General features: G+C 39.7%; 10 protein-coding genes and 2 pseudogenes across 10 annotated transcripts in view; all 12 read right to left on the bottom strand.

Moving 5' to 3' along the window:
- Positions 1-150: 150 nt before the first annotated feature.
- On the bottom strand, positions 151-2,997 carry LOC115694213 (auxin efflux carrier component 5-like). The gene is made up of 5 exons (XM_030621332.2): positions 2,139-2,997; positions 1,015-1,100; positions 723-880; positions 516-592; positions 151-383 (listed from the first exon to the last, which is right to left on the bottom strand). The coding sequence occupies exons 1-5, from the start codon at positions 2,843-2,845 to the stop codon at positions 311-313; spliced, it is 1,101 nt and encodes a 366-aa protein (XP_030477192.2). The 5' UTR covers positions 2,846-2,997; the 3' UTR covers positions 151-310.
- A 15,922-nt stretch (positions 2,998-18,919) lies between these two features.
- Positions 18,920-22,743, bottom strand: LOC115694432 (CBS domain-containing protein CBSX6). The gene is made up of 3 exons (XM_030621561.2): positions 22,152-22,743; positions 21,600-21,960; positions 18,920-20,120 (listed from the first exon to the last, which is right to left on the bottom strand). Exons 2-3 carry the CDS (start codon positions 21,944-21,946, stop codon positions 19,184-19,186), a joined length of 1,284 nt encoding a protein of 427 aa, XP_030477421.1. The 5' UTR covers positions 21,947-21,960; positions 22,152-22,743; the 3' UTR covers positions 18,920-19,183.
- Positions 22,744-25,861: 3,118 nt separating this feature from the next.
- On the bottom strand, positions 25,862-28,671 carry LOC115694429 (dynamin-related protein 4C-like). The gene is made up of 2 exons (XM_056304072.1): positions 27,459-28,671; positions 25,862-27,352 (listed from the first exon to the last, which is right to left on the bottom strand). The coding sequence occupies exons 1-2, from the start codon at positions 28,122-28,124 to the stop codon at positions 26,018-26,020; spliced, it is 2,001 nt and encodes a 666-aa protein (XP_056160047.1). The 5' UTR covers positions 28,125-28,671; the 3' UTR covers positions 25,862-26,017.
- Positions 28,672-41,630: 12,959 nt separating this feature from the next.
- LOC115694424 (dynamin-related protein 4C-like) lies at positions 41,631-44,260 on the bottom strand. Its single transcript, XM_030621554.2, has 2 exons — positions 43,453-44,260; positions 41,631-43,346 (listed from the first exon to the last, which is right to left on the bottom strand). Exons 1-2 carry the CDS (start codon positions 44,101-44,103, stop codon positions 41,907-41,909), a joined length of 2,091 nt encoding a protein of 696 aa, XP_030477414.2. The 5' UTR covers positions 44,104-44,260; the 3' UTR covers positions 41,631-41,906.
- Positions 44,261-51,136: 6,876 nt separating this feature from the next.
- LOC115694430 (dynamin-related protein 4C-like) lies at positions 51,137-53,706 on the bottom strand. The gene is made up of 2 exons (XM_030621559.2): positions 52,798-53,706; positions 51,137-52,691 (listed from the first exon to the last, which is right to left on the bottom strand). The coding sequence occupies exons 1-2, from the start codon at positions 53,446-53,448 to the stop codon at positions 51,357-51,359; spliced, it is 1,986 nt and encodes a 661-aa protein (XP_030477419.2). The 5' UTR covers positions 53,449-53,706; the 3' UTR covers positions 51,137-51,356.
- A 6,483-nt stretch (positions 53,707-60,189) lies between these two features.
- Positions 60,190-62,638, bottom strand: LOC115694428 (dynamin-related protein 4C-like). Its single transcript, XM_030621556.2, has 2 exons — positions 61,825-62,638; positions 60,190-61,720 (listed from the first exon to the last, which is right to left on the bottom strand). Exons 1-2 carry the CDS (start codon positions 62,473-62,475, stop codon positions 60,368-60,370), a joined length of 2,004 nt encoding a protein of 667 aa, XP_030477416.2. The 5' UTR covers positions 62,476-62,638; the 3' UTR covers positions 60,190-60,367.
- Positions 62,639-71,599: 8,961 nt separating this feature from the next.
- On the bottom strand, positions 71,600-73,980 carry LOC115694427 (dynamin-related protein 4C-like). The gene is made up of 2 exons (XM_030621555.2): positions 73,194-73,980; positions 71,600-73,087 (listed from the first exon to the last, which is right to left on the bottom strand). The coding sequence occupies exons 1-2, from the start codon at positions 73,845-73,847 to the stop codon at positions 71,735-71,737; spliced, it is 2,007 nt and encodes a 668-aa protein (XP_030477415.2). The 5' UTR covers positions 73,848-73,980; the 3' UTR covers positions 71,600-71,734.
- A 10,534-nt stretch (positions 73,981-84,514) lies between these two features.
- Positions 84,515-86,781, bottom strand: LOC115668388 (dynamin-related protein 4C-like; annotated as a pseudogene).
- A 14,781-nt stretch (positions 86,782-101,562) lies between these two features.
- Positions 101,563-104,367, bottom strand: LOC115666290 (dynamin-related protein 4C-like; annotated as a pseudogene).
- Positions 104,368-109,614: 5,247 nt separating this feature from the next.
- LOC115669458 (dynamin-related protein 4C-like) lies at positions 109,615-111,903 on the bottom strand. The gene is made up of 2 exons (XM_030590665.2): positions 111,170-111,903; positions 109,615-111,063 (listed from the first exon to the last, which is right to left on the bottom strand). Exons 1-2 carry the CDS (start codon positions 111,821-111,823, stop codon positions 109,711-109,713), a joined length of 2,007 nt encoding a protein of 668 aa, XP_030446525.2. The 5' UTR covers positions 111,824-111,903; the 3' UTR covers positions 109,615-109,710.
- Positions 111,904-131,879: 19,976 nt separating this feature from the next.
- Positions 131,880-134,069, bottom strand: LOC115666321 (dynamin-related protein 4C-like). Its single transcript, XM_030588065.2, has 2 exons — positions 133,379-134,069; positions 131,880-133,273 (listed from the first exon to the last, which is right to left on the bottom strand). Exons 1-2 carry the CDS (start codon positions 134,030-134,032, stop codon positions 131,915-131,917), a joined length of 2,013 nt encoding a protein of 670 aa, XP_030443925.2. The 5' UTR covers positions 134,033-134,069; the 3' UTR covers positions 131,880-131,914.
- An 8,945-nt stretch (positions 134,070-143,014) lies between these two features.
- The window catches only part of LOC115667786 (dynamin-related protein 4C-like), a 2,116-nt gene continuing 951 nt past the window's right edge, over positions 143,015-144,179 (bottom strand). Inside the window, exon 2 of the mRNA XM_056303978.1 lies at positions 143,015-144,179. This exon is cut by the window's right edge and continues 185 nt beyond it. Coding sequence (XP_056159953.1) covers positions 143,015-144,179 — 1,165 coding nt within the window.

Genomic DNA, 144,179 nt, shown 5'->3' with positions numbered 1-144,179 from the left:
CGATGTGATCGATTGTATAATGAAAGGGACAAATGTCGCGATCAGCTACAGGAAATAGGTGATTGGAACACTTTTGGAAGCATCATATCTACGTTCAAAATTAGATGGACATGTGTCACAATCTTACTAAGTACATAAGAGACGGTAATAGATGGTAATTTCTCGTTTAGATTTTTCAATTCATCTTCAGTTTCTCCATTACTCTAGAGCACTCACAAATTTAAACCATTAATGGAATAACGAGGTGAATATAATCAATTTCACCGGCGGATAATGTCTTTATATAGTGATTAATTAACAATCTCCCCTCTTAAGATGTATATTCCAAGCCAATGTAATAGCCGATCAACAGCGGAAGGGAAATTAGTGTGCCGAACACCACCCTACAACAAATTAAACAAGAGTAAATTAAATAGCCCTCGTTGATCATATATTATAAGCTCCAAACAAGTAAACCCAAAACAATAGAGCAAGGCAATCTTCTAAAACAAGAAAAATGTAACTGATGAACTTACGCAGTGCTAAGAACATTCGCATGCAATCCATACTCCTTGGCGAACACGAAAGAAGCAATAGCCTGTGGAAGTGCTGCCTGTACCCGAATTAGATAATAGTAATAATTAAGAAATTGGATATGAAATATATTATGAAAATAACAATGTTGGGTTAAATTAAGATAGCTGTTTATGATTAATGAATAAGCAAATTGAAATTAAGCAAACCTGAATTATGCCAATACGCAAAGCAGGCCCATCCAAGCCCACGGCAAGAGAGCAAAGGGCCATGACGGAAGGCCCCACCACGAACCTCGACACCATTCCTAGAACCGTGGGCCACGTTCCACAAGCTATCACCTTCGTTTGCATTGCTATGAATATCCCTGCAATTGGCATGCACCATTTCACTTTCATGAATCATCTAAGAAAGCAGTGAGTTGAGACATTGATGCTGAACATCTTTTGATCGGTTTGAGAATTTCGGAACCAACGATCGCATTGCTCAGCGCGTACATACCGATGTTGAACATGGCCATGCCCGTCCCTGCTTTCGACATGATCTCAACCGAACCTTCCATGATGCTCGGCATGGCAAATTTGAACCTGCAGCAACACCATGTTATCGTATGTTGAGAAACTATGTATGTACATAAATGAAGGGGTTGATCTTAGAAAATTTAACCCAAAAGTTTAAGTTCATAATTCTTAGTATCGATGCATGTAAACTCCGGAGACAAACGATGTGCCATACTTTACCCGTGTCAATGGGCCAGTTCGATTTGGGTCCCTACCGATACCTTACCCGCAGTTTCAACGGATGACGAGGTATGAGAATATTTTAAAACAGAAAGAAAGGAAAGAAAGAAGATGAAGGATTTCTCTCTGTCTCTCGCTCTCTCCTCAGAAGCTATGCAAGCCGTTCACAGCCTCTTATCATGTCTGGTCCAACCTCAGATCTGTTGACCCATTTGAGGTTTCTCTTTCGCAAATGAACGCCAGAGAGCAGAGAGAGAGAGAGAGAGAGAGAGAATAGTGAAAAGAGAGGAAAGAGAGATGACAGATGTGAGGTATGCAGATTTGCATGATGAACACGTGTTGCTGGACATTACTCTCTCTCGCAATCTCTTTCTCGATCCTTGATTATCAGTCATCACCCCTCTATTAACTATCATCACAAGTGGTCTGTTTATATTTCTGTTTAGCCTTTAATGTGCTCTGTATTGGTTCGGGTATAAGACCCGAAATCGAACTGAACCGCCATAAATCGTTATTTATTTATTGCCCGAATCGAAAGGAATTCCAATCCGAAAAAAATCGGGTTGTTTTTTCATTCGGATCATTTCTGTTCGAATTTCATTTCCGGCGGTTCTTGTTCAAACCGCTGCACGTATGGGTGAGAGGACAAGAAGAAAAGTGGTTTACTAATGAAATTCTTTACATTTGCATGGGACACGTGTGACTTTTTCAAAGCTTCGTGATTAGAGATGGAACAATACTAGCCGTATTAAACTGATTTATTAAACTGCTTTACTAGATAAAGTGGTATATGCTCAAATTGCAAACGCACGCGCATTCAATAAATTAACTTCGTAAGCTAGTCTTGGTGTATCTGAGAAATAAGCTTACTGGATTTAATAATACCTGCTAGCCATGAGAGCCCAAGCAAGACCGAGAGCATTGGCATACACGTTAGGGTTCATGGCCATCTTCATCCACACCACTCTTGTGAATGACCAATAGCTCCTCTTCTCATGATCATCATCACCACCATCACTTGTATTCACGACACTCATCTCTATAGCCCTCTCTTCATCAATCACACCATTATTTTCAGCAGCAGGAGGAGGAGGAGGAGAAGTGGCCAAATCCATCATCCTCGTCTTTCTGAACTCAAGAAATAGAAGAAGCAGAGGCATCCAAACTAGGGACTGTATCATGCACAGCTGGACCACCAAGTCGACGCCCCACTGGCCGTACATGGCCCGCATCACCGGCACGCCGACCACTAGCAGATTCGTCAGCGTGCACAGCGAGAACGTCGTGATGCACCAGTTGTAGCTCGCCCGGCTGCTGAACCTCCCCCAAAGGGCGAGGATCGTGAGGGTGGCGAGCTTGGACAGGGCATCGGCGGTGAGGAGGCGGAAGTTCATGGCGTACGGGTTCATGTGGGCGGTGAATTCGAAGCCGAAGAGCGGGAGGATGAAGAGGGCGATGAAGCGGTTGATGCCGTCGCACTGCTCGTGGGTGAAGAGGCGCCACCACTTGACGGAGCCGTAGCCGAGCATGAGCGCCACGTACAGCGGGAACATCGACACCACCACCTTGTACACGTCGTCCCACCCTATCATCTTCCTTACTGATGATGACGCTTGATAGCCTTAGCGTTGTCTTTTTTGTTCTTGTCGTGATGGTTGGTGATGAGTGATCTATGTGTAAGGTATGTTGTCCGGGTAATCAACATGCATGGAGTGCGTACGTAGTGATAGTGTGTTGCGAGAGAGAGATGGTGATATGTGTTTGATCGGAGGGATTGGGACTTGGAAGTGGTATTTAAAGGGTTTAAGTGACCACCCCTCTTGCATCACCTACCAAAGAAAGTGCACTTTGCAAGTGGTACGCGCGCCACGAAATAAGGGACATATTGGACCGTATATAGATTAGAGGTCTAATTCCCTAAAAAAGTCTCGACTTTAGATTCAGTCCAAATTCTATCACGAACTTTTTTGTCTAAAAAAAAAATCTAAACTTTAGGTCCAATCCCGAATCTGCCCCGTTAACCCTCAGTCCAAAAATCGGTGTTAGTCAGACCTAATTTTAATATCAAAGAACGGTTTCATTGTAAAGATAATTTTCTGGGTTAAGTTGTTGGCGTGGATTTGTTACTGACGTGGAAATACCACGTCAAATAACTAATAGCGATTTTTTGACGGAGAGTTAACAGAGGCAGATTTGAAACTAGATTGAAAGTTTGTGATATTTTTTAACCCAAAAAAAGTCCAGGGTAGATTTGAGATTGGGCATAAAATTTGGAGTTTTTTTTTTCTAGACAAAAAAAGGGAATGAACCTAAAGTTTTGGGTTTTTTTAGATAAAAAAAAAGTTCGAAACAGAATTGGGATTGGACTTAAAGTTTGGGGTTTTTTTAAGGAATTAGGCCATAGATTATGTAGAACAATACCTTCTCAATGAATTGTTTGGGACACAATCGTGGAGTCAAATGATTGATGCATTTGATCTGTATGATCTATAGATCATACAATCCTTTTTAAAAAATTTGAATAGGTTTTGGAGTTACCCAACATTACAATGGCCTCGAGCTGCCCAACATTATATATGTCTCCCTCCATTAAGATTTCACCATGTTTATTTTTGCCTAAAGCTCACAAACACAGAAAAAAACTTACCCGAAATCTTATTCAACAACACAAACACCCGTATCGATCCGTTCCCTTCCCTCTATTCTAGTGCAACACACTGCCGCAACCACCACCATTGCCAAGTCCGGCTAGTCTCTGCCGTCGCCTCCCCCTCGGTGGAGCCCATGACACCACCGGCCACCTCCTATACATTCTGTCTATCTCTGCTCTCCAGGCAATTCTCCCTTGTTGCCACCACCACGGCCACCATCTCCGATAAACAGTCACCAAGATGCCCTCGCTCAACCTAACTTTGCCGAAGGCGCCGTAAATCTGGTTTTTCTTTAAAATACAAACAAATGATTCAACAAAGTATATATCGGTCATCAACAAGTTACGATATTTTATTATAAAAGGATGGAGGGACAATCCACGGATACACCATCTAGGGTTGTTCATGAGGGTCCCCCGATCATTAATAAATATTCAATTTGAGTCATAACTACTCATTAGTCGTTCCATTCATAGTTGTATGAGTTCACCAAGCTGGCTCAATCGGTGTGCTAGAAGTTAGAAAGTCTTTTTCCATGAGGTAGCAAATGTCCATGACATAAGCTCACAACAATTCCTAAAGTTCTGTGATATTTTTGTTAGTTTATTCATGTACGCACAAGTTGAAAAGCAATGCACTTTTCTAACTCGCTGGCTGAAATGTTGGACAAAAGTAAAGTTATAGTAGGAGAGCAAACATGTGCAGCCATCATTGGGCTGGCTATTTGGGCAGGCTTGGTTGGAACTTACCAAAATCTTTAGGTACGATATCCTCATATTTAAGTTTTATCTCATCTCCAAACCTTGTGGGTAAAATAAGATATGAGTCAAAGTTTGAATGTGCAATCATGAGATTGTTTGTTCTTGATGTTACAGAGAACCGACCTGTATGTTGCGCATTTGATTCACAAGATCATGCCTCAATTTCTAAATTAACTCCTCAAGGTTCATGCGTGTTTTCATGTAAAATTTTGCAGGACCACCACTATTTGTTAGGTTTAGAGTTTTCTAATCCTCAATTTGCTTATGATTGTGTTCATATTGATTTTAAAAGAAGTCCATAGTTGTTCTCAAAGTTAAGTTGTTAGATGAAAACGTAATTTAAATACTTAATTATCCTGACACTCTTCAATTATGCATAAGTTGTATTTTGGCCTAAGACCTTAGCGTGAAAACATATACGGGAAAGTAAATAAAGATGCTGAAAAAGTTTGAATTTAGGACCTCCCGCTCTTATACAAGGTAAAATTGTACGAAACCGCTGCGCAATTGTTATAAAAACTTTGAAGGCTTTATCTAGCTAATTTTTAAATATTTAATCTCACGCATTAAGCCTAGCCAATCGACCCCCCTAATTGACCCAATTAAAAGCTAATTAAAAATATATATACTCGAGGCAAGTTTGTGGACACCTACAACCTTGATCGGATTCAGGGACGAGGCTCCAAGTGTCATCTGTCATCCGAAATGTGATTGACTTAATTTATTACAACGTGTCTGATTAACCACTTCTTTGCCCGGGAGATAACGTTTAGCTACACACATTAATACTTTAGACACTGTCAATTGCGAGCACAACATGAACAAGTTATTCCATGAAAGCATGTATGGCTTATCTCTCATCGTTTCAGATGGAAGCATGTTAGACTTGCTTGCCTATTTTCCCATGTCGAGGAATGTTCCCAGAAGTGGTCGTGGGGATTGAGGATTACACGCCCATAGGCAAGTATAGATCTGGGGTGAATTAGTTAATGCTGTCCAGCGATTCTCCACTTGATCTTGCAATAAGTGGGTCTGATTTTGCTTTATCTGAACTTTAAAACTACGTTCTTTTTTTTATTAAGTGACAAAAGTTGGTCATTCCTTTCGTTGAAGAGCCATCAAACTCGAGGTTTCTAATCGCAACAAGAACTTCGTGCATCGGGTATACCACGGGGCGTAATCACTTCCGGAATCAGACTCATTTTCAAGTGCGTTGTCAAAAGATCTCGTAAATGAGAATACTTGATCGGGCGGTGATACCGCGTCGACATGAAGTAGAAAGTTATTTTCACGTCACTCGACAAAGCACAAAGGAGGCGCACACTTTCCTATTAGCTTGGGGAGTAACTCGTGTGGGCGTCAGTGACTATGATGCATCAACAGAAATGGCCCACTGATAGAAATGTCGTCCTTTTAACATTTGATGGGTCGTGGACGTAGAGATCAGAGAGGTCCAATCCATCAAAGATAGGGGAAAACGGAAAAGTGCATGTTCAATCCTTGAACTTGCGTTATTCTTTCATTTTGATCCTAAAAAATTTGTGATTTTGCTAATCAAATCTCTGAATTCGTAAAAGGTTTCCAGTCGTGTCCATCTATCCTCAATTTTAACGAATTAAAGCAATGTCGCAATTAGCACTCGACTATGCTTTGATATGGCTGATATTCGGAATCTTTTGTATAAATTAGATGGAAGGAAAAACGCAACGTGAGAAGAACGACGACAATATCCATGGACGTGTCACACCATAATTCGAAGTTATCTTAGGACCTTATGCTTGGTTCTATACTGCATTGCTCATTGTGTCGGTTGAAAATATTTCTCAAGTTTAACGATATAAGGGAAACCCAATCCAAGTAGATTTCTTAATTTCAGTGGTATATATAGAGTGACCAGAAGAATATTTGGTCGCAGAAATCAATCGTGCGACGTACTCGTGGATTACATCCTAAAGAAATTGTAAGCGTTTAAATCATATGGCTAGATATGTGAAATTCTCTATGAGATTGAGTGATTGATTCACGAGAAATTGTAAGGGTTAAACATTGTGTGAGTTATTATATGTAAAAAACACCGAGTGTTTGAGTGACTTGACCTATACCTCTTCATGTGGAGTATGTCCCACCGACCGTATCAAGATGCCCGATTTATTCCCTTATTCTATTTGATATTGTGTTTGATCGCTTGTTTTTCACAACAATGCCAACTTCATTTACCAACATTTCATGTGGAGGGACTTGGATTGGAAAAGTCCCACGAGTTCAATGGCTTAATTACATAAATTATAAGTTCGAGGATCAAATTCAAAAAAGCATTTCAGCAATCTACCGAATATGCTGCTTTTAAAGTAAGATGATTCATTGCTGAGATAAAAGTGATACAAAACCGAGTAGAGGCGCAGCTTCATATGTTGCATGGTAATACTACTCGACTCAAAGCCAGGGAACGCATAGAATAGAATGAGCTCGTCTCCACCGTGCATAGTGGACAGAATATGTTGTCCTCTTTCCAACACAACTTGTACTTCTCTTTTACTATAAATTATAACTCCATCCTAAGAATCTGATCCCAACCCAACATATTACACAAGATCCACTTTGATGGGTTTTAATTTGTTGGACATTGTAATGCCACATTTGACTCTAAAGAGAAAGTACTTGAGCGTATATGAAATTAGTAAAGCATCAAGCTTTTTTTTTCCACTTTCCATGGCACTTGTACTTTCCTAGGGGAGAAAGAGAAACCCTAATTGAATACCACCAGCGGCAATTCAACTTGTGTTTTGTGTACTCCAGATATTGCAAGTAGTTGTATAGTTGGGTGAAATTTGCTGTTGCTGACTTTAGTTGACATATTAATAGAGAAGATCAACTCTATCAATATTTTGGAGTGCGGAATGATTCGATTTGCTAAGAAATATTCTCCCTAGCTTTTGCTAACTTTTAGTTTCCAAATTAATTGAGAACATCGTACACCCATTTAGGGATGTGGACTCTATCAATATTTAGGAGAGTGGTATGATTCAATTTGCTAAGCAATATGCTCTCACTCTCTCTCATGTAAATTTTTATAGCTAATGTGTTTGTCAAAAAAATTGCCAAAAGGTCATAAACCTTTTAATAGTTTGCAAATTTCAATTATGCCAATTTAGTTATAAACCTTTTAATAATTTGCCAATTTAGTCCTAAACCTTTTAACGAATTGTTAATGTAGTTTTTCCGGCTAATTTTGACCGAAAATCGCTGATGTGCTGGTCTAGTCTAGGTCATCTATCCTACGTGGCGCAGCCAGTGATGACGTAAATAATTTTTTAATTTTTAAAAAAAATAATTATAAATTTTATTGATTTTTTTTATATTTTCTTCTTCTTTCTTTTCTTTTCTTTTTTCTTTTTTTCTTCATTAGGCCGACGGCCCCTGGGCAAGGGCCGCGAAGCGCCAGCCACAGCCTTCCCGAATCTAGATAAAGACCAACCGGTGGAGGTTGCTGGCCCTCGGCCAACGGCCCATGGCCCTACCGATCCTATGAAGAAAAAAAATAAAATAAAAATTCAGAAATCTTTTTTTAAAGATTAAAAAAATTATCCACGTCACCACCGGCCGCGCCATGTAGGACGACAGCGCTGACTAGATTGCCACGTCAGCGATTTTCGTTCAAAATTAGCCAAAATGACTATATTACCAATTCGTTAAAAGGTTTAGGATTAAATTGGCAAATTCTCAAAAGATTTAGGACTAAATTGACACAATTAAAAAATCTAAGATCAAATTGGGCCACCATATAATAGATTTATGACTTTTTTGGATAATCTTCGCTATGTTTGTCTAACATAATATTAGTACACTAGTGAAAACTTTCTTCTCTTTCAAAAGTGCTACTTTCACTTGTTGGCCTAAGGAAGGATCAAACCCCTTCTGATACTCCCTCCCATCTTTCTGCATTTGTTAATCTACGTAAAAAATTTATTCATCGATCACTGAGATCCATGTGTTCGAAAACTCCTCCACTTCTTCCTAAGTTCAGAAGAACAAAAGAAAAACGAAGGAAAAACCCTAAAGTAAAGAAAGCGATGATCCTTAAAAAAGAAAAAGGCATGTACAAAAAGTCGTCCGTTTCAAAACCTCGTTAGCTTGGGTGGTGTCACCTCACCTACTCCGACTATGATGATACTAAGGCTCCGTTCGTTTGTCGAAAAATATTCTCCTTTTGGAAAATATTTTTCCGGAAGTCATTTTCCTGAAAAATGTTTTCCTGAAACACAATTTTCTGGTGTTCGGCTAAAATTTGAAAAAGTTTCGGAAAATATTTTCTGGTGTTCGGCGACCGCCGATCCGGGCGGCGTCCGGCGACCGGCGGCGGCGGCGACCGGCGGCGGCCGGCGACCGGTAGCGGGGGCCGGCGCCCGGCGGCCGGCGGCAACGGCGGCGGCGGCGGCGGCCGGCGTCGGTGACCGGCGATCCACTTCTTCTCCCACGGAAAACATTTTCCCTCCCATAGGCAATTTTGCCTTCACTTTGGGGGAAAATGATTTCCTCTTTGTGAAAAGAGGAAATCATTTTCCTCAAAACAATGAAGGATTTGGGGGTGGGGAAGGAAAATGTTTTCCCACCGCCCCCGAACACTGGAAAACGCGGAAAATGTTTTCCAGAAAAATATTTTTCCGGAAACGAACACAGCCTAAAATAAGTTTAAGATCATTTTACAAGCTGAAGTTCATGAGAAGTTCATCAGTCCTATAGGGTAGGATGGGTTACACAAGCTGAAGCTGAAGCTAGTATTGGCAAAGGCAGAATTTACTCGGAAATCCTAACTTAGGCACCATTTATTTCGCGAAAAAATAAATGATTTGAAAAATATTTTCCTAAAAAAAATTATGCGCATTGTTTGAAATAATTAGTCAATGATGAATTTTGTCAACTATGAAAATATTTTTCGTTCATTTATTTTTGTAAGAGATACGATCGTTCATTTTTAGGAAAATATCTTTCAGTTCGTTCATTTTTTTGTAAAATAAACGGACCCTTAACATCATTTATCAAAACCCGAACCGTATCACGTATTCGAGGAGACTCGTGAGCAGTGTCGGAGCTAGGAATTTTTCATCACGGGAGCGATGACGAAAATTATGAGAGAGGCGTTTGAAAATTCCCTAGTATTTATTCATACATTTTTTCTTCAATTAAAGCTTTAACAGGAAAAATCATGTTTATCTCGTTCCTTTGACCTTTAAAACTATCATTGCATCAAATCACATGAAGATTGGAATTACTCATTACATTTACACCCACTACAAGTGACCATTAAATATATATATGTGAGAATAAAACTAATTTTCCATGAAAAAAAAATGCGTAAAATCTTGAAGTTCAATGGGGGCACCTGCCCCTACTGAATATATTTCAAAATTATCCTCGATTAGTTAAATTCTCACACGGACCGTCAAAATACCATTGTGCCATCAAAGGTGTCACGTTAAGTGAGGCTGATAGTGGCAGCCAAGTAAGGCTGACATGACGCCATGTCATCCTTAAATTTAGAAAATTAATTGGAATCTCGATAATATTTCAAAATTGGAAAAAAAAAAAAGAATTTTAAAAAGTGTGGAAGGAAAAAGTACATTGTAGGGATGAGAGGGGGGGTGGCCGACAAAGTGTATTGATCGAGTTCGGGCATGGCCACGACCGGCCCTTGCCACGTCAATCACCACCACCACGTCATCATTTTAACTTTCTACTCGAAGGTGAAACCCGTGAATATTATCTTTACATAATTAACAAGTTCAGGAATCATTCTTCATACGTTTTATTATAAATAACAACCTTTTTATAAAAAAAATGTAAAGTTTAAGATTTTTAGAGTATATTTTGCCAAGGGACTAACCACTGTTGTGTTTGGTTCCGCTTAGTAATTAGATGAGGATTAATACCACTAAAAACTTCAAACTAGTATATTTGTAACAAATTTACGCCAAATTAATTTTTTGACTACTAAAAATCCTAAACGGATATACCTGCGACAAATTTACCCTCTGACAGTTTCCGTTAAATTTTACCATCAAATTATTATATTTGCTTACACATGGCAGTTGATAGGTATACCAATTTGAGATTTTATCTTCCGTTTGTCACAGGTGTACTAATTTGTGATTTTTCGTAATATCAATATAATTTAACGGAAACTAATGGAGTGTAAATTTATCACAAATGTACCAGTTTATGATTTTTTGTTGTCAAAAAATTAATTTGAGATAAATTTATCACGGGTATACCAGTTTTGGGTTTTTAGTAGTCAAGAAATTAGTTTTGGATAAATTTGTCATAAATGTACCAGTTTAGAGTTTTTCATGGTATTAACCCAAAGATTAAAAAGAAACACACTTTCACTCTTTCATTGAAAAGAAAGAACTTCAATGGTAAAAAAGTTTTGAAATTTCCAATTTAATCTCACATGACCTTACATATGAGGTCTACATAGCTTAATTTTTGTATAATTGTCTAGTATTAAACTAAATCCAAAATCCCAAGTTTTAAGAGGATAAACTAGGGGTACGTTTGTTTCAATGAAAACTTCATGATAAAAGAAAATATTATTCATAAAAATCATTTTCAAGAAAAAGAGTTAGTTTTTATTTGTTTAGCGGTTTAGGAAAAGTGATTTTCTTCTTATCAAAACACGATATTGTTTCCATAATTTAAGCTTGTTGTTTTCAGTTCTTGGAAAATATTTATTGTAAATAAATTAGTTTTCTGTCATTCAAATACCTAGAAGTCAGAAAACAATTTTCCAAAAATAGTTTTCCTTCAAATAAACAAATGACCATTGTATCAATAACTAGAAGCGAATTTAACAACTCCAACCTCAGAACACGCAGTCCATAGTTTGATCTCCACTAAGATTTGGTAGAGGAGCCTCTCTTTCGGAGCAATTCCGAGGGTGCATGAACACACACACATAAAGACATCATAAGGCATTTTAGCAAAAAAAATAAGACATCATAAGACATGGACGACCACTAATCAAAAAGGTGGTCGTGAACAGCATCGTGGGCTGCGCCGCCGTAGCTGAGGAACACTTCTTGATCAACCTTGATTTTTTTTCCAAATATTTTAGTCAAATTGATTCATGAGGTTATGTAATATTTCCTTCGTGTTAGGGGAGAAAAACATTGGGTGACGGCGTGTGATGTGATGCGGCACTTGCCCAGGTGGCCACAGTCTCTCTTAGTTTTTGGAAAACTCCAGGAACCCAAATTCATGAGGACTTTCCAAATTTTGTTCAATTTAGCCTCCTTCAGTTCATAGTTTGTCGAACATGTGCCTCTCAAGGGCATGATTGAAAACCTAAGATACTTCCAATATTCTCCAATTATTCACATCAGAATGAAACGCTAGAATTTCGGATCTTATATCGAAAAATTAAAGATGAAAGATCACTGTAGATGTGCGAGAAAAGCTGTAATGAGAACCTCTCAAATTGAAGCGAACCCAAGGCGATTTCTTAGCTACAAAGAAGTTTAGGGTAAGGTCAATTCAGCTAGCCACAAAACGTGCTTGTGACGAGCACGTGTTCTTTGGTAGGCAATTTATTGTGCCGGTGATGAGATCATGGGGTTATTAGGTTAAAATGATCAAGTTCGGAGAGTGATTTGGAGCAAAGCCAAATTAGGAAAAGCATTAAATTATGGGCTCTGCTTCATGGGGATTGTTTAATTTGGGAAAATGACACAAACAGTCCCTGAACTTTAGCCCAATGTGCAATTTGGTCCTTGAACTTTAATCCAATGTGCAATGTGGTCCCTAAACATTATCCCTGAACTTTTGGTACATGTTCAATTCAATCCCTGAACTATATAAAAATATTCAATGTAGTCCCTGAACTTGAATAAATGGAAAGGACTGTATTGAACATTTTCATATAGTTCAGAGACTGAATTGAATATGTACCAAAAGTTCAAGGATGATATTAAAAAAATTAAAAATTCAAGAATCACATTGAACATTCGTCTTAAGTTCAGAGACTATATCGAACAAATTAAAAGTTCAGGGATCAAATTATATATTTGATCAAAGTTTATGAATTGTTTGTGTTATTTTCTCTTTAAATTTCCCTATCTCTTCTTTCCCATCTTTAGTGACATTTTAAATAGAAAGTTATAAGAAAGTGGAGGGCAAGTTCCAAACATCCCTTGAAAGTGGTGTAAATTTCTCGAAATTCTCTCCTAGGTGGACCATTTAATAAAATACCTTCTGACGTGACAACTTCGTCCAAATGAGTCTCGGGAGTGGTGCACATGAGTGACATATGTTAGGAAGCCAAACTTAAAAAATGAAGAAATCATACAAGAAAATATGCAAATTTTTAAGTGAAACATTCTTTTAGAATTAGAAAAGGACAAATCACCATACAATTTTAATGTTAGGCAATCTTCTCATTATTAGTCTTGAGTTACAATTACAAGAGAGATTATCCCAATATATAGCAAAAATAGGGCACACAAAGTTACTTGGAAATTACAAATATACCCTTGACAGTAAATTCCTCTGTTAGACTCCACAACCCTATCATTCTCCTACTTAGTCTTTCATAGTCTTCAATCGTCATTGTAACCCTAGTTGTCCTAGTGGGTCAACACCTCCTTATCACTAATCATAGAGGTCAATTGAGGCAACGCACAACTCCAGTTTCTTAGTGGTGACAATCTTGGTTAACATATTTGCTAGATTCTTCGCACCAAGGATCTTCTTCAATAGTAATGTCTCATCATCTATTAGCTAACGAATATGATGATATTTCAACTTAATGTGCTTTGTCCTTGAGTGAAATATTGGGTTCTTCACAAGACAAATGCTATTGTGACTATCACTGAAAAAAAAAACATTATTATCATGCTCCTTACCTATCACCTTAAGAAAATTCTTTAACTAGATCATCTTATTGCTAGTTTCAGATATAGCAATATACTCTGTTTTAGTGGTTGAGGGACACACACTTCTGAAGTCTAGAGATCTAACTAACTATAGTGCCACCTAAGGTAAAACTAAAACCCGAGGTGCTCTTCCTAATGTCCATGTCACCACTAAGATCTACATCGACAAAGCCTTACGAAGTCATACTGTTATTTATAAAACAAAGACAACATGCCTAAAGTACCTCTCAAATATCTCAATAACCACTTTACAACTTCTCAATGCTTTGTTCCTAGATTATGTATATACCTACTCACAACTCCCAATGCACGAGCTATGTCTGAGTTAGTACACAACATATCATAGATCAAATTGCCGACAAATGACACATAAGACATAGCCTTACACTCTTGCTCCTCATCTATCTTTGACGATTGCTTCTTGGAGAACTTGAAGTGACTTCCTAAAGGAGTGCATGTAGGCTTTGCATAATAAACTCTGAATATGTCCATCACCTTCTCAATGTATTTTTCTTGAGGTAACTTTAAAAAAATTTCAAATTTATCTCGTGTGATCCTCATCCTAAGAATTTGATTTGTTGCTCCCAAGTTCTTCATTTCAAACTCCTTTGACAATTGCTGCATTAGTCTGTTGAACTCCCTCATGCTAGATCCTGCAATGTGCATACTATCCACATACCATAGTAAAATAATATAGCAGTCATCAAATTTCTTGAAGTAACGTTAATAATCCATTCCACATCTAGTGAACCTATTACTCCATATAAATGTGTCAAATTTCTTGTACCACTGTCTAGGAGTTTGTTTCAAACCATACAGACTTTCCTACATTTTGTAGACATAGTAATTAGCTAGGAATCTAAAAACCTTTTAATTGTACCATGTAGATCCTCCTCTAAGTCACCATGGAGAAATACAGTTTTTACAAATAACTACTCTAGATTTAAATTCTTAGCAGCAACAATACACAACACTAGCTTGATAATAGTTAACTTACAAGCATGATTTGTTCCCAATTCCTTCCTTTTGTTCAAAACCTTTCGATACTAACCTTGCTTTGTACCTCTTGCTGCCATCCAATTCTTCCTTGACCGTGTACACCAACTTGTTCTGCAATTCCTTATGCCTATCTGCTAACTGAGTCAACACCTAAGTTTCGTTATTTTCGAGTGAATCCAACTCATCCACTTACCAACTCCCACTTAACAAAATCTTTAACCTGCATTGCTTTTGAAAACTATTATGATTTGCCAGCATAAGTTAAAAGCAAATAATGTAATGATAGAGGATACCTTTGTACAAGTGGAGATGTTCCACTAGATCTTCTTAAAGTGAGTTCACGTACAGGTGTTCTCGTTTTGGTTCTTGATCAAACACTACAACAATACTTTCGAGATTCTCAACGAAAATACTCTTAGAAGCCATCTTCTATTCAACTCCCTAGTCTCCTCCATTTTTTCCTCATACTAGATTTTACCGCAGATTTGTCATTGTACAGAATATTTTCATTCAATGTAACATCATTAGTTCTTATTATTTTCCTATTTTGTTTATCCCCAAACCAATGGCTAAAATAATCAGAACCATATATGATGAAAAAACATTTTATGGCATTTGTATCAACCTTGTCCATATTTTCAAAATTTAAGTGCACATATGAAACACAACCAAAAACTTTAGGGAGAAGAACGCTAGAAATACCAAAAATTGTATACGGTGCTCACTTTAGTGCCAAAATTTTTAGGGATCACTTAAGTGCCAAATCAGAGAAAAATTATCATTTAAGTGTCAATTCCGCCAAATTGATTGCGTGGCATTTAAAATTAAAATTATGAATATGTATTGTATATTTTTTTAAAAATCTAATCCACGTGGACATTCAAAACAATGTCGCACAATCCGACTAGCATGGAAGTAATCGCTTTTTAATAACGATTGGCACCTTTGAAGTGATCACTTTAAACAAAATTTGGTACTCAAACGACCACTATTTACAACTTTTAAACAACGTCGTTTAAGGGTTATATGCTTATTGGGCACACCGGCGAGCCATGCAAGATTGAGAAATTAATAAAATATGGCGACATTGGATTTCCAGCGACTTAGATCGGAGTTGGCACTTAAGCGATTGTTTTTTTAAAAAATGGCATTAAAGTTATCTGAAAAAAACCTTTGGTACTAAAGTGAGTGCCGTACCAACTTTGGCACTTCTAGTATTTTCTTCCAAAAACTTTAAGATACGAGATATTCACCTTCTTCTAGTCCATTCTTCTTTTGGTAGCTTGAAATCAAGTAAAATTGAAAGTCCTTTGTTGATCAGGTGTGCCGCTATGTTAAATGCATTTGCCTAAAACGTCTTGGGTAATATTACATGCATCCTTGTACTTCTTGTACGGTCATTCAGAGTTTATTCATCATTTCAACAACTCCATTTTGTTGTGGTCTGTTAGGATTTGTTTTAGTCATTCTGATTTCATGTTTTGCACAAAGCTCCTTGAAATCCTTGCTATCATACTCGCCACCATTGTCAAACCTTATACCTTTAATCTTTAGACAAGTTTTATTCTCCACTTCAGCTTTCCATCTTTTAAAAGTAGCAAACACATCAGATTTATTTTTTTCAGAAAATAAACTCATACCTTCCTATTGGAGTCGTCAATGAACCTGATATAGTAGCGAGAGCCTCTAAGGGAATGCACAGGGGCTGGTCCCCAGACATCTTTATTTGGTTTCTTCCAGTCTGGAAAAAACTTACACATTATGCTTACCAAGAACCAATCTTCGCATAGACCAATCTCTATGGAGTTAAATTAGACAAATTTCCTTCAAACACCCTCATCCCCTTTTTGCTTATGTGTCTGAGCCTACGGACCACAATTTGGCATCGAGTTCTAAGTTAGCAACTGCTACTATTTCTTTATTGTTTTCAAAGTGTACAATAATCACAACTTCCACAAGGCGTCCCTTAACATAGTTATATATCCTCTGATGTTAATTGACCTATAGAGATTAGATTTCTCTTAAGGCCAGAAACATACCTGACATAATGCAACTTCCATTAAGACTCGTTGATATTTTTTATATGAACATCGCCCTTCCCCATAATATCTAAAGGTTCATTATTAGCAAGATAAACCTTTCCAAAATTCCCAGCAACAAAATTGTGTTTTAATTCTCCACATAAAGTTGAGTGAAACAACGCACCTTGGTCCAGAATTCAAGACACGATCGGATTGTCAACACTCAAAATTAAGACATCATAGACAAACATCTCTTCAAATGTCAAATTCGCAAATTTTTCGTCTTGGTTTCTATCCCGATACTAATTTTTCTTCTTTAAGGCCCTACAATCTCATTTGAGGTGGCCCTTCTTTTGCAATTCCAGCAAATTATGTCACCACGAGATCTCAATTTTCTGCTCCCTCTAGACTTCAATTTACCATGGTTCTGGTGTCGACCTTTTTTATTGCTTCTCACTCTACCTTAAGCACTCAGGGTAGTGCCCAAAGATTCACCCAATTCTCTTTGCAAATATCCTCTCTAGGGATCAAATCTCGGATCTCCTCAAATTTCAACTTCTTCTGAACAAACGAAATTGCACTCCAACTTTTAGGTAGAGAAAATAGCAAAATCAAAGCGTTTACTTCGTCATTGAATTTGATTTCCATCGAACTCAATTAAGTCGTGATCACGTTGAATTCTTTGATGTGTCATAGAAGCACCTTCGTCTATTTTTCATATTGAACAGACTAATGCATCAGATATGCATAGTTTGACATAGAGGGCTTCTCATACATGTTGAGTAAAGCCCTCATCAAATTCATCGGTGTCTTCTTGTTAGCAATGTTGAAGGAAAAATTTCGCGCTAATGTTAGACAAATCACATCTAAGGCCAGCCAATCTAATAATTACTAGTCTTTTTTCTCAATCAATTTGTACTTTTCTCCTGATAGAAACTGATGCAGTTTCTTCTAATAAAGCAAAACCTCAATCTATATCTTCCAGAAACCAAAGTCCTTAATGTTGAACCGATCAATCCTCACCTTCCCCTTGTCCATCTTTGTCGCTCCCACTATTTTGGCGAATGTGGCTCTTATATCAGTTATTAGGAATGTGATTGGAGAAGAAGACACGCGAATAGTCACGTACAATATCAAAGTGCCACACTAGGCAATCTATTCACTATCAGTATCAGTATCGAGTTACAATTACAAGAGTGATTGCTTCGAAATATAGCAGGAGTCTAGAGTATACAAAGATACGTTCGATTACATGTATACTCTTAACAGTAAATTCCTCCATTAGACTCCGCCACTCCATCAGCATGTGGGCTTAGGTTTAAAACGACTACAATGCCTTTTGGAAAGGCGCGAAAAGCGCACCTAACAAGCACATGACCGGCTGTAATTTTTACTGGTGGTGATGCTCATGGGGTTCATTGGAACAACGAAGTTGTCACGACACTTTGAAAAAAAATATACTCAGTGTAAATTTTTGAGAAATTGGCACCACTTCAGGTGGAATGTTGGAATTTTCCATAAAGTAAATGAAAGTGCATAGTAATATGCAGCACGCCAGCTTTGTAAGTGGATATACGTTGGAAAGTCCAGGCCCAAGTTTGCCGGTCGTCAACCGGTCCAAACTCCAAATTGAGGACATAGTTTCTCTTGGAATGGATAGGTTTGGTAACATAACTATACCCAACTTGGCTTGGCCCGGCCATTTGAGCAGTAGGGCCATCTATACCTTGAACTCAACACTTGGAAAGGTGATGAGAAACAAGGTGGATTACAGCATCTATGTCACTATGTGGCTCTTCAAAGCCAAGTCTTGCAAATGAAATACAAGAAGGGAACAAAGTCGCATCAAATAGACAAATTAGATATGACTTCGAGGATAAATGCCATTAAGGGGAACCATGTGAGACTCCCATGGAACCTATCATTTTGAATGATCTAAATTTGATTTAGTACATATGCCGACTCATATGATACTTTTTCTATTAAGAGGGCACACTTCGTTTTGATCCTCGAATCTATCTCTGATACCATAATAATTTGACAGTATGTTTTTCCTAAGAAATTGTTTTGATACGCATCTCGTATTAGTAATATTGGATCCTTCTTAAAGAGTGTATCTATGATACCACTTTTAAGTCCTTAGTGGCAGCATTTAGTCCCTAACTATATCATTTTCGGTGTGACTGTGGTGTCACTCTGGACCGTGTGCAATCTGATCAAGATACACACAATGTAACTGAAATCACAATGTAATCACACATACAACACAATTAGTCCGAAAGTAACCCAAGATTACAAACATTGCAATAATGAAACAAATTTCTCAATAAGATAAAAACAGTCCTTTGCAATGACATTCTTAATCACTTAGGTGACAAACCAGCCAATCTTTAAGTTCTTAACAGCTGCTATTTCAGGCATAACTTTATGAATCCCAAAGCCCCAGAGGTCCTTTGTCTCCCGTCTATTAACAACACTGAAAAGAAGAGTTCATAAAGAAGAATCACACTAACAAATATACTGTTACATACAGTCTATATCCATGAAAAAAGGTACAGCAAAAAGATGTCATCAGCTCTGAATCTCTGATGCTGTTGCAAGTCCTTCAATGGATCGATTCGATGGAATACTAGGCGGTGGTTGCTTTGTCACGGCGACCAGAATGTCTGCGCAACCCACCACCCCGACTAGTATGTCTTCGCTCTCAGACTCAGTCACCCATACATGAGTGGCCCTGTGAGACAACATCTGAGCCATTACTGCAGCTAATGAACTTGTGACCTTACATGTCAAGGGCGCACTTCTTCCCCTGTACATGCTCCTACTAGCGCCAAAACTCGGGCTTGTTGGGTTGCTGAAGAACCCGATGCTCCTACTGCTGAACTTCCTCAGCCGGTTTGACCCAACTCCATTGGCCATACCGTTACTGGGTCCAACTTTTGAGTTGTTGGCTTGAATTTCAGGCAGTGACCTCGGAGTCATGTTATCTTCGACCCCCATCACAAACTGACCAGCAGAGAGATTGGCTAAAGCCCAGGCTGCAGCAACATAGTCACATTTCCACAGTCTGGAGGCTGAAATCTCACCAATTATCTTGTGTTCACCATCTGGTGAATTCTCCACGACAGCAAGCGCTCTGGGGTCTTGAGGTCGCTTCCCTGTCACTTCGATGGCAGGTGAAGAGGCATCCACAGAACTGTAGTTAGGATTGACAGCTCCAAGGGATGAGATGGAGGAAAGAGGCAATGGCGCAAGTGCACCTAGGCAACCAATGAGGAATCTGAGGATGTCTTCTCTGGAAAGGCAACAAAACTTGTCACGGACAAAGGTGGTGGAAGACGAGGAAGGGCGGTTGGTATTGACAGCAAGATTGTTGCTGCTGTTGTTCTTAAGCCACTTGCCGTTGTACAAAATTGAGAATCTTTTGCTCATGCCTCTCCACACAGTGCTCTTCGGGACAAGAAGACGCTTCACTCCCTGCTTCATCATCTCCAGTGCGTCTATCAGTCTTCCACCCAAAAGAACAAAAGTCAAGAAATTCCTCAACGGAATAGGCTACCCCACCACCGACGACTATTACATATCAAGATTGCATATGAAGTAGTAAGCAACTGATCACTCAAAAAGGGTTACTTCATGCTCTCAAGATTGAACCAGATGACTCCTCAAGTATAGTAAAGATCTACCGTGATGAGGGTAATCACTGGGAATACATGCAAGTCCTCATCAATGAACAAAAGTTCTCTTTTCCTCCATCCTTTTCCACATGCATAACAATAATCGAAACTACATTATGTTGTTCTCCCAAACAGGTCAAAACTCAGAACCATTAAAAGGAAGAGATCTCTTATTGAAATTAGCTCCAATGACAACAGTTCTTCCCTCAGGGGTAAGAATTAATAAACTTAATGGCACACTAGGGGTGAATTTTTTTTCATTTTTGGTTGGGAGGGGGCTCTTTTATCATGAAGTTAGCCCAGCCTGGACATCTCAAGCCCAGTCACAAGCCTGATCCCCAACAGAACAGATTTAGCCCGCCCTACATATTTCTGGGCCTCTTCACTTAGTGCCAGGCTAGGCCTGAAATGGGGAAAATCACGAAGTAGTCAACTGGATGACCTATTCTCCTAATGGGCTATAAGAAATACTGTGACAAGCACCCACAATATCTACCTTGAGAGCCTGAAAACCAAGTTGCCTCCGGAGCTATTCACTCTTTATCTAGTACTATATCCTCCAAAATTGTTCTTTACAAGTTTTACCCATATCATCTTAGGCTTACCAAAACGCTAACTACTTTTGGACGATGTACAACTGCATCTCCATAAGCCAGCACCAATAAGCATTTGTCCCATCTTTTCCTCATGCTCACACCCACAAGCAACACAGTCATCTAGTCGCATGATACATTCCTTTTATCCACATATTAATGTAGAACAACCAAAGATCATGCTCCCAAAAACATAATGGTTCCTCAATTATCCTGTGGACCATTCTCATTAGTTTAAGGCATCTTAACATTAAAAAAACTTTAATCTCAATTCACACTTCTCAATATTACGCCAAACATCACCATCTCACGGTACGAAGAGGGCACATTTTTATCAGGTATAACTAGTCAAATTAACTAGGAGATGAGACTTTTCTTTTGAAGAAGTTCAAATCAAAGATCTCAGGAAGCTGAATGCTGGCCAAAGGGCTTCGACACATAATGCACTCATTCTAGAGTGTGTTGTTCATAAGCTAATGCAACAAAACCAGCTAGATTCTCACACTAATAAAGAGCAACAAGGAGAACATCAAAGCACACAAATTCCCTTGATGCTTGCCACCATCATTAAGGATATAGAAAATATAAAAACAAATTGAAAGATCAGCCCTACCTATCTGTAAAACAAACTAACAATGCATAACATAACATGATTAAACCAATCACTACGACTATCCAGGAAAAACACGAGGCTAGTGAGCCAAAAGGAGATCTAACCTTGTTCCAGGATCAACCAATCTCAGCAAAGAACTATTGGCAACAACAACCTCCGACACAGGGGTCTTCATGGCTCTCTCCTGATCTTGCAAACACTCATTCCTCGCCAAAAAAGTGACGATATCAAGAGAATCCAAGATACCCACAAACCTCTGCTGCCTCATCTCGGCGCTCTCAACCACACTTCCGGGCAACAATCTCCTCTTCCACACTGGTATCCCTCCTTCTGTCGACTCTCCAATTGCTGCTATCGCCGACTCGACCGTGTCCGTCTCGACGAACTCCACCAGCTCAGGCTTCCCCACGGTCAAATCACCAACCACATGGTATATAAACACCGAGGCCATCCCTATCGATCAATCTAAAACACAGGCAAATTCACCCAATTTCCTCAGTCCCATCCCGAACCACACAAATTTAACAAACACCCACAAACGGCACACGAACACCCAGATGCAATTTCCGATCTTTTTCCCCTAAAATGAAGAAACACAGAACATCCCTGAAAAAAAACTCAACAGAGTCGCACCGTGGAAAACCCACAGGACCTACCTCAGCGGAATCAAACCAGCGGGGAGTTAACGGATCGGCGAGACGTACGGACCGCGGAGCCGAAAGATTCGAACTTTACCGGATCAAAGCTTCCCGCGTTTTCTGGGTCGCCCAAGAAATCGGGGGAAACGAGCGCTTTTCCCCAAAGCGGGGCCCCCCGACACCCCCGGAGGAATGGGATCGAATCAAGAACAACCCACTCGAGGGAATGGCCAGCTGGTACCGGGAGAACCGGCGAGACAGCGCGAGTTATAAAAGGGAGTGGAGGAGGATGAGGAGGAGATTAATGCCGGTGATGGGCAGGATGGGATCGATCAGGAGGAGGAGACACGGTTTGGCCATTGGAGGAGGGAGGAGCGAAGGCCCATCACCCGGGTCGACACGGGGCTTTTCTTGCCGCGGCGGCGGCGGCGGAGGGGGATCGAATCAGCGTCGGCCCGCTAACGTTCTTGCGTACCTTGACATGGAAGGGAGAGTAGAGGAGAGGGAAGCACCGTCAAAGTTGATGGCTGCGAGAGCTAGAGCGACAGAGAGAGAGATTGTGGAGGAGACTGGAAGACTGGGAGACATCAATCAATGCATCAATGCTCAGACACGTGCGCCTTTGGAGGTTGGTTTTTTTTTCTTCGATTGATACCATGAAAAACCCTAAGATGATACGGACGTAATAATTCTACCGTCCGTTAATTTTCGTTTTATCCAATTTCATTTGCTGTAATTTTTTTTGAAATATCTCAAGTAATTTATTTGTGACAAAAGCCATTTTTCCGTTGCTACAGTATTGCTACAACACTGATATAGCGGTGAACAGTGATGAACAGTGCATTACTACAGTATTTTGCTATAGTACTTTTTGGATGACACGTGGCAGTTGACGGGGATGTACCAGTTTGGGGTTTCACTCTTCATTTGTCACAGGTGTACCAGTTTGTGATTTTTCATTATATTAATTCAATTTAACGAATGGTAAATTTGTCATAAATATACAAGTTTAGAGTTTTTTATGGTCAAAAAATTAGTTTACGGTAATTGTCATATATGTACCAGTTTGGAGGTTTTGGTGGTCAAAAAATTAATTCAAAATAAATTTATCATGCATATATCAGTTTTAAGTTTTTCGTGGTATTAACCAATTGCGTTGGTTTGTCTGAAGAAGGAATGGCAATCCATTTAAAAAAGAATTTTTAAAGCGCATACCTAACTTCTCATGAGCTTTCTTCCTTCGCATTTTGAAACATTAAAAAATAATTCTTGAATTCTTGAAAAATCATCAACAACAAGAAATTTTCTATTTAATAGCACATCTCGATATCTGGACATTTTCATTAATATATTTCAAGCTTTTCGTCAAAGAATCGTAGTGTGATTGCCTTCGCTCTATAAATATTTTTAAGCGAAATTACCATCCGGACCCTCGGCTTATTGTATGCTAAGTACTAAGTATTTTGTCCACCGTTGCCTATGAATCTGGCTTACCCAAAGATTTTCAAGAAGTACAAGGTGGCCCCACCATCCTATTGATGTGTTACCAACATATTCAAATGTAGTAACTACACACATCTATACCTCACTAAAATTAAACGTGGAAGATGTCTATATCTGTAACTCACTAATCAATGGATTGAGTTCCAGCTAAAGATAGAGCAAAACATAACCCGTTCCTAAATGTCTTTGTACTATAACATATGATTAACGGTTGTCCTCATAATTTTTTTATCTTTTGTCTCCAATATTTCGCTTTTCACCCAACTTACTCTATAAATTATAATGTATGCTAGTAATAAGCATTTAATAACATTATTCGCATAAATGAGAGTCAGTGTTAAGAGAAGAAAGAAATTACCGCCACCCCACTTCCATGGGGAAGGCCGGCAATTTTGTTGAGGTCTTGGTGAGGGTGGTCGGGCCTCACTAGTGATCGTGCGAGAGCCACAGGCCATCACAATTAGCAAGAGCCCTTATGCACTGCTTGTGTCATCGCTTGCCAATGAGGGTCGATCGACTCTCATGAGGGTCAACTCACCCTGGCTCAATGGTGGCACATGGTTGTGCCACCACCAAGCGCAAGGGCTCTTGCCCCTCACCCAGATCTAAATGAGGGCAAACAAGCCCTCATATGCTCACTCACGATGAGGGCCAGCCGCCCTCACAACGCTAGTGGGGTGGCGGCACTATCCCCATTCTCAATGTGACTATACAAATCAATGGCCTGCTAATAAAAATTTGGGTTGACCGGCTTGGATTGTCATGTGAGCTAATAGGATCAAATTGTTTCTAATCAAATAGGACATGGACTAATTTGACAAAAAAAATTAATGTCCAAATTGAACATTGGTTATGTTTATTTTTGTTTTCATTTACAAACAATACAATCATTTTATTTGTTTTAGTTTAGTTAAATGTTTCTTAATTAAAAGCGCGATTAATAAATGTTTATTTAATATAATTTTCATTAAAAATAATATTTATCATGTCCAAGTGCTAATTATACTATTTTTTATTTTATCATACCATGATACCTTTTGCTCATAAACTAGATATTTAAACTAAATATCAACTAATCAAAATAAACAACAGAAATACATTTCAAAACCAATACTTAAATATAAAAAGAAAGTGTGAGGAATGCATAATACATTATTCATCATGTACATGTTTTAGACATTATAAAAAGGAGCAAATTAAATGAAGTACTACAATCGTTGTGCATTTTAGACCTACACGTATTAGATACTAGATGAATTCATATCCTTTGGTAATAAACTTATCAATCACAAGACGAGCTTCAAATTAAAAAGGGATGATAACACACAGGAACCCTAACTTTGGCCCAGTGTACAATATAATCATTGAATTTTAAATTTGTTCAATGTGGTCCATGAACTTTAGTTCAATGTGCAATATCATCCCTAAATTTTTAATTTGCTCAATATAATTCCTGGATTTTTAGTAAATGTTCAATTTAGTCCCTAGACTGTATAAAAATTTTCAATGTTATCCTTCCATTAATTCAAGTTTAGGGAGGACCTTGAACATTTTCATACAGTTTATGACTAAATTAAACATGTGCCAAAAGTTCATGGACCACATTGAACAAATGAAAAGTCCAAAGATGACATTGCACATTGGACTAAAGTTTTGAGACCACATTGAACAAATTTAATGTTCAGAGGTCACATTACACATTTGGCTAAAGTTTAGGGACCATTCATGTTATTTACCTAATTAAAAATAAAAGGAACTTCTAGACAAGCTATGAGAAATCTCGATCAACACGTGAAGAAGAACGAAAATGCGTATATAGAAGAGATTTGCAGTTTTTTGGCGTCAAAATTTGCCCTAAGTTAATCTAGAATTATATTTTTGGCGTCTAAAATTAATATAGAGACAAAATCGCTTTTCCGAATTTAAAACACAAATATATTTTGTTCTTTCAAGATAGTAGATTATGCTGGCTTTTGTTTCTTTTGAAATAACCGACTCTATCCTTAACCGTCTAAATAGCATTTTGACGTGAAAAACTGTTTAGTTTTGCTTTCAAAAACACCCTCTATGGTTTCAAAAATCAATTTTGACATTGCCCCTAAAACTCAGGTTTCTTCCTGATTGATCCTGGCTCAAGTTGTAGCTGGTGTACACCACATTAATGTAACCACTAAGCCCACCAAAACCCATCTGCAGAAAGACAACCACCAGTAAAACTAGCATCCTAAAGCTGACTTCTAGATCAACAAACATGGCCATCTGAACTAGTGCATCATCAACAACTTATCATACGAAGCTAATTGAAGTCCAGTAGAACCACCTAACCAAACAAGAACACGCTGATAAATATTTTTTCCTTCACATAATCACTCAAACACTAATTAGTGATTGTAGTTGCCATGGGTAGCAATCCGGTCCATGAACTTGGCCAACACCTTCGCAGACCCCTTCAACTGCTTGATGCTCCTGTTCAGCTTCAAGCGCTTCTCCGCCATCTCCGGCGTTTCCTCCATCATCCTCTTGATACCGGCCCCACTCAGCTCGCCCCAAATCTCCTTCTCCATCTCCTTGTTCACCAAGTTCTGCATGCTGAACCTCAGATGCAGTGCCACTGAGTCGACAAACCTCCTCAGCACAATCTTCCAGTACGGGGTCATCCTCATCTTCAGATCAAACGCCTGCTGAATCAGCTTCTGGTTGCGAAGCCACAGATGAGTCACGTTGACTAACCCGATCCCCTGGAGGTCAATGACGATCTTGCTTTTATAATTGTTAACGAACATGTCCTGCTGGGTCATCAACTTGTTCCGCTCCAACAGGTACTCAGGGTTGCAAGTGTAGTCAGTGAGCTTCTCCATTTCAACAATCTCTGTCATCCTATCAATCGTCTTCTCCTTCATCTTGTTGATCAGATTGAACGCTGCTCTTTTCGTCGACGACTGCAGCTGAGGATACTTCTCTGAGTGTTGCATCAACGACCGAATCACAACTCCCTCAATGTAGTCCCAAACGCGAACCACAAAACTCGGCAGCTTGCTCGATATCCCCTTCACCTTCCGCTGCAAAAGGGTGGGAAAGGCGGTGTGAGGGAGGACGTCTGGGAGGCCGATCCCTTTGACCTCTTCCAAGATCTCCATTTCCTCCAACAAGAAGTTACTCTGCAGGTTGTTCTCGGTGCAGTTTTGGAGCTCATCGTAGTATTGGTTCAGCATCTCTACCAGCCTGGCAGTGCAGTGCATGTCCTTCTCGTCCAGGTACTCGTCTAACTCGCCTCTCAGCAAGACTTTCCTCAGCGACTCCTTCGCCGACCCCATCATCTCCATGAAGGCCATCATGGCATCCTCGACCGACGACAGATTCTTGGGCATCCTCTTAAGCTCCGCGACGTTTGCGTCCCGCTTGTCATCTATCTTCATGACGATCTCGGGCAAATACTTGGCCACGATGGTGGCTTGAATCTGCGTCAGCTTTTGTGCCAAGACAGGCACACCAACGATGGACTTGTCAATCTTGCACAGCAGAGGATGCGTGTCGAACAGCTTCGCCTCTTCCAGCCACGCTTCTTCATAGGTCTCGTCACCAATCCTGTTCCTCACACACACACAACCAAGCCCTATATTGACATCATCAGCCCCCACCTTCTCCAACAAGCCCTCCGGAGCTTTATCAGCCTTTGTGACGACGGCTAGAGTCCTCTTGCCGGTCTTGTCCACCATCTGCAACACAAAAACGAATAATCGTATAGACTTATTTCCTAGAGTAAAATAAATCATTCTAGGATTCAATTGATATGGGAGCCAAGCGTGTCTAGAGTGTACTTACTTGCGACATCCTTATGGACTCGCAAGTGGAGAAGTCAACGGTCGCGGACAAGACATTGAGGATGATGCTCTCGTCGGGCCTTATGTAATCCATGATCATCTCCGAGATCTGCTCGTAGATGTTCTCGGGCTGGCCGTGCACGGGCACTCTCGTGATTCCAGGCAAGTCGACCATGGTCAAGTCCGGGACGCCATATTTCTTGATGACCAGAGTCAGCGGCGTGTTCGAGACACCCTTCCCTTGACCCGCGATCTCGTCGGTGGCATCATTAATGGCCTTGGAGATGCTGTCCTCGTCGGTGGGGACGACTTTGCCGTTGTAGTAGAGGTAGGGCTCGGGGCGATCGGCTTGAGGGTCGTCTTGTAGTTGCATGATGAGAGGGACGCGCGTGCAAATGCCCTGCCCTCGCGGCAGGTTGATGCCGGCGAGGGACTCGAGGACACTCGACTTGCCCGAGGACTTGTCACCAACGACGACGATGGTGGGGAGATGGATGCCCTCCTCCATGACCCCGAGGTTTCGCAGCCTGTCAATAGCATTGAGCAAGGGGCGGATCTGGTCGCTGTAGGAGGCGGCGAGTGGCGGCACATGGGCAAACAACAGGGGTTCGAGTTCGGGTTCGGGTTCACTGCCGACAAAAGCCCGGTCGTCACCCATCGTTCGCATCCTCTCGAAATTTCCTTTTGCTTTGGCTCGGATGTGATGGAGAAAATATTATGGATTCATTATGGAGAGACTAGAGTTCTATCGTGCGTTGGACAACGAGATAACTTCATGGAGGGGGTTGGTGTTGTGGATGGGACAAAAGCTAGAAACTTAATGTGGAACTTCAACTACAGTTGCCAAATAACCTCAAAGGTAAGAACTTTAACTTCAGTTGCCAAATAATCTCGTAATGCTCCAGCTTTTAAACCATACAGAACTTAAACCTTAAGAAACTGAATCAGTGACTTTTGGGTCTGGAGTCCTTACCTATAATTTGTGTTTTGAGGCATGGCCATTTCCTCTTCATTGTTTGCATCAAGAGCCTCCTTTTTGTTTTCTCAAGATTGTGCTTCTTGCTTCTTAATGGAGGTGATTAGAATTGGGGCGTGGTTATTAATAGTATTCATGGTGGCCGAGTGTAGGGCTCTAGTGACGGCAGCAGCAGAGTCTAGTGGTGGCAATGGCCGTGGTAGCACCGAGTTTGGCGGCGATGGCGTGGAGTTGATGGTGGTTGTGGGGTGGTGTTCAATTCTAGCACCGGCGGTAGGGGTAGCCACCAAGTTATATGCAAAGCACAATTGGCCAAGGACCAATTATTTTTTAAAAATTAATTTACCTTTTTATAAGAAAAACTTCATATGGTGATTTGAAATATTAAAAATAATGGAGAAAACTCAAATTATGGAGGAGGTGGAGAAAATATACGTGAAAAAACATGAGTTCCAGAAAGAATATGTGGAGAAATGATTTGGAAGTATATATATAGAGGGAGAATATGAATTGAGGGTGGACAAAAGGTGAAGACTTGTTTAATGGATTTGAGTGAAAAGATTAAAAAAAGATTGAAAGGAAAGAACATTTTTTTTGTCAGAAGAGAAAAGTAAAGGAAAGAACATTGACCAAGACGTTTCTTTACCCCCCACCCCTCCCCCACCAATGATGGAGTTGTGTGTGGACGGGTCGTTGGTTGGAGAAAAGGTACAATTATTGTCCTCCCATTTCCACACCACCTTTTCCAAGGTCTTCCAAACATCGGCTTAAGGGCAAGCTCGAAGTAAAAAATGAGTCAATAAGAAATAAACAGGTAATTTGAGTTGGATTATTTTCATTTCGATCCAAATCCAATCCGATTTACCAATTTGATGGGTCTAAAATTTCTATGCTGCATTTACCTGCAAAATTTGTGCACGTATGAATGGAAAACTGAAAACGAAATGACTAATGTTTATTAGGGGGTGTTTTTTTCTCCATCTTTGTGATACAAATAATCTATTGTAATACAATATCAGAATTGGTCTCTCGCAGGTTGCCCTTCCTCGTCGTCGACGAAATGATTTCATCTACAATATTTATGAAGATTGTGTTCAATTTCCTCTATTTTTTCATTCCATTTGATTTATTTTTTGTCATGTAAAATTAGTTACCTACTTTAAGAAAAATAAAAAATTACATTCACGGAAAATGAATGATTTAAAAAATATTTTCCTTAAAGGATTGATACCACGAAAAACCTCAAACTAACTTAGGATAAATTTATCCCAAACTGATTTTTTAGTTACCAAAAACCTCAAACTCGTACACATGTGATAAATTTACTTGAAATTGGATCACTAAAAACCTCAAACCGGTATACTTGTAACAAATTTGCCTCAAATTCATATGGATTTCCACGTGGACTTGCCATGTCAATCAAGTTATTGTTATATGTCATTCAGTTCAGCAATTTCACTGTAAAATTTGACGGAAGCTAATAGAGCGTAAATATATTATAAGTGTACCGGTTTTGGAGGTTTTTTGTGACTTAGAAATTAATTTTTAGTAAATTACTCATATGTGTATCAATTTAGAGTTTTTCATGGTATTAACATTTCCTGAAATTGATTGCCCATATCACTTATAATCATAAAAAAATTATTTACATAGACATAAATTATTATCGATAATAAAATTATATTTCGTTAATTAATTATTATAAACGATACAATTCATAATTTTTTATAAAATATTTTTTAAAATTACTTATTTTTGCTAAAATAAATGAAGCCTAAATTAATTATATTCATCATTTCGACGGGTTCTCTGCTCTGCCCGGGGATTGGAATGGTGCGACCGTACATTTTTCTCTTTGCCGTCCACGAGGTCGTACTATGGGACTTTAAAAAAGCAGGGAGTTTCAAAATTTTCACTTTGGCTTTCGCTAATGCGCCTTTCCTCGGACACTTTTTGTTCTTTTTTTTTAACCTTTTTTTATGTGGCCCTTTGGCACTTTCGGCTGTAGAAAAAAAAAAGGATAAAATATTATTGTTTTAAATGTATTAACTCGATATAGAATAATGAAAAATTAAGAAAACAAGAAATAATTAGAACCAATAACGATTTGGGTCGGTTTCTATGCTTGTTAGATTTCAAGAACATCGCCTAAATGCGGAAATTTGTCACTTGAGATCGAGTTGGCTATGCATTGTAATTGAATCCATGTCTCTGTACGGACTAAGCATAAGTCGCTGATTCGTATTTTGGTCGCCCACCTGCTTTAGAATTATCATGATATTTTAGTCTCCCGATTGGTGGGTTATAAACATATGTAGATATAGGCATCAGTCATCTTACCTATGCTTTATTTAAAATGGATGTGAGAGATGTTTATATATGTAACTCACCAATCAAGGAATTCCTATCCAACCAAAAATAGAGCAAGACATGGCCTGTTCCACAATGTCGTTGTACTATAAAATATAGTCAACATGGTCCTCATAATATTTTATCATTTGTCTCCGGTATTTCGCTTTTGACCCAACTTTTTTGGTAAATGATAAATGACGACACTAATGATCACTCACTAATATTATTAGCATAAAATGAAAGTATGCGACTAGAGTAGAAAGAGATCGCCACCGCCCCACTTGCGCAACGAGGACTGGCAATCCTTGTCAAGGTCTCGATGAGGGTGGTCAAGCATCACCAGTGGCCACGCGAGAGCCACGGGCCCTCACAGTGAGCAAGAACCCTCATGCGATGCTGTTACCATCGCTCGCCAACAAGGGTTGCTTGGTTCTTGTAAGGATGGTCCAATTGACCCTGGTTTGGTGGTGGCAAGTGGTCATGCCACCACCAAGTGCAAGGGCTCTTGCCCCTCACACAAATTTGGACAAGGACTAAATTGTTTCTAATCAAATAGGATCAACTAGGTCGGTGGAATAGCCTATATGCTCGGCTGACTAGTAAATAGCTTTTCATATAGAAAAATGAGTACAAATAAGTTTACTAAGAAATTTTTTTTTGAATAATCAAAGAATACAAGCGGAGAGGGCCAACTATTTAAAAGCTTATCAAACACTGTTATAAGCCTTATGAACCGGTTAAGTCCAGATATTTTTTGAGGCAAAATTATCCAAAAAAATTTAAACCTATTGTATGGTGGCCAATTCAATCCTAAATATTTTAATTGTGCCAATTTAGTGCTAAATCTTTTGACAATTTGTCAATTCAGTCCCAAACTTTTTAATTGTGCTGATTTAATTCTAAACATTTTGAGGTTTTGTTAAGTTAGTCCTAAACGTTTTAACAAATTGTCAATTGTCAATATAGTTTTTCCGGTTAATTTTGACCAAAAATCTCTGATGTGATAGTCCAGTTAGCATCAATCATCCTACATAGCGCGATTGGTGCTAACCTTGGACAATTTTTATAATTTAAAAAAAATCATTTTTTTTTATATTTTGAAAATTTTCTTTTCTTTTCTTTTCTTTCTTTTTTCTTTTCTCTTCAATGTGCCAGCAGTGTTGGCGACCTCCGCTGGCCCTTGGACAAGCGCCGCAAAGCCCTTGCAGGCCGTGGGCAAGTGTTGTAGCCCTTGCCAAGCACTGCGAGGGTGGGTAAGGGCATCGTGGCCTTCGCCCAAGCCCTTTCCGGCCACAATGAGGGCAGGTGAGGGCTTGGCGAGGCTCGCGACACCCTCGCTAGCCACAATGAGGGCTCGCGAATCATCCAAATCCAGCGAGGGCCGCGACCCTAACCCAAGGGCCGACGGCCCCACTGGAACAATGAAGAAGAAAAGAAATAAAAATCAATAAAAAAATTCTGAAACTTTTTTTAAAAATTGTCCACACTAGCGTTGGCCGCACCAGTTAGGACGGCCAACACTGACTGGACCGCAACGTTAGCGATTTCAGATCAAAATTTGCCGGAAGGACTATATTGGCAATTCGTTAAAAGGTTAAGGACTAAATTAACAAATTGTCAAAATATTTAGGACTAAATTAGTACAATTGAAAGGTTTAGGACTAAATTGGCCCCCGTATAAAAAGTTTAGGACTTTTTGGATAATTTTCCCTATTTTTGGACTATGCAAGTAATGCTGACTCAGAGAAATATATACGCATTTGATAAGATTTTGAACAAATGACCTTCAGTTTCCGAGTTGGAAATCTCCTAACCTTCCGCTCATGAGCAATTTCGTCACTATGATTTGTAAATTTCCATTTTAGAAATGTATTACTCCACATTTTCTTAGATAGTAACTTGTCCATTTATTGGTAACTTCTTGTTTGAGATATGTGATTTTGACTTGTAAAATTTTCAATCTGACTAGAAGTTAGCACCATCCCCACTAGGGGTGATTAGTTCCAGACTTGAAACCTGAAACCTGAAGCCAATTCTGTTATGACCAATTCCTAATTTTTGGAACCTGGAACCTATCCTCTTTGCCCTGGACCCTATTTTGGAACCTAACCTGTTTTCTCGGTCTAGTTCCAAGGTCTACCGGAGAACCCTTTTTTTGGTTCCTTTTTCTGATTTCATTTTTTCTAGGTAGCAAACAAGAAAACTTATAACTTAAATCAAAGGTTATAAGTTTGATTATGCAAACAATCTTAAGTATTCATACAAAAGCAGATTATCTTAGTCCCAATAAATTAATGGACGTGATAAAACAGCATAGGTTCTAGTTGGATATATAGTTTCTTCGTTACAAAAAAAATTTTAAAAAAAGGAAATTGCTTCCTATAATGCTTACAAGCCCTTGAGTTAGACTATCCGCAAATAATGATCACCTCCCTCATCCTTCTTGATATAATGCTTTGAATTCTAGCCATATAAAATTGCAAATGGACCTCCATATATAATCGGTCCGGTTCTCGGGTGGGTTTTCACTTGGAACTGAAAACTAGATCGGTTCTAACCGGTTCCCAAAAAATGGAACCGGGTCCCAAACCAGTTCAAACGAGAACCGATTCCCAGACCTGTTTTTCAGGTGGGCCGGTCCGATTTCCGAGTAAACCCAGTCCAGTTGCACACCCCTAATCCACACATAGATGGCGACATCCATAATATAGTAAGTTGAACATATGAGAGTGACTAGTAGTTTTTTTGACATGTTTAGTGTCTTTTGACGCGAAGTAGTATTCTTATTAAGTTATCCATGTTAAAATAGATCAACACATTGAAAAATAATTACAAAGAATCGATACTTGTACGTGGGCGTATTCATTTTTTTAACAATTGTCATAATCTTTTTTGCAAGTGCAAAGATTGGATGGATTGTCGTGTGAGTTGAAAGGATCAAATTGTTTCTAATCAAAGAGGACAAGGACTGATAAAAAAGCTTTGGTCATGTTTTTTTCCATTCCTTATTTGGCTTAAACATTTCATTTTTTGTGTTTCAACCATATTATCCCTTGTGGAGCATACCACTCATAGTACAACTCTACAAAAGTGATCTTTTTTTTTATTATTTGGTCAACTCTTTTTATTTTGTTTCTTTTTTTCTTCCTTTAAGTCCCACCTTCCTTCTTCTTTCTTTCCTTCCACGCATTTAACATCTCAATTCTCCGCTTTTGCAAATTGTCTCTCTGTTTTTTCTCGTGCATGCCATTTTCTTCTTTTTACACCTTCCACTCCTTTTTCTTCTTCCACAAATCCTGTCGTCCTCTATTTTCTATCTATAATGCCAATCCCATCATCCTCCATACTTTCGCTAGCACCGACATTGGGTTCACCGGTGACCTCCCCAACAAGCCCTTCTTCTCTATCGTGTGGAGGCTCTTCTAGCACCATGGAAGAGGACGATGCGGTTTGTGGAAGAAGAAGAAGGAGTGGGAGGCATAGGAAGAAGAGAATGGACTGTAAAAGAGAAAACAGAGAGATGATTTGCAAAAATGGAGAATTGAGATGTCAAACACGTGAAAAAAAAGAAAGAAAAAGGAAAGTGGGACCCAGGGGAAAAAAAAGAAGAAACAAAATAAAAAGAGTTGACCAAATAATAAGTAAAAGATCACTTTTGTAGAGCCGTACCATAAGTGATGGTCCCCATACGAATTATATGGTCAAAACACAAAAATAAGGAGTGTCTAAGTTAAAAGAGGAGTGGAAAAAATGCGGCTCAAAAGTTTTAGTCCAAATTGAACGTTGATTAAAGTGCCATATGCATATGTTAATTTTTATTTTCATTGACATTAAAATTAGTTAACTTGCTTTTAGTTTATCTAAAGGGTTAATATCACGAAAAAATCCAAACTGGTACATTTGTGATAATTTTACCCCAAACTAATATTTTGACCATAAGAAACCCCAAACCGATACACCTGTGATAAATTTACCCTCAGTTTATTTCCGTTAAATTTTATTGTCAAATTGTTTTGTTAAATGACACACGACAGTTGACTGATGTGCCAGTTTTATGTTTTACCCTCCTTTTGTCACAGGTAGAACAGTTTGTGATTTTTTTTTTATATTAATTCAATTTAACAGAAACTAACGGAGGGTAAATTTGTCACAAATGTACCAGTTTGGGGTTTTTAGTAGTCAAAATATTAGTTTGGGCTAAATTTGTCACAGGTGTACCAGTTTGGGATTTTTTGTGGTAAAAAAATTAGTTTAGGGTAAAATTATCACGGGTGTATTAGTTTGGGGTTTTTTTTGTATAGTGTTAACCCTTATTTAAATGGTTCTTGATTAAAAGCAACGTTTGGTTACCCTCGGTAATAAATGTTTATTTATCATCATCTTTACTAAATAATGCCTATCATATTTAACTGTTAGTTATATTTTTTTCATTTTGTTACTATCTGATACACTTATCAATATTTACATCTTTAATGGACATAATAAAAGAGAGAAGTTAAAGCAACTACTGCAATTGTTGTGAATTTTAATGCAACGCATATTGAAACCAAGATGAATTCATTTACCGAACTTTAAATTATAAAAAAAAAAGAACTTTGAGGCAACATTTTCTTCATAGTGATTTTGAAGACACTTTTAAGGAATCTCAATCAAGTTCGTTACGAAGAAGAACAACAATGCACGTTCTTGTATAGAAGCAATTAGTGGTCTTTTTGACGTCAAAATTTTTTACTAGTTGATCTAGAACTATAGATAGATGGAATCACTTTTCGATTATAATAGGCAAAAGTATTCTGCTTTCACAATAATAGATTATACTGGCTTTTGTTTTATTTTTTTAATTTTTTTTAAATAAGTGGTACATTCACGTGAAAAACTATTTACTTTTGCTTAAAAAACTAATAAAAACTGTTTATATAAATTACAATCGAACGGCCTCCAATATCAACCAACTTTGACATTGCCCCCGAAACTAATATGGACAAAGCTACACACTTACAACAACAACCAACGAAGAAGTAGGCATCGAATTCTTGAACTTCAAATTTGTTCAATATTATTCCTGAACTTTAGCTCAACATACAATGTTATCCCTGAACTTTTAATTTATTCAATACGATCCTTAGATTTTTTGTGCATGTTTAATTTATTCACCGAACTGTATGAAAATGTTCAAAAATCCAAGGACAACATTGAACATTTTTATATAATTCAAGGACGAAATCGAATATGTACCCAAAGTTCAGAAACCACATTGAATCGATTAAAAGTTTAAAAACGACATTGCACATTAAACTAAATTTCGTGGACCACATTAAACAAATTTAAAGTTATTATGCCAAAGTTTAAGATCATTTGTGTCATTTAAGGTGCGTTTGGCAACTTGCTAAACAGTGACAATTTCTATTTTTTTGTTCCCAGAATTAGTTTTGGAACAGAAATCCGTTTGGTAAATTTTTTGTTTCCAGGCACAAATTTGCCAAAATTTGTTCCCAGAATCAATTTTGGAACAAAATTAAGAAGAAAAAAAAGTAGCTTGTTGTTCCCAGAATCAGTTTTGGAACAAAATCAAGAATTAAGGAATTTTTTTTTCTTCTTCTTCTTTTTGCCGGCGACCGGCCACAGGCCAGGGCCGACGTGGGTGTCGTGGCCCTTGCCGGTGGCCGACGAGGGCAACCCTCACTGTCGCCCTCGCCAGATCCGACAAGAGCGGCTCGCGGCCTGGGCAAGGGCCGCCCTTACCGGCCCTGGGCTGTGTCCAATCGCCAGCGCCGGCGATTGGCCATGGCCAAGGAAGGGGAAAGGGAAGAAAAAAAAAGAAATAAATATTTAAAATTTTAAAATTTTATTAAAATATTATTATAATCAAGAAATTTTGTGTAGTTACCAAACGCATTTTTGTTCTTTTTCTATTCTAAGAATAGAAATTTTGGGCAGTTACCAAACACCTTCAAATGCTTAGAAATTGTTCCCGGGCACAGAGTAAAAAAGAATTATTTCTGAGCTTCCAAGAACAAAAGATTGCCAAACGAGCCCGTACTCTTTTTTGGAAAACCCCATGTAAAATGATCGTGGGTTGGATTCACGCATCACTCAGGTTTCTTCTAATTAATCCTTACTCATGCTGTAACTTGTGTACACAACGTTAATAGAACTATAGTGAGCCCATCAACACCCATTTGCAGACACAAAACAAACCTTTAAAACTACACAAAACAACCTTTAGAACTACTCCCAAATAGATCAGAACTTAAGCTCTGATATCAATAAATGTCACACCCCAAAACCATCAATAATAGGGATGACACGGCCATCTTTCCTCATGAAGAACGCAACCTCAAACAAAACCGACAACCTATTATCAAAATATATATGTATCCATCTATATATATGATAAACTCAGGTTGGTTTCAACATCAGAGTTTCTAAAATCCATCAACAATAATATTTACATCTTTCAATTTAGCTAAACTCCACGAGTATCATCTTAGGAATAATACAACTAGCAAAACTCATATCTAAAATATTACTATCAAAAGTTCCCCACCGATAGCGCTATCATCCTACCTATCACTAACCGTGGAACCTGAAAAATATATAAGATGAGTGGAGTAAGCAACCACGGCCCAGTGAGCAATGCATATCTTCTAATTAGATTGAGCAGCCGCTATGCATATATATATAAAGCAATACCAGCAACTCATAATCCAACTCTTTCTTATAATATACATATCAAATTAAAATATGAGTTGTTTCATTTCAACAAAACTTCATACAAATCAGAAAATGCTAATTTAATCCATCATCTCAATTCAAACATCAATGGTCAAGTCCATTGATCAATCTCAATAATTCACATATCAATTATCTTTTCCATTGATTAATCTCATCACATCTCACATTGATGGTGTATTCCATCGATCCCTCTATTGCTTGATATCAAATTATGGTCGAGACACAACGCCTTATGACAAGGCAACCAAGATTCCCCTATTGGTAAGGTCTCCACCTACAATGTCAATGCTCGACTTGAAAGAATATCCTAAAACCAATATGCATACCTAGAAACCCCTACCCGGGTTCACAGCAATATTGAGCATCAAATCATCATCCTACAATACCAGAAATCCAATCTATAATCAATCTTAGAAAATGGTTTCACAAACTAAAACGTATAATCTTTTGCCTCGTTCAACAAACGGATTACATTTTACAAACCAACACGTAACCTTTCACAACTCAGCTCATTTGGTAGAAATACTTTTTGTAAAGCATTTCTCATATCATTTCAGAATTTATTTCATAAACCAGTTCACAAAGTGGTACAAATATATCCTTTGACAATACCTTTTGTAAAACCATTCTCAAATCATTCTTAAATGGGTTAATACTACGAAAAATTCCAAACCGGTACACTTGTGACAAATTTACTCCAAACTAATGTTTTTACTACCAAAAACCCTTAGTACACCTGTGATAAATATACCCTCCGTTAAATTGGATTAATATCACGAAAAATCACAAAATGATAAATCTATGACAAACTAAGGGATAAAATCCTAAACTGGTATTACCCACCCATCGGTGGCCGCGTTGGTTTGCACTCAGTTCCTTTCACGAGAGGTCCTGGGTTCAAAACTCGCCCATCGATGATTTAAGTGGGGGGTCGTGGCGGTGGGATGCTGCGCTAGCCCCCCTCGAGGACTAGTCGGGCATCACCGCTGGTTTGAGCCCTAGCTCGTCGGCTGCGCGGACACCTCGATTATAAATAAAAAATAAAAAAAATAAAATAATAAAAAAAATCCTAAACTGGTATACCCATCAATTGCCATATGTCATCAAACTCGGCAATTTGACGATAAAATTTAACGGAAAATAACGGATGATAAATTTGTCATAGGTGAACCAATTTAGAATTTTTGGTGGTAAAAAAAAACTAATGTCAAATAAATTTGTCATTGATGTACCAATTTGCGGCTTTTTGTGGTATTAACCCTTCTTAATACAAAATGGTAGTAATTGCCCGATCCACATTTTATGCTACAAATATGCTTTATTAACTTATACGATACTGAAATCTCTACTACTTTCAAGACATGAGTTTATAAACTCATAAAAGAGATATCAACACTCACTTGGAAAATGCCTACGATAAAACAATGTAGCTATACACACCAACAATGTCGTAATCATATCAATTAAACGAGAATCAACGTCAAAACCAACTAAAATTCTACTTAAACTAATTACCCGATTAAACTACGCTATTACATAGTCAAAACGCTCACTATTTAAACTAATGACCGTCCGTACGATAAAAGGCTTCTCGCGCGACAAATTTCCTCGCGCTATAACTCTCTTGTGAAGGACTTGAGGAAGAAGGAAGGAAATTCAGTTACAGAATGAGATAAAGAAAAAGGTAAATTTGTACTCTTGACAAGTTGACAACTGCCACATACAGAGGAAGCTTTCGTATTATAGCTGATCCACTGCTGTTGTTGAAGATACTTCAAGGTCTTTGTGTTAGTATGAGCAAGTCGTTGATGCCATATGTCCTCTCCAACAGCTTTATGTCGTTGTGTAAACAGAGCTTTTGTTGCCATCTGATCCACTCGATAAAGTCCCCCAATTTTTAGCCCGAGCTGCACTGTGGAGTTGGTTCGATTGTCCTTAACATAGACACCATATTTATCAAACACAAAGGAGCAGGGAAAGTCATCAGTTAGTTTTGAAACTGAAAGAAGATTTTTCTTGATTTCAGGTACTACCAACACATCATTGAGAGGTAATGCATCAATTGCAGTAAGTAACAATGCATCACCAGTATGAGTAATAGGAAGACATGATTCATTTCCTATCATTACAGAATCAGTTCCAATGTACTTGGAGGAGTTATGAATTGTACCCGTATTGGCTGTGATGTGAGCTGTGGCTCCTGTGTCAGGATACCATTCACTGCCTGTAGAATCCTCAAGATGCATTGCTGTTAAAGCTTGTGGAATAGATGTAACTTGATACGAGTTATCAAATCTATACCGGCATCGAAGAGCATCATGCCCTAGACGTTTGCAGATTTGGCAAGTTACTCGAACTCCATTTGTGGCTTTTTCATCCTGCAAGTTCCTGTGAACTGCTAAGTTGGGAGATGGATAGGATTTAGTATCTTGATACCGCTGTGATGAACTAGCATAAGGTCGAAAGCCATGATTTGAGCCAGAGAAATTATTCCGTGGACTAAAAGATTGAACCTCCTGAACTTGGCTCAGATTAGATGGTCTATAATTCTGGCTTCTTCCTTGATATCCATAACTACGAACTCAATTGTCAAATGGACGACCTCTACCATAGATACGTCCCCCACGATTGTTCCCTTTCTGGCCTATAAACGCAAAATTCTGTTGATACAATTCTCTGTCAAGTATCACCTTCGATTCTATTTCTAGACTTCTTTCTCCATAATAGGCCATGTTAGGATTATACTGACTGGAAGAATAGTTTTGCAGTCTCGTTTCAAATCTTTCTAGTTGTGATATCACCTTATCATAGTCAGGTTGAGGTTTCAAACGGTATACAGTTGTTCGAAAATTCTCATACTCTGAGCCTAAGCCCTCCAAGACACCAAAGACTTTGGTTATCTCATCAACAGGCTTCCCAATTGCATCTAACTTATCGCAAATCAGTTTATATTCTCTAAGATAATCAGAAAGCTTTCTATTTCGCTTATGACATGCTTGAAGTTTTCCCCTCAGTTCAAACTCTCTAGCTACTGATTTCTGTGTAAAACGATTCAGTAATGTTTGCCATACCTCAGAAGATGTTTCCAGGCCAATGATCAACCCTAATATATGCTCAGAAACTGCACCACTAATCCAGGATGATACCAGTTGATCAGTTTTCACCCAATCATTGTAATCAGGATTCACAGCTCCAGTCTCATTCCCTTTAATATCGAGTTGTAGCTTCTGTGGTGGTGGAATTTCTCCACTGACGAAACCAAATAGCTCTCGACTCCGGAGAAATCTGAGAAACTGAGTTTGCCAGAAAAGAAAATTATCCTCTGCAAGTTTGATCGTAACGAAGTTAGCAATGTTTACGTGGATAGGAAAAGGATATCTTGGTATTATTACCGCCATTGCTGTGTTCTTCGAGTGAAAAGATTGAGATTCACAGCTTTGCTCTCAGAGAAAAGCTCTGATACCATGTGAAGAACTCGAGGAAGAAGGAAGGAAATTCACGATTGAAGAACTCAGAACTTCATACAAAATTTCATCTGAGAGCACACCATCTCTCTTTGTATCTTACTACTTTATATCACGCTCAGCTCATACACTAGAAAGTACAACTATACAACTGAATTAACAGAAGAAACAAATTTATACAACTGAACTAACATAATGTTAACTACTTTGTTTTTCTCTTAGCTCAAGAACAGAATCAATTACAGAACATTAACCAATATTTGATACGTATAGAAGACTTGTTCTTTCTTCTTCCTTTCCTATAGTCTCAACATCTCTGCACTGAACTCCGTTTCACACGAGCTTATCGTCCAAAGAAAGCCCTTTCGATTTAATACAAAACCTATAGCTTTGCCAACCCAAAATCTGGAATTCCGCCCCAAAGTTGCTGGTCGCGCACTGTTCATTATGCGTGCTAAATTTCGAAAATTTGTTTTGAGCAAATCATAAGTCTAAATCGAATTTTATAAAATCCTATGGCTCCATAACATTCTAAACTATCAAAATTCCCAAATATCTCAACTTAACAATTCCTAAATTAGACCTCGCAATTCCGAATTTGAGCTAAAATTTAAAAACGATTCCGATTAAATGAACAAGGAGCATAAATCCTTAAAGTACGTTGCAATTCGAAGTTGAATTGACTTGAGGAGGTGTCCGTTTCGTATACCCCTCCCCTTTCTGGCTTTCTTCTTCTTCTTTTCTGCCTTTCCCTCTCGTATACCCCTTCCCTTTCTGGCTTTCTTCTTCTTCTTTTCTGCCTTTCCCTCTCTCTATTTTCTCTCTTCTCGGCGTGCTCTCTGCCGAGCATCCCTCTCTCTCTTTTCTTTTATTCTCTCTCTCTCTCTCTCTCTCTCTTCCTCCATTTAATGTTGTTGTCTCTTCATTTATTGAGCAAGACCACCTCTCTCTCTTTCTCTCTCTCTCTCTCTCTTCCTTTCTGTCTCTCTCCATTTAATGTTGTTGTCCCCTCCTTTTGACCAATTCTTACAGTAGTGATCCGGTCCATGATCTTGGCCACCACCGCCGCAGACTCCCTCAACAGCTTGATGCTCCTGCTCAGCCTATCGCGCTTCGCCGCCACCGATGGCGCTTCCTCCAGCATCCTCTCAATGCCGCCGCTGCCATTGGGCCCGATCAGCTCGCCCACAATCTCCGTCTCCATCTCGTTGTTAACCAAATTCTGCACACTAAACAGCAGATGCAGCGCCATCGAGTCAACCAACCTCCGCAGCACAATCTTCCAGTACGCAGTAATCCTCATCTTCAGATCGAACGCCTCCTGAATCTGCTGCTTGCGAAGCCTCAGGTTGCCCACGTCGACCTCCCCGATTCCCTGGAGGACAATGTTGCTAGGCTTCGACACGTGGTCGATCGCATCCATGAACATGTTCTGCTGGGACATCAACTTGTTCCACTCCAACATGTACTCAGGGTTGCAAGTGTAGTCAGCGAGCTTCTCCATGTCAACACTTTCCATCATCCTATCCATCGCCTTCTCCTTCATCTTGTTGATCAGATTGGACGCTGCTCTTCTCGTCGACGACTGAAGCTGAGGATAATTCTCTGAGTGTCGCATCAACACCCGAATCACAACTCCCTCAATGTAGTCCCAAACAAGAGCCACAAAACTCGTTGGCTTGCTCGATATCCCCTTCACCTTCCGCTGCAAAAGGGTGAGAAAGGCGGTACGAGGGAGGAAGTTAGGGAGCCCGATCCCTTTGGCCTCTTCCAAGACCTCCAATTCCTCCAAAAGGAAGTTCGTCCTCGGGTCATTCTCGGCACAGTTTTGGAGCTCTTCAGAGTATTGGTTCAGCATCTCCACTAGCCTGGCCGTGCAATGCATGTTCTTCTCTTCTGGGTACTCCTCGAACTCGCCTCTCAGCAAGACTTTCCTCAGCGACTCCTTCGCCGACCCCATGATATGCATGAAGGACGTCATGGCCTCCGCGACCGAGGACAAATTCTTGGGCATCCTCTTAAGCTCGGCGACATTTGCACTCAGCTTGTCATTGATCTTCTTGACGATCTCGGGCAAACACTTGGCCATGATGGTGGCTTGAATCTGCGTCAGCTTTTGTGCCAAGACAGGCACACTAACGATGGACTTATCAATCTTCCACAGCAGAGGATGCGTGTCGAACAGCTTCGCCTCTTCCAGCCTCGCTTCTTCGTACGTCTCGTCACCAATCCTGTTCCTCACACACACATAACCGAGCCCTATATTGACATCATCGGCCGTCAACTTCTCGAGCAGGCCCTCCGGAGCCTTATCAGCCTTTGTGACGACAGCCAGAGTCCTCCTCCCGGTCCTGTCCACCATCTGCGACATAAAGACGAATTATTGTATAGACTCATCTCCTAGAGTTAATTTCATCATTCGAGTATTCAGTTGATATGGGAGCCAAGCGTGTCTAGAGTATACTTACCTGCGACATCCTTATGGACTCGCAAGTGGAGAAGTCGACAGTCGCGGACAAGACATTGAGGATGATGCTCTCCTCAGGCCTTATGTAATCCATGATCATCTCCGAGATCTGCTCGTAGATGTTCTCGGGTTGGCCGTGCACGGGCACTCTAGTGATTCCAGGCAAGTCCACCATGGTCAAGTCCGGGACGCCGTCTTTCTTCACGACCAGAGTCAGTGGAGCGCTCGATATGCCCTTCCCATGGCCCGCAATCTCGTTGGTGGCATCATTAATGGCCTCAGAAATGTTGTCCTCGTCCGTGTGGACGACTTTGCCATTGAACTCGAGGTAGAGCTCGGGGCGATCAGCGTGAGGGTTGTCTTGGAGTCGCATGATGAGAGGGACGCGCGTGCAAATGCCCTGCCCCCGCGGCAGGTTGATGCCGGCGAGGGACTCGAGGACGCTCGACTTGCCGGAGGACTGGTCGCCGACAACAACGATGGTGGGGAGATGGATGCCCTCCTGCATGACCATGAGGTTTCGGAGCCTGTCGATTGCATCAAGCAGGGGGCGGATCCGGTTGTTGTAGGAGGCGGCAAGTGGCGGCGCGTGGGCAACCAACAGGGGTTCTGGTTGGGGTTCACTGTGGACAAGAGCCCGGTCGTCACCCATTGTTTGCAGCCTCTCGAAATTTTTCTTTTGCTTTGGATGAGTTTGATCGGTGAAATAAAAGATGTGAAGTGATGATTTCGTTCTACAGAGTAGTGAAGTTATGGATTCATTATGGAGAGACTGGGACTCCTATCGTGCGTTGGACAATGAGATGACTTCACGGAGGGGGTTGGTGTTGTGGATGACAAAAGTTATGAACGAAATTTTTTCGTACTAAAGTCATATCATTGTGTAGACTTAGACCTTAAAGGTAAGAACTTTAAGTACAGTTGCCAAATAACATCGTAATGCTTCAGCCTTTAGACCCTAGAGAACTTAAACCTTAAGAAACCGAAACAGTGACTTTTGGGTCTGGAGTTCTTAGCTAGAATTTGTGTTTTGTGGCATGGCCATTCCCTCTTCAATGTTTGCATCGAGAGCCTCCTTTTGTTTTTTTGGCTCAAGATTGTGATTCTTGCTTCTTAATGGAGGTGATTAGAATTGGGGCATGGTGATTATTAGTATTCATATTGGACGAGTTTGGCGACAGTGCCGTGGAGTTGATGGTGGAGATGGGGTGGCGTTCAATTCTAACATCGGCGATAGGGGTGGCCACCAGGCGATATGCAAAGCACGATTGGCCAAGGCCCAACATCTTTTTAAAATATAAATTACCTTTTTATAAGAAAAAGTTCAAATTGTGATTTTGAAATATTAGAAATAGTGCAAAAATTAATGAAAAAAGAAACCTCAAATAATGGAGGAGGTGGAGAAAATCTACGTGTTTTTACACGAGGTCAAGAAAGAATAAGTGAAGGAAATGATTTTTCTTGAAATTATTTGGAAGAATATGAATTGAGGGTGGAGAAAAGGTGAAGAATTGTTCGTTTTTTTTTTTTTGGTCGAAGAAGAATTGTTCGTTGAGTAGTTTGAAAAGATTAAAAAAAAATTGAAAGGAAAGAACATTTTTAAGAACATTTTTTTTTTGATCGAAAATTTTTTAAGAACATTGACCAAGACATTTCTTACCCCTCAATGATGGAGTTGTGTGTGAACGGCTCATGGGTTGCAGAAAAGCTGCAATTATTGTCCGCCCATTTCCACACCACCTTTCTTTCTATTCTAATTCTAATTCTAATTCACTTTCGACCAAAAAAAAATTCTAATTCTCTACCCCGACGCTTCCAAAGTCTTCCAAACATAAGGGTCCGCTCAATGGAACAAGTGGGTTGATAAGAAATAGACAGGTCAATTTGAATCGGATTATTTTCGATATCTGAATTCAACCCGACTTACCCATCTGACGGGTCTAAAATTTCTATCCTACATTTACCTGCAAAATTTGTGCACGCATGGACGGAAACAAAATGACTACCGTTTATTAGGATGTGTTTTTTTTTCAGTCTCTGTGATACAAATTATCTAATGTAATACAATATTAGCATCGGTCTCTCACCGGTTACCTGTCCTCGTCAAAATGATTTCATCTACAATATTATGCAGTTCATTGCTCCGAAGATTGTGTTCAATTTCCTCAAAGTTTTTTCGTTCGATTCGATTTGAAATTAGTTATTTATTTTAAGAAAAATAAAAAAAAATTACATTCATGGAAAATGAATGATTTGAAAAATATTTTTCTAAAAATAATTGCTTGTGTCACTTATAATCATGAATAAACGAAAAATATTTTCATCGTCTACGAAAATGTTCAGACATAAATTGTTGTCAATAATGAAAATATATTTCATCGATCAATTATTTCAAATGATACAAGCCATAACTTTCAGTAAAATATTTTTTAAATTATGCATTTTTCGCGAAACAAACGGAGTCTAAATTGATTATAGGGTTAATATCACGAAAAACCTCAAATTGATATACATGTGACAAATTTACCCTAAACTAATTTTTTGACCACAAAAAATCCCAAACTAGTACACATACGATAAATTTACCCTCCGTTAAATTTTATTGTTAAATTTCTTTGTTAAATGATACGTGATAGTTGACAGAAATACCGGTTTTGGGTTTTATCATCTGTTTCTCACAGGTGTACCAGTTTGTGATTTTTTGAGATATTAATCTAATTAAATTAAAACTAACGGAGGATAAATTTGTCATAAATATATCAGTTTGGGTTTTTTGGTGGTCAAATAATTAGTTTGTGATAAATTTTTCGTAGATGTATCAGTTTAGGATTTTTCATAATTAAAAAATTAATTTTAAATAAATTTATCATACATATATTAATTTAAATTTTTTCATGATATTAATACTGAATTATATTTAGGATTTGAACGTGTTCACTGCTCCGCTGGAGAACTGGACTGGTGCGTCCGTACATTTTTCTCTTTACCGCCGGGGAGACCGTACAATGGGGCTTTTAAAAAGCAGGGAGTTTCAACATTTTTTTTTTGTATTGTCAAATTTCTTACTTTAGCTCTCACTAATGCGCCTTTCCTCGGACACTTTTTCTTCCTTTTTTTTTAAACCTTTTTCTATATGACGCTTTGGCACTTTCGGCTCTAGAAAAAGAATTGGATAAAACATTTTTGTTTTAAATGTATTAACTCAATAGAGAATAGAGTTTTTGAAAAATTAAGAATACAAGAAATAATTAGAACCAATGAGGATTTGGGTCAGTTCTATTATTGTTAGATTTTGAAGAACATCATCTAAATGCGGAAATTAGACATTCGAGACCAAGGTCACAATGCATTGCAAGAAATAATTAGAACCAATGAGGATTTGGGTCAGTTCTATTATTGTCAGATTTTGAAGAACATCACCTAAATGCGGAAATTAGACATTCGAGATCAAGGTCACAATGCATTGTAATTGAATACATGTCTCTGCACGAACTAAGCATAAGTCACTGATTCGTATTTTAGTCACCCACCTACTTTAAACTTATCATAAATTTTCAGTCTCCCATTTGGTGGGTTATAAACATATGTAGATATAGGCATCAGTCTTGTCTATGCTTTATAAAAACAAATGCGAGAGATGTCTATATCTGTAACTCACCAATTAGGGGATTCCTATCCGACCAAGTATAGAGCAAGACATAGCCTGTTCTAAAATGCCCTTGTACTTTAAAGTATAGTCAACGTGGTCCTCATAATGTTTTATCCTTTGTCTTCGGTATTTCGCTTTTGACCCAACTTTTTTGGTAAATGATAAATTATGGCACTAATGATCATTCACTAACATTATTAGCATAAAATGAAAGTATGTGACGAGATAGGAAAGAGATCGCCGCCACCCCACTTGCGTAGCGAGGGCCGGCAATCCTCATCAAGGTCTCGATGACAGTGGTCAAGCGTCACCGGTGGCCACACGAGAGCCACGGGCCCTCACAATGAGCAAGAACCCTCATGTGGTGCTGTTACCATTGCTCGCTAACAAGGGTCGCTTGGCTCTCATGAGGAAGGGCCAATTGACCCTGGCTTGGTGGTGGCAAGTGGTCATCCCACCACCATTGCCACCACCGAGTGCAAGGGCTCTTGCCCCTCACCCAAATTTGGACAAGGACTAAATTGTTTCTAATCAAATAGGATCAACTAGGTTGACGGGAATAGAGGATATGCTCGGCTGACCAATAAATAGCTTTTCATATAGAAAAATGAGTACAAGTAAGTGTACTAAGAAAAAAAAATTGTAACGACCTCGTCCCGCGAGGGATGGGGGTGCAACTCCGCCTCGAGGTTGGCGAAAGGAATAGGAATGAACTGAATCCCACATCGCTTGGTGAATGTGAAGTGATGTGCTATATAAGGTGTAGAACCAGTCTTAACTACCAACGAGGTCTTTTCTGGGAACAAAACCGTGAGGGCTACAACCTAAGGCGGACAATATCGTTAGCAGGTGGGGCTAGAGGTCGGCCCTTACAATGGTATCAGAACTAAGCCTAGCTAGAAGTGTGTGGTTCGGGGACGAATCAAGCGGAAGCTGGTAGGCCTGTAACGACCCGGTCCTATGACGGATGGAAGTGCGGCTCCACCTCGAAAATGGCGAAGGAGCTAGGAATGAACCGAATCCCACATTGCCTGGGGAAGGTGAAGTGATGTGCTATATAAGGTGTAGCACTAGTCTTAACTACCAATGGTTGCCCAGAGGAACAAACTGTGAGGGCTGTGGCCCAAAGCAAACAATATCGTTGGCAAGTGGTTGGCCCTTACAAAAATTGAATAATCAAATTATACGAACGTAGAGGGCCAACTATTTTAAAGCTTATGAAATACTGTTATAAGTCTCGTGAACAAGTTAAGTCTAAATATTTTTGGAGAGAAAATTGTCCAAAAAATCCTACAAATATTGTACGGCGGCCAATTAGTCATAAACCTTTTAACTGTGCCAATTTTGTTATAAACCTTTTAAGATTTTGTCGAGTTAGTCCTAAACCTTTTAACGAATTGTCATTATAGCTTTTCCGACTAATTTTGACAAGAAATCGCTAACGTAGTAGTCCAATCGGTGCCAATTGTTCTATGTGATGTGATCGATACTGACGTGGATAATTTTTTGAAATTTTTTTGGAATTTTTAATTAATTAAATAATTTTCTTTCTTTTTTTTTTCTTCGATGTGCTGGCGACTTCTACCGGTCCTTGGACGAGGACAGGTGGGGGCCGAGGGCCACGAAGCCCTCGCAGGGCACCACAAGGGCGTCGCAGCCTTCGCCCAGACCCTTGCCGGCCACAAAGAGGCGCCGCGACGCCCTCGTTGTGCCCCCGCCGCGAGGGCCCGGCGAGGCCCCGTGACGAGATTAATGCCGGTGATGGGCAGGATCGGATCGATCAGGAGGAGAGATGATTTGGCCATTGGAGGAGGAAAGACCGAAGGCCCATCACGTGGGTCAAAACGTTTCCTACTGCGGGGATCGAATCAGCGTCGCTCCGCTAACATTCTTGCATATCCGGACATGTGGGCTTTTTGAGGTTTTATTTTTTGCCTTGGTTTGTTGGAAGAAAGAATGGCATTCCATTTTAAAAAGAATTTTAAAGCGCGTACCCAACTTCGTGAGCTTTTCCCTTCACATTTTTAAAAATTAAAGATAATTATTGAATTCTTAAAAATCATCAATAAAAAAAATTATATTCAAAAGCACATCTCAATATCTGAACATTTCCATTAAAATATTGTAAGCATTTCGTGAAAGAATCAATGCCACGAACAACGCTAATTAGCGAAATTATCATCCGGTTCCTCGGCTTATCGAATGCTAGGTGCCTAAATTTTTGTCCGCCGTTGCCTACGAATCTAGTTCACCAAAAGATTTTCCATGTACAAGGTGGCTCCACCAACTAATCGGATCGTTATTTTTTCTTTTCTGTATGGAGAAAACTCCTTCCAACCAGCTCTTTAGTCAATCCTCCAATTGGTTCGTTACAAACATATTTAAATGTAGCGATTACTCCCGTCTGTACTTTACTAAAAATAAATGCGAGAAATGTCTATGTCTGGAACTCGCTAATCAATGGATTGCGCGCTCCAACTAAAAATAGAGCAAAACAAAACATGTTCCTAAATGTCTTTATGCTTTAAAATATGGTTAATGGTTGTCCTCATAATTTTTTACCTTTTGTCTCCAATATTTCGCTTTTCACCCAACTTGCTATGTAAATTATAATGTATGCTACTAATGAGCATTTAATAACATTATTCACATAAATGAGAGTAAGTGATAAGAGAAGAAAGAAATTACTGGCACCCCACTTGCTGGTGCTATTGCTTGCCAACAAGGGTCAGCCGGCTCTACTGAGGGTCAATTGACCCTAGCTCGGCGGTGGCATGTGGTTGTGCCGCCACCACCAAACGCAAGGACTCTTGCCCCTCACCCAGATCTAAATGAGGGCAAACAAGCCCTCATATGCTCACTCACGACGAGGGCCAGTCACCTTCACGACGCTAGCACGGTGGCGGCACTATCCCCGTTCTCAATTTGACTATACAAATCAATGGCCCGTTAATAAAATGTGCGTTACCTAAGTTGGATTGTCATGGGAGCTGAAACGCTCACATTGTTTCTGATCAAATAGGACAAGGACTGAACTGACAAAAAAAATTAATGTCAAAATTGAACATTGGCTAAGGTGCTGTGTGGACATGTTTATTTTTGTTTTAATTTATAAACAATACAATCATTTAACTTGTTTTAGTTTATTTAAATGTTTCTTAATTGAAAGTGACGTTTGGTTGCGCTTGATAATAAATGTTTATTTAACATAATTTTCATTAAAATAATATTTATCATGTCTAACTGCTAATTATACTTTTTTTATTTTTTCATTTCATGATACTTTTCACTCATACACTAGATATTTAAACTATTTATCAACTAATTAAAATAAACAAAAGAGACATATTTCAATATTGATACTTACATATAAAAAAATGTGAGGAATATATAATACACTATTCATCTTGTACATGCTTGAAGGACATGATAAAAAGGAGCACATGGCAACGAAAACTTTGATTGAGAGGCCCTTGGGGAAGGCCCACTTTTCTATTGTAGTGATGGTTAATCAGCGAAGTTCTGAGTGAAATGGAAGAGTAAGGTTTAAATGAAGTAAGACAATTGTTGTGAATTTTAGCCCCACGCATATTTGAACCAAGATAAATTCATATGCATAGACTTATCACTTACAAGACGAGCTTTAAATAACAAATAAAGGAACTTCGAGACAATTTATTCTTCTAATTGATGTTGAAGATAGCTTTAAGAAATCTCGATCGATACAAGTGAAGAAGAACGAAACTGCATATTCTTACATAGATGAGATTTGCAGTCTTTTGGCATCAAAATTTGCCCTCGGTTAATCTAAAAGTATGTTTTTGGCCTCTAAAATTATATAGAGACAAAAAAAAATCTAAAATTGTATAAAGATAGAATCACTTTTCCAATTATAAAAGACCAAAGTTTTGTGCTTTCGAGATAAGAAAATATGATGGCTTTTGCTTTCTTTTGAAATAACCAATTTTATTCGTAGCCATCCAAGCAGTGTTTTGACGTGAAAAACTATTTATTTTTGCTTCAAGAAATTATTATATACTGTTTATATATAAACTTAACCAAACGGCCTCTAAGATTTCAAAAACCAATTTTAACTAGTACATCATCAAGAACTAATCATAGGAAGCTATTTGAAGTCCAGTAGAGTCCCACACAGAACCACCTAACCAAACAAGAACACGCTGATGAATGTCTTTTCATCACATAATCCCTCGCAAGCCAAAAAGAAAAAAGAAAAAACTGAACAACACCACTAATTAGTGATTGTAGTCACCATCGGTAGAAATCCGGTCCATGAACTTGGCCAACACCTCCGCAGACTCCCTCAACAGCTTTATGCTCCTGTTCAGCTTCTCGCGCTTCTCCGCCACCTCCGGCGTTTCCTCCATCATCCTCTTGATGCCGGGCCCGCTCAGCTCGCGCCTAATCTCCTTCTCCATCTCGTTGTTCACCAAGTTCTGAACGCTGAACCGCAGATGCAGTGCCACCGAGTCGACAAACCTGCTCAGCACAATCTTCCAGTACTGGGTCATCCTCACCTTCAGATAGAACGCCTGCTGAATCAGCTGCTGGTTGCGATTATGCAGATGGGCCACGTCGACGTCCCCGATCCCCTGGAGTTTCATGGTGCTAGAGATTTTATAGTGTGTCACGAACCTGTCCTGCAGGGTCATCAACTTGTTCCGCTCCAACAGGTACTCAGGGTTGCAAGTGTAGTCAGTGAGCTTCTCCATTTCAACAATCTTCATCATCCTGTTCATTGTCTTCCCCTTCATCTTGTTGATCAGATTGGACGCTGCTCTTCTCGTCGAAGACTGCAGCTGAGGATAATTCTCCGAGTGTCGCATCAACGCCCGAATCACAACTCCCTCAATGCAGTCCCATACGCGATCCACAAGACTCGGCAGCTTGCTCGATATCTCCTTCACCTTGCGCTGCAAAAGGGTGAGAAAGGCGGTGTGAGGGAGGACGTCCGTGAGGCCGATCCCTTTGACCTCTTCCAAGACCTCCATTTCCTCCAACAAGAAGTTACTCCTCAGGTTGTTCTCGGTGCTGTTTTTAAGCTCACCGTAGTATTGGTTCAGCATCTCCACCAGCCTGGCAGTGCAATGCATGTCCTTCTCGTCCTGGTACTCGTCTAACTCGCCTCTCAGCAAGACTTTCCTCAGCGACTCCTTCGCCGACCCCATGATCTCCATGAAGGCCATCAAAGCATCCTCGACTGAGGCCAGATTCTTGGGCATCCTCTTAAGCTCGGCGTCGTTTGCGTCCAGCTTGTCATCGATCTTCATGACGATCTCGGGCAAATACTTGGCCATGATGGTGGCTTGAATCTGCGTCAGCTTTTGTGCCAAGACAGGCACACCAACGATGGACTTGTCAATCTTGCACAGCAGAGGGTGCGTGTCGAACAGCTTCGCCTCTTCCAGCCTCGCTTCTTCATAGGTCTCGTCACCAATCCTGTTCCTCACACACACATAACCGAGCCCTATATTGACATCATCGGCCGCCACCTTCTCGAGCAAGCCCTCCGGAGCTTTATCAGCCTTTGTGATGACGGCCAGAGTTCTCTTGCCGGTCATGTCCACCATCTGCAACACAAAAACGAATAATCGTATAGACTCATTTCCTAGAGTAAAATAAATCATTCTAGGATTCAATTGATGTAAGAGCCAAGCGTGTCTAGAGTGTACTTACTTGCGACATCCTTATGGACTCGCAAGTGGAAAAGTCAACGGTCGCGGACAAGACATTGAGGATGATGCTCTCCTCAGGCCTTATGTAATCCATGATCATCTCCGAGATCTGCTCGTAGATGTTCTCGGGCTGACCGTGCACGGGCACCCTCGTGATTCCAGGCAAGTCGACCATGGTCAAGTTCGGGACGCCGTGTTTCTTGATGACCAGAGTCAGCGGTGCGTTTGAGACACCCTTCCCATGACCCGCGATCTCGTCAGTGGCATCATTAATGGCCTTGGAGATGTTGTCCTCGTCGGTGGGGACGATTTTTCCGTTGAACTCGAGGTAGAGCTCGGGGCGATCGGCTTGAAGGTTGTCTTGGAGTTGTATGATGAGTGGGACGCGCGTGCAAATGCCCTGGCCCCGCGGCAGGTTGATGCCGGCGAGGGACTCGAGGACACTTGACTTGCCGGAGGACTGGTCGCCGACGACGACGATGGTGGGGAGCTGTATGCCCTCCTTCATGACCATGAGGTTTCGCAGCCTGTTGATTGCATTGAGGAGCGGGCGGATCCGGTCGTTGTGGGAGGCGGCAAGTGGCGGCACATGGGCAACCGACAAGGGTTCGGGTTCGGGTTCACTGCGGACAAGAGCCCGGTTGCCACCCATTGTTTGCAGCCTCTCGAAATTTCCTTTTGCTTTGGATGAGTTTGATCGGTGAAATAGAAGATGTGAAGTGATGATTTCGTTCTATAGAGTAGTGAAGTTATGGGTTCATTATACAGAGACTAGACTTCTATTGTGCGCTGGACAATGAGATGACTTCATAGAGGGGGTTGGCGTTGTGGATGGACAAAAGTTAGGACCTTAAAGTGGAAGCGATGTATCAATGGACAAAATTTTGTCGTACAAAAGTCATATCATTGTGTAAACATCATTGTGTAAACTTAGACCTTAAAGGCAGGAACTTTAACTACAGTTGCCAAATAATCTCCTAATGCTCCAGTTTTTAAACTCTAGGGAACATAAGCCTTAAGAAACTGAAACAGTGACATTTGGGTCTAGAGTTCTTAGCTAGAATTTGTGTTTTGTGGCATGGCCATTCCCTCTTCATTGTTTGCATCAAGAGCCTCTCTCTTTTTTGGCTCAAGGTTGTGCTTCTTGCTTCTTTATAGAGGTGATTACAATTGGGGCGTGGTGATTAGTCCTATCTATGGTAGCCGAGCATAGGGCTCTAGTGGCGGCAGCGGCTGAGTCTAGTGGTGGCAATGGCCGTGGCAGCGCCAAGCTTGGCAGCGGTGTCGTGGAGTTGATCGTGGTGGTGGGGGTGGTGTTCAATTCTAGCATCAACGATATGGGTGGCCACCGGGTTATACGCAAAGCATGATTGGCCAAGTCCCAACATTTTTAAAAAAAATCTAATTTCCCTTTTATAAGAAAAAGTTCAAATTGTGATTTTGAAATATTAAAGATAACACAAAAATCAATGAAAAGAAGAAACCTCAAATAACGGAGGAGGTATAGAAAATCTACGTGAAAAAAATATGAAGTCAAGAAAGAATATGTGAAGAAATGATTTCTCGTGAAATGGTTTGGAGTTGTTAATTGAGTTGTTTGAACAGATTAAAAATAATTGAAAGGAAAGAACATTTACCTGGACATTTTTACCCCTCGATGATGGAGTTGTGTGTGAGCGGCTCATAGGTTGGAGAAAAGGTGCAATTATTGTCCTCCCACTTGCACACCACCTTTCTTTCTATTCTAATTCTAATTCTCTTCCCTATCTTTTTCCAAATTCTTGCAAACGTAGGCCTAAGGGTCCGCTCAATGTGACAAATGGTCGATAAGAAATAAACGGGTCAATTGGGATAGGATTGAGCACCCCAAAAAAAAAATTAGTGTCGGATTATTTTCATCCCGATCTATACCTAAACTGACTTACTCATTTGACGGATCTAAACTTTCTATGATGTATTTACCTGCAAAATTCGTGCATGCATGGATGGAAAACAGAAAACGAATTGACTACTGTTCATTAGGATGTGTTTTTTTTTTTTTGTCTTTGTGATAAAAATTATCTAATGTAATACAATATTAGCATCGGTCTCTCACCGATTGCCCATCCTCGACGTCGGCAAAATGATTTCATCTAGAATATTATGCAGTATATTACTCTAAAGTTCAATTTCCTCAATCTTTTCGTTTCATTTGATTTATTTTTTGTCAGGTACAATTAGTTACCTATTATAAGAAAAATAAAAAAAAATCACATTAGTAAAAAATAATGATTTGAAAATATTTTTCTGTAAATAATTGCTTATATAATTTACAATAATGAATAAATGAAAAATATTTGTATTGTTCGCGAAAATATCTAGATATAAATTATTATCAATATAAAGATATTTTTTATCGATTACTTATTTTGAACGATACAACTAATAATTTTAAGTAAAATATATTTATTTTATTTATTTTTCGGAAAATAAATGGAACAATATAAAGTGATAATTTTGGACAGTTGCGACCGTACAATTTTTGTTTCTTCGCCGTCGGGAGATCGTACAATGGGACTTCTCAAAAGCCGGGAGTTTCAACTTTTTTGCTTTGTCTTTTCGTTTCTTCTTTGGCTCTCATTAATGCGCTTTTCCTCGGACACTTTGGGTGCGCATGAATACCATTGCCGGCCGGCGGCGAGGCGAGGTCGCCTCGCCGCCGGGCGAGCGGCCTCGCCCGGAGGCGGCGAGGCTCGGCTCGCCCGATCCGGCGCGAGGCCGAGCTCGCGCCGCGACCCACGCGAGCCGACCTCGCCGTGGGCGCCGGCGAGGCTCGGCCTCGCCGGATCCGGCGAGGCCGAGCCTCGTCGTCTCCGGGCGAGGCCGACCCGTCGTCGCGACGACGGCGAGGCTCGGCCTCGCTCGGGTCTGGCGAGGCCGCTCGCCAGCGGCGAGGTCCGACCCTCGCCTTCGGCAGGGGCGACCTCGCCTCCGCCGGCGGCCGGCGAGGCCGTGACGCCTCACGCCCGGCCATGGGGCGTCGCCGGTGACTTCGAGCCGGGAGCGGCGGCCGTGGCTCGGCCAGAAGAACAACACACAAAATAAGAAATGAAAAAAGAAAAAAAAATTGATTCTCAAAATTGTGCTTGAGAAACAAGAAGCAACTTTTTTAACTTCTTGTTTCTCTTCCAAAAGCTGTTTCTAAGACAAATTTTTGCAAAAATGTGCCGAGAAACAAAAAGTTTACCAAACGCATTTACGTTCCCAAACTATTTCTGGGAACAAAAGAACGAAATTTTCACTTATTTGGCGTTACCAAACGGCCCTTTTTCTTCTTCTTTTTTTGACCTTTTTCTTTATATGATGCTCTGGCACTTTCGGCTCTTGAAACAAAATTGGATAAAAACATTTTTGTTGAAGAGGTATTAACTCGATATAGAATAGGGTTTTTGAATAAGTAAGGACACAAGAAATAATTATAACCAATGAGGATTTGGATCGGTTCTATAATTGTTAGATTTCGAAGAACATCGCCTAAATGGGGATAAGTCACTCGAGATCAAAGTCACAATGCACTGTAATTGAATCCATGTCTCCGTATAGACTAAGCATAAGTCGTCGATTTGTTATGTGGTTGCCCACCTGCGTTAGAATTATCATGGTTTTTCAGTCTCCCGATTGGTGGGTTATAAACATATGCAAATAGAGGCATTAGTCTTATGTATGCTTTATTAGAGACAAATGTAAAAGATGTCTATATCTGTAACTCACTAATCTAAGGGATTGCTATCCTACTGAGGACAGAGCAAGATACAGCTTGTTCCGCAATGCCTTTGTACTTTAAAATATAGTGGTCCTCATAATTTATCATTTGTCTCTGGTATTTCTCTTTTAACCCAACTTTTTTGGTATATCATCAATTATGACACTAATGATCATTCATTAACATTGTTAGCATAAAATGAAGGTATGTGACAAGAGAAGAAAGAGATTGTTGCCACCCTCGTCACCCCACTTGCACAACGAGGGCCAGCAATCATTATCAAGGTCTCGATGAGAGTGGTCAAGCCTTACCGGTGGCCAAGCGAGAGCCACAGGCCCTCATAGCGAGCAAAGCCCTCATGCCGCAAGGGTTACTCGGCTCTCATAAGGGCCAATTGACCCTGCCAAGTGCAAGGGCTCTCCCCCTCGCTCAAATTTGGACGAAGGACTAAATTGTTTGTAATCAAATAGGATCAACTAGGTCGGTGGGAATATATGATATGCTCAGCTAATTAACAGATAGCTTTTCATATAGAAAAATGAGTACAAATAAGTGTACTAAGATTTTTTTTTTGAAATAATCAAAGGACACGAACGTAGAAGGCCAGCTATTTGAAAGCTTATGAAATACTGTATAAGTCTCAAGAACCGATTAAGTCTAGATATTTTTGGACCGACTTAGAGCAATATACACGCAGTTGATAATATTTTGAACAAGTGACCTTTAGTTTCTAAACTGGAAATCTCCTAACCTCCGGCTCTCTTGAGCAATTTCATCACTACAATTAGTAAATTTCCATATTAGGATTGTATTACTCCACATTTTCTTACATAATAACTTTTTCATTTTATCGGTAACTTCTCGTTTAAGATATGTGATTTTGACTTGTAAAATTTTCAATGTGACTAGATGTTAGCACCATCCCCACATAGATGGTGACATTCATAATATGATAAGTCGAACATATGAGAGTGACTAGTAGTTTTCTTTCACGTGTTTAGTGTCTTTTGACATGGAGTAGCAAGAATTCATTATTCTTATTAAGTCATCTATGTTAAAATGATTCTCACATTGGAAAATAACTGCTAAAGAATCGATATTTGTACATGTGCACATTCATTTTTATAACATTTGTCATAATCTTTTGGGAAAATAACATAAATAGTCCTAAACTTTGGTCCAATGTGCAATGTAATCCTCAAACTTTAACCCAATACATAATGTGATCCCTGAATTTTTAATTTGTTCAATGTCGTCTCTGAACTTTTGGTACATGTTCAATTTAGTCTCTAAATTATATGAAAATGTTCAATGTTATCTTTCCATTCATTCAAGTCCAGGGACTACATTAAATATTTTCATATTGTTCAAAAACTACATTGAACATGTACAAAAAATCTAGGGACCACATTGAACAAGTTAAAAGTTTATGGACTATATTGAACATTAGGTTAAAGTTCATGGACTAAATTAAACAAATTAAAAGTCATGGACCACATAGCACATTGTGCCAAAGTTTATGGACTGTTTGTGTCATTATCCCTAATCTTTTTGCAAGTGTAAAGGTTGGACGGATTGTCATATGAGTTCAAAGGATTGAATTTTTTCTAATCAAATAGGACAAGGACTGATTGGACAAAAAAGTTTAGTCCAAATTGAACATTGATTAAGGTGCCGTTTGCATATGTTAATTTTTATTTTCATTAACATTAAAATCAGTTAACTTGCTTTTAGTTTATCTAAATGGTTATTGATTAAAAGAAACGTTTGGTTACCCCCAGTAATAAATGTTTATTTATAATCGTTTTTATTAAATAATGCTCATCATGTTTAACTCTTAGTTATATTTTTCGTGATACATTTATCAATATTTACATATTTAACGGACATTATAAAAGGGAGAAGTTAAAGCAACTTCTACAATTATTGCAAATTTTAGTGCGACGTATATTGAAACCAAGATGAATTCATTTACCGAACTTTAAATTAAAAAATAAATAAAGAACTTCGAGGCAACTTTTTCTTCTGAGCGATTTTGAAGACAGCTTTAAGTTATCTCAATCAATTTTGTTATGAAGAAGAAGGAAAATGCACATTCTTATATAAAAGTAAGGGAAAATTTCAAATGGCCGCCATTGATGACCTGACCATGACCATGACGAGGATGATGCTCACAATCTTGCTCTCTGAAGAAGATGAACAGTAAAAAAAAGGAAAAGAAAAGAAACAAAAAAAAAAAAGAAATGTTTTGGACAAAAATACCCTTGCTCGTGCCACCGGAATAAGCACATGCTCGCTGACCGGCGAGTCAGACTCCTGTTTGAGATCAAATGATCACTTTAGACCCCTATTTGAAACTCAATAATCACTTCAGACCCTTATTTGAGACAACGTTCACTTTGAATCCTCTTTTGAGAAAACTCATTCACTTTGGGGCCTTATTTGAAATTTTCCCTAAAAGTAATTAGTGAACTTTTGACGTCACAATTTTTCGCTAGTTGATTAGAATTACAGAAAGATGGAATCAGTTTTCGATTATAATAAGCACAAATATTCTGCTTTCACAATAATAGATTATGTTTGCTTTTATTTTTATTTTTATTTTGTTTGAAATAAGTGGTACTTTCACGTGAAAAACTGGTTACTTTTGCTTAAACAAACAAATAAAAACTGTTTATATAATTACAATGGAATGGCCTCCAAGATCTCAGAAACCAATTGTGACATTGCCCTGAAACTAATAGGGTTAATACCACAAAAAACTCCAAACTGATATACCTATGACAATTTTATCCCAAATTAATTTTTTTATCATAAAAACTCCATATTGGTACATTATGACAAATTTACCCTCCGTTAAATTGAATTATTACCACAAAAAATCACAAATTGATATACCTATGACAAACGGAGGATAAAACCCCAAATTGATTCACCCGTCAACTATCATGTATCATCCAATTAAAAAATTCGACGTTAAAATTTAATGGAAACCAACAGGTAAAATTTTCACAGATGTATTAGTTTGAAGTTTTTTGTGGTCAAAAAATTAGTTTGGGGTAAAATTGTCACATGTGTACCGTTTAGAGTTTTTTGTGGTATTAACCCAAACTAACATGGACAAAGTTTCCCACTTACAGCAACAACCCACAAAGAAGTAGGCATCGAATTCTCCATGCCTCCATCTCAGAAATGTCTATTAACATAATATTTTGGAGGGATAATGACACAAATGGTTTCTGAACTTTAACTCATTGTGTAATGTGGTCCATGAACTTTAAATTTATTTAATATGATCCATGAACTTTAGCCTAATGTATTATAATTTGTTCAATGTGATTTCTAGACTTTTGATACGTGTTCAATTTAATCCAGAGACTAAATTGAACATGAACCAAAAATTCAGGGATCGTATTAAACAAATTAAAAATTTAGACATGATACTGCACATTAAGTTAAAGTTTAAAGATCACATTATGTATCGAGTCAGAGTTCAGAATTATTTGTGTCAATTACTCTTTGTGGACAGCACCATGTGAAATGATTGTGGGTTGGATTCGCGCATCACTCGGGTTTCTTCTGATTGACCCTTGCTAACTTGTGTGGGCAACGTTAATTGAACCATAGCAAGCCCATCAACACCCATTTGCAGACACAAAACAACCTTTAAAACTAACATTGAGAAGGCTGATTACTAGAACAACAATAGCAACACACTCATACCCTTCCTAGGAAAAACGCCCTATCCTAGGAAGCTAGTTAAAGGGTAGTGGAAACAGAGCACACTCACAATAAGAAAGTAGGAAACCCAGTAGAACAACAACTCCTATCAATCATCGTAGTCCCCGTCAGTAGCGATCCAGTCCATGATCTTGGCCACCTCTGCCGCAGAATCCCTCAGCAGCTTGATGCTCCTGTTCAGCTTATCGCGCTTCGCCGCAACCGACGGAGCTTCCTCCAGCATCCTCTCGATGCCGCAGCTGCCATTGGGCCCGATCAGTTCGCCCACAATCTCCGTCTCCATCTCGTTGTTCACCAAGTTCTGCACGCTGAACAGCAGATGCAGTGCCATCGAGTCGACGAACCTCTGCAGCACAATCTTCCAGTAGGCGGTAATCCTCATCTTCAGATCGAACGCCTCCTGAATCTGCTGCTTGCGATGCCTCAGGTCGACCACGTCGACCTCACCGATCCCCTGGAGGACAATGTTGCTAGGATTTGACACGTGGTCGATCGCGTCCATGAATGTGTTCTGCTGGGACATCAACTTGTTACACTCCAACATGTACTCAGGGTTGCAGGTGTAGTCTGCGAGCTTCTCGATTTCAACACTTTCCATCATCCTATCCATCGCCTTCTCCTTCATCTTGTTGATCAGATTGGATGCTGCTCTTCTCGTCGACGACTGAAGCTGAGGATAATTCTCTGAGTGTCGCATCAACACCCGAATCACAACTCCCTCAATGTAGTCCCAAACACGAGCCACAAAACTCGGTGGTTTGCTTGATATCCCCTTCATCTTCCGCTGCAAAAGGGTGAGAAAGGCGGTACGAGGGAGGAAGTTAGGGAGCCCGATCCTTTTGGCCTCTTCCAAGACCCCCAGTTCCTCCAAAAGGAAGTTGGTCCTCGGGTCATTCTCGGCACAGTTGCGGAGCTCTTCGGAGTATTCGTTCAGCATCTCCACTAGCCTGGCCGTGCAGTGCATGTTCTTCTCTTCTGGGTACTCATCGAACTCGCCTCTCAGCAAGACTTTCCTCAGAGACTCCTTCGCCGACCCCAGGATCTGCATGAAGGCCGTCATGGCCTCTGCGACCGAGGACAGATTCTTGGGCATCCTCTTAAGCTCGGCGACATTCGCGCTTAGCTTGTCGTTGATCTTCTTGACGATCTCCGGCAAACACTTGGCCATTATGGTGGCTTGAATCTGCGTCAGCTTTTGTGCCAAGACAGGCACACTAACGATGGACTTGTCAATCTTGCACAGCAGAGGATGCGCGTCAAACAGCTTCGCCTCTTCCAGCCTCGCTTCTTCGTAGGACTCGTCACCAATCCTGTTCCTCACACACACATAACCAAGCCCTATATTGACATCATCGGCCGTCACCTTCTCGAGCAAGCCCTCGGGGGATTTATCAGCCTTTGTGACGACGGCCAGAGTCCTCCCGCCGGTCTTGTCCACCATCTGCGACATAAAAACGAATAATCGTATACTCATTTCCTAGAGTTAATTTAGTCATTTGAGTATTCAGTTGATATGGGAGCCAAGCGTGTCTAGAGTATACGTACCTGCGACATCCTTATGGACTCGCAAGTGGAGAAGTCGACAGTCGCGGACAAGACATTGAGGATGATGCTCTCCTCCGGCCTTATGTACTCCATGATCATCTCCGAGATCTGCTCGTAGATGTTCTCGGGCTGGCCGTGCACGGGCACTCTAGTGATTCCAGGCAAGTCCACCATGGTCAAGTCCGGGACGCCGTCTTTCTTCACGACCAGAGTCAGCGGGGCGTTCGATATGCCCTTCCCATGGCCCGCAATCTCGCCGGTGGCATCATTAATGGCCTCGGAGATGTTTTCCTCGTCCGTGTGGACGACTGTGTTGTTGAACTCAAGGTAGAGCTCGGGGCGATCAGCGTGAGGGTTGTCTTGGAGTCGCATGATGAGAGGGACGCGCGTGCAAATGCCCTGCCCCCGCGGCAGGTTGATGCCGGCGAGGGACTCGAGGACGCTGGACTTGCCGGAGGACTGGTCGCCGACGACGACGATGGTGGGGAGCTGGATGCCCTCCTTCATGACCTGGAGGTTTCGGAGCTTGTCGATTACATCGAGCAAGGGGCGGATCCGTTCACTGTAGGAGGCAGCGATTGGCGGCGCATGGGCTGCCAACAGGGGTTCGGGTTCGGGTTCTCTGCGGACAAGAGCCCGGTCGTCACCCATTGTTTGCAGCTTCTCGAAATTTTTCTTGCTTTGGATGAGTTTGATCGGTGAAATAGAGGATGGGAAGTGATGATGATTTGGTTCTATAGAGTAGTGAAGTTATGGGTTCATTATATAGTGATTAGACATCTATCGCACGATGGACGATGAGATAACTTCATGGAGGGGGTTGTGCTGTGGATGGGACAAGAGTGAGGAACTTAATGTGGAAGACAAAATTTTATTGTCCAAAAGTCATATCATGCTGTAAAACTTAGACCCTAAAGGTTGGAACTTTAGGTACAGTTTGCCAAATAACCTCGTAATGCTCCAGCTTTCGGACCCTAGAGAACTTAAACCTTAAGGAACTGAAACAGTTACTTTTGGGTCTGGAGTCCTTAGCAAGAATTGGTGTTTTGAGGCATGGCCATTCCCTCGTCATTGTTTGCATCAAGAGCCTCCATTTTTTCGAAATTTTTTTTGCTCAAGATCGTGCTTCTTGCTTCTTCAATGGAGGTGATCAGAATTTTTGTTTTTGGTCGGTCGTATTGGGGCGTGGCAAGTAGTAGTATTCATGGTGGCCAAGTATAGGGTTCTAGTGGCAATGGCGGCTACGTCTAGTGGTTGTCGTGGCCATGACAACGCCGGGTTTGGTAGCGGTGACACGGAGTTTGATGGTGGTGGTGGGGTGGTGTCCAATTTCAGCATGGTGGTATGCGTAGCCACCGGGCTATATGCAAAGCATGGTTTGGGCCAAGCTCGATATTTGTCTATAATAAAATTATATTTTTATAAGAAAAATTTCAAAATTCTTATTATCAAATATTAAAAAATGTATACAAAAATTAATGAAGCAAAGGAACCTCAAATAACGGAGGCGGTAGAAAAAATCTACGCGAAAGAAATAATGAGGTCAAGAAAGAATTAGGATGTGCCTTTTTTTTTTCCTTTCCGTATCCGTGATCCAAATTACCTAATGTATCACGGTATTAGCATCGGCCTCTCGCCGGCCGCCCGTCCTCGTCGGCGGCGGCGGCGGCAAAAACATATTTCATTCCAATGCTCTGAAGATTGTGTTCAATTCCCTCAACCTCTTCCTTCCACTCGAAGGGCACCGAAAATAGTCGATTTATTTTTTTTTGCCCGGTTAAAATCGGTTACCAATTACTAGGAAAATAAGAAAAAAGAGATCACGTCAAATTGATTATTATCATGTGCAGCCTTTTGACGGGGTTCCTCTGCACTGCTCTGCTACTGGGGACTGGGGGAGACGTACACTGTTTTCTTCGTCGTGGGGGAAGATCGTACGATTGGGCTTTTCAAAAAGCAAGGGAGTTTCCACTCTTTTTCGCCGGCAAAAGCGGGTATTCTTCTTCTTTGGCTTCGGCTTTCGTCGATGACCCTTTTTATCGGACGCTTTTTATTCGTTTTTTACACTCCTTTTTTATTTTGACGCTTTGGCACTTTCGGCTCTTGAAAAATATATATAAATTTCAAATCAGCACACTTATAATTAGTATACCTCAAATTAATTTTTTGACAATCAAAAATCCCAAACTAATATATTTGTGGTAAATTTAACTTCCGTTAATTTATATTAAATTGGATTAATATAACAAAAAATCACAAGCTATTACCTCTGTGACAAACGGAGGATAAAACACCCAAAACCGATATATCAGTCAACCGCCACGTGCATTTAACAAAATAATTTGACAGTAAAATTTAACGAAAATTAACGGAGAGTAAATTTGTCACAGGTATACCAGTTTATGATTTTTTGTTGTATTAATTCAAATTTTTTTAAGAAAAACAACACAAATGGTTCCTGAAATTTAGCTCGATATGCAATTTGATCCCTAGACTTTTAATTCGTTTAATGTGGTCCATGAACTTTAGCCTCATGTGCAATATCGTTTCTGAAATTTTAATCTATTTAATGTGGTCCTTAAAATTTTGATACATATTCAATTTAGTTTTCGAACTATATAAAAATGGTCAATGTTATTACCGGACCAAATCAAATTTCTCTTCTCATTCCCACTGCAAATTTAGTTCGTGGGACTTTCTTTATCTCTAACTTTAGCGTTAGGTATGAATTCTAGGTACGGAATGGCATTGGATTACTCCCACGCACATCATGCCACCATACATGATACCCATGGGGTATTAAATAAGTACAAGCGAAATCAGGTAGAATTGATGGATATGGATAATATTAATTTTTTTCATATAGTTCAAGGACTAGATTGAAACACATTGAACAAATTAAAAATTTAAGGTCGACATTGCACATTGGACTAAAGTTCAAGAACCATATTGAATAAATTAAAAGTTCATAGATCACACTACACATTAGGCCAAAATTCATGGACTATTTGTATCAGTATCCCAAATTATTAAAACGAAAGACTTCTAACCCAATATTGTAGAGTTTTTTAAAAATTTAAGAAAACAAGAAATAATTAGAAGCAATGAGGATTTGGGTTGGTTTCATACTTGTTAGATATAAAGAACATGGCCTGTATGTGGAAATTAGTCATTTGCGATCAAGGTCGCAATGCATTGTAATTGAATCCATATCTCTGTACGGTACCAAGCATAAGTCGTCTATTCCTATTTTGATCGCCAACTTGTTTCGGAATTATCGTGATTTGTGATAACTGGGAAAATTTTGAAAAACTCCTAGGTTGTTTGATGTCGTAACATGTCATAATTGCATTCATTTTGTCGAATGTTACTGAAAATTTTCGTCACAACTTTTTAATGAACATGTCGTAACACATTCTATTTTGTAGTACCACAGTTAATTTTTGTCTCTTGGAGATCAATCGTTTGATGTGTAAGTATTGGTCGACCTGGGCCTACTTTTTTCCACCCAGTTGATTTGAACTGCTTATGGTTTATGAGAGTTTTGAAAATAATCTCGTGGTTTTTGCGGTCGTAATGGAGTCATTGTCTCATCGGTCATCGATTTGCATCATTGATACGTGTTTTGCATATTAAGATAGGATTTCATATCTTTACTTGCATCATGCTAATTGGCATATTAGAAAAATTAGACTTTTCATAAATAAGTGTTTTTCATGCACATCTAGGCCATTTATAATTGCATTTAAATCGCATTTAGGTGATTATTGCACCATAAGAATAATTAAATTAGTATTATTTCATATAGTTTAAAATCTATTTTATTACTTAAATTGGGCAATTCTTGTTAATTAGCCTAGTTCAGTGTACATTTATTTTATGCATGCTCATGGGGGTCTTGTCCCGGACCTTAAGAATAAGGCATAAATTAATTTTGCCCGCTACAGATGGGGTCCTTTATTTTCCTACCTTTATTTACTTTATTTGCTTTTTCTTGTTTGATTTGTTTTCTTACTTGATCGAGCATTCTTGCATAATAACCTAAATTTTCAAGTTTTAAGAAAAAAAAAAAAAGATTGTGTGAAACGTTTACATTAAAGAGAAAAATGTACCAATAATATGCGTCAAACATATTTAGCATAATCAAGTCCCCGGATTCACGAGTTTCTGGTTCATAGAAGTAAGAAAGGCTCCCGCACCTTACTTGGGTTCATATTCAGCCCAAAATAGATTATTTTTCGATTCCTTAAGTAAAAAAAAAAAAACAGAGAGAGGATATAACTAATTTACAAATCAAGTCGCAATTTGTAAGGCTTTGGAGAGCCTGTGTTAAGAGCAAGCACCACCTCGCAAGAGGGACCGTTCGTGCTTGCTTGACAATCCGTCAAACTCTCTCAGGGATTCACCTCGAAAGGGTCGCAACACATCTCCTAGTGTCACACCACAATTTATTTATATCCTAAAACACTATATTTGCTCTCAAAGATCGGGCAATACTTTTTCCACTCAAATGATCTAAATTTATCATGGTTCATGAGAATTGGACAAATTTGAAAGTAATCTCGTGAATATTTAGGCCGTAAAGCTTTGTAATTGCAATCCTTATATCATAAGTCAATGAAATATTTGGCAATGACTTTCCAATAAATTAGTCGTGACAAGTCATAATACATCTGAAAATTGCCATACAACAGTTTATTTCAGTTCTGACACAATAAATTTGATCTAAAGAGTTTGATCAACCAATGTCCGGTCGATTCCTATTTTGGTACTCCACTTGCTTTTAAGTTATCATGATTCATGACTATCAGGGAAATTTGAAATACTCTCATAGTATTTGTGGTCATCACACGTCGTCATCGTGTTCATTTTGTTGTAGATCAATGGATATTCTTCTGATAGCTTTTCAACGAACAAGTCATATAGGTCATAACTCATCTCATTTTGTCGTACCATAGTTTATATATGTCTGCAAACAGTGAATTTGATCTCAGAGATCGATTGATTAATGTCCAACCATTGGCTGACCATTTTTTGGACCCACTTGTTTGAAATTATCATGGATCATGAGAGTTGGGAAAATTTGAAAATACTCTCAAGGTCTTTGAGGTCGTGACAGGTCGAACTTCTGGTCACTCTGTTGTGAACCCCTGAAAACTTACATTATGGATATTTTAATGAAGTATTATGTTCATCTTTCTACGGTCACTCGTGAGCTCGTAGAGTTGTGTGCTTTAGTGATATCTTCATGCAGGTGGATCGGAATGACTAATGCACCAAGAGATTTTTAGCCTATTTGGGGTGACTAATCAGTTATTTATCACAATTTGAAAATGAAAATGCACAATCCCCATTCACCCTTTCAGTAACACAATGGCCAGCAATCTGCGATGGTTATTACTGGTCCTGCACCGATTTCCACACTTCCAGAACAACCCACATTCTTGACTCGTTTAACCTCCATTTCCCCAGACATTCCCACATCAACACCAATACAAATTCTTCTAGTAAATCAGTTATTGGCAACCTTTTATCAGTACAATGTCTGTCTATTCTTCAAGGATTCGGTCTAGCTGTGCGTTTCTTCATTCGGCACCCATTTGCTCTCTCGGTGCTGCTTGACGGGCCGACCCCTCTCTATATCGAGCTGGGATTTTACTTTTGTGGAGGTTATCTACTCTCTTGGCACTGTTTGTTGGGTTGGTTCGACTCAGGGGTTGCTCTTAGTGTATCTTCATTGGTACTCTCCTTGTCTGGCGCTGAGATTCTGCCCTTTTGAAGGTCACCTGGTGCCCTGCAATACCGAAAATAGGGATGGAAGGGGAGTATGAAAATGAGCTTCGTCTAGCGGCCCTGTGCAAAAGCTTAGATGATATGGAGTTGTTATAAGCCACCAGGGATATTATGAGAATCTTGAGCTAGATTTATCAAGAGCTGGGCACTTTCCTGACTTAGTGGCTCGTGAAAGGCCCAACATGGTTTTCTTAATGGAGACAAAGAATAAGGAGAACTTCATGGCTCGTGTTATATGACGTCTCAAGTTTCCGAATTCAATGCCGGTGCAACCGGAAGGCATATTTGGGGGTTTAGCAATCATGTGGGAGGAGGTCTCTTTGGAGGTGGTTTCAAGTTCAAAAGAGTAGACCTTTGCAACAAAGACCCGGGCAGTGGACGAGTTACGATGATCACTTTCTTGCCTTTGCCCCTATGAATTTCCAGGAGAGGCTTCTCTTGTGGCAGCAATTACGCACAATACATGCTAGCAACCAACTCCCTTTAACAAAATACTTTATAACTAGGAGAAAGTTGGTGAAGAGAGGCAGACCACTACAGGATAGTAGCCTTCCGAGAACTTTTAAATGATTGTTCGCTAATGGATGTTGAGAGTTAGGGATGTGCGTTTACATGGGCAAATAATAGAGAAGGAGATGTCCTGGTAAAACAGTGACTGGACAGGGTCTCGTGTAACATCGAATGAAGGGTTTTGCTCCTGATGCAGAAATTATGGCTTTACCAGCCATCGATGCAGACCATAGTCCCATTTTACTTTCCTTGTATTCGGTGCGTGAGAGAAGAAAAACGGAATTCAAATTCGAAGCTTTCTAGCCGGATGATAAAAAATGTAATGAGATTATTAAGAGAACCTGGCTAGATCCACAATCGTTGCAAAGGAGTTTCATAAGTAAAGTTCAGAAGATTTCCAGCGAATTGGATGCATGGAGTAAGAGGAAGTTCTCAAATGCTTCTCGTCAGATTGGGATTTTAAAAAAGAAACTTATCGAACTAACAAATAGAACATCAGGAGCATTTCGCAAGGAGGTTTCTCAAGAAATTGTGGATCAAATTGAAAAACTCTGGAGACAGGAAGAAATTTACTAAGGCTTAATATCCATTATTAACTAGCTAAAATGGGGTGATAGGAATACAAAGTACTTTAATGCAACTACAGTTCAGAGGCAACAGAGCAACTAAATTACAATGCTGACATGGTACCTTTATGGCATGGTCGGGACGACCAACGCTGGCGTGAATAATTATTTATTATTTTTTTATGTATTTATTTATTTTTTCTTTTTCCTTTTTTCCTTTTCTTCTCTTTTCCTTTTTTTCTTTTCTTTTTTACTATGGTCGGCGAGGTTCACTGGGCCCTCGCTAGACCTTGCCCAGATCTGGGTGAGGCCCACGACCCTTGTTGGCCATAGTAAAAAAAAATGTAAAGAAGGAAAAGAGAAGAAAAGCAAATGTAGGAAAAAGAAAATAAAAATAAATAAACAAATAACAAAATTATGAAAAATTTATCCACGTCAGCGTCGATTAGGCCACGTAGGATGCTCGGCGTTTGGGCCACACAGGACACTCGATGTCCACGTCAGTAATTTCCGATCACAATTGGCCGGATGAACTTAATTAACAAAAACATGAAAAAGTTTATGATTCAATTGGCACAATTAAAAGGTTTATGACTGAATTAGCAAAAGTGCAATAGGTTTAGTACTTTTTTGATAATTTTCCTCACCTTCTTCACATAGATGGCGACATCCATAAAATAGTGAGTTGAACATACGAGAGCAACTAGTAGTTTCTTTCACGTGTTTAGTGTCTTTTCATTTTGAGTAGTAAGAATTTATTATTCTTATTAAGTTATCCACGTGAAAATATTTTCTCAGATTGGAAAATAACTACTAAAGAATCGATAGTTGTACATGAGCACATTCTTTTTATAAACTATCAATACATATGTACGTACGTATGCAATTTGCATTTTTTTATAACATGTCATAATCTTTGTAGCAAATGCAAGGGTTGGATTGTCACGGGATTTAAAAGAATCAAATTGTTTCCAATCAAATAGGAAAAGGACTGATTTGACAATAAAATTTAAGTCCCAATTGAACATTTACTAAGGTGCCTTTTGGATATGTTCATTTTTATTTTCATTCACATTAAAACCGGTTAACTTGTTTTTAGTTTATCTAAATGATCCTTAATTAAAAATAATGTTTGGTTACCCTTAGTAATAAGTGTTTATTTATCATCATTTTTATTAAATAATGTTTGTCATGTCTAACTATTGGTTATCTATTTTTTACTATATTACTCCGTGATACATTTATCGTTTCTAAATATTTAATGAACATTATAAAAGGGAGAAAGTTAAAGCTATGGAAGCAACAAATCAAAAGGCAAAAAATCAGAATGGTTGCAGTGCAGAATCTTCTACAAATCAGCATGAAGATAATATATCAAGTAGAGTATCCACGAGTTGATCATTTGGAGATGTTTTCTGATTTGTCTTTTATTCAGTTTCCTTGTAAATCAAGTTGCATATTTTATTTTTAACTTCTACCATAATTATAGGTGATGATATCTCTATTTATACTGTACAATATATCAATGAAAAACAACTCTTCATTGACTCAATTCTTTATTTTCTTTAAAAGCAACTACTACAATTGTTATGAATTTTAGTGCAAGGCACATTGAAACCAAAATGAATTCATTTACCTTGGTGATAAACTTATCACTGGCAACACGGACTTTAAATTTAAAAAAAAAAAAAGCCTTCAAGGCAACCTTTTAATTCGAGTGATTCTGAAGATAGCTTTAAGGAATCTTAATCAATTTCGTTAAGAAGAAGAATAAAAATGCACGTTCTTATACAAAAGTTTTTAGCAGTCTTCTGCCGTCAAAATTTTCCCTTAATTAATCTAGAATTATAGATAGAATCACTATTCGATTATAACAAATTGATTGTTGGTTGGAATGGCAGACACACGACAACCATTAAAACTAACATTTGTAAGCTGATTATTAGAACAACGAGATTAATACACTCGTACCCTTCCTAGGAAAAACACCTAATCCTAGGAAGCTAAGCAAATGTCCAGTAGCATAACCACACAGAAATAAGAACACACTATGACCACAAAACTACTTAATAATTGTAGTCACCATCGGTAGCAATCCGGTCCACGATCTTGGCCACCACCTCCGCAGACTCCCTCAACAGCTTGATGCTCCTGCTCAGCTTCTCGTGCTTCGCTGCCACCGACGGCGCTTCCTCCAGCATCCTCTCGATGCCGCCGCTGCCGCCGCCATTGGGTCCGATCAGCTCGCCCATGATCTCCATCTCCATCTCAGTTGACTTGCTTTTAGTTTATCTAAATGGTTCTTGATTAAACGCAACGTTTGGTTGGCCACGGTAATAAATGTTTATTTATCATCATTTTATTAAATAATGTCCGTCATGTTTAACTCTTAATTATATTTTTTTTCGTTTTGTTACTATGTGATACACTTATCATTATTTACATATTTAATGGACATTATAAAAAGGAGAACTTAAAGCAACTACTACAAGTGTTGTAGATTTTAGTGCAACGCATATTAACCAAGATGAATTCATTTACCGAACTTAAAAAAAAAAACTTCGAGGCAACTTTTCTTCTTAGTGATTTTGAAGACGGCTTTAAGAAATCTCAATTAATTTCGTTATGAAGAAGAACGAAAATGCACGTTCTTATATAGAAGTAATTAGTGGTCTTTTGACGTCAAAATTTTTCACTAGTTGATCTAGAATTATAAACAGATGGAATCATCACTTTGTGATTATAAAATGATCGTGGGTTGGATTCGCGCATCACTCAGGTTTCTAATGATTAACCCTTGCTCATGCTGTAACTTGTGTGGGCAATAGAACCATAACAAAGCCCATCAACACCCATTGGCAGACACAAAACAACCTTTAAAACTCAACATTCAGAAGGCTGATTACTAGAACAACAAAAGCAACACTCTCATACCATTCCTAGGAAAAACACCTTATCCTAGGAAGCTAGTTAAAGGCCAGTCCAAACAACAGCACACTCAAAATAAGAAAGCAAAAATCCCAGTAGAACAACAACACTAATCAATCATCGTAGTCCCCATCAGTAGCGATCCGGTCCATGATCTTGGCCACCACCGCCACAGACTCCCTCAACAGCTTGATGCTCCTGTTCAGCTTATCACGCTTCGCCGCCACCGACGGTGCTTCCTCCAGCATCCTCTCGATGCCGCCACTGCCATTGGGCCCAATCAGCTCGCCCACAATCTCTGTCTCCATATCATTGTTCACCAAGTTCTGCACGCTGAACAGCAGATGCAGTGCCATCGAGTCGACGAGCCTCCGCAGCACAATCTTCCAGTATGCGGTAATCCTCATCTTCAGATCGAACGCCTCCTGAATCTGCTGCTTGTGATACCTCAGGTCGGCCACGTCGACCTCACCGATCCCCTGGAGGACAATGTTGCTAGGCTTTGACACGTGCTCGATCGCATCCATGAATGTGTTCTGCTGGGACATCAACTTGTTCCACTCCAACAGGTACTCAGGGTTGCAGGTGTAGTCAGCGAGCTTCTCCATTTCAACACTTTCCATCATCCTATCCATCGCCTTCTCTTTCATCTTGTTGATCAGATTGGACGCTGCTCTTCTCGTTGACGACTGAAGCTGAGGATAATTCTCTGAGTGTTGCATCAATACCCGAATCACAACTCCTTCAATGTAGTCCCAAACACGAGCCACAAAACTCGGCGGCTTGCTCGATATTCCCTTCACCTTCCCCTGCAAAATGGTGAGAAAGGCGGTACGAGGGAGGAAGTTAGGGAGCCCGATCCCTTTGGCCTCTTCCAAGACCTCCAATTCCTCCAAAAGGAAGTTGGTCCTCGGGTCATTCTCGGCACAGTTTTGGAGCTCATCGGAGTATTGGTGTAGCATCTCCACTAGCCTGGCCGTGCAGTGCATGTTCTTCTCTTCTGGGTACTCATCGAACTCGCCTCTCACCAAGACTTTCCTCAGAGACTCCTTCGCCGACCCAAGAATCTGCATGAAGGCCGTCATGGCCTCTGCGACTGAGGAAAGATTTTTGGGCATCCTCTTAAGCTCGGCGACGTTCGCGTTCAGCTTATCATTGATCTTCTTGACAATCTCCGGCAAACACTTGGCCATAATGGTGGCTTGAATCTGCGTCAGCTTTTGTGCCAAGACAGGCACACTAACGATGGACTTGTCAATCTTGCACAGCAGAGGGTGCGTGTGGAACAGCTTCGCCTCTTCCAGCCTCGCTTCTTCGTAGGACTCGTCACCAATCCTGTTCCTCACACACACATAACCAAGCCCTATATTGACATCATCGGCCGTCACCTTCTCGAGCAAGCCCTCCGGAGCTTTATCGGCCTTTGTGACGACGGCCAGAGTCCTCCTGCCGGTCTTGTCGACCATCTGCGACAGAAAAACGAATAATCGTATAGACTCATTTCCTTGAGTTAAATAAATTATTCCAGTATTCAATTGATATGGGAGCCCAGCGTGTCTAGAGTATACTTACCTGCGACATCCTTATGGACTCGCAAGTGGAGAAGTCAACCGTCGCTGATAAGACATTGAGGATGATGCTCTCCTCAGGCCTTATGTACTCCATGATCATCTCTGAGATCTGCTCGTAGATGTTCTCGGGCTGGCCATGCACGGGCACTCTAGTGATTCCCGGCAAGTCCACCATGGTCAAGTCCGGGACGCCATCTTTCTTGACAACCAGAGTCAGCGGGGCGTTCAATATGCCCTTCCCTGGGCCTGCCATCTCGTCGGTGGCGGCATTAATGGCCTCGGAGACGTGGTCCTCATCGGTGGGGACGACTTTGCCGTGGAACTCGAGGTAGAGCTCGGGTCGATCGGTGTCAGGGTTGTCTTGGAGTCTCATGATGAGAGGGACGCGTGTGCAAATGCCCTGCCCCCGTGGCAGGTTGATGCCGGCGAGGGACTCGAGGACGCTGGACTTGCCGGAGGACTGGTCGCCGACAACGACAATGGTGGGGAGCTGGATGCCCTCCTTCATGACCTGGAGGTTCCGGAGCCTGTCAATTGCATCGAGAAGGGGGCGGATCCGGTCATTGTAGGAGGCGGCAAGTGGCGGCGCGTGGGCAGACAGGGGTTCGGGTTCAGATTCGGGTTCGCTGCAGACAAGAGCCCGGCCGCCGCCCATTGTTTGCAGCCTCTCGAAATCTCTCTTTTGCTTTGGATGAGTTTGATCGGTGAAATAAAAGATGTGAAGTGATGATTCGTTCTATAGAGTAGTGAAGTTATGGGTTCGTTATATAGAGACTAGACATCTATCGCACGTTGGACGACGAGATGACTTCATGGAGGGGATTGGTGTCGTGGATGGACAAAAGCTAGGAACTTAATGTGGAAGACATAATTTTGTTGTCCAAAGGTTATGTCATGGTGTAAACTTAGATCTTAAAGGTGGAAACTTTAAGTACAGTTTGCCAAATAACCTCGTAATGCTCCAGCTTTTAGACCCTAGAGAACTTAAAACTTAAGAAACTGAAACAGTGACTTTTGGGTCCGGAGTTCTTAGCAATAATTTGTGTTTTGAGGCATGGCCATTCCCTCTTCATTGTTTGCACCAAGAGCCTTCATTTTTTTCGATTGTTTTTTTTTTCTCAAGATTGTGCTTCTTGCTTCTTCAATGGAGGCGATTAAAATTATTTTTTGGCCGTTAGTATTGGGGCATGGTGGGTAGTAGTATTTGTCACGCCACGAGCCAAGTCCGTGGTGTTTGGTCCTTAGCCCGGTCGCGATTTTTCCTTCGTGCCGGGGATTGATATTGCGACGTTCCATTATGTGATTCTTTAATTACGCACAAGCAGAAGCTACAAGCATCAATCACGAACAACAACGATGTGAGCTAAAACGCATATTATACAAGCACACCATATTTTACATTATGGACAAATATTTTACAAGACCTCTTTTTACTACGGGCCTATGCATCTATTTACTTACACCTGGATCACGCCCAGTATCCGCTCACATACATTGCATGGCTGGGTTAAACTTAGCTTCACTATCGTCCCTTCACAAAAAGCAAAAAGGTTAGCTTTCCCTTCGGTTGGTATTCTAAAGCCCGCCCACGGTCTCCTAGGGCGCGGCCTCATCGGCGGCTCCGGGTGGTCCATTGAATCCCAGAAGGGGTCCAATCACGTCTCCATCCATCAAAACAAACCACACCTCGTATTGGTAGGGAACCACCTCGTTCGCGCTCTCTTGAACCCAAAGGGTAGTGCTATACTTACGATGGGTGGTTTCGGTTGTAACATCAACTACATCTATTACTCGAACATGCATTTCAATCGGAAGACCGAAGCAGATGGAAGATGGTAGAGCACCTACAAAGCTGAAAATAATAAAGAGTAAATCGACACTCAGTAAGTTAAATTCATTATGCTTCGGCTAGGAAATAGCCTCGCATAGAGCAAGAGAAATAACCGTTACTGTTGGCTTGTTGATAGTAGATCAATAGCAATATTTCTTACCTTGCCTATGTACTAAACACAACATGTTCAACAAACAAGAGAACCTCAAGCATGGTTTTCAATGTTGTATGCAAAGATCAACACACGGGATTCATTGTTCATCAACTGAAATCCATCGGTTCCTCCGATTTCCACCGGGCATTCGAGCCTCCCTCGAGCATCACCTCAAAATCCATCGATGGTGGCATCATCTCGAAATCCATCGATGACGGCATTGCCATGTAGCCTCGTGTAATTCAGTATTACGGGATTAATCCATGGTTATCCGGGACCGATGCATGGTCGTGCGGAATCATCCGCGACCAACATATGCCAACACGGCGCTGATCCATGGTCATCTCAGACCTTTCCACTAACAGCCCTTATGGTCAAAGGGTCAATCCACAGTCGTATCACTCTAATCGAATTACGTGATTGGGAAGTCATTCCACTATCGATCCCTAGGCCAATTCATGGACAATCCTTGAAGCAAACATGACCAACCCTGCAAGCATATTTACACCAACTTGTTCATCTATTCCATTACCGACGCGCAACGACTACGCCCTAACCAAATCTACTACCACTTACCTTTGGTCATCTAGGTCCAATTTCGCGGATGTCATAACATTCATGGTGGCCAAGTATAGGGTTCTAATGGCACAATGGCCGAGAGGATGGCTACATCTAGTGGTGGTAGTGCCGCGAAAAGAGCGAGTTTGATGGCGATGGCACAAAGTTTGAAATGGCTTGGGGTCCCTTCTATTTATAGACTAAGCTCTCATGATGATTATGCCAAATGGACCAATAAAGTTCATTCATGTGGTGCCTAGACATTTTTTCTATAATTAAATTATATGTTTATAAGAAAAAATTCAATTTTTTATCTTCAAATATTAAACTTAATACAAAAATTAATGAAAAAAAGAAACCTTAAATAATGGAGGAGGCGGAACAAATCTACATGAAAAAACATGAGGTCAGAAAGAATAAGGGTGGAGAAAAGGAAAATAATTGTTTTCTGAGTTGTTTGAAAAGATTAAACAAAAAATTGAAAGGAAAGAACATTGACACGAGAGTAATAGTATGTTGTGAAGCACAAATTCTTGAAAGAGTTGACTCCACAACAATTTATAATTATTCATTATTTATTATTTTTTGATACAGAACATATTATCAATCTCACAATAGATTAAGGATTGTCAATTACTCATTTCTCGTCCATTTATTGTCCCCTTTGGGTTAGATCATTTTCGACCCAACTCGACTCATTCATCTGATGGGCATACAATTTCTATATTGCATTTACTGCAAATTCGTGCATGTGTGGACGGAAAATAGAAAACCAAATGACTACTTTCATTAGGATGTGCATTTTTTTTCTGTCTCAGTGATCCAAATTATCTAATGTATTATGGTACTAGCATCGGTCTCTCGCTGGCCACTCGTCCTTGTCATTGACGACAAAAAGATTTCATCTGCAATATTATGCAGTCTAAAGCTCTGAAGATTGTGGTCAATTCCCTCAATCTTTTTCTTCCACTTGAAGGGCACTGAAAATAATCGATTCATTTTTTTGTCTAGTTAAAATTGGTTTCCAATTAATAGAAAAAAGAAAGGGTTAATACAACGAAAAATCTCTACTTGGTACATTTGTGAAAAATTGACCTCAACTAATTTTTTGATCACAAAAAATCTCAAACTAGTACACCTATGACAAATTTACCCTATATTAGTTTTTATTAAATTTTACTTTTAAATTGCTTTGTTAAATGACACACAACAATTGACGGATATACCGGTTTGGGGTTTTACCATCCGTTTGTCATAGGTATATTAGTTTGTGATTTTTCGTGGTATTAAACCAATTTAACTGAGGGTAAATTTTTCATAAATGTACCAGTTTGAGATTTTTGGTTGTCAAAAAATTAGTTTATGATAAAATTGTTACATGTGTACCGATTAGAGGTTTTGGTGATTGAAAAATTAATTTTAAATAAATTTATTATATATGTATCAATTTAGATTTTTCGTGGTATTAATTTAAAAAAAGAGATCACATCGAATTGATTATTATATTCAGCCCTTTGACCAGGTTCCTCTCCTCTGCTACTGGGACTGGGGAGACCGTACATTGTTTTCTTCGTCGTGAGGAGACCGTACGATTGGACTTTTCAAAAAGCAGGGAGTTTCCACTCTTTTTCATTGGCAAAGAGGCCCAATTCCCTTAAAAAACCCCAACTTTACCCTTTGTCCCAATTATATCCCAAACCTTTTTTTATCTTATAAAAAACCTCAAACTTTTACTTTTATCCCAAATCTACCCAATTCACTTTTCATCCAATTTTTTAATATTATTTTTTTTTTTTTTGAATTTTTTTTTTTTCTTTTGAAAAAAGAAACTTTTAATGGAGGAGGCGGAACAAATCTACATGAAAAAACATGAGGTCAGAAAGAATAAGGGTGGAGAAAAGGAAAATAATTGTTTTCTGAGTTGTTTGAAAAGATTAAACAAAAAATTGAAAGGAAAGAACATTGACATGAGAGTAATAATATGTTGTGAGGCACAAATTCTTGAAAGAATTGACCCCACAACAATTTATAATTATTCATTATTTATTATTTTGTGATACAGAACATACTATCAATCTCACAATAGATTAAGGATTGTCAATTACTCATTTCTTGTCCATTTATTGTCCCCTTTGGGTTGGATCATCTTCGACCCAACTCGACTCACTCATATGATGGGCATACAATTTCTATATTGCATTTACTGCAAATCCGTGCATGTGTGGATGGAAAACAGAAAACCAAATGACTATTTTCATTAGGATGTGCATTTTTTTTTTGTCTCAGTGATCCAAATTATCTAATGTATTACGGTATTAGCATCGGTCTCTCGCCGGCCGCTCGTCCTTGTCATTGACGGCAAAAAGATTTCATCTGCAATATTATGCAGTCCAATGCTCTGAAGATTGTGTTCAATTCCCTCAATCTTTTTGTTCCACTTGAAGGGCACTGAAAATAATCGATTTATTTTTTTGTCCAGTTAAAATTAGTTTCCAATTAATAGAAAAAAGAATGGGTTAATACAATGAAAAATTTCAACTTGGTACATTTGTGATAAATTTACCTAAACTAATTTTTTTACTACAAAAAATCTCAAACTAGTACACTTATGACAAATTTACCCTCTGTTAGTTTTTATTAAATTTTACTTTTAAATTGCTTTGTTAAATGACACACAACAGTTAACGGATGTACCGGTTTGGGGTTTTACCATCCGTTTATTATAGGTGTATTAGTTTGTAATTTTTTGTGATATTAAACCAATTTAACGGAGGGTAAATTTTTCATAAATGTAACAGTTTGGGGTTTTTGATTGTCAATAAAGTAGTCTATGGTAAAATTATTACATATGTACCAATTAAAAGTTTTGGTAATTAAAAAATTAATTTTGAATAAATTTATCGTAAATGTACTAATTTAAATTTTTTGTGGTGTTAATTTAAAAAAAGAGATCACATCAAATTTATTATTATATTCAGCCTTTTGACCAGGTTCCTCTCCTCTGCTACTGGGACTGGGGAGACCGTACATTGTTTCCTTCGTCGTGGGGAGACCGTACGATTGGACTTTTCAAAAAGCAAGGAGTTTCCACTCTTTTACATTGGCAAAAGCGGGTTATTTTCTTCTTTGGCTTTCGTCGCCTTTCCTCGGACGCTTTTTATTCTTTTGTTCACTCCTTTTTTATATGACGCTTTGGCACTTTCGGCTCTTGAAAAACATAGATAATTTTTTCTTTTGGGGAAAGCAACATAAATGATCCATGTACTTTACCTCAACATACAATTTAGTTCCTCGACTTTTAATCCATTTAATGCGATATTTGAACTTTAGCCCAATGTGCAATGTCGTCTCTGAATTTTTAATTTATTCAATGTGATCCACGAACTTTTGGTATTTATTCAATTTAGTCCATAAACTATATGAAAATGTTCAATATTATCCTTCTATTAATTCAAGTTCATGGACAACATTAATATTTTTCAAGTAGTTTAGGGACTAGAATGAACCACATTGAACAAATTAAAAGTTTAAGGGCGATATTGCACATTGGGCTAAAGTTCAAGGACCATATTGAATAAATTAAAAGTTTAGGGACCACATTACACATTATGCCAAAATTCAGAAATTATTTGTGTCAGTATCCCAAATTGTTAAAACGAAAGACTTCCAACCCAATATTGTAGAGTTTTTTAAAATTTTAAGAAAACAAGAAATAATTAGAAGCAATGAGGATTTGGGTTGGTTTCATACTTGTTAGATTTCAAAAACACGGCCTGTACGTGGAAATTAGTCATTTGAGATCAAGGTCGCAATGCATTTTAATTGAATCCATATCTTGGTATGTAGCAATTATAAGTAGCCGATTCCTATTTTGATCGCCCACTTTCTTTGGAATTATCGTGGTTCGTGATAACCGGGGAGATTTCAGAAACTTTGAGGTTGTTTGATGTTGTAACATGTCATAATTGCATTCATTTTGTCGAATGTCGATGAAAATTTTTGTCATAACTTTTCGATGAACATGTTGTAACGCATTCTGTTTTGGAGGACCACGATTTATTTGTCTCTCAGAGATCAATGGTTTGATATGTAAGTATTGGTCCACCTGGACGTACTTTTTTCCACCCAGTTGATTTGAACAGATCATGGTTTATGAGAGTTTGGGGAAATTTGAAAATATTCTCCTGGTTTTTGCGGTCGTAATGGAGTCATTGCCTCATCAGTCATCGATTTGCATCATTCACACATGTTTTGCATATTAAGATAGGATTTCATATGTTTACTTGCATCATGCTAATTGGCATATTAGAAAAATTAGGCTTTTCATAAATAAGTGTTTTCAGGCACGTCCAGGCCATTTAGAATTGCATTTAAATCGCATTTAGGTGATTAATGCACCATAAGAATAATTAAATTAGCATTATTTCATATAGTTTGAAATCTATTTTATTACTTAAATTGGGCAATTCATGTTAATTAGCCTAGTTCAGTGTACATTTATTTTATGCATGGCTCATGGGGGTTTTGTCCCGGACCTTAAGAATAAGGCATAAATTAATTTTGCCCGATACCAATCGGGTCCTTTATTTTCCTACCTTTATTTGCTTTATTTTCCTTTTCTTTTGTGGTTTGATTTCTTACTTGATCGAGCATTCTTGCATAATAACCTAAATCTTCACGTTTTAAGAAAAAGAAATAAAAGATTGCATGAAACGTTTACATTAAAGAGAATGGTTAATACCACAAAATTTACCGTACACTTTGTTAAATGACACAAGATATTTGACATGATGTGCAAACTAGTACAGTTTAAATTTATCCTCAATTTGTTTCCGTTAAATTTACTGTCAAATTGCTGTTTTTAAATATTAATTCAATTTAATGGAAACTAACGGAGGTTTTAATTTGTCATAAATGTATCGCTTTGGGGTTCTTTTGTATCAAAATATTAGTTTTAATAAATTTAAATTTGTCACAAATGTACAAGTTTGGAGTTTTTAGTTGTCAAAAAATTAGTTAGGGGGTAAAATTGTCAGAGGTGTACCAGTTTAGGATTTTTTATGATATTAACCCTAAAGAGAAAAATGTACCAATAGTGTGCGTCAAGCATATCTAGAATATCAAGTCCCCATATTCACGAGTCTCTAGTTCGTAGAAGTAAGAAAGGCTCCCACATCTTACTTGGCTTCAAAATCGGCCCATAATAGATTATTTTTGATTTCTAAAGTAAAAAAAAAGATATAACTAATTGAAAAATTAAGTCATGATTGGTAGGGTTTAGGAGAGCCTGTGTTAAGAGCAAGCACCACCTCGCGAGAGAGACCGTTCACGCCCACTTGACAATCCATCAAATTCCCTCAAGGATTCACCTCAGAAGGGTCGCGACACATCTCCTAGTGTCACATCAAAATTTATTTATATCCTAAAACAATATATTTTCTCTCAAAGATCGGGCAATACTTTTTCCTCTCAAATGATTTGAATTTATCATGGTTCATGAGAGTTGGACAAAATTGAAAATAATATCGTGAATAATTAGGCTGTAAAACTTTGTAATTGCGGTCCTTATATCATGAGTCAATGTAATATTTCACAATGACTTCCAATAAATTAGTCGTGACAAGTCATAACACATCTGACATTGTCATATATCAGTTTATTTCAGTTCTAACACAATAAATTCGACCCAAAGAGTTTGATCAACCAATGTCCTAGCATCGGTCGATTCCTATATTGGTACTCCACTTGCTTTTAAGTTATCATGATTCATGACTATTAGGGAAATTTGAGATACTCTCATAGTATTTGAGGTCATCACACGTCGTAATTGTGTTCATTTTGTTGTAGATCAGTGAATATTCTTCCAATAACTTTGCAACAAACAAGTCGTATAGGTCATAACTCATCTCATTTTGTCGCACCATAGTTTATATATGTCTGCAAACAGTGAATTTGATCTCAGAGATAGATTGATTAATGTCCAACCATTGGCTGACCATTTTTTGGACCCACATGTTTGAAATTATCGTGGATCATGAGAGTTGGCGAAATTTGAAAATACTCTCAAGGATTTGGTCTAGCTGTGCGTTTCTTCATTCGGTACCCATTTGCTCTCTCGGTGCTGATTGACGGGCTGACCTCTCTCTATCTCGAGCTGGTATTTTACTTTTGTGAAGGTTATTTGTTCTCTCGGGGCTGTTTGTTGGGTTGGTCCGACTCGGGGGTTGCTCTTAGTGTATCTTCATTGGTACTCTCCCTGTCTGGCGCTGAGATTCTGCCCTTCTGAAGGTCACCTGGTGCCTTTGAATACGGAAAATAGGGTTGGAAGGGGAGTATGAAAATGAGCTTCATCAAGCGGCCCTAAGCAAAAGTTCAGATGATATGGAGTTGTTATAAGTCACCGGGGATATTATGAGAATCTTGAGCTAGAATTGTCAAGGGCTGGGCACTGTCTTGACATTCCAGAAACTTAGAGCCTTAGTGGCTTGTGAAACGCCCCACGTGGTTTTCTTAATGGAGACAAATAATAAGAACTTTGTGGCTCGTGTTATACGACGTCTCAACTTTCTGAATTCAATGCTGGTGCAACCGGAAGGCATTTCGGGAGTTTTAGCAAACATGTCGGATGAGGAGGTCTCTTTAGAGGTGGTCTCTAGTTCAAAAGAGTATATACCTTTGCAGCAAAGACCCGGGTAGTGGACAAATTACGAGGATCACTTTCTTGCATGCCCCTATGAATTTCCAGGAGAGGCTTCTCTTGTGGCAGCAATTACGCACAATACATGCTAGCAACCAACTCCTTGAATTTGTATGGGTGATTTTAATAAAACACTTCATAACTGGGAGAAAGTTGGTAAGAGAGAGGCGGACCACTGCAGGTTAATTGCCCTCCGAGAACTTTTAAATGACTGTTAGCTAATGGATGTTGATATGGAAATGCCCTGGTAAAACAGAGACTGGACAGGGTTTTGTTCCCGATGCAGAAGTTATTGCTTTACTAGCCATCGGTGGAAACCATAGTCCCATTTTACTTTACTTGTATTCGGTGCGTGAGAGAAGGAAAAAAGAATTCAAATTCGAAGCTTTATGGCCATATGATCAAGAATGTAATGAGATTATTAAAAGAACCTGGCTATATCCACGGTCGCTACGAAGGAGTTTCATAAGTAAAGTGCAAAAGGTTTCCAACGAATTGGATGCATGGAGTAAGAGGAAGTTCTCAAACGCTTCTCGTCATATTGGGGTTTTAAAGAAGAAACTTACCGAAAAAGCAAATAGAACATCAGGAGCATTTTGCAAGGAGGTTTCGCAAGAAATTGTGGATCAAATTGAAAATGGGGTGATAGGATTACAAAGACTTCCATGCAACTACAGTTCAAAGGAAACAACGCAATAGAATTACAATGCTAACGTGAATACCGGGCATCCTACGTGGCATAGTCGGGGACGGCCAATGTTGACGTAGATAATTTTTTGTTTACTTTTTTATTCATTTTTTCTTTTTTTCTTTTATTCTCTTTTCCTTCTTTTCCTTGTTTTCTTTTACTATGGCCTACGAGGGTCGTCAGGCCCTTGTCAAACCTTGCCCAGATCTGGGTGAGGGCCACAACCCTCGCCGGCCACGGTAAAAAAAAATGTAAAGAAAGAAAAGAGAAGAAAAGAAAATTAAAGGAAAAATAAATAAATCAATCAAAAAACTATCAGTAAAAATTCTCAAGGTCAACACCGGTTTGACCACGTAGGACGCTTGGCGTCCAGTCAGCAATTTCCAGCCACAATTGGCCAGATGAACTCAATTGACAAAAACGTGAAAAGATTTAGGATTTAATTGGCATAATTAAAAGGTTTATAATTGAATTGGCATAAGTGCAATAAGTTTAGGACTTCTTTGATAATTTTTGCCACCATCTTCACATATATGACGACATCCATAAAACAGTTAATTGAACACACGAGAGCAACAAGTAGTTTCTTTCACGTGTTTTGTGTCTTTTCACTTTGAGTAGTAAGAATTCATTATTCTTATTAAGTTATCCATGTGAAGATAAATTCTCACATTGGAAAATAACTACTAAAGAATCGATGGTTGTACATGAGAACATTCTTTTTATAAACTATTAATACATATGTACGTACTCATGTAATTTGCATTTTTATAACATGTCATAAACTTTTTAGCAAGTGCAAGGATTGGATTGTCGCGTGAGTTTAAAGAATCAAATCGTTTCTAATAAAATAGGAAAAGAACTGATTTGACAATAAAATTTTAGTCCCAATTGAAAATTGACTAAGGTGCCTTTTGGATATGTTCATTTTTATTTTCATTCACATTAAAGCCGGTTAACTTGTTTTTATATTTTTTATTTTATTACTCCGTGCTACATTTGTCGTTTTTAAATATTTAATGGACATTATAAGAGGGAGAATGTTAAAGCAACTACTACAATTGTTATGAATTTTAGTGCAACACATATTGAAACCAAAGTGAATTCATTTACCTTGGTGATGAACCTATCACTTACAAGATGCACTTTAAATGTCAAAAAATAAAATACTTCAAGCCAATCTTTTTTATTTTGAGTGATTCTGAAGATAGCTTTGAGGAATTTTGATTAATTTCATTATGAAGAAGAATAAAAACGCACGTTCTTATATAGAAGTTTTTAGCAGTGTTCTGCCGTCGAAATTTTCCCTTAATTAATCTGGAATTATAGATAGAATCACTTCTCGATTATAATAAATTGATTGTGGGTTGGAGTGGCAGACACACAACAACCAGTAAAACTAACATTTGGTAAGCTGATATTAGAACAATAAGATTAATACACTCATACCCTTCCTAGGAAAAACACCTAAGCCTAGGAAGCTAATTAAAGTATAATAGAATAACCACACAAAGATAAGAACACACTATAACCACAAAAACTACTTAGTAATTGTAGTCACCATCGGTAGCAATCCGGTGCATGATCTTGGCCACCACCTCCGCGGACTCCCTCAACAGCTTGATGCTCCTGCTCAGCTTCTCGCGCTTCGCCACCACCGACGGCGCTTCCTCCAGCATCCTGTCGATGCCGCCGCCACCGCCATTGGGCCCGATCAGCTCATCCACGATCTCCTTCTCCATCTCGTTGTTCACCAAATTGTGCATGCTGAAAGGCAGATGTAGCGCCATCGAGTCGACAAACCTCCTCAGCAAAATCTTCCAGTACGCGGTCATCCTCATCTTCAGATCGAAGGCCTGCTGAACCAGCTGCTTGTGATTCCTCAGATGGCCCACGTCGACCCGCCCGATCCCCTCGAGGTCCATTTTGGTGGGCCCATACTCTGAGTTGATCACCTGCATGAACGGGTCCTGCTGGGTCATCAGCTCGTTCCACTCCGACAGGTACTCAGGGTTGCAAGTGTAGTCAGTGAGCTTCTCCATTTCAACAATCTCCGTCATCCTATCAATCGTCTTCTCCTTCATCTTGTTGATCAGATTGAACACTGCTCTTCTCGTTGACGACTGCAGCTGACGGTAGTTCTCTGAGTGTTGCATCAACACCCGAATTACAACCCCGTCAATGTAGTCCCAAGCACGAACCCCCAGACTCGGCGGCTTGCTCGATATTGCCTTCACCTTCCGCTGCAAAAGGGTGAGAAAGGCAGTGCGAGGGAGGAAGTTCGGGAGCCCGATACTTTTGGCCTCTTCCAAGACCTCCAATTCCTCCAACAAGAAGTTAGTCGTCGGGTCGTTCTCGGGGCAGTTTTGGAGCTCATCGTAGTATTGGTTAAGCATCTCCGCCAGCCTGGCCGTGCAGTGCATGTTCTTCTCATCCGGGTACTCATCGAACTCGCCTCTCAGCAAGACTTTCCTCAGCGACTCCTTCGCTGACCCTGTGATCTGCATGAAGGCCGTCATGGCCTCTGCGACCGAGGACAGATTCTTGGGCATCCTCTTAAGCTCGGCGACGTTCGCATTCAGCTTGTCATTGATGTTCCTAACGATCTCGGGCAAACACTTGGCCATGATGGTGGCTTGAATCTGCGTCAGCTTTTGTGCCAAGACAGGCACACCAACGATGGACTTGTCAATCTTGCACAGCTGAGGGTGCACGGCGAATAGGTTCGCCTCTTCCTGCCTCGCTTCTTCGTAGGACTCGTCACCAATCCTGTTCCTCACACACACATAACCAAGCCCTATATTGACATCATCGGCCGTCACCTTCTCGAGCAAGCCCTCCGGTGCTTTATCAGCCTTTGTGACGACGGCCAGAGTCCTCTTGCCGGTCTTGTCCACCATCTGCAATATAAAGACGAGTTATTGTATAGACTCATCTCCTCGAGTTAATTTCATCATTCGAGTGTTCAATTGATATGGGAGCCAAGCGTGTCTAGAGTTAACTTACCTGCGACATCCTTATGGACTCGCAAGTGGAGAAGTCAACCGTCGCAGACAAGACATTGAGGATGATGCTCTCCTCAGGCCTAATGTACTCCATGATCATCTCTGAGATCTGCTCGTAGATGTTCTCGGGCTGGCCATGCACGGGCACTCTCGTGATTCCAGGCAAGTCGACCATGGTCAAGTCCGGGACACCGTCTTTCTTGACAACCAGAGTCAGCGGGGCGTTCAATATGCCCTTCCCATGGCCTGCCATCCTCATCGGTGTGGACGACTTTGCCGTGGAACTCGAGGTAGAGCTCGGGTTGATCGGCGCCAGGATTGTCTTGGAGTCGCATGATGAGAGGGACGCGTGTGCAAATGCCCTGCCCCCGCGGCAGGTTGATGCCGGCGAGGGACTCGAGGACGCTGGACTTGCCGGAGGACTGGTCGCCAACGACGACGATGGTGGGGAGCTGGATGCCCTCCTTCATGACCTGGAGGTTCCGGAGCATGTCGATAGCATCGAGCAAGGGGCGGATCCGCTCGTTGTAGGAGGCGGCGAGCGGCGGCGAGTGGGCGAGGGACAGGGGTTCGGGTTGGGGTTCACGGCAGACAAGAACCATGTCGCTAGCCATTGTTCTTACTCACTCTCGAAAGTTTCTTGCTTTTGGGATGAGTTTGATAGGTGAAATAACAGATGAGAAGTTCTGGTTACAATTTATAGAGTGAAGACTTCTGCAGAAAGTTACGTATCGGAGGGGTTTGGCCGTTGGGGACGCGGATGACATGAGTACTTAAATCATTAAATGGACTTATTTTATGGGCAACATTTTTCTGCACAAAAGTTATGTCATTATTTTACTTCGAACTAATTTTCTGATCACAAAAAACCCTAAATCGGTACATATGAGAAATTTATTCCAAACTAATTTTTTGACCACCATAAACTCCAAATTGATACATTTGTGACAAATTTACCTTCCGTTAAATTATATTAATACCATGAAAAATCATAAATTAGAAAACCTATGACAAACCGGTTAATAAAACCCCAAACCGGTACACTCGTCAACTGTCACATATCATCCAACTCAGCAATTTGATGGTAAAATTAAACGGAAGCTAACAGAAGGTAAATTTGTCGCTGATATACTAGTTTAAGGATTTTTTATGGTAAAAAAATTAATTTGGGGTAAATTTTCACATGTATACCAATTTGGAGTTTTTCATGGTATTAACCCTTTAAAGTTTAAAAAACTATTAAATTTTTACATGTGAATCTACGTGGCAACAATTATATGTTGTGAAAGTTTCAGGTTTTATGGCTAAAAAAAAAGTTGAAGTGCGTCAATCGCGAGATTTGAATTAAGTAAAATGCAAAAACCTAGAAAGTAATCACTTTTGCGAACACGTTTTCCTATTCTTAAGTTGTCGTTTAATGAATCTATTGTAACGCACACTTGAGATTTGTTAGAGAAGTTTCATGTCGGAGATTTAACGCAGTATAGTGCAGCCAATATCTCATCATTGACACATAAGTCATTATCTTAAATCTTTGAATGAAAGTGGATCTAATTAAACATGTTGATAAATTCGGATTTGGAAGTCCTTTTGATGATATGGCCCCCAATTTTTTGATTCAATATCGACCGGGGATCGGTGAGGGAGGGTTTGCCTATGGTGAAAATTATGCTATTCTTTCTTCTTTCTCTCTTGGCAAACTACCGCTCGCTTTCATCATCTCTTCCAAATTAATCTTCCAAAAGAAAAAAGCGGCAAGGTCACCTAACTTATTAGGTTGCTAGCCTCCTATCTATATTTAGGCACCTCTTTTTGCTCGTCGGCGCTAACCTCTAATTGCAGCTATTGCATCTGATACTAATGATAGTATCATCTACTACAACTCATATGGTATAGGAAGAGTTTCGGTAGCAAAGGCCAATAGCATGAAGGTTCACTTGCAAATAACATAATGGCGTTCAAGAGTTTAAATCAGCAAGGGAATTAGTAGCGAAAAACCTATCTCCCGTTATGGCATGGAATTAGTTGACATTTCTCTATATGAATTGTTTCGTTATTCGTTATTTCCAGGACTTTTGGTCGCATTCACTTACAAGGAGAAAGAACCACCAGGGGCAATTTGACAAAAAAAAAACAATTGAAAGGAAAGAACATGATTTATGACATTTTGACCCCCACATGATGGAGTTGTGTGTGAACAGCTCAAAGGTTGGAGAAAAGGGTCTGTTCGTTGTCAGCCTGTTTCCTCAACTTTTCTCCAAGGGGTTGTGCATCACCGTCCTATGCTGCATTACGGTTTGATGGTCAAAGGAAAGCTACAAAATTTTCCTTTCTCCAACACAAGTGCGTGGAAATTTCCAAGCAATATACTCTGTCTCTCTTATGGAAAACATGTGACAGTGATGCTAGCACAACCCTTCCTCCTTTGTTGTTTCCTTGACTCTTCCGAAATGAATGTGTTCTAGATTTCCACACCACTTTTCTCTCTATTCCAATTCCAATTCTCTCCCCCAACCCTTTCAAGTCTTCCAAACATCAAAGGCTTAAGGCCTAGCTCAATGCATTCCTACGCAAATTTCTATACAGCATTTAGTGGTGAAATTCGTGCATGCATGGACGGAAAACATAAAACAAAATGACTGCCCTTCATTAGGATGCACTTTTTCCCCCATATTTACGATCCGAATTATCTTTTGCAACACAATATTAGTATCGGCCAGTTGCCCAATGTTGTGGAAAGGCTGACTTCTGCCACACTTTTGGATGCCCAAAAAAGAGAAGTTAATAGCTTGAAATTATATGATGGGTTCTAGTTTTATTCTCAATGTTTCGCCAACTCTATTGTTGCTAGTGTAAATCGGAGTTCTTTGGTGTTATCTTCGGTGTACACATTTTTTTGAATAAATAAATACAAATAAATTTTGTACATTCGTGCATGTAATTAATTTTCCAAGTCAATTACAAGGAAAAAAAGATTCTGATCAATTTCCTCAATTTTTTCCTTCCATTTTGAGGGGCACCGAAAATGATCGGTTTACTTTTTTTGTCAGGTAAAAAATGGTTGCCAATTATAACAAAAATGCACAAAAAAAAAATCACATCAAAATTGATTATTAAATTTCAGACCTTTTGACAGGTCCCTCTGCTCTGCTCGTTGACAGGACTGGGTAGACCATACATATTTTTTCTTCGTCAACGTCAACGTCAACGGGAAGACCGTACAATGGTACATTTCAAAAGGAGTCTTCTCTGGCTTTCATTAATGCGCCTTTCCTTCAATTCCACGTTTCAATTTAGGAATGATACGGAGAAAAAAATAATATGTTTGTGATAAATTTATTTTAAATTAATTTTTTTGATCATTAAAAATTTTAAATTAATATACATATGATAAATTTATCGTATATTCGTTTTCGTTAAATTTTACTATTAAAATACTGAGTTGGATGACACGTATCTGTTTAGAGTTTTACCCCTCCGTTTATAACAGGTTTATAAATTTGTGATTTTTCGTGGATTTGTCATAAATGTATTAATTTGAGGTTTTTCGTAATAAAAAAATTAGTTCGGGGTAAATTTGTTATGGGTATTCCAATTTGGGATTTTTCGTGATAAAAAAATTAGTTCGAAAAAAATTTGTCACAAATGTATCAGTTTGAAATTTTTCGTGGTATTAACTATTTTATTTATTTATATATTTTTTATAAACGTTTTGGCACTTTCATTTTTTGAAAAAGTAGATAAAAAAAATTTTAAAAAATCTAACCAAATATCGAATAGAGTTTTTGCAAAATTAAGAAAATATAAACTAATTAGAAGCAATGAGGATTTGGGTCGGTTCTTTACTTGTTGGATTTCAAGAACATGGCCTTAATGCAGAAATTAGTCACTGGAGATCAAGGTCGCAATGGCGTTGTAATTGAATCCATGTCTCCATACATATTATTAAGCATTAGTCGTAATTCCTCTTTCGGTCGCCCATTCATTTTGGAATTGTCATGGTTCGTGATAAACTGGGGAATTCGAAATATTCTTGTGAACATCTTTTGTTTAGTAATAACATGTTTGCGTCGAGTAAATTTCATTCCAATTGGCTAGGTTTTGAATCGCATTCAAATTGGTCTGACATGCAATTTGATCTTAAATTAACGCCCTAAACTCATACGAATAATCAAGATCAAGCCCGCCCGAGCCGTTGCCTAGATGGGGATTTCAGTTGCTCTCTCCTTTTCCCTTTGCTCAACCGAAAATCGGACAAGAAAAACGAGAGCTATTTCCATCGTATGGCACGATCGACGTTCATTCAATTATGGTGTAGTTAGTCGGCAAGAGATTTTGAAGAGGTAAGGAAAGGGAATGCGAATACACGAGAGAACAGGAGAGGAGAATCCCGCACACGCGGTGAGTGTACTGATTTCGTTGAAGCAGCAGAGAACGCGGCAAGGACCATTCACACACGCACGCACAACAAGAACATGTACAGGGGAGACCGAACACGGCAGGGACAGTTCACACACGCTCGTCATTTTTCGTGGACTTTTTGACGCCAACTACCGAGCCAAGTCTCGAGCATCTCCTCCTCCTTTTTGTTTGATCTCATGCGACTTCTTCTCCAACTATGATGGTCATTCTTTCACTTCATGCAAGTTTGAAGGTTGTTTCACCGAACGAATGGTGAAGTACCTTATGAACCGACGAAGGTGGCGCGGTGTCCTTCGCTCAATTCTCAATGGGAATGTAACTGTCGAAGAAAAAATTTAAAAGCACGAACATCAGGAACTATCGTCGTCAGCGATGTAAATAGTACTACAAACGTCAGTTCTCAAATTGATTGCCGGTCTTTGTTCAAAAGCACTTACAATTACGATCGACAATCAACAAATATTTACTAAAACTAAACATGCTCTACTTCACTCCTTACATTTAGCACCATCCTTATTTAAAAACAGTTAACCTCTAAAATTGTCGACTACACTACTTATATCTTCTCTGCTCCTTCGACGACCACATCGCCTCCACTTCCGTGATGGTTACTTCTTTGACGATCCACCAATTGACAATTATATTGTCTCCATTTCCTCAACAGTTATATAGTACGTATCTCTTTGATCGACAGTTATAAAATTGGTCTCTCCTACATTGTCGTCGAAATTGGCCCACTGCCTTTCAGACAAATGGACATTGTGCCCCATCGGTCACCTTTGGTGTGGCCGACCCATCACTATCCAGCCACCATTCATCTAGACTTGCATCGCTTTAGTCCGGCTGTCCATCGCGGTAATTGTCTATCCAAGCTTGATTGGGTAACATTGGGTTGAGTTTATTTGTTCTGTTTTCAATGGGCATTGCTTTCAAAGATTTCTCTTGTTTAATTGCTAGCTATAAAAAGATCTTCAGGCATGTTCACGTCATGCATGTTCTTTGCACTTCTTATCAATTGGAAATCTTATGTCATATTTTGCATATAGGAAATTGCATATCTTATTTTCTCATTTAATTTTCATGTTTTTATGTCTAAGTATAGGCATTGATTTGCGTCATTCATACATATTTTGCATATTAAGATAAAATTTCATATCGTACTTGCATCATGCTAATTGGCATATTAGAAAAATTGAAATTTTCATGAGGAAAAATAATACAAATGGTCTATGAATTTTGGCTCTATATACAATGCGGTCTCTAAAGTTTTAATTTGTTCAACATGTAAACTTAGACCATAAAGGTTGGAACTTTAACTACAATTGCCAAATAACCAGTAATGCTCCAGTTTGTAGACCGTAGAGAACTTATACCTTAAAAAGCCGAAACAGGATCATGCAGCATTATGCAGTCCTATGCCCTGAAGATTGCGTTCTATTCCCTCAATCTTTTCATTCAATTTGAAGGGCACCGAAAATAATCAATTTATTTTTATGTCATGTAAAAAATGATTAATATCATGAGAAATCCTAAATCGGTACATCTGTGATAAATTTATCAAAAACTAATTTTTTGACCACCCAAAACCCTAAATTGGTACACCTATAACAATTTTGCCCCAAACTAATTTTTTGACCACTAAAAATCCTAAACTGGTACGTTTTTGACAAATTAACCATCCGTTAGTTTCCATTAAATTAGATTACTATCATGAAAAATCATAAACCGGTACACTTGTGACAAACGAAGGTAAAACCCCAAACTAGTACATCCGTCAATTACGTCGTGTCATCCAACTCAACAATTTAATTATAAAATGTAATGGGAACTTTTGGAAGGTAGATTTGTCATAAGTGTACCAATTTGAGATTTTTCATGATAAAAAAATTAGTTTATACTAAATTCGTCGCAGTTATATCAGTTTGAAATTTTTCGGATATTAACCTGATAAAAATTTGGTTGCCAATTATTAAAAAAGAGGAAAAGGATCACATCGAATTGATCATTATATTCAGCATTTTGACAGGTTCCTCTCCCCTGCAACTGGACTGGGGGAGACCGTACGTTATTTTTCTTCGTCACGGGGAGACCGTACGATTGGACTTTAACATAAGGCAGGTTGTCCACTTTCTTTTCATCCGCAAAGTCCGGTTGTCCTCTTCTTTGGCTTTCGTCGATGCGCCTTTCAATCGGACGCTTTTTTTATTTATTTATTCTTTTTGTACTCTTTTCTTTTATTATTTGAATTGACGCCTTGGCACTCTCGGCCCCGAAAAAAATAGATAAAAAATTACAAAACGAAAGAACTTATGAGCCAAAGACCTAGAGGTGACCACGGGCCGGTTTTGGCCCGGAACCGGACCGGAACCGGCCCGGTCAAATCCGAGCCCGGCCCGTTGACCGGGCCCGCGGTTCGGAACCGGAACCGGCCCGTGGCATACGGTCCCGGTTCCGGTTCCAGAAAAATTTAAACCGGCCCGGAACCGCCGGTTCCGGACCGGTTCTGCAAAAAAAAAAAAAAACTGCAGGCTGGGCCAACGGCCCAACCCAAAAAAAAAAAAATAATAATAATTTATCCGCAGCACCTTGCGGCCCGTTGGGGCAACGGCTACGCCCCAACGGGCGTTTTTATAATAAAAAAAAAACACATAACCGTTGCAATTTTGCAACAGTTATGTTTTATTTTTTTTAATTCTAAATTTTCTTCTATTTTTTTCCTATAAATTCTCTCAAATTCTCACAATACACACACAATTCTCTCAAATTCTCTTCAATTCTCTTCTCTCAAGTCTCAAATTTTCTCAATACTCGAAATTCTCTCAAATTCTCTGAAATTCTCTCAATTTTCTCAATCCACGCAATTCTTTCTTAATTCTCCCAATTAATCCGCTCAATTCTCTCAATCCATTCGAAAAATGGCAAGTGGAAGTTGAGTGCCAACTGGCAAAGGTAAGAATATCGCGACGGAATCCCATCATTCTTTTGATCCTCGTGAATATGCAGATTTTCAAGATGATGAAATCAACATTTTCACGATGTGGAGCGCGTCCCGACGCAAGAAAGTTTTCATCCTCCTGCTGAAATATCTACAACAAAGGAAGCGGAACGGGAATTTACATCTGACATTTGGAATCACTTCACGAAAATGGAAAAGTTTGATATCGGTCAAAAAAGGTACGATATAATTTGTAAATATTGTGGAAAATATATAAATATACAGGTGGACAAGGATATGGAACATTTAAACGACATCTTATGAGCAAACATCCAACCGAAACGGGAATAGATATCGGGCAACAACAAATTTCCGGGTACGTCAATCCTAACACTTCCCCTTTATTTCGTTTTAATGAAAAAACTTATAAGGAAGAATTAGGCAAATTTATTTCCGTTGAGCATTTAGCATTTAATTTTGGAGAAAGATTTGATTTTAATGAATTTGTACAAAAAGCATGTGCTCCACAAGCAAAACGTGTTTCTAGAAATACAATTAAACGAGTAATTAAAGATCTTTACAAAAATGGAAAAAATGATTTACAAAACTTTTTTATGCAATTTAATGGATGCGTGCATATAGGTAGTGATAATTTGAGTGATCATTGGCAAAATCATTCTTACATGGGCATAACATGTCATTGGATAGATGACGAGTGGACTATTCAAAAAAGAGTTATTGCATTTAGAGTTTTCGATGATCATCATACGGCAAATAATATTTATAGAATAATTAGGCAAGTTTTAGAAGAATATTATTTGCTTAACAAAATTTTTTCAATTGGTTTTGATAATACCGCAGCAAATACCGCTTCAATTGCCGAGTTAGAAAATATTTGTAAACCCGCTTTTGGCGGAAAATTTTTTCACATTAGATGTGCTTGTCATGTTTTAAATTTATGTGTACAAGATGGTTTGAAAACTCTTGATATTTTTCTTCAACCAATAAAAACGGCGATTCAATTTTTATGGAAACATCCCAAAAAAATGAAAGAATGGGGTAGATTTTGTAGAGATAATGGCAAAAAGCCAAAAAGATTTCCAAGAGATGTTCCAACTCGTTGGAATTCTACTTTCCACTTGCTTAGTGAATCTTTAGCATATAAAGATTTATTATGTGCATTCGTTTCTAATAATATACCTGAGATTAATTTATACCCACAAGAGTGGCATATTTGCCAAAATTTTTTTGATCTTTTAAAGGTTTTTAATGATGCAACTTATACTTTGTCTGGTGTTTATTATCCTACTACACATTTATTTTTAGTAGAGTGTACTAATATTGTCGGAACTTTTGATGAATATGAAAATGATGTTGAATTACAACATACTATAGTTGTAATGAAAATGAAATGGCTTCATTATTATAGTGAAATTCCCATGATTTATTTAGTTGCTTGTGTTTTTGATCCGCGTTGCAAATTGGATGGCTTAAATGATTTTTTGCGTGCGTATTATCAATGTTTACATTATGATGTGACAAATGTTACAACCATAGTACGTGAGGTTAAAAACGTAGTAATAGAATTATATAATGAATTTTATACTAAATATAATTTAGGTGATATTAGATCTTCTCAATCTACGGAGATACAAAATGACAGTACAGGTAAAATTAGTAGAGGGTACCAACTTTTATTACATAGACAAAAAAAAAAAAAGGGAGTAATAGGAAATATTTCTGAATTAGAGAGTTATCTAACCATTTTATTTGAGTTTACTGAAGCCGAAGGTGGTACAGATTTTTTTATTTTGGATTGGTGGAAGAGGCACGCAAGCCAATACCCAATCCTTTCTATTATTGCAAAACAGATTTTTTCAACCCCTTGTTCCACAGTTGCGGTCGAACAAGCATTCATGCCGGAGGTAATATTTTGAACGAACATCGTTCAAGATTAGATCCGTAATCGGCAGATGCAAGCTTGTGTTGCTTGATTGACGAAGGCTCAATACCGGCAACAAGAGATAGATCGGAATAATGAATCCGAATTCTTTAACGACGAAGATACTACCGCTACCACTATCGGTACTGGAACGGGTAGTGACGATTGAGGGTAAAAGAACTATTGGAGTTGGCAAATATTTCGGGAACTCTTGTTTCTCATACCGGGTACGCCCATGTGAGCTTAGGGAAACCGAAATATAATTCGACGATATGTGACCTCTGGTCCCTTGCGCACAGAATGCTTAGGTTTTGGGATAATTTTAGGGTATATATATTGTACTCCTTTTTTTGTAAGATCGTTGTAACGAATTGTAATGTGCTTAATGATAATTTATTAAGTTGAAGCCCTCTCTTTCTCTCTTGTCTTTTTGTCCCCAAATTTGAGTACAATTTACATTTTAATCACAATTTATATTGAATAATGTTATATCACAAGAATAGTATTTTTTTTATTTTTTTTATTTTCATTTCTGTTTTTCCTTTTCCGTTTTTCTTCTTTTTCTTTTCCTTTTCCTTTTCTGTTTTTCCTTTTTCTGTTTTGTCTTTTTCCTTGTTTCGTTTTTTAAAATTATAATTTATATTATATTATATTTTTTTCCTCCGCGCCGCCGCCGGCCATGGCCGGGGCCGGGCGCGGAGGTCGCCGGCGTCCGGGCGAGGGGCCCTCGCCGGCGTCGGGCGAGGCGGCCTCGCTCTCGGGCCGGGCGAGGCCGGCCGCGCCCGGCGCCGGCGAGGTGAGGCTCGGCCTCGCAACCGCAATCGGCGAGGCTCGACCTCGCCGGCGTCGGCGAGGCCGGCTCGCCTCGGGCCGGGCGAGGCCGGCCTCGTCCGACGCAGTAAGGCTCGGCCTCGCCTCGCAACCGGCGAGGGTCGGCCTCGCCTGCAACGGGCGAGGCTCGACCTCGCCGGCCGGCGAGGCCGGCCTTCCGGGCGAGGCTCGACCTCGCCGGCGTCGGGCGAGGCCGGCCTCGCCCACCCGGGCGAGGGCCGGCCTCGCCCGACGCCGGCGAGGGCCGCCTCGCCTAGAGGCCGGCGACCTTCGCGCCGGCCCCAGCTATGGTCGGCCGCGGAGGAAGAAAAAAAAAAGAAAAGGAAAAGGAAAAGAAAAAAAACAAAAAAAAAATAGGAACCGGCCCGGAACCGGACGGTTCCGGTTCACACTTGGCCACGAACCGGAACCGGTCGGTTCCGAACCGTGGCCACCTCTACAAAGACCTAAACAAGTGTTTAAAAAGCTTTATCTTGATCTTCATTCGAACCTCGGGATTACTAAGATGTAATACACCCAGAGGGTATTCTCTCTTCCTGACAAAGATAGAGGAGGAGTTAGGAATGCGAGGCATGTGAGCAACATCACGTGAAAATAAAAAACAAATTTGTGAAGCTCGCTCAACAGGATGTAGACAGGCCGCGGAGGCCCTCGCAGGGAAAGCTCCATTTCTTTGATGAGGTTTACACTTAACCAGAACACCAATGATCATTTTCTAACCCAATACTGTAGAGTTTTTTTAAAAGGGTTAATATCACAAAAAATTTCAAACTATGTCCACCGTCATATAAATATCTCAAATTTTTTTTGTCACTAAAAACCGTAAACTTTTTTTAAACTTTTTAAAAGGGTACATATGTCACGCATAAATAAGTTTGGATTTTTCCATGACACAAAAAAAGTATAGGCATTAGTGTCACATGGGGCAAATTTAGGGTTTTTTATGACACGAAAAAAGTGTGGAGTATTTGTATCATAGTGAGCATAGTTTAGAGGTTTTTTTGTGGTGTTTGTCCTAAATTTAATACCGGTTTAAACACATAAATTTAATGAGTGATGCTAGGTTATTATATAATACATTAAAAGTGATCTATTTGAATTGAATATGCTGATATGATTTCTTTTAAATGCAATTATTTTTTCTCTTATTGGCACGATGTGATGTGATACAAAAATCAACATCGCCAGTGACCGAGTTAATTCAACTGGATTATTGTCCGGCCATTTCCACACGACATCTCTTTCTATTTTGATTCAAACTTTTATTATTGCGAATTTACGCAAACTTCTGTACTGCAAAATTTCATTTGGATGTATTTTGTTTCCGTCTTTTGTGATCCGCATTATCTTATAACACAATACTAGCATAGGTCTCTCACCAATCGACCACCGTCGTCCCAAAAAATGATTTCATCTACACTTTTAGATGCAAAAGAAGAAAAAAAAAAGTTAATAACTAGTGATTATATGGCCGGTTTTGATTTAATTCTCATTATTTCATTAGCTTTATCGTTGCTATTGTTATTGAAGTATTTCGACATTATCTTTTCGATACCATTTTTTTTTAGAGATATAAATTGACTTTTGAGATAACGATTTACATAAGTACTCCTGTAATGAATTTTTAAGTCAATTACAAGGAAAACAGAAATAAGGAATGAGAAAACAGAAACAAAACCGGAAAAGCTGATGCGGTTTGGACGAGGAATCATTGGTATGGAAGATTGTTCAATTTCCACGATATTCTCCTTCCATTTAAAGGGCACTGATGACATTCGATTTGACTTATTTTTTATCAGGTAAAATTGGTAACCTCTTATAAAAATAAATAAATTATATTCGAGATACGTTTGTTTCGTAGAAAATAAATGATTTGATAAATATTTTTCTAAAAATAATCGTTTGTATCATTTACAAAAATGGATGAACGATAAATATTTTTATCGATTATGAGAATATTTAAATATAAATCATTATCAATAATTAAAAATATATTTCATTAATTAAAAAATTAAATTATTTTTTTTTTCTAAATAAATGCACCTTAAAATTATGGGGTTAATACCATGTACACCCGTGACAAATTTACCTCAAATTAATTTTTTTACTACCAAAAATCTCAAACTGATACCTCTGTAACAAATTTCCCCTCTATTAGTTTTCGTTAAATTTTACTGTCAAATTACCGAGTTGGTTGACACGTGACAGTTGATGGGTGTATCAGTTTGGGGTTTTACCCTCTGTTTGTTATAGGTGTGCCGGTTTAGGATTTTTCGTTGTATTAATCCAATTTTACGAAAACTAATGGATGATAAATTTGTCATAAATGTATCAATTTGGGGTTTTTGGTGGTTTGTCAAAGGTGTATCAATTTGGAGTTTTTGGTGGTCAAAATACTAATTTATGTTAAATTTATCACAAATATGGCAGCTTGAGATTTTTCATAGTATTAATCCAAGATTATATTCAATTTTTTTCACAGGTTCTCTGCTCTGCTTCTCGTTTATTGGATGGTTTTTTCCTTTAGCAGGCGAAGACCGTACGATGGGACTTTTCTTGTACGTTTTTTTATGCCGTAATGCACATTTTCAATGTAGTTTCTAAACTAGTACACCTGTGATAAATAATTTTTAAATAAATAAAAATTATTTAAAACCGAAAATTTTTTGGAGTAGAGTTTTTAAGAAATTAAGAAACCGTAAAATAGATAAAAATAGTGAGGATTTGGGTTGGTTCTATCGATGATGGTTAAGAGTTCAAGAACATCGCCCAAATCCGGAAATTAGTCATTGGAGATCAAGGTCGCAATGCGATATAACTTTTCAATGAACAAGTTGTATTATCTCATTTTGTAGTTCCACGGTTTACATTCATCTCTCAGAAATCGATTGATTGACGTATAAGTATTGATCGACCGGTTTCTACTATTTTTCCACCTGATTGATTTGAGCTCATCATGGTTCACGAGAGCTAGGGAAATTCGAAAAAAATTCTCATTGTTTTTTAAGGTTTTAAGTCACTGTAATTGCAACCATTGTACTGGTAATCGATGATATATGTCGTGATGGATTTTCCAAGAATTAGTTTTAACTGGTCGTCATACATCTAATTGTTTTCTACTAATGTCCGAACATCAGTTGCCTATTCCTATCTGGGTCGATCAGTTGCATCTACATTATCATGGTGTACGGTGGTTGTGGAAACTTGAAATACTCTCATGATATTTGAAATTGTAACACCTTGCGATTGTTGTAAGTCGATAAAAATTTTGGTATTAGTTCTTCAATAAACAAGACATAATAAGTCTAATACATCTCATTTTGTCATATCATGATTTAGTTTGTCATAAAAAATTGCATTTTATCTCATAGATCGGTCAACCATATCTAAGTATCAGTTCATCGGTTCCTACTTTTCTCCATCCAATTGATTTGAACTAATCATGGTTTATGAGAGTTGGATAAATTTGAAATTACCCTTCATATGTAACACATCGTAACTGCAATCATTTTGTCATAAGTCAATGAAATCTTTCTAACGGCTTTTAACAAGCAACTTATATGACATTGTCATTTCATGGTCTGTGTTAGGTGTAACAAAATAAATTTGACCTCAAGAGTTTGATGAACGGATGTCCAAGGATCGGTTATCGATTCCTATTTGGGTAGTCCACTTGCTTTCAAATATTACTATTAGGGAAAATCCCAAGTTTATCTATGAAAAGCAGTTTTGACCAAGCAGTAGTCGCATATGCCAAACTGCATCGACAAAGTAACAGTCGCCAACTCTTTGCCTGAGATCGCAAACCCCAAGTTTGTCTATGAAGAACAGTTTCGACCAAGCAGTAGTCGCATATGCCAAACCGCATCGAGCAAGTAACGGTCGCCAACTCTTTGCCACAATAGCTATCTGGATATCTATCTAGGGTTATAATCGATTCCCCGGCTAGCGACATTGAGGTAATAACATGTCGTAATCATGTTCATTTTTCGAAGGTCCATGCATATTTTTGTAATAGCTTGTCAATGGATAAGTACTAATAGGTCATAACACATCTTATTGTGTCGTACCACAAGGTATTTTTAAAGTATATATATATATATAGATAGAGATCGGTTGACCATGTCCAAGTATGGAACTGCTTTGTACTTTGACCCATCAATTGGTTTAAAACTTTCATCGTCATGAGAGTTAGTAAAATTGGAAATAATCTTGTGGTCTTTTATATTTTAACGCTTAGTAATTGCAGTCATTTTATCGTAAGTCAATAAGATATTTTGTCATGAATTTCCAATGAACTAGTCATAACAAGGTCGTAACACATTTAATTTTGTCACATCATGGTTTATTTAAGTTGCACCACAATAAATACGACTTCTAGAGTATAATCAACTAATGTCCAACCATCGGTTGATTCCTATTTTGGTACTCCACTTGCTTTTAAATTATCACGAATTATGACTACTATCGAAATTTGAAATACTCCTATAGTATTTGAGGTCATATTATGTGATAATTAGTGGTTCATTTTGTCGTGGATCAGTGAATATTTTTGTGATACGTTTCCAATGAACAAGTCGTACAGGTCATAAATCATCTCATTTTGTCGCACCACAGTTTATTGTTTTTGTAACACAATCGATTTGATCTCAAAGGTCGATCGACTAGATATCCAACCATTGGTTGACCATTCCTATTTTTCCACCCACTTAATATGAATGTGGACGCGGCCATGAATTCAAGGCATGCGGACGTGGATCTAAAGAATCTTGGACACCGTGATTATGTCTTGCCGTGTTGTGCAATGCCGCCTCATCCGTTGTGTCCAAACCTTATCCATCTCTCACATTTTTGGAATTGCCGCTCGGGTTATTGTCCGGGACCCTGGGATTCCCACATTCTTGGAGAGCACGTTCTCGAACTCATTGAGCAGGTTTCAAGCTCTCATCATGTTAGAAATTTGATTCCGGGTCCGCTTACCTTTCTGGTTCAGGTTTGAGCTCCAAGAATGTTGGAATCTGAAATCCTGACCCTATCTCAAATGCTTGGGTTCCAAAAATGTTGAAATTCTTAGTCTCAAGGCTCATATCTTCTCTTAGATCATGAATATCTCTTCAGGCTACTCATCGAGATCATCTATGGCTCCCTGCAACAAAGTTCGGTCCTGGAATGGAACCTATAATATAAAAATTATGCGAATGCGAATGCGAATGAGATTTTTGTTTAGAGATCAGAGTTAATTCCTAATTTTCTTATGCGATAGATGATAAATCAGGGTAGTTAAAATTTTAGGGGCCGTCCAACAACTGTAGAGATAAGGTCATTTTCCCTCCCTAGGTAAAACACCAGTCATTAGAAGCTGATTAAAGTCCAGTTGAATCCCACACAAAACCACCTAAACAAACAAGAACGCACTCACAAAAATATTAACATAAAAAGAACCCACTAGAGCAACAGCATTAATTAATTACTGGAGTCACAATTAGTAGCAATCCGGTTCATGATCTTGGCCACCACCTCCGCAGACTCCCTCAACAGCTTGATGCTCCTGTTCAGCTTCTTGCGCTTTGCCGCCACCTCCGGCACTTCCTCCAGCATCCTATTGATGCGGCCGCTGCCTTTGGGCCCGATCAGCTCGCGCACAATCTCCTTCTCCATCTCCTTGGTCACCAAGTTGTGCACGCTGAACCGCAGATGCAGCGCCATCGAATCGACAAACCTCCTCACCACAATCTTCCAGTACGCGGTCATCCTCATCTTCAGATCGAACGCCTCCTGAACCAGCTGCTGCTTGTGTTCCCTCAGATTGCCCAGATAGACCTCCCCGATTCCCTCGATGTCAATCATGTTACTACGGGAGTTGAAGGCCTCCATGAACCTGCCCTGCTGGGTCATCAACTTGTTCCGCTGCAACAGGTACTCAGGATTGCAAGTGTAGTCAGTGAGCTTCTCCATTTCAAGAATCTCTATCATCTTATTCTTCGTCTTCCCCTTCATCTTGTTGATCAGATTGGACGCTGCTCTTCTCGTGGACGACTGCAGTTGAGGATAATTCTCTGAGTGTCGCATCAAGACCCGAATCACAACTCCCTTGATGTAGTCCCAAACAGGAACCCCGAAACTTGGCTGCTTGCTCAATATGATCTTCACCTTCCGCTGCAAAAGGGTGAGAAAAGCGGTGCGAGGGAGGAAGTCCGGAAGCCCAATCCCTCTGGCCTCTTCCAAGACCTCTATTTCCTCCAACAAGAAGTTAGTCCTGGGGTTGTCCTCGGTGCAGTTTTGGAGCTCATCGGCGTAGTGGTTGAGCATCTCCACCAGCCTGGTCGTGCAGTGCATGTCCTTGTCATCCGGGTGCTCATCGAACTCACCTCCCAGAAGGACTTTCCTCAGCGACTCCTTCGCCGACCCCAAGATCTGCACAAAGGCCATCATGGCCTCCTCGACTGAGGACAGATTCTTGGGCATCCTATTAAGCTCGGCGACGTTCGCGTTCAGCTTGTCATTGATCTTCTTGACGATATTGGGCAAACACTTGGCCATAATGGTGGCTTGAATCTGCATCAGCTTTTGTGCCAAGACCGGCACACCAACGATGGACTTGTCAATTGTGCACAAATGAGGGTGCATCTCGAACAGCTTCGCCTCTTCGAGCCTCGCTTCTTCGTAGGACTCGTCACCAATCCTGTTCCTCACACACACATAACCAAGCCCTATGTTGACATCATCGGCCGTCACCTTCTCCTGCAAGTCCTCCGGAGCTTTATCAGCCTTTGTGACAACGGCCAGAGTCCTCCTGCCGGTCCTGTCCACCATCTGAAACACAAAATCAAATTATCGTATTGACCCATTTGCTAGAGTCGTATAGATCATTCGAGTTGATACTTACTTGCGACATCCTTACGGACTCGCAAGTGGGGAAGTCGGCGGTCGCAGAGACAACATTGAGTATGATGCTCTCCTCAGGCCTTATGTACTCCATGATCATCTCCGAGATCTGCTTGTAGATGTTCTTGGGCTGGCCGAGCACGGGCACTCTCGTGATTCCAGGCAAGTCGACCAGGGTCAAGTCCGGGACGCCATCTTTCTTGACGACCAGAGTCAGCGGGGCATTCGATATGCCCTTGCCGGAGCCAGCAATCTCGTCGGTCGCGGAGACAATGGCGTCGGAGACATGATCCTCGTCGTCGACGTTCACGATCTTGCCGTTGAACTTGAGGTGGAGCTCAGGGCTGTCGGCGGGACGCCGCTGTTGGAGCTCAATGATAAGGGGGACGCGCGTGCAGATGCCCTGTCCGCGCGGCAGACTGATTCCGGTGAGGGACTCGAGGACGCTCGACTTGCCGGAGGACTGGTCGCCAAGGACGACGATGGTAGGGAGCGGAGCTGGATGCCCTCCTTCATGACCATCAGGTTTCGGAGCTTGTCGACCGCGTCGAGCAGGGGGCGGATCCAGTCGTTGTAGGAGGCGGCGAGTGGCGGCGCGTGCGCAACCATCGGGGGATCGGGTTCACGGCGGACAAGAGCTCGGCGTTTCGCTTCCATGGCTGAGATTGAGCCTGCAGATTTCGTTCCCGCGACAGATGAAAGGCGTTATGCTGCTAGCAACAGCAGCCCGAGACCCGCATCACGAGTTCTCTCGCTTTTTGGGAAAGAAATTTGAATGGGAAGAATCGTAAGCTGTTCAAAGTTTGTCTTCACGGGTCTTCAATCCATGGAAGCATCGTAAGCTGTTCCTTCGTTCTTTGAAGGAGAAGACGCAAGAGAGAGAGAGAGAGAGAGAGAGAGAGAGAGAGAGAGAGCGTCCTCAATCGATGAAGAGAGAGAGAGATCAGATACTCCCTACCCATGCTCACCTCCTCCAAGCCGCAGCCGCAACCGGCGACCTCGACGACGGCGAAGAAGCGCTCCCGAATCTCACGGTCGATCCTGAAGCTCCTGCGGTCGGTCTTCAAGCCGAAGACGAGCTCGACCGCGGCTTTCGGCGTCGGCGATTGGTACTCTCGTGTCGTCGGCGAGGACGACGGGTTCTACGCCGGAGATGGATCGGAGGCGGTGGCGGTGGCGTGGTTCGTTGGGCTAGAGAGAGCAGAGCTAGTTGCGCGTGGGCATGGGGGTTGCAGAGGAGATGGAGAGCAGAGCGCGTGGGCGAGAGGGGAGAGAGAGATAATTTTCCGACATGTGGGCCCGATATTGCCACGTGTCGATCACTATATGATTTAATGGTCCAATTCAAAAAAAAAACCCTCAACTTTACACTTTATCCCAAATATATCATGAACTTTTTTTTGTCTCAAGAAAAACCACAAACTTTTATCTAAGTCTCAAATCTGCCTTTCCTTTATAAATCCGTCCAATTAACGTCATAAAAAAAAAAAACAGAGAACGGGCAACCGCGGCGGTGGCCAAGCCTTCGCCGGTGGCCAAGCCACGCGCCACGGGAAGGAGCGGCGGCCCTCACCTCGGGCCTTCCCGAGGCGCGGCGACCCTCGCCGGCCCGGGGCGAGCCGCCGGCCTTCGAGAAGGCCCAGGCGAGGGTCGCCGGCCCAGGCGGAGCAGCCGCGAGGGCGTGCGCCTCCGATCTCGGGGCGAGGGTCGCGCTCCTCCCAGATCGGGAGTGCACGCCCTCGCCTAGGCCTTCTCAAAGGCCGGGCGGGGGCGAGCCTGCCGGCGAGGGCGTGCGACCCCGATCCGGGGAGGGCGCGACCCTCGCCCGCCCGTGGGCACACGCGCTCACGGGCCGCCTCCGGCCGAGGCGACCTCCTGGGGCCCTCGCCCGGGTCTCTCGGCGGGAAAGGGGGGGCCGTGCGGCCCGATTAGGGGGAGGGCGCGACCCTCACCTCGGGATGGGGGCCGCACGCCCTGCGGCGACTCCGCCCGAGGCGCGGGTCGGTCGCCAACCTTCCAGGAAGGCCCGACGAGGGCCGCCTCCCTTCCCGGGCGCATTGGGGGGCCACGGCCACGGCCAGTTTGGCCACCATATTTGCCCTGTTTCCGTTTTTGTTTTTTCGAGTGCATTAATTGGGACGGATTTAGTTAACAAAAGCAAGAACTAAATATAGATAAAAGCTTGTGGTTTTTCCTTGGGAGAAAAAAAAGTGTTCAGATATAATCTATGGGACAAAGTGTAAAGTCGAGGGTTTTTTTTGAATTGGGTCATGATTTAATGCATATTGCGTAATGCACCTAAATATTTTCTCGTATAGTCAAACAAAAATTAAAAATAGCCTTTAACTTTCCCGTTAAAATTGTAATTGTTATTTGGACTTTATAAAAATTATGAAAAAATTGCATGCGAAATCACGTGCTAAAAATTATATATTATGAAAATTTCAGATCTTACGGGTAAAGAAAAGTTAAAGTGCATCCAATCGCGAGATTTAGTTAAGCAAAAAGCAAAAACTAAAAAGTAATAGCATATATAAACACGCCTTCGTATCCTTAATAAAATAATACCATCGTTCAAATGAATCTGTTGTGGCACACTCATGAATTGTATTTGAAAAGTCCATCTTGGATAATTGATGTAGTGTGATACTGTATAAATCATTGTTTTAAATTTTTTAACAAATGTGGATCTAACTAAATATGTGAATAGATTCAAATTTGGACTCTTTTGATGATATTATACATAAACTTAATGTAACAAATACATTTACAAATTATTGCAAACGATGATATTACCAATTTATTTTAAATTTAAATACAATTATTATTATTTTTTTCTCGACGCAATGTGACACGAAAATCATCATCACAAGTGACCGAGTCATTTCAATTGTCCAACTTCTTTGGATGAAAAATGAAGGAAGTGAAAGAAAGAATAAGTAAATAAAAGAGTTTTCTTAAAATTGTTTGGAGGTATATGAATTCTCTTTTTCTTTTTTTCTTTTTTTTTGTTGATTGAGTTGTTTGAAAAGAAAAATAAATTGATAGGAAAGAGATTACTGTTTTATGCAAATTTATGCAGATTTTTTTTTTCTTTTTTGCTTTTTCCCAAGTCTTCCAAACTTAGGCTTAAGGGCCCAGCTCTATGCAAATTTATGCAGATTTCTACACTGTGTTCGCTGCAAAATTCGTGCATGCATCGAAGGAAAACAGCAAACAAAATGATTACTGTTCGTTAGGATGTATCCTCTTCTTCTTTGTGATCCAACTTGTCTACCGTACCATAATATTAGCATCAATCTCTCACTATCCGCCCGTCGAAAAAATGACTTTATTTGTATTTTCCGATGCAAAAAAGATTAATAACTTCTAATTATATGGCGGGTTTCTCATTGTTTGGTTAGCTTTGTCACTGTTATTGTTATTGAAGTTTTGAACGTTATCTTTGGTGTGCATATTTTTCTAAAGAAATAAATCGTCATCTTCTTTTGACATCCGATCAATAGAAAAAAATTTCTCTTTACTGGTAAATGCGGGTTATCTTTAGCTTTAATTGAATTATGCGTGCCGTCGAATCTTATTTTTAATAAATTAGCGTCAATTATTCAAATTTTTTATAATTATGTTACTAGATTATTTAAAGGTTTTGCTAGAAATGATGCTTTAAAAAAAGCATGCTTTTTCGTTTTTAATTTGTGTTGTGTCGCTTTTACACCTAGGGGATACGTGCGTTTTGCTTGGATGGGTAAGTTCGATTCATGCACCTTTCCTTGGACGCTTTTTCTTCTCTTTTGAATTTTTTCTTTGACATTTTGGCACGTACGACTCTTGAAAAAATAGACAAGAACTTTTGAATAAAAATGTTAATTCAATATAGAATAGAGTTTACGAAAAATTAAGAAAAATATAAGATAATTAAAAAAACAATGAGGATTTGGGCGGTTCTATACTTGTTAGATTTCAAGAACTTCGCCTAAATATGGAAATGAGTCATTGGACGTCTCAACACAATGCAATTGAATCAATGTCTCCATAGGTATTAAGCATTGGTCAACGGTTCCTTTTGGAGAGGCTCTCGTGATATATAAGATCGTAACAAGTCATAGTTGTGTTCATTTTGTCGTTTGTCAAAGAAAATTTTCGTAATAACTTTTCGATGAACAAGTTGTAACACATCTTATTTGGTTTGTACCGCGGTTTATTTTTGTCTCTCGGAGATCAATCGATCGATCGATGTTTGAGTATAGATCGATCGGTCCCTACTTTGTTCCACCCAATTGATTTGAGCTTACATCACAGTTAATGAGAGCCGGGGAAAATTGAAAATATTTTCGTGGTTCTTGAGATCGTAGCTCGTCGTGAGTGTAGTCATTTTGCCGTTAGTCAATGAAATATGTCGTAATGGTTTTTCCAAGAATTCATTAGAACAAGTTGTGATACATCTATTTTTTTTTTTCATGCCCCAGTTCGTTTTGGCCGTAGCACAATAAGTTCAACAACCTCAAGAGACTGATAAACCAATCTCCAAATATCGGTCATCAATTCTTATTTTGGTCGACCGCTTGCGAAAATATGAAATACTCTTATAATTGCGTTTATTCTCATAATATGAAATATTTATGAAAGTTGTGAAAATATGAAATACTCTTATATAATTGCGTTTATTCTCTCTTAAATCAATGAAAATTCTCATAATATTTTTTCGATGAACAAGACATCATAAGTCGTGATACATTTCATATATGTCATATCACAGTTTACGTTTGTTGTAAAATAATGGATTTTGTCTCAGAGATAGGTTGATCATGTCTAAGTATCGGCTCACCGATTGCTACTTTTTTGGTAGCACAATAAATTCAACGTCAAGAGACTGATGAACCGATGTCCAAGCATCGGCCCGATTCCTATTTAGGTAGTCCATTTGCTTTATATTATCATGATCCACAGCGCTTGAGAAAACTTGAAATACTCTCATGATATTTGAGATTGTAACAAGTCGTAATTGAATTCATTTTAGCAAAAGTTAATGAAAATTGTCGTAATAGCTTTTCATTGAACAAGTTATAACGGGTCAACACACATCTCATTCTATCGTACCACACCCTATTTTTATCGTCAAATAATAAATTTGCCCTTAGAGATCGGTTGACTAAGTCCAAGTATCGGATGCTTCCTACTTTTTCCACCCAATTGATTTGAACCTATTGTGGTTCATGAGAGTTGGACCAATTTGAAAAATACTCATATGGTTTTTTAGGTCGTGCATGTCGAAATTGCAATCGTTTTGTCGTAAGTCAATGACATCTTTCGTAATGGTTTTCAACGAACAAGTCGTAACAAGTTGTAACACATCTAATTTTACCATACCACAGTTTGTTTCAGTTGTAGCAGAGTAAATCGACGTCAAAAGTTTTATGAACCAATGTCCAAGCATCAGTTATTGATTCCTATTTTGGTAGTCCACTTGCTTGTAAATATCATGGTTTATGATTGTTAGGGAAATTTGAAATACTCTCATAGTATTTGAGATAATAACACATTGTAATCGTGTTCTTTTGTTGTAGGTCGGTGAATATACCTGTAATAGCTTTTCAATAAACAAGTTTAAATAGATTGTAACACATCTTATCTCGCCGTATCATAATTTATTTTCTTTGTGAATAATAGATTTGCTCTCAGAGATTGATTGACCATGTCCAAAAATGGGATGGCTTCCTACCTTTTCCACCCAATTATTGAACTTATCATGGTTTATTGGAGTTACGGAATCTAAAAAATAATCTCATGGTTTTTTAGGTCGCAACACTTTATAATTGCAGTCATTTCATCGTAAGTCATGAAATATTTTGTAACGACTTTTCAATGAGCTAATCGTAACAACTCATAACAAATCTAATTTTATCATACCACAATTTATCAAAGTCATTACACAACAAATTCAACCTCAAGACTTTGATCAAGCGATGTCCAAGCATCAGTCTATTCCTACTTTGGTACCCCACGTTCTTTCAATTATCTTGGTTCCTGGCCGTTAGGGAAGTTTGAAATACTCTCATAGTATCCGAGGTCATAACACGTCGTATTTGTGTTCAATTTGCCGCAGGTCAATGAATATGTGAGCGATAGCTTTTCAATAAACAAGTCCTAATAAATCGTAACACATCTCATTTCGTCGTATCACAACTTATTTTATTTTTTCGCAACGACCAACGGGTAAGTTGGCACCGAATTCTCTGAGCCTCCATCTGAGGAATGTCGATCAACATCATTTTCCAACAGCGCCATGTAAATTGATCGTGTGGGTTGGATTGGCACATCACTCGCGTTTCTTCTGACTAATCCGGGCTGGTCAAAGCTGTGACTCGTGTCCACAACATGGATAGAACCGTTGCGAGTCCATCAAAAACCCAATTTGCAGGCACACAAAAACCAGTAAAACCATCATTTGAAAAGCTGATTCCTAGAACAGCAACATTAACACACTCAAACGAAAAACACCTTAATTAAGTTCCAGTAGAAAAACACACGCAAGAAGAAAACTGAAAAAGCCCACTAGAACAACACCTCTAACTAATCACTGTAGTCACCATCTGCAGCAATCCGATCCATGATATTGGCGACCACCTTCGCAGACTCCCTCAACAGATTAATGCTCCTGTTCAGCTTCTCGCGCTTCACCGCCACCGACGGCGCTTCCTCCAGCATCCTCTCAATGCTGCCGCTGCCATTGGGCCTGATCAGCTCGCCCACCATCTCCTTCTCCATCTCCTCGTTCACCAAGTTGTGAACGCTGAACGGCAGATGCAGTGCCATCGAGTCCACGAACCTCCTCAGCACAATCTTCCAGTACGCGGCCATCCTCATCTTCAGATCGAACGCCTGCTGAACCAGCTGCTTGTGATTCCTCAGATGGTGCACGTCGACCGGTCCGATCCCCTCGAGGACCATGTTGGTGGACCTATAATCTTCGTTGATCACCTGCATAAACTGGTACTGCTGGGTCATCAACTTGTTCCACTCTGACAGGTACTCGGGGCTGCAAGTATAACCTGTGAGCTTCTCCATCTCAACAATCTCCATCATCCTATCCGTCGTCTTCTCCCTCATCTTGTGGATCAGATTGGACGCTGCTCTTCTCATCCATGACTGCAGCTGAGGATAATTCTCCGAGTGCCGCATCAACTCCCGAATTACAACCTCCTCAATGTAGTCCCAAGCACGAACCCCGAAACTCGGTGGCATGCTCGATACAGCCTTCACCTTCCGCTGCAAAAGGGTGTGAAAGGCGGTGCGAGCGAGGAAGTTTGGGAGTCCGATCCCTTTAGCCTCTTCCAAGACCTCCAGTTCCTCCAACAAGAAGTTAGTCCGCAGGTCATTCTCGGGGCAGTTTTGGAGCTCATCGTAGTATTGGTTCAGCATCTCCACCAGCCTGGCCGTGCAGTGCATCTTCTTCTCGTCCGGGTATTCATCAAACTCACCTCTCAGTAGGACTTTCCTCAGCGACTCCTTCGCCGACCCCATGATCTGCATGAAGGCAGTCACGGCCTCTGCGACCGAGGACAGATTCTTGGGCATCCTATTAAGCTCGGCGACATTCGCGTTCAGCTTGTCATTGATCTTCTTGACGATACCGGGCAAACACTTGGCCATAATGGTGGCTTGAATCTGCATCAGCTTTTGTGCCAAGACAGGCACACCAACGATGGACTTGTCAATTTTGCACAGCTGAGGGTGCATGTCGAACAGCTTCGCCTCTTCGAGCCTCGCTTCTTCGTAGGACTCGTCACCAATCCTGTTCCTCACACACACATAACCAAGCCCTATATTGACATCATCGGCCGTCACCTTCTCCAGCAAGCCCTCCGGAGCTTTATCGGCCTTTGTCACAACGGCCAGAGTCCTCTTGCCGGTCTTGTCCACCATCTGAAACACAAAATCAAATTATCGTATAGACCCATCTGCTAGCGTTATATAAATCAATCGAGTTCTTAATTGATATGGGAGCCAAGCGTGGCTAGAGTATACTTACTTGCGACATCCTTATGGACTCGCAAGTGGAGAAGTCGACGGTTGCGGACACGACATTGAGGATTATGCTCTCCTCAGGCCTTATGTGCTCCATGATCATCTCCGATATCTGCTCGTAGATGTTCTCGGGCTGGCCGTGCACGGGCACTCTAGTGATTCCGGGCAGGTCGACCATGGTCAAGTCCGGGACGCCATCTTTCTTGACGACTAGAGTCAGTGGGGCATTCGATATGCCCTTGTCAGAGCCGGCGATCTCGTCGGTCGCGGAGACAATGGCATCGCAGATGTGGTCCTCGTTGTCGACGTTCACGATCTTGCCATTGAACTCGAGGTGGAGCTCAGGGCTGTCGGTGGGACGCCGGTGTTGGAGCCGCATTATAAGGGGGACGCGCGTGCAGATGCCCTGCCCGCGTGGCAGGCTGATGCCGGCGAGGGACTCGAGGACGCTTGACTTGCCGGAGGACTGGTCGCCGACGACGACGATGGTGGGGAGCGGGATGCCCTCCTTCATGACCATCAGTTTTCGGAGCTTGTCGACCGCGTCGAGCAGGGGGCGGATGCGGTCGTTGAAGGAGGCGGCCAGTGGCGGCTCGTGGGCAACCAAGAGGGGTTCGGGTTCGGGCTCACGGCGGACAAGAGCTCGGTCGTCACCCATTGTTTGCAGCCTCTCGAAATTTCGTTTTGTTTTTTTTTTTTTTTGGGTGAGTTTGATCGGTGAATAAAAGATGAGAAGTGAAGGTTTCATTTTATAGAAGTTGGAGGTGAAATAACTTCTAAGAGAAGTTGCTTATATTAATATTTTATGGAGGGGTTTGGTTTAGTGGACGACAGATGGTAATTTTATGGAGGGAAAATTCTTTTTTGTACAAAAGTCATGTCATTATTTGTGGCTTTTTTTATTTAAGAGATCGGGGGCATGCTCGTTTATAGTCAAACAAAAATTAAAAATAACTGTTTACTTTCCTGTCAAATTTGTAAATATTATTTGAATTTATGAAAAAAATTGCATACGAATTCACTTGCTAAAAATGATATATTACGAAAATTTCAGATCTTATGGGGTAAAGAAAAGTTAGGGCCCGTTTGGCAAGTTGCCAAATAGTGAAAATTTCTGTTCTTTTGTTCCAAGAATCAGTTTGGGAACAGAAATCCGTTTGTTAAATTTTTTGTGCCCGGGCACAAATTTGAAAAAAATTGTTCCCTTTTTTGAACAGAATCAAGAAGCAAAAAAAAAGTAGCTTCTTGATTCTGGGAACAATTTTTCTATTTCTGAATCTTTTTGATTTTCTTCTTCCTGGTTTGTTGTTCTTTTTCTTCCTGGCCGACCGTTGGCCACCGGCAACCGGCCATAGTCAAGGCCGGTGAGGGCGTCACGACCGCGACGGCAGCGAGGGCCGCGACGTCCTTGTTGACCCTAGCTGTGGCTGGTCGCCAGCGCCGGCGATCGGCCATGGCCAAGGAAGGGAAAGAAAGAAAGAAAAAGGAAAAAAAAAGAAAAAAAATATTAAAAATGTTAAAATATTATTAATAAAAAGAAATTTTGTGTAGTTACCAAACGCATTTCTATTCTTTTTCTATTCTAAGAATGGAAATTTTGTACAGTTACCAAACGCCTTCAAATGCTTAGAAATTATTCCCGGGCACGGAATCAAAAAGAATCATTTCTGAGCAGAATCAGTTCCTAAGCACAGAATCGTTGCCATGTGCACCCTTAAAGTACATCCATCACAAGATTTAGTTAAGCAAAAAGTAAAGACTATAAAGTAATAGCATTTACAAACACACCTTCATATCCTTAATAGAATAATGTTGTTGTTCAATATATCTATTGTGGCACACGCATGAATTGTATTTGAAAAGTCCTCGGATATTTGATGTAGTGTGGTACAGCTAATATGTCACAATTAATGCATAAAATCATCATTTTAAATTTTTTTAATGAATATGGGTCTAATTGAATTTGTAAATAGATTCAGATTTGGAGTCTTTTGATGATATTATACATAAACTTAATGTAACAAATAATTTGACAAATTATTCCAAATGATAATATTACCAATTTGTTTTAAATTTAAATTTAAATACAGTTATTATTATTCTTTTTCTCGGCATGACGCAATGTGACATGAAAATCATCATCACAAGTAACCGAGTCATTTCAATTGTCCAAATTCTTTGGATGAAAAATGGAGGAGGTGAAAGAAGGAATAATTGAAGAAACAATTTTTCTTAAAATTGTTTGGAGGTATATGAATTCTCTTTTTCTTTTTTTTGGTAGATAGGAAGAATATCAATTGAGGTTGGAGAAAAGGTGAAGAATTGTTGATTCGGTTGTTTGAAAAGATAAATAAGTTGAAAGGAAAGAAATTACTGTTCTATGCAAATTTATGCTTTTTTTTTCTTTTTTCCAAGTCTTCCAAACTTAGCCATAAGGGCCAGCTCCATGCAAATTTATGCAGATCTCTACACTGCGTTTGCCGCAAAATTCGTGCATTAATGGAAGGAAAACAGTAAACAAAATGTTACTTTCATTAGGATGTATCATCTTCTCCTTTGTGATCCAACTTGTCTATCGTACCATAATATAAGCATCAATCTCTCACCATTCACCGGTCGAAAAAATGACTTTATCTGTATTTTCCGATGCAAAAAAGATTAATAACTTCTAATTATATGGCAGGTTTCTCATTGTTTCGTTAGCTTCATCACTACTATTTTTATTAATGTTTTTCAACATTATCTTCGGTGTGCATATTTTTCTAGAGAAATAAATTTATATTTGACGTAATAATAATAATAATAATAATAATATACATAAGCACTCCTCTAATAAATAAAAACAACGAATGAAAAAAACTGGAAAAAGGCAACGCAGTTATGACGAGGAATCACTATTCTAAAGATTGAATTCAATTTTTCTCAATCTTTTCCTTCCATTTGAGGGGCACCGAAGATGATCGATTTATTTTTAAGGTAAAATTGGTTGCTTCTTATAAGAAAAATAAAAAAGAATCATATCGAATCGATTATATGCAACATTTTGACTGAGACCGTACATTTTATTTTATCATGGCATGGGGAGACCGTATCAATTAAATTATCGAAAGCAGGAGAGTTCTACAAATCTCACTAGTCCTCAACAAAAAGAAATTATTGGGTAGTCTTCGACCTCCACATTAGTCAAATTTACTTTACTCATTGTTCGCCACAATTATTTCTCAATCGTCGACTTCTTTGGACCTCCCTAAAAAAAATTCTCTATACCGGGAAATGCGGGTTGTCTTTAGTTTTAATTGAATCTTATTTTTAATAAATTAGCGTCAATTATTCCATCTTTTTATTATTATTTTACTAGATTATTTAAAGGTTTTGCTAGAAATGATGCTCTTAAAAAAGCAAACTTTTTCGTTTTTAATTTGTTTTGTGTCACTTTTACACCTAGGGAAACGTGCGTTTTGCTCGGATGGGTAAGTTCGATTCATGCGCCTTTCCTTGGACGCTTTTTCTTCTCTTTTGAATTTTTTCTTTGACATTTTGGCGCGTACGGCTCTTGAAAAAATAGACAAGAACTTTTGAACAAAAACGTTAATTCAATATAGAATAGAGTGTACGAAAAATTAAGAAAAATATAAGATAATTAAAAAAACAAGGAGGATTTGGGCGGTTCTATATAGTCATGGCCACGGGCCGGTTTCGGCCCGGAACCGGCCCGGTCAAACCCAGGCCCGGCCCGGTCAAACCCAGGCCCGGCCCGTTGACCGGGCCCGCGGTTTGGAACCGGAACCGGCCCGTGGCCTACGGGCCCGGTTCCGATTCCAGAAATTTTGGAACCGGCCCGGAACCGCCGGTTCTGGGCCCTGTTCCAAAAAAAAAAATAATTAAAAAAATTTAAAAAATTATAAAAAAAAACCTGCAATAGGGCTTGCACGTCTGCAGGCCTTGCTGCGGCCCGTTGCCAAGGCAGCCTTTGCAGGCTGCCCTGGCAACGGGCAAAAGCCCCAAAAGTAAAAAAATTAAAAAAAAATTAAAAATTAAAAAGATTGCAACGGTTATCTAGCTTTTTTTTTTATCCTAAATTTTCTTCTCATTTTTTTTCTTATAAATTCTCTAAAATTCTCTCATATTCTCTCAATACTCTCAAGTCTCAATTCTCTCAAATTCTCTTCTCTCAAATTTTCTCAATACTCTAAATTCTCTCAAATTCTCTTAAATTCTCTCAATTTTCTCAATCCGCGCAATTCTCTCTTAATTCTCCCAATCAATCCGCTCAATTCTTTCAATTCACTCGAAAAATGGCAAGTGGAAGTCGAGTGCCAACTGGCAAAAGTAAGAATATCATGACGGAATCCCATCATTCTTTTGATCCTCGTGATTATGCAAATTTTCAAGATGATGAAATCAACATTTTTCCCGATGTGGAGCGCGTCCCGACGCAAGAAAGTTTTCATCCTCCTGCCGAAATATCTACAACAAAGGAGGCGGAGCGGGAACTTACATCTGACATTTGGGATCACTTCACGAAAATGGAAAGGTTTGATATTGGTGAAAAAATGTAAGATATAATTTGTAAACATTGTGGGAAAATATATAAATATACAGGTGGACAAGGATATGGAACATTCAAACGACATCTTAGGAGCAAAAATCCAACCCAAGCGGGAATCGATATCAGGCAACAACAAATTTCCGGGTACGTCAATCCTAACACTTCCCCTTTATTTCATTTTAATGGAAAAACTTATAAGGAAGAATTAGGTAAATTTGTTTCTGTTGAGCATTTATCATTTAGTTTTGGAGAAAGATTTGGTTTTAATCAATTTGTACAAAAAGCATGTGCTCCACAAGCAAAACGTGTTCCTAGAAATTCAATTAAACGAATAATTAAAGATATTTACAAAAATGGAAAAAAGGATTTACAAAACTTTTTTATGCAATTTAATGGACGCGTGCATATAGGTAGTGATATTTGGAGTGATCATTGGCAAACGCATTTTTACATGGGCATAACATGTCATTGGATAGATGACGATTGGAGTATTCAAAAAAGAGTTATTGCATTTAGAGTTTTCGATGATAAGCATACGGCAAATAATATTTATAGAATGATTAGGCAAATTTTAGAAGAATATTATTTGCTTAACAAAATTTTTTCAATTGGTTTTGATAATGCCGTGGCAAATATCCCTTCAATTGCCGATTTATAAAATATTTGTAAACCCGCTTTTGGTGGGAAATTTTTTCACGTTAGATGTGCTTGTCATGTTTTAAATTTATGTGTACAAGATGGTTTGAAAACTCTTGATATTTTTCTTGAACCAATAAAAACGGCGATTCAATTTTTATGGAAACATCCCCAAAAAATGAGAGAATGGGGTAAATTTTGTAGAGAAAATGCCAGAAAGCCAAAAAAATTTCCAAGAGATGTTCCAACTCGTTGGAATTCTACTTTTCACTTGCTTGGTGAATCTTATGAATATAAAGATTTATTATGTGCATTCATTTCTAATAATATACCTCAGATTAATTTATACCCACAAGAGTGGTGTATTTGCAAAATTTTTTTAGATATTTTAAAGGTTTTTAATGATGCAACTTATACTTTGTCCGGTGTTTATTATCCTACTACGCATTTATTTTTATTAGAGTGTATTAATATTGTCGGAATTTTTGACGAATATGAAAATGATATTGAATTACAACATACTATAGTAACAATGAAAATGAAGTGGCTACATTATTATGGCGAAATTCCCATTATTTATTTAGTTGCTTGTGTTTTTTATCCACGTTGCAAATTAGATGGTTTAAGTGATTGTTTGCATACTTATTATCAATGTTTACATTATGATGCGATAAATGTTACAACCATAGTACGTGAGGTTAAAAACGTAGTAATAGAATTATATAATGAATTTTATACTAAATATAATTTAGGTGATATTGGATCTTCTCAATCTACCGAGACACAAAATGAGAGTACAGGTAAAATTAGTAGAGGGTACCAGCTTTTATTAAATAGACACAAAAAACAAAAGGGAGCAATAGGAAATATTTCTGAATTAGAGATTTATCTAACCGTTTCCTTTGAGTTTACTGATTCTGAATCCGAAGGTAGTACAGGTTTTTTAATTTTGGATTGGTGGAAGAAGCACGCAAGCCAATACCTAATCCTTTCTCTTATTGCAAAACAAATTTTTGCAACCCCTTGTTCCACAGTTGCCGTCGAACAAGCATTCAGTGCGGGAGGTAATATTTTGGACGAACATCGTTCAAGATTAGCTCCGGAATCAGTGGAGATGCAAGCTTGTGTCGATGATTGGACGAAGGCTCAATACCGACAACAAGAGATAGATCGGAATAATGAATCCGAATTCTTTAACGACGGAGATACCACCGGTGCCGCTACCGGAACGGGTAGCGACGACTGAGGATAAAAGAACTGTTGGAGTTGGCAAATATTTCGGGACCCTTGTTTCTCATACCGGGCACGCCCACATGAGGTTAGGGAAACCGAAGTATAATCCGATGACATGTGACCCCTGCGCACGGAATGCGGGGGTTCGGATAGGCTTAGGTTTTTAGGTCATTTTAGGGCATATATATTGTACTCCTCTTTTTTTATAGATCATTGTAACGAATTGTAAGGCGCTTAATGATAATTTATTAAGTTCAAGCCCCCTCATTCTCTCTTTTTGTCCCCAAATTTGATTACAATTTACATTTTGATTACAATTTATATTGAATAATTCATTATTTCATTATTTTTTTTATTTAATAAATTTTTTCAAAATTTTAAATTATGAATCGGAACCGGGACCGGAATGAACCGGCCCGGAACCGGAACCGGACCTAAACCGACCCTGAACCGGACCGGTTCCGGTTCATACCTGGCCAGGAACTGGAACCGTGGCCATGACTAGTTCTATACTTGTTACATTTCAAGAACTTCGCCTAAATATGGAAATTAGTCATTGGACATCAAGGTCAACGCAATGTAATTGAATCAATGACTCCATACGTATTAAGCATTGGTCAACGATTCCTTTTGGAGAGGCTCTCGTTATATATAAGATCATAACATGTCATAATTGTGTTCATTTTATCGTTTGTCAAAGAAAATTTTTGTAATAACTTTTCGATGAGCAAGTTGTAACACATCTTATTTTGTTTGTACCACGGTTTATTTTTGTCTCTCGGAGATCGATCGATCGATTTTTGAGTATTGATCGATCGGTCCCTACTTTGTTCCATCCAGTTGATTTGAACTTATATTATGGCTAATGAGAGCTGAGGAAAATTGAAAATATTTCCCTGGTTCTTGAGATCGTAACTCGTTGTGAGTATAGTCATTTTGCCGTTAGTTAATGAAATATGTCGTAATGGCTTTTCCAAGAATTCATTAGAACAAGTTGTGATACATCTAATTTTTTTTTCACGCTCCAGTTCGTTTTGGCCGTAGCACAATAAGTTCAACAACCTTAAGAGACTGATTAACTAATCTCCAAATATCGGTCATTAATTCTTATTTTGGTCAACCACTTGCATTTTTTTTCTCATGGTTTATGAAAGTTGCGAAAATATGAAATACTCTTGTGATATTTGAGATCGTAACGCCTTATAATTGTGTTTATTCTTTCTTAAATCAATGAAAATTCTCATAATATTTTTTTCGATGAACAAGACATCATAATTCGTGATACATTTCATATATGTCATATCACAGTTTATGTTTGTCGTAAAATAATGGATTTTGTCTAGGAAATCAGTTGATCATGTGAAAGTATCGGCTCACCGATTGCTACTTTTTTGGTAGCACAATAAATTCAATGTCAAGAGATCGATGAACCGATGTCCAAGCATCGGTGCGATTCCTATTTTGGTAGTCCATTTGCTTTATATTATCATGGTCCATGACCATTGAGAAAACTTGAAATACTCTTATTATATTTGAGACTGTAACAAAGGGCCAGCGATAGTGGGGGATGGTTGGCTAGGGGCCGACGACCCTCGCCGACCACAAGGCCCTCGCCTAGACCTGGGTTGCCATGGATTGGGGCCCAGCAACTCTCACCGACCATCCCCCACCATTGCCGACCACAATGGGGTGGCAACGGCGAGGGATTGCAGCACCCGCTTGCTTTTTCTCATTTTTCTCTCTTTTGTTTTTTTAAGTTACTTGTTCTTTTAATATAATTTAAATAAAATTTCTATTAAAAAATCAAATTTGGACCAAAACTATATCGTTTTAGTTACATCATTGCCACATAAGATAGAAAAATCATAAAAAAAACTACGTCGACATTTTTCGTAATTAAGTTGGACGGAGTTAACGAAATGACTTGATTACATCAACTTGACAAGATTTATGACTTGATTGCATTTTTGTAAGTTTAAAGACTCAATTGCACTTTCATAACAAATCATTTCAAAACAAGTTTTAAGATTGTTGGCGGAATTCGTGCTCCTATTCTTGGAAAGAAGATGTGAATACTGTATTTCCTATTTCTGCATCTTGATTTCAGGGATATTTTTCCTTTTATGGTTGCTTGTTTCCTTGGTTGTAGCAACCTTGTTCTATACATATAGAGAATAATGGCAGATCATCTCTCATGACATAAAAAGAAAAAAGAAAAAGAAGAAGAGTGTGAGAGTTTTGTCCGAGGACGTAAGCACATTGCTGAACCTTGTTAAATTCTTGCCTTCATTTGTTCTTTGTTTGTTTTCAACATGGTATCAGAGCGGGAATGAATTGACCTGTTCCTGTTTCTTATTCCTGATCCACGTTCTTGTTGCTATTTTGGTTGTTCTTGCTGCAAGTTGCAGCAGCTCCATGGCTGAATCTAGCTCTGAAAAGGGTGTTGTGCAAGACACAAATAACCAATGGCTTACAAACCTGCTGTTGAATGGAGTGAATTATCTTCCATGGTCTCGGGCGGTCACAGTTGCTCTTGGAGGAAGATCTAGACTGGGTCATGTTACAGGACGGGCCAAAGCTCCCGCTGAGACCGATCCCAAGTTTGACGAATGGCAAGCCAATGACCATAATGTTATGTTATGGATTTTCAACTCTATGAAGCCTCAAATATATGAGATATTTGCTTATTTGGATACTGCGAAGGATTTGTGGGATTCCTTATATGAGATGTACGGATGCCAATAATGCATCTCGAGTGTTTGAGCTTCAGCAAGGTCTCGGTAGTTCCAAGCAAGGGATGAATCAGTCATTCACGGAACATCTGGGCAAAATGAAGAAACAGTGGGAAGAACTTCGGCAGTACAGACCTGTTACTCCAAATGTTCGCGACTATGTTCAACGGGAAGAACAAGATAGGATTTTCCAGCTCTTGGCTAGTCTCATGGCTGAATTTGAGGAGACCAAAAGAGATATTCTTATGCGACCTGAGCTACCGTGCTTCAATATTGTGTGTTCCATCATACAGAATGAGGAAACACGGAAAAGAGTCATGGCGACAAATTCAAAGGTGAAGGCATCTGTTGATTCACTGGAAAATTCAGCCCATTATACTATGTCTAATTTCAAGCAAGGTGATGCTAGCAGTTGGTGGGCAAAAGGAAAGGGAAAGAAACCCATACGATTTCACTGTGATCACCGTAATCGTGACGGGTATTCCAAGGAACGATGTTGGGTTCATAATCCACAGTTGCGACTAGGCAAAGATAAAGGTCCTGATGCGAAGTTATGTTCAGGGGGATGCCACAGAGTTTCAGTCAAAGCTAGAATTTTTAACTCAACAGGTTTAGCAGTTGCTTCAAACTCATGAGCAGGGATCGGGTGCTACAGGCATTGAATCTGGAAATATGGCCAAGATCTCTGGTAATATCCATGCTCTCTCTACTAAGTTTAATTTTCGGATTATTGTTGATTCTGAGGCTACAGACCATATGTGTAGCTCTTCACATATGTTATCTAATACTGTTTCTAGCACTTTATACCCTCCTATAACTATTGCGAATGGAGTTCAAGTCCCAACTCAAGGTATGGGCCAAGTAAATATTTTTTCCAAAAAAACCGAAGCTTTGATAGTTCTAGGGTTGAAATCTAATTTGTTGTCTGTCAGCAAATGTGCTGAACAGTGGAATTGCAATGTCATCTTAAATCCTCAAAAGGTGATTTTTCAGGATTGCATTAGCAAGAGGATGATTGGTGAGGGACAGCCATGAGACGGGCTGTTGTTGATACCTAAAATTTGCCTAGGTCATTTAGGTTCTAATTGCATAGAAAATTGAGGATTAATATTTTCATGGCATACAGACATTAGGTGCATTTACATTAATATGGTATATTAGAACATATTTTCATTGTTTTCTTTCAAAAAAAAGAAAAAAAATTAATTTAAAAAAAATTTAAAAAAAAAAGAAAAAAAGAAGGTTATTCTTGGCGATGGCAATGTAAAACAAGAAGAGGCATTAATTTATCTTACATAAAAGATTCCAATGAAAGAGTGAGATGGTGTATTGGTTCTCATGGGCCGATTTAAACCGGATCCATAGATAATTGTCTCGTATCGAAACTCTCTATTTTGCATCGCTTCTCCAACCATAGAAAAGTAGGAATTATCGCTGCGATCTAATTTGACAGAAAAAAGGGTGGGAAATAAGAAACTTTTCGCAGCGCATTCGTTTCAACTTTTTGGAGCCGAATTGCTTTTTGAAAGTTCCATCTCCTTCCAAGCTCTCGATTTCCAAGAACTCTAAATGGGTCTGAGAAACCGCCGAACTGAATGGTGATGCGCATTGTTTTCATTTGGGTTCTCTTACAAATTATATCAAGCGAGAACATGATACCGAAGAAAATGCTCGGTGGTTGCCTCGTAGTTTATTATCTTGTGCCCATCATCATGGGGTTTTTATTTGTATATATTACTCAATGTTTTGAAAAACGAAATGTCATTTTTCTTTTCAAAAGAGAAATTGGAATAAAAGTTCCACCGAGTTGAGCAAGTAGAGATTGAACATTCCTTTATTTCGATGAGCGATGAGCATTTTCATTCGGGCCGCTCTGCACTACACTTTGTTTATACACAAATAGAACATATTTTCATTGTTTTCTTTCAAAAAAAAGAAAAAAAATTAATTTAAAAAAAATTTAAAAAAAAAAAGAAAAAAAGAAGGACCAGCGTTATTCAACGCTGGCCCACTGCCCTTTTCCTCTTTGTCCCATTCTGCGCTGTCCTTCACAATCGGGAGAAGGCCAGAATGAAGCAAAACGCAGAAGCAGGTGCAGAAGCGACAAGGAACGAGCAGACAATAGGAAGGGACAAAGCAGAAGAAAGGGGGCGCATCGAGGGCGGCGCAGCGCTTCCGACCTGCATCGAGAAGATTTGCAGCCGTTTTAGCCAAAAACGGACCTGATTTGGTCCTAGGGAGAGGATCGGTCGCTGGCGCATGAGAAATAGGGAAGGGCGCGCTGATCCATGACTCCCTCGAGCTGGAAATGGAAGGGGCGTAGAGCAGAGGTGTGCGTCCCTAGGGGAAGCAGAGAGAAGGGGATCATCCTCCTTCTCTCGGCATTAAAAGGAGGAGATTTGACCGAGATGAAGGGGGGGGGGGGAGAGCTCGAAAAACAGAGAGCGAGACTGAGAGTGTTGGGGAGTAGGATCTGAAGTCGGAAGGTCTCATGTCGGTGGCCGCCGTGCCTCAACTGTGGCTGGCGAAGCTCCGACGCATCCCGTTCCACACGGTAGGTTCCGGTCCAAAGCCCTTCTCGGGGTTGTGCTTTGTGATTTGAGGGTCGATTTTCCGAGGATCTCAGCCCGGAAGCGCGCGAGGTAACCTGACATAGTCCGCTCTGTCAAACTTGTCCTCGTTCGTCGCTGCCGAGCCGGGTAGGGAGCTCCATCGACCCCCCTGTTTCGCCCGAACCATGCTCTGTTTTCGGGGTCTTGATCGGGGCCGAGGCTCGCCGGCGCCCGACTGTACGCGGTTTCGCGTCGGCGAGCCCTCCCCGGCTGTCGTGATGGTTGCCCTCAATGCTGTTTTTTTTTTTTTTTTGTAGTTGGGTACTTGGGCCTGAGTTTGCTCGATTTTCGATCTTCCGATCAGCGCTCGCCAACTATTTGATAAAATGCTCAGATGAGATCTGCATCCTGCTTTGTGCTTGAAACTGAGTCGTTCTTGCGTCGTTCCATTCCGAGACTTGTTGTTGTTTTATCCGTGTTGATTCAAGCTTTAATCGGTCCCGCTTTTGCCATCTCGATTGTCGTTCGTTGTGTGTTTTGTGCGTTTGCTCGAGGTGAATCGAAAGGGGGTCCGGCGGTGGTCATGGTCGTCGGCCGTCGCTCGCCAAGCTCCGACGTCGTCCGGTGTGGGGGCTTGGTCGACGGCGGAGCTCCTTGGTAGCCCGGCGAGAGGGCCGGTCGAGCGGAAACCGTGGAACAGGGGTGACAGAACGCAGGCCTGAGTTGAGTCTGTCGGGGGTGCTGAGGCCGAAGACACATTAGTTTTAGGAGTCTTGATCATTGAGGTCTTCGTGTAGAGATTTCTATTATGCGTTCTTGGTTTGTTCTGGGTTCGTCGTGGGGGACTCCAGAAAGAAGAAGACGATCTGGGCATGCAGAGAAGAAAGACCAAGTGAAGAAAAAGAATAGAAAAGAAGAGGAAAGCAAGAGAAAAGTCAAAGAGAAGTGTTCAGAAGGGGAAGAGGGAAAGACCACGTGAGGAAAAGAAAAAGAAAAAGAAAAGAAAGGAAAAGAAAAAGATAAAGAAAAGAGAAAAAATAAAAATAAAAAAAAATCAGAAAAGAGAGAAAAAAATGAAAATAGAGCACCTCGGGTCGGGCGAGTCGGGTCGCGGGCTGGCACCCGGGTCAAGGAAGCGCGTCGAAATCGGGTAGGGTGTATTAGGTTTTGGGCTTTTTAGTTCAGAATTAGAATAGTTTTTTTTTAGGTCTTGGGCCATTTTGCGGATGGGCCGAATTTGCAAATTGGGCTAGATTATCATTTAGGCTTTATTTAGTAGTGGGCTGGGCTTGTGTGTTTTATTTATTTATTTGGATTTTGGAGTATTCCGAATTAGGCCTTCGCGGAGCCCACCTTGCGGTGGACACGGGCCGGCGCGCCCAAGTTGGCTCCGACCCGGTTCGGTTGTGGAGATTCGACCCGGGTCCATTTTATATTATAATAATATAATATTATTTTTTAATATTAAATTTAAAAAATTTAAAAAAATTTCTAAAATAAAAAAAATACTATCTAGGCTTTGGAATTGGCTTTTCTTGCCCCTTTTGTGTGATTAGTATCATGTTTGATTGCATGTCATTTGATTCACACACTTTGGATTGCGCGTTTAATTTAATGGTCGATTATGCATGTTAGGTTCATGTATCGATTGCTGCTTCCCTTAACTTGATTAGGGGGAAAATTTTGAGACTCCCGATTAGTGTGAACACGTTAGATGGTGAATTGAACGAGATTAGGTACCAAAGGGGCACTAGTTGGTCAATTAGTGTAATCAAGTGTCCGTACCCATTAAATTTCTGGTTCGTAGAAGTGAAGCATTTCTCCCATGCTTTACTTGGGTGTCTAATCAACAAACCAAAAACTTATTAGTGGCGACTCCTAGTTGAAATTGATTTGCATGTTAACAACTTAAACCTTAAGTCGCGAGTTGGTATGGGTTTGAGAAAGCTCGAGTTAGGTTTAAACTTAGTAATTCATTAGCCAAACCACCTAAGCGGCAAGGCTCGCTCGAGGAGGTCGCGACAGCTGTCCACTTTGGATCTTGGTGGTGCAGCTCTAGTGGCAACAAAACAGATTTCTACGGCATCTCATCTATGGCATTGGCGAACGGGGCATCCTTCTGATCGGGTGTTGCAAGCTTTAGACTTGACATTGACACATGATTCCAATAGTTGTGATCCATATCATTTTGGTAAGCAACATAGGTTGCCTTTTCCTCAACATTTCAATAAGTCAACTGAGTTGTTTAATGTGGTACACTCTGATGTTTGGCGAAATTTTCCCGTTGATTCTAAAGAAGGATTTAAGTACTTTGTTACTTTTATTGATGATAAATCCCGTGCTACTTGGCTTTACCTTCTTAAGTCCAAAAGCGAAGTTCTTATAGTCTTTCAAGATTTTTGTAGCATGGTGAAAAATCAATTCAACACTATGGTGAAAGTTCTTCGAACGGACAATGGTACCGAGTATACCAATCAGGCGTTCCAGGCTGTGTTAATGTTTATAGGCATATCTCACCAGACATCGTGTATCGGTACTCCTCGACAAAATGGAGTAGTAGAGAGGAAAAACTGCCACCTTGGAAGTCACTCGGGCCTTGCTATTCTTTGGACATTTGGACAAAACTTATTGGGAAGATGTTGTGCTTACTAGTTGCTATTTGATAAGTCGACTACCTAGTCACATTTTGAATTATATAAGCCCTATGAAAGTGTTGCACGGTCGCAAGTTTGATCTCTCTCATTTAAAAATCTTTAGGTGTGTTTGCTATGTCCATTCTCAAAATGGGGGCAAGTTGGACCTTCATGCTCGCAAGTGTGTGTTTGTTGGATATTCTTCTACCAAGAAAGGATACAAGTGCTATGGTCCTAGCACAAAACGTGCCTATATTTCTCGAGATGTCAGTTTTGATGAAGCTCACACGTTTTATTCTGACAGATTCAGGAGGAGCAAGATGATTACAGAGAATTCTCTTTTGAATTCGCTCATGTCCCGGTAAATGCTGGCACTATGCACATTGAAAGAGTTTCCGCTGTTTAAGACTTTATGGGGCAAGAAAATACACAAGTGGGCCACGAAATTGAAGGACAACAAAGCACTGTCGTGCCAACAATAGAACAAACAGTTGAAGCTGAAAGGAATATTGGTGATAGGTCAGCTACGGCACCAGTTGAAGCTGCTATTGAAGCCAAAAGGGGGACTATTGACATATCCGAAGCAGAAGGGGGAATTGATAACATATCAGCTGCACAAATTTAGCCACGAAGGTCATCCTGTGTCCCGAGACCTTCAACTCGCCTTCAGGATTTTGTCACATATTATTCTGCTCAAAATCCTATTAAAAAATTTATAAGGTATGACAAAATCTCTCCCAAGTTTTGGAGTTTCTTATCTGCCATTGAAGATCAACAGGAACCCAGTAGCTTTGTGGAAGCAAGTAAGAAGAATGTGTGGGTTAATGCCATGAAGGATGAACATCATGCTCTTGATCAAAATCATACCTGGGAATTGGTATAGCTACCAAAAGGGAAGAAGACTGTAGGATGCGATGGATTTACAAGACCAAGTACAATAGCAATGGGTCAGTTGAAAGACACAAAACAAGACTTGTTGCAAAGGAGTACGTGCAAACTTATGATATAGACTACAAAGAAACATTTGCTTCGATAGTCAAGATGAATATGGTGCGTACCCTTATGTCTATAGCAGTTAATTGTGAGTGGCCATTGTTCCAAATGGATGTGAAGAATGCATTTTTCATCGAGATCTTGAGGAAGAAGTCTACATGGATCTTTCACCTGGTCATCCCTTACAGAATGAATATGGAGTTGTGTGCCGACTGAAGAAAGCTATCTACGGTCTTAAACAATCTCCTAGAGCATGGTACAATAGACTTAGCACCACACTTGTCAAGGTTGGATTCAAGCGAAGTGCAGCAGATTCCTCAATGTTTACCAAAGTCACGAATAGAGGAATTGTTGTTGTCTTAATATATGTTGATGATTTTGTGATTACAGGCAGTGATCAGTCCGGGATTGAAGCTCTCAAGCAGTATTTAAATAAATAATTTGACATCAAAGACCTCGGTAATTTGAGGTATTTTCTTGGGATTGAGGTTGCTAGATCTCGGAAAGGATTGTTCTTATCTCAACGAAAGTATGTTCTTGATTTGCTGAAGGAGACTAGTAAGTTAGGAGTCAAGTCAGCGCGCACCCTCATAGATTATAATAGTAAGTTTATTTATGATAATACATTGTTGCATGATGTTGGGCAATTTCAGCACCTTGTTGGGCGATTGATCTATTTAACTATTACTCGACCTGATATAGCATACGCTGTAAGCTATGTGAGTCAATTTATGCAGAAACCAACATAGGGGCACATGGAACTGATAAATCACTTGCTTCGGTACTTGAAGGCCTCTCCAGGAAAGGGAATTCTGATGAAGAATAATGGTCACACAGACATCATTGGTTATGCGGATGCGGATTGGGCTGGCAGCCCCGTTGATAGAAAATCCACTACAGGTTTTTGCACCTTCATACGAGGAAATCTTGTCACTTGGAAGAGCAAGAAACAAGCGGTTGTTGCACGATCTAGTGCAGAGGCAGAATATTGAGCTATGGCTACGGCTACATGTGAAATAGTGTGGTTGAGATTTTTACTTCAAGAGTTGGGTTGCAACTCTATAACCAAACCAACAAAACTGTTCTGTGATAATCAGGCCGCTGTTCATATTGCTTCGAATCCTGTATTCCATGAGAGGACTAAGCACATAGAGGTGGACTATCACTTCGTTAGAGAAAAGGTGCAAGATAAGACTATTGAGACCCTGTATATTCGCAGTGAAGATCAATTAGCGGATGTCTTTACCAATGCTCTATCTAAAGGAGTGTTTCAAGAGATGGTGAACAAGTTGACATCCGATGACCTCTTTAGTCTAACTTGAGGGGGAGTGTTGTCAGAATTCATGCTCCTATTCTTGGAAAGGAGATGTGAATATTGTATTTCCTATTTCTGCATCTTGATTTTAGGGATATTTTTCCTTTTATGGTTGCTTGTTTCCTTGGTTGTAGCAATCTTGTTCTGTACATATAGAGAATAATGACAGATCATCTCTCACGATACAAAAGAAGAAGAAGAAGAAGAAGAGTGTGAGAGTTTTGTCTGAGGACGTAGGCACATTGTTGAACTTCGTTAAATTCTTGCCTTCATTTGTTCTTTGTTTATTTTCAACAAAGACTTTCGGTGCACTTATCTTTATTACAAAAGTTTGGGGTGTCACAAGGGAATTAAAAGGTTAAAGCGCATCTATTACAAGATTTGGTTTTAAGGAAAAAGTAAAAAGTAACAATTTATGCAGACACACCTTCCTACTCTCAAAAGGGATAATGTCGTCGTTCAATATGTCTATTGTGACGTACGTATGAGTTGTATTAGATTTGATGTGGTATGAAGCAACTAATAATTTCATTAGCACATCAGCTATTGTTTATATTTTGTTAACGAAGGTGAATCTAATTGAATATGGAGATATGATGTGATGTGACGCAAAAATCATAATCACCGGTGACCGAGTCAATTCAATCGAGTGATAAAGTCATGTGTGAACGGAAAATGTGTGCAATAGCTATCCGGCCTTCCACACGACCTCTCTTTGTATTCTAATTCTAACTCTTATAAAAGCAAATTTATGCAAATTTCTATGCTGCAAAATCTATTAGGATGTATTTTGTTTCGGTCTTTGTGATCCACATTATCTAATATAATACAATATTAGCATAAGTCACTTGCCAATCGGTTCGTCGAAAAAATGATTTCATCTACTCTTTTAGAGCCAAATTAATAACCAGTGATTATATGATGGGTTTCGATTTTATTGTCATTGTTTCATTAGCTTCACTGCTACTATTGTTATTGAAGTTTTTCGACGTTATCTTTTGGTACATTTTCTTAAAGAAATATATTGACATTTGAGATAATGATATATGTAAGTACTCATTTAATGAATTTTCGAGTCAATTACACGCAAAAGAAAAATAATGAATGAAAGACAAAAGAAATCAGAAGAGGTGATGCAGTTCTGACGAGGAATCACTGTTATGAAAGGCGGTTCAATTTCTACAATATTCTCCGCCTAAGATAATCAATTTGATTTATTTATTGTCAGGTAAAATTGGTTGCCTCTTATAAAAATTAAAATAAAATAAATCACATCAAGATGCATTTATTTCTTGAAAAATAAATTATTCAAAAAAATATTTTTCTAAAAATGATCGCTTACATTTAAAAAAAATAAATGAACGAAAAATATTTAAATCGTTCACGAGAATATTTAATGGATTGGACTTTTCTTGTTCGCTTTTTCATGCAGTGATGCGCCTTTCCTTGGATGCTTTTTATTCTTTTCGCCGCTTTGGACTCTTTTTTATTCTTTTTCACCTTTCCTTGGACGCTTTTTACTCTTTTTTCTGGACTTTCGGTTTAAATAAATAGATAAAATTATTTAAAACCGAAAATTTTATAGAATAGAGTTTTTAAGAAATTAAGAAAACGACAAATAGATAAAAAAACAGTGAGGAATTGGGTTGGTTCCATGCTTGTTGGGGTCCAAGAACATTGCCCAAATCCGGAAATTAGTCGTTGGAGATCAAGGTCGCAATGCCTTAACATCGTCCTCTTGCTTTGGAATTATTATGGTTCGTGATAACTGGAGAAGATATTTTCACGGTATTTGAGGACGTAGCACGTCATAATTGGATTTATTTTGTCGTATAGCAGTGAAAACTTTTTGAAATACCTTTTCAATGAAAAAAGTTGTATTATTTTATTGGGATAATACCACGAAAAATTTCAAATTGATATATCTATAATAAATTTACTCAAAATTAATTTTTTGACCACCAAAAACCCCAAACTGGTACATTTGTGACAAATTTATCTAAATTAATTTTTTGATTACAAAAAACCCCAAACTTGTACATTTGGGATAAATTTACTTTCCATTAGTTTCCGTTGAATTTTACTGTCAAATTGCTTAATTAAATGACATATGACAATTCACGAATGTATCAGTTTCAGGTTTTGCCTTTCATTTGTCCCAAGTGTACTATTCCAGTCGATCGCTTGCATCTACATTATCATGGTGTATGACGGTTCTGAAAACTTGAAATACTCTCATGATATTTGAGATTGTGCACCTTATGATTATCGTAAGCCAATAACAATTTTTGTAATCCTTTTTCAATGAAGAAGACATTATTAGTACTAATACATGTCATTTTGTCATATCACGATTTGGTTTTGTTGTATAATAATGGTTTTTATCTCATAGATCAGTCAACCATGTCTAAGTATTGGTTCAGCGGTTCCTACTTTTTTCCATCCGATTGGCTTGAGCTAATCATGGTTAATGAGAGTTGGATAAATTTAAAATTACCCTTTATAAATTTTTGGATCGTAACACGTCGTAATTGCAATCATTTTGTCATAAGTCAATGAAATCTTTCATAACGGCTTTTAACAAGTCCTAACTTATATAATATTGTCATTTCACGGTTTGTGTTAGCTGTAGCAAAATAAATTCGACCTCAAGAGTTTGATGAACCGACGTCCAAGCATCGATTATCGATTCCTATTTTGGTAGTCCACTTGCTTTTAAATATCATGGTTCATGACTATTAGGAAAATTAATAAAACTCAAAGGTAATAATACATCGTAATCATGTTCATTTTCCGTAGATCAATGCATATTTTTGTAATAGCTTGTCAATGGACAAGTACTAATGAATCATAACACATCTCATTGTGTCGTGCCACAAGTTATTTTTATAGTATGCTCATAGAGATCAGTCAATCATATCCGATTATCGAACATCTTCGTACATTGACCCATCAATTGATTTAAAACTTTCCTCGTTCATGAGAGTTGGTGAAATTTAAAAATAATTTTGTGGACTTTTATATTGTAACGCTTTGTAATTGCAGTCATTTTATTGTAAGTCAATAAGATATTTTGTAATGACTTTCCAATGAACTAGTCATAGCAAGTCGTAACACTTTTAATTTTATCATATCACAGTTTATTTAACTTGCACCACAATAAATACGACTTCTAGAGTTTAATCAACTAATGTCCAAGCATCGGTCAATTCCTATTTTGGTACTCCACTTGCTTTTACATTATCGTGATTTATGACTATTATGGAAATTTGAAATACTCTTAAAGTATTTGAGGTTATAACACGTCATAATTAGTGTTCATTTTGTCGTGGATCAGTGAATATTTTTGTGGTAGGTTTTCAATGAACAATTCGTATAGGTCATAAACCATCTCGTGTTGTCGCACCACAGTTTATTGTTGTCGCAACACAATCGATTTGATCTCAAAGGTCGATCGACTTCATATCCAACCATTGGTTGACCATTCCTATTTTACCACCCACTTTATATGAATGTGGATGCGGCCATATTTTTCAAAGCGTGCAGACTTGGATTTAAAGATCTTTGGACACTCCAATCCCCATTCTTGGAAAGCACGTTCTCGAGCTCATTGAGCTAGTTTCAAGATCTCGTAATGTTAGAAATTTGATTCTAGGTCCGATTTCAGGTTTGAGCTCCAAGGATGTTGGAATTCGAAATCCCGACCTTACCTCTAATGTTTGGGTTCCAACAATGTTAGAATTCTTAGTCTCGAGCTCATATCTTCTCTTTGATCATGGATATCTCTTCAGATTACCCATCGTGATCATCTCTGGCTCCCTACAACAAAGGTTGGTCCTAAAATGCAACCTATAATATAAATATTATGCAGATGAGATTTTTGTTTAGAGATCGGGGCTGATCACTAATTTTCTTATGCAATAGATGATGAAACGGGATAGTTAAAATTTTAGGTGTCTCCCTCATATTTTCCCGTCATCAAACAACTGTTGAGATAAGATCATTTTCCCTTCCCAGGAAAAACACCAGTCATTAGAAGCTGATTAAAGTCCAGTTGATCCCACACAAAACAACCTAAAAATAACCCACTAGAACAACAACACTAATCAATTATTGTAGTCACCATTAGTAACAATCCGGTCCATGCTCTTGGCCACCACCTCCGCAGACTCCCTCAACAGCTTGATGCTCCGGTTCAGCTTCTCGCGCTTTGCCGCCATCTCCGGCGTTACCTTCATCATCCTATTGATGCGGCCGCTGCCATGGGGCCCCATCAGCTCGCTCCCAATCTCCTTCTCCATCTCCTTGTTCACCAAGTTGTGCACGCTGAACCGCAGATGCAGCGCCATCCAGTCGACAAACCTCCTCACTACAATCTTCCAGTACGCTGTCATCCTCATCTTCAGATCGAACGCCTCCTGAACCAGCTGCTTCTTGCGTTCCCTCAGATTGCCCAGGTAGACCTTCCCAATTCCCTCGAGGACAATCTCGCTATCATAACTCTGATAGTGGTTGACCAGATCCATGAAATTGCCCTGCTGGGTCATCAACTTGTTCCGCTGCAACAGGTACTCAGGGTTGCAAGTGTAGTCAGTGAGGTTCTCCATCTCAAGAATCTTCATCATCTTATTCATCGTCTTCCCCTTCATTTTGTTAATCAGATTGGAGGCTGCTCTTCTCGTGGACGACTGCAGTTGAGGATAATTCTCCGAGTGTTGCATCAAGACCCGAATCACAACTCCGTTGATGTAGTCCCAAACACGAACCCCGAAACTCGGTTGCTTGCTCAATATTCCCTTCACCTTCCGCTGCAAAAGGGTGAGAAAGGCGGTGCGAGGGAGGAAGTCCGGGAGCCCGATCCCCTTGGCCTCTTCCAAGACCTCCAGTTCTTCCAACAAGAAGTTAGTCCCTAGGTCATTCTCGGTGGAGCATTGAAGGTTTTTGGCGTAGTGGTTGAGCATCTCCACCAGCCTGGTCGTGCAGTGCATGTCCTTGTCATCCGGGTACTCATCGAACTCGCCTCTCAGCAGGACTTTCCTCAGCGACTCCTTCGCTGACCCCATGATCTGCATGAAGGCTGTCACAGCCTCCTCGACCGAGGACAAATTCTGGGGCATACTATTGAGCTCGGCGAGGTTGGCGTTCAGCTTGTCATCGATCCTCTTGACGATATCGGGCAAACACTTGGCTATAATGGTGGCTTGAATCTTCATCAGCTTTTGTGCCAAGACAGGCACAGCAACGATGGACTTGTCAATTTTGCACAGCTGAGGGTGCATCTCGAACAGCTTCGCCTCTTCGAGCCTCGCTTCTTCGTAGGACTCGTCACCAATTCTGTTCCTCACACACACATAACCAAGCCCTATATTGACATCATCCGCCGTCACCTTCTCCTGCAAGCCCTCAGGAGCTTTATCAGCCTTTGTGACAACGGCCAGAGTCCTCTTGCCAGTCTTGTCCACCATCTGAAACATAAAAACAGATTATTGTATCGACCGTTTGCTAGAGTTGTATGAATCATTCGAGTTTTTAATTGATATGGGAGACGAGTGTGGCTAGAGTATACTTACTTGGGACATCCTTATGGACTCGCAAGTGGAGAAGTCGACGGTCGCGGACACGACATTGAGGATGATGCTCTCCTCAGGCCTTATGTACTCCATGATCATCGCCGAGATCTGCTCGTAGATGTTCTCGGGCTGGCCGTGCACAGGCACTCTCGTGATTCCAGGCAAGTCGACCATGGTCAAATCCGGGACGCCATCTTTCTTGACAACTAGAGTCAGTGGGGAATTCGATATGCCCTTGCCGGAGCCAGCAATCTCGTCAGTCGCAGATACAATGGCGTCGGAGACATGGTCCTCATCGTCAACGTTCACGATCTTGCCATTGAACTCAAGGTGGAGCTCAGGACTGTCGGCAGGACGCCGGCCTTGGAGGCGCATGACAAGGGGTACACGCGTACACATGCCCTGCCCGCGCGGCAGGCTGATGCCGGCGAGGGACTCGAGGACGCTCGACTTGCCGGAGGACTGGTCGCCCACGACGACGATGGTGGGGAGTGGGATGCCTTCCTTCATGACATTGAGGTTTCGGAGCTTGTCGACTGCGTCGAGCAGGGGGCGGATCCAGTCGTTGTAGGAGGCGGCAAGTGGCGGCGCGTTGGCAACCAACAGGGGTTCGGGTTCCGGTTCACGGCCGACAAAAGCTCGGTCGTCACCCATTGTTTGCAGCCTCTCGAAATTTTGCTTTTTCCTTGGATGAGTTTGATCGGTGAAATAAAAGATGAGAAAGTTATGGTTTCCTTTTGGAGGTGAAATACTTCTACGAGAAGTTGCTTATAATAAGTTTCTAAATTGGTATTTTATAAGCACCAATGGGAAAATTCTTTTTTATGCAAAAGTCATGTGGGAGAAGCGTAAAAAAAGTCTTAAACTTTTTAATTGTGCAAATGTAGTCCTAAATCTTTTGATCTTGCCAATTCAGTCACTTTTTTTTTAATAAATTCCGAATTTTATTTTATTTTTTTCTTTTTTTTCTCCGTTTTTTTTTCTCTTTATTTTTTCAAGATGTTATCTAACACAGATCATATCTAAACATGCATTTTAATTTAATTACGAAGATTCCTTATCTAATCATATGCAATGTAATCTTTTTTGGATTTTTGATATTTTAAAACATGGTAATTACCTAAATCAAAGATAGTATCTTACCTAATCCGCAAGCGCAATCCACGAAAATTTTATATAAAAGATTGAGATAATCTAAAAAATATCCCATTCAATTAAAGATTATCACAATCTTTGGGCACCACAGTTACCCCAAATTAAGTTGAAATAATTAAAAAAAAGATCCGATATGATTAAATTAGTAATTATATCAATCCTTGTCAATAAATCCCTACTTGGATAATGCCTAAATCTCAATTAATATCAAATTAGATAACAATCAATCGAAATTTGAGCAGTAAAATATTCAAGGTTAATACCACGAAAAACCAAATTGGTAAAATCCAAAAGCGGTACATCCGTCAACTGTTATTTAACAAAGCAATTTAACAGTAAAATTTAACGGAAGTTAACGGAGGTTTGTCATAAATGTATCAATTTGGGGTTTTCCGTAATATTAACTTAATATTCAAATCGAATTGGACGGGGATTGTTACCTAATTTGAAGGTGCGAAATCCAAATCGAAATAGGCTCAGATTGCGGGTGAGGCGGCTCGCGGTGGTTGAGCAAGCAGGGGACCGGTGGTGGTGCGCGGTGTGGCTCGGCTCACGGCAGTAGCTTGATATTGTTCATCTATTCTTCCCAAACACCATTCTTTCTGCTTGCATGAAATAAAATCACAAAACCCACAACGTTACTATCAAATCTGGACAACACCCAAAAGATATATCCACCAGTTAGACTTATTCACCTTGGTCGAGAGATATTGGCCTTGCTGGACCTCGGCGAAGCCTGCAAAAGAGAGTGCGAACAAAGCCGCAAGAGCTCGTTGGGTGATCGCCGGTGCTGTTGGAACTATCGGAAGAGCACTTCAGGACACCGTCGGACTAGATGGAAATCTGCACTACGGCAGCGACGGTGGTCCAGGCGACCCTGGGGGCGTGCTGGTTCGCGGTATAGCGGCAGCAGCAGCAGCAGATCGTGGATCGTCGGAGGCGCGGGAGTTGCTCGGGCGGTTGATGCACGGAGAAACCGTGGTCCCGGCTGGTCGGGCTTGATAGCTAGGAGCAAGGTCGCGGCCATGGGTTGGTGTCGTCGTCAGGCAGCCATGGACACCAACAGGAATCGTCGGTGCAACACCGGCGGCGGCAAGGCATGGTGGAGACACGGCCTTGAGGGACACGGCCGGAGACTCTCTCGCTCTATTCTCTATTTCTCTCGGTGTGTATTTTCTAATGTGCTCTCTCACTCCAAAAATGCCCACATCTTTGTTCTCTTAATTTTCTTTTTTATATTATTTTCCTTGTATTGCAGGAGTAGATACGCCAATCTAGGAGAATCATGCTGATTGCCTTTTGCTGCCATATGACCAAAAATTTTGGCAATGTAATAACCTGATTGCTTCTCAAGTTTAATCAAAGAAATTGATCTTTCTTAATTGAGTGCTCCTTGTGCAATTCATGTGACCTTTTCGGTCATAATAGAAAAATGCAATTTATAAGCTTATCGAATTGCTAATGCAAATGCTCCTAATATCTATATGCAAATTAATCTTTTTGTTTAGGGGTCAGGGTCGATCCTTAATTTTATATCCAATTAATGCGTAAGTGGATTGCTAAAATTTAGGTGTCAATATGTGATTCATGGGAGCTGGACAAATTTAAAAAGTACTCATATAATTTTTTATGTCGTAACGCATCGTAATTGCAATCGTCTTGTCATAAGTCAAAAACAAGCACACTCCACGAATATATAATAGGCATCAATGAAGACTCGAGCATGAAACCTAGTTATGATTCGTTTTAATTATCATGGAAGGCATGTGAAAAGAAAGTATATATTAGCTGGAGTTGCTAGACCAGCGACATAAAAACTCAACATAACCACCATCGTTATATTTTATTAACAGACAATTATATTCAGAGACTATAGCCAATTTAACCTTGCTGTCCAGTCATGTGTGCATGCATGTCAGAAGATATTCACTTACTACATGCATGCCAATAGATCTCACTTCCTACATGCACGCAGGTAGATCTTCACTTACTAAAGGATCAGGAGAAAGGTAGAGAAGCTAAATCATATGCATGAAATTAAAACATAGCTTGCACGTTTTACATAAGCTACAACAAGGAAACTTAAACTAGATAATTTGCTAAAGAATTAACTGCTCCATGGACAAGTAGTAAGGCTTTTTTTTTTCTGGTCAAGATTCTAACATAGAAAATCATTTTAGAGTTTCAGAGGAAATGACAGTGTTGCATCTCTCTCTTGTTTAAGTGTAAACCAACAAACCCTAAACAAAATCCAATGAGCTGTAAAGTCCGTTTTGAAAAGGGAAAACTAAGATTTGCACAAAGAAGCACTTGCATATATGTCAGGATCAAGTTGGTAAATCAAAGATGTCATATATAACTGGCTGGACTTGTTTCGTGTGAAACGCAAGCAAGAAACAAAAATTTAAAGATTTAGTAATTGAAGCAAAATATGTTTGGACGTATTTACAGACCTTAATGTCCCCAGCATAACCAGCACTTACCATGAGAGTATTAGTGGAATCACAAGCCACTCCAACGACTTCACCATCAACGACTTTAGAGGTGAAGGCCTGAGTGGCTTCCACAATGACAAAGGCGGCTGTCGTGATGCAGCTCGGACTGTTTCCTAGGGCTCGATTCCGGCGGCGATGAATGATGATATGCAATTGGAGAGCATTTGATGTAAATCGACTTTGTTTTCTGGTATGGCCTAACCCTGCAAAAGGAACAATGACACCACGAAGATAGACTAATGGTATTAGACCCACGAAGGGTCCTTCCGTGTAAAGCAAGTGTACGTCAAGTACGACATGTTGCGACAATGAATGACAAAAGAAAAATAACATAAATGATCCCTGAACTTTGACTTAGTTTGCAATATCATCCTTAAATTTTTAATTGTTTTAATGTGATCCATGAATTTTTAAATATTTTCATATAGTCTATGGATTCTATTGAACATTTATCAATAGATGAGAGATCACATTGAACAAATTAAAAATCTAGGGAAGATATTGAACATTGGGCCACAGTTCATGGATCACATCGCACATTGAACCAAAGTTCAATGACCATTTGTTTTACTATCCTAATGACAAATGAATATTTCAAAACTCCCCTAACTTCAACGACATAGGATGTTTCGAATCGAAGTGTATGTTAGAGGGAGAGATCGGTATAACTAAATGAAAAGCGCTATCGCTAAATGAACTATGGTACAACTTATCATGTCCTTGTTACTTGCATAGCCAACGTGAGATTTTATCCTTTAAGTTATGGCAAAATGCACCAAATTGCGACATACTAGGACAAGATAAGATGCATGAATGTTTTCAAGAGTTTCGATGTTTTCTATCCATCTACAATACGACGGAGAAAATTGTGACAATAATTGTCTACTCAACCATTCTGTGCAGGGATGTATCGGCCTCATTTTTTGCACAATCATTTTTGCTACAACATTTTTATATAGATAGCTATAGATAGTTCTCACATTATGGTACATAGTTTGTACTTTTTGATGAGGTAATGGCAAGGGCGATCCTTGAACTTTTCTTCAATTTCAATATGGTCCCCAGAAACCCGCTCGATGCAGTCCTTTTATTAAATGTTTCGCCATGTCATGTGCATTTCTCTAGCGTCGATTGTCGCATCGGCGCAACATAACGATCTGAATTGTCACATCATTTTCCCAAATCGACAAATCTCTTTTTTCCTTTTCTTTTGAGCCAAAATAACGAGAGAGATAGAGAGAGAGAGAGAGAGAGAGAGAGAGAGAGAGAGAGAGATCTATATGAGTCCAATAAAATCTCGAACTACTTGTATGAATACTAGGGAATGGAGAGAGAGAGACGTCTATATGAGTCCAATAAAATCTCGAACTACTTGTATGAATACTAGGGAATGGATGATTTTTTTCCACTTCGCGGCGGCCGTTGTGGTCGATTGAGATCTCTCTAGATTGTCATAGGTAAATTTGGCTTCTGGGCTAGCCTTACTCATTTCGGTACCGAGCCAAGCACAACCCGTGGTGGAGAGGAGGGGGGCCAGCGTGGCTTAGTACAAGGCGAAGACCATGATAGAGTTGACCACCACTATGATAGTCACAATTGATTAGACCGACCAACGCGGAAAAGACAAGTGTCGTGCAACACTGTTGCAGTTCCAAAATCACTTCAAACAACTAATAAATGAATCATTTGCAATAGAGCAAGTCCTTTGTTTGATGAAGACTTGGAGTGTGTTTGGTCACTTGCTAAATAGTGACTGATTTTATTTTTTTGTTCCCGGGAACAAAAGAAGAACAGAAATTTGTTTGATAAATTTTTTGTTTCCGGGCACAAATTTGTTCCCAGAATCAGTTTTGAAACATAATCAATAATGAAAAAAAAAGTTGATTTTTGATTTTGAGAACAAGAATTAGAAATAGAAGAGATTTTTTTTTTCTTCTTTCTTGGCCGGCGACTTGCGACTGGCCAGGGCGAGGCCTAGACCATCGTGACCTGGGCAAGGGCCGCAAGGGTCCAGCCCTCGCCGGATCTGGATCCAGTGAGGGTGGCCCTCGCCTAGGCCGCGAGGGCGACCCTCGCCTTCGCCTGTGGCCGGCAAGGGCTGCGACGCCCTCGTCGACCCTGGCTTGTGGTCAGTGGCCGGCCATGGCCAAGAAAGAGAAGAAGAAAAAAAGAAAAGTCAGTGGCCGGCCATGGCCAAGAAAGTGAAGAAGAAAAAAAGAAAAGGAAAAAGAAAGAAATATTAAAATATTTAAAAATATTATTAATAAAAAGAAAAAAAAATTGTTACCAAACACACTTTTGTTCTTTTTCTATTCTAGGAATGAAAATTTTGGGCCGTTACCAAATGCCTTCAAATGCTTATAAATTGTTTCTGAGAACAGAATAAAAAAAAAATCATTTCTGAGCAGAAATTATTTTCGAGAACAAAATGGTTACCAAACGCACCTTTGAAATCCATTTACTTCCGTTTTGTCTTGTGAAAAATCAGCAGTTGCCACGTCGCGCTTTGGCCTACTCAATTGTGCTAGGAGGTATTTTCGTTCTTTTCTAATGATAATGTGATTTAATAAACGAACGAGAGTCTCTCACTAACCATACCTCACGACACAGCGGGTATTTTTTTATTTAATTTTCTATTTAGCCTAAATTTTGCTTTGGAATCGCCACTAGTCCTTATTGGTCGACTATAAACCTAATCGAGATTTGGGAGAACTACCACGATTTCTATGAACTAGAGATTACATGGGTATGGGGACTTAGTTACGCTAATGATCCTGATATCGAGATCCTTAACGCACTTTCGGTACCCAAAACGATTCGGAGTGTTTAAATGTGTCACACGAGTTCGCAAAGCCTATCCACTAATTATAACCTTTCTAATCGGGAGAAATCAACCAATGAATAAGGAAATGTACAATCAATTTCAATCAAACAAAGCAATCCTAAAATGGACTCTAAAAATGAAAATCAATCAAAACATCCAAATCCTAGTGGATCCCTAAAGGCTTGTTCATTCAAAGGATTGTGTTGTTTTTTAGGATTTTAGGGTTTTTTAGGGGTGAAGACCCCTTTTGGGGGTTAAAACCCCTTTTAATCCCTAAACTCAAGAGTCTTCAAAAATATCACTTGAGTACCTAAAAAAAATTAAATTTTATTCAAAGTGGGTGGTTACAGGTATTCTAAGCCATTATGTGAATTTTTGAAAATTTTGATTTAAAATTTTTTTTTTGAAAAAAGCTTGTTGAAATTTTTTATCTTTCCGAAATCTGTTTCTTTTTATTTTCTGAAATTTTTTATGCATTTTTTTTCTAAATTTTCGAAATTTTTCAAATTTTTATTTGTTTTCTGAATTTTTCTAGATTTTCTGAGAATTTTTCTGATTTTTTTATAAATTTTCGAATTTTTTTTAAAATTTTCTCAATTTTTTGAATTTTTATGGATTTTCTGAAATTTTTCTAATTTTTCTGAAATTTCCCTAATTTTATGAATCTTCTGGATTTTATAATTTTTTTACGAATTTTCCAATTTTTTTAGAATTTTCTAATTTTTTAGGAATTTTCTATTGTTTTATTATTATGTTTTATTCCAGGTCGAACCGGACCGAGCCGGTTCAGCCCAGTCCGATCAAGTCGGGTCGGCTTGGCCAGCGTCGATCAGCTCTCCGGCGGGAACGGTGCCAAAACGGCGCCGTTTCCCCTCTTCTTCTTTGTGGCATTTCCTCGTACAAATGGTGGGCATTGGAACCTATACTATCTTATCCTCATCGTCACTTTGGCAGCCGCTTCGGTGACTTTCCGGCCATCAACATTCTCCAAATGATCCTCTACTCATCCATACCTGTTATATTGCCATTAAATCTCCTTAAGCCATTGATTCAAAAGCTCAAACTTCACTACTTAACATGGAAATCATTCCCTAAAAACTAAGCTAATCTAACATATCTAGCATTCAGATTAACAAAAAAAGCATCCTAACCATTTCTAGCGAATCATAACATGCATTTACGCTTAAATGGACAAGATAGACTGACTTGGTATGGCCAATGGCCATGGAAATACACTCCGGTAACGGTTGATTGCTCCGGCGATGGGGTTTTTATGGTCCAACTCAATGCAAATGCCAAACCGTCGATCCAAAATGCATAAACCGAACCAAAAATGGATTAGGAACATAAAGGGGAAACCAATAAGCATCATCGAAACGAGCAAATCCAAAAACCATACACGAATAAGCTCGGGAAGTCATTTTTGGCATTTTATCAAACAATTAATGTACGACTGTGACGCATATATACCTTCGTCGCTGGGGAGCAAAACTGAGTTTTCGAACGGGACGGTGGCTATGGGATGGTCCACCGACACTTCTTCTTCGCCGAGAAAGTCGCCGGTTGGTTGATCGGAGCTCGTTTTCAGGACTTCCCAGTCAGCCGGTTTGCTTGCACGGGGAAGGGGAAGTCACGGCCAATGACCGATTCGCCGGCGCTCCTCCCGTTAGGGGCGGCGCCGGACACTCGGTTGGGGACCTCCAACCCTATCCCTCTCGCTTTCTCTCTTTAGTTTTCTCTATTCTCTATCTCTCTCTCTCTCTGGCATTCGGTCGAGCAGGTTCTGTGTGTGATAACTAGTTTTCCTGCCCCTTTTCTTCCCCTCCCCGAGGCAATTCTCATCTCTAACCGACTCGTCGATCGGTTAGAATGGATAAGGATGGACATTCTCCAGCTGTCCATTTCATTTTTCACGTGCCGGAATGGGTAGTTTTAGGTCGGTGAAGGGGCAGGGCTGAACTGATTTTTTTTCCTCTTCATTTACCGTGTGCTCCTAGCCGGGTGAGGAAGAAGGCCAATCCGGGTCGGGTCAGTTCGGATCCGACCGGCCCAGCAAACCCGAGTTGGTCTTTTTTTACAAATTGGACCTCGTTTTGTCCAAAATTTTCAATTCTAACCCAAAATTTCGAATCCTTGACACATTTTGCCTCAAAATATGAAATCAATTTGAATTTTCATCCTCGTTAGACCCAAAAATTCTAATTTTGCATTCGGTTTAATTGGGGTTTTATTCAATTAAAGGTCCAAATAATCCAATTACGCTGTTCCAAGGCCAAAATTGAATTTCCCATGATCAATTACTCCTAGGAAAGGTATGGGCTTTTATCAAAAATTTCAAATTGAAAGAAATCCCCAATTTGGGTCTTAAAATCCCTAATTTTCAATTAATTTTGGGGGTTTTTCAATTCCTTTGTCAAATTGTGAAATTAGACTGACCAATATGAAATTCAAGGTCCCAGAATCAATTTTTCTGAAGACACCATAGCCCAAAAATGACTAAAGTGACTTAATTGGGTTTTTGGCACAATTAGGATACGAAATTAACCAATTTTGGGAAAAACATATCCCCAATTGAAATTTTATAAAATTGAAACTTCAGAGCTGAAATTGGAATTTAAATAAGACTAATGGCTATTTTTGGGACATTTTTAGACTTTATTTGGTGTTTCTCTTATTTTTTTCTCATTTTAGCCAAAAGAAATTAAGGAAAAATTCAAGAAAAATCTAAAAAAAATTATTTTTTTGTTTAAGAATAGGTTCCTAAGCATGGCCAAGGTTTCTAATCCTAATTTTGTGATTTTTAAGTAAATTTTTAAAAAATGGATAAAAATTCAGGTGCCAACAGTAGTTTACAAAAGATTTTCCAACCTTTCATCCGTTTATATTGCTAAAAAAAATGAGGTTACGAAAAATGCTTTCATAAGTCGATGAAATATTTCCTCAAAACTTTTTGATGAGCTAATCGTGACGTACATCTAATTTTGTTGTACCGGAGTTTATTTTAGTCGTAACACAACAAATTTGAACTCACAAATTTTGATCAAGCGATGTCCAAGCATCAATTAAAAGCTGATTACTAGAACAGCAACATTAACACACTCATAAGAGAAACACATCAACATGGGAAAAGCTTAATTAAGGGCCAGTAGAAGAACAGACTAACTAAACCCTGTAGTCACCATCAGTAGCAATCCGGTCCATGATCTTGGCCACCACCTCCGCAGACTCCCTCAACAGCTTGATGCTCATGCTCAGGTTCTCGCGCTTGGCTGCCGCTGACGGCGCTTCCTCCAGCATCCTCTCGATGCCGCTGCCGCCATTGGGCCCCATCAGCTCGCCCACAATCTCCTTCACCATATCCCTGTTCACCAAGTTGTGCACGCAGAACGGCAGGTGCAGTGCCATCGAGTCCACGAACCTCCTCAGCACGATCTTCCAGTATGCGGTCATCCTCATCTTCAGATCGAACGCCTCCTGAACCAGCTGGTTGTCATTCCTCAGATGGCGCACGTCCACCTGCCCGATCCCTTCGAGGACCATGTTGTTGGACTTATAGTCGTTGATCACCTGCATAAAGTGGTACTGCTGGGTCATCAGTTTGCTCCACTCCAACTGGTACTCAGGGTTGCAAGTGTAGTCAGTGAGCTTCTCCATTTCAACAATCTCCATCATCCTATTCCTCGTCATCTCCCTCATCTTGTTGATCAGATTGGACGCTGCTCTTTTCGTCCGATACTGCAGTTGAGGATAATTCTCTGAGTGTCGCATCAACTCCCGAATTACAACCTCCTCAATGTAGTCCCAAGCACGAACCCCGAAACTCAGTGGCTTGCTCGATACCGCCTTCACCTTCCGCTGCAAAAGGGTGAGAAAGGCGGTGTGAGCAATGAAGTTTGGGAGCCGGATCCTTTTGGCCTCTTCCAAGACCTTCAGTTCCTCCGACAAGAAGTTAGTCCGTGGGTCGTTCTCGGGGCAGTTTTGGAGCTCAGCGTAGTATTCGTTTAGCATCTCCACCAGCCTGGCCGTGCAGTGCATCTTCTTCTCGTCCAGGTACTCGTCGAACTCGCCTTTCAGCAGGACTTTCCCCAGCGACTCCTTCGCCGACCCCATGATCTGCATGAAGGCCGTCACGGCCTCTGCGACTGAGTACAGATTCTTGGGCATCCTATTAAGCTCAGCGACCTTGGCGTTCAGCTTGCCACTGATCTTTTTGACGATATCTGGCAAACACTTGGCCATAATGTTGGCTTGAATCTGCATCAGCTTTTGTGCCAAGACAGGCACACCAACGATGGACTTGTCAATTTTGCACAGCAGAGGATGCGTG

The sequence above is a fragment of the Syzygium oleosum genome, unplaced genomic scaffold (assembly GCF_021117445.2).
Source record: "Syzygium oleosum isolate NSW1041296 unplaced genomic scaffold, Sole_v2.1 Sole_v2.30, whole genome shotgun sequence".
NCBI lineage: Eukaryota > Viridiplantae > Streptophyta > Magnoliopsida > Myrtales > Myrtaceae > Syzygium > Syzygium oleosum.
This window is presented reverse-complemented; position numbering and strand designations above follow the sequence as displayed.

Coding starts and splice junctions, on each gene's coding strand:
- LOC115694424 (XM_030621554.2), bottom strand. CDS start 44,103: ATGGGTGACGACCGGGCTCTTGTCCACAGTGAACCCCAACCAGAACCC. Junction 43,347..43,452: donor AGTCCATAAGGATGTCGCAG/GTAAGTATACTC, acceptor TTTATGTCGCAG/ATGGTGGACAGGACCGGGAG.
- LOC115666321 (XM_030588065.2), bottom strand. CDS start 134,032: ATGGGTGACGACCGAGCTTTTGTCGGCCGTGAACCGGAACCCGAACCC. Junction 133,274..133,378: donor AGTCCATAAGGATGTCCCAA/GTAAGTATACTC, acceptor TTTATGTTTCAG/ATGGTGGACAAGACTGGCAA.
- LOC115694427 (XM_030621555.2), bottom strand. CDS start 73,847: ATGGGCGGCGGCCGGGCTCTTGTCTGCAGCGAACCCGAATCTGAACCC. Junction 73,088..73,193: donor AGTCCATAAGGATGTCGCAG/GTAAGTATACTC, acceptor TTTCTGTCGCAG/ATGGTCGACAAGACCGGCAG.
- LOC115669458 (XM_030590665.2), bottom strand. CDS start 111,823: ATGGGTGACGACCGAGCTCTTGTCCGCCGTGAGCCCGAACCCGAACCC. Junction 111,064..111,169: donor AGTCCATAAGGATGTCGCAA/GTAAGTATACTC, acceptor TTTGTGTTTCAG/ATGGTGGACAAGACCGGCAA.
- LOC115694429 (XM_056304072.1), bottom strand. CDS start 28,124: ATGCGAACGATGGGTGACGACCGGGCTTTTGTCGGCAGTGAACCCGAA. Junction 27,353..27,458: donor AGTCCATAAGGATGTCGCAA/GTAAGTACACTC, acceptor TTTGTGTTGCAG/ATGGTGGACAAGACCGGCAA.
- LOC115694432 (XM_030621561.2), bottom strand. CDS start 21,946: ATGGCCTCGGTGTTTATATACCATGTGGTTGGTGATTTGACCGTGGGG. Junction 20,121..21,599: donor TTGGTTGATCCTGGAACAAG/GTTAGATCTCCT, acceptor TTTGGGTGGAAG/ACTGATAGACGCACTGGAGA.
- LOC115694428 (XM_030621556.2), bottom strand. CDS start 62,475: ATGGGTGACGACCGGGCTCTTGTCCGCAGAGAACCCGAACCCGAACCC. Junction 61,721..61,824: donor AGTCCATAAGGATGTCGCAG/GTACGTATACTC, acceptor TTTATGTCGCAG/ATGGTGGACAAGACCGGCGG.
- LOC115694213 (XM_030621332.2), bottom strand. CDS start 2,845: ATGATAGGGTGGGACGACGTGTACAAGGTGGTGGTGTCGATGTTCCCG. Junction 881..1,014: donor CATGGCCATGTTCAACATCG/GTATGTACGCGC, acceptor TGCCAATTGCAG/GGATATTCATAGCAATGCAA. Junction 593..722: donor TGCGTATTGGCATAATTCAG/GTTTGCTTAATT, acceptor ATTCGGGTACAG/GCAGCACTTCCACAGGCTAT.
- LOC115694430 (XM_030621559.2), bottom strand. CDS start 53,448: ATGGGTGGCAACCGGGCTCTTGTCCGCAGTGAACCCGAACCCGAACCC. Junction 52,692..52,797: donor AGTCCATAAGGATGTCGCAA/GTAAGTACACTC, acceptor TTTGTGTTGCAG/ATGGTGGACATGACCGGCAA.